General features: G+C 45.5%; 1 protein-coding gene and 1 long non-coding RNA gene across 8 annotated transcripts; one reads left to right on the plus strand and one right to left on the minus strand.

The window, feature by feature from the left end:
- The first annotated feature begins 1,683 nt into the window (after positions 1–1,683).
- Positions 1,684–116,849, plus strand: NRP2 (neuropilin 2). 7 transcript variants are annotated; one of them, XM_009182849.4, is made up of 17 exons: positions 1,685–2,620; positions 16,797–16,974; positions 35,343–35,524; positions 41,563–41,793; positions 42,863–43,018; positions 45,016–45,185; positions 46,968–47,123; positions 59,597–59,741; positions 62,300–62,649; positions 64,852–64,996; positions 68,831–68,947; positions 71,940–72,080; positions 82,836–83,098; positions 84,633–84,729; positions 85,941–85,976; positions 111,324–111,374; positions 113,526–116,849. In XM_009182849.4, exons 1-17 carry the CDS (start codon positions 2,548–2,550, stop codon positions 113,825–113,827), a joined length of 2,793 nt encoding a protein of 930 aa, XP_009181113.1. In that variant the 5' UTR covers positions 1,685–2,547; the 3' UTR covers positions 113,828–116,849. The 7 variants fall into 7 exon arrangements, with proteins under 7 accessions (XP_009181115.1, XP_009181113.1, XP_003907891.1 ...); XM_003907840.5 differs by having other exon boundaries at positions 1,686–2,620; positions 85,941–85,961; XM_009182851.4 differs by lacking the exons at positions 111,324–111,374; positions 113,526–116,849 and adding an exon at positions 95,309–98,817 and having other exon boundaries at positions 1,684–2,620.
- LOC116269186 lies at positions 10,906–13,935 on the minus strand. Its single transcript, XR_004176626.1, has 3 exons — positions 13,824–13,935; positions 13,003–13,124; positions 10,906–11,036 (listed from the first exon to the last, which is right to left on the minus strand). It is a non-coding gene; the product is annotated as an uncharacterized LOC116269186 (long non-coding RNA).
- Positions 116,850–144,179: the final 27,330 nt, after the last annotated feature.

Below are 144,179 nucleotides of genomic sequence, written 5' to 3' on the forward strand. Positions count from 1 at the left end.
CTGCCTCTTTACTTTGTTAAATATTTGAGGCTTGGAGTCATTCTTTACAATTGAGCTTTAAAGAGGAGAAATTTAAGTCTGGAGTTTTTAGTGATGTGGATGTTCTCTCAAGCCTAGAAAGGAAGGAAGGAAGAGGGAAGGAAAGGAGGGAGGAAGGGGAAGGAGGGAGGCAAAGAGGGAATGAAAGGCAGCATTTAGGCTAGCCAGGAGACATGCTCCCTGGAAGAGCTCAGAGGCCTCTGCTCTGTGCCTTTCCCAACCAGGCATCTGAGATTAACTGCGTGACACTCAGCCTGTGGATTTCCACTCTAAAATCCCGCCCCACCCCCAACACAGCTTGGCTCAACTATTTGCAAATCACTTCTGATTGAATTTTGTTTTGGTTATCTCAGTGTAAATAAGAGTTAAGTGGGAGTTACAGATTTTTCAAACACTAAAAGTGATAAACAAAGCTAATGGGCAAGTCCAGATAAGGAGGGAAACCACCCAGAAGAATCCACAAGTGCAAGCCAAGAAGAAAATGGGATAGTCAGGTGTGTGTTCCTTGTCACCGAAACTGTATTTTTCTTAATCTACGGAAAATTTTACTTTCTTAATTTAAAAAAATCTTAATCTGTAAACAGTTTTCTGAATGTTCTTATTTTTCATATACCTCTTTTGTGGCAGAAAAGGTGTACATGTGCAGGGTGTAATTTAGGCTGTTTCTGTGGGAGTCTTTATGATAATGTAGTAATAGGTGTCTGGTGAAGCAAGACAGTTTGGAATCCACAAAGCCATCCTCAGAAACAAAGATACAAGTGTTTCCCCAACTGTTAGCTTGCAGTTCCCTCTAAACAGTTTTCACGCCTCCATTTAAAAATAGTTGGCATAATGCTGTTTTCTTTCTCTGGGCTTTGTGACCACGTTTCTATGGGGGAAAATGTGAATAGACGTAGTTACAGTAGCATTTGGATGAGAAGCCTTCAAGCACCCATACTTTTTCGGGGGGACTTGAGGGAATCCAATTTACCTGAAGAAATCCTTTGCTGAAGAAAGTCTTTCCTCTTTTTAGGATAGTTACAAGTTAAAAGCGCAGGGATAACGAAATCCTAACCCAGAGAGGAGCAGAGCATGTTTGGGACATAACAAAGGATCTGAGTAGTAAACGCAGCGAGTGTTTGGGGTTTTATTCAGCCCAGGCTGACGGTGTGTGTCGCCGCCACGCACCGCTGCCTGTTCGAACGCATGGCTGAGCTGCCGACCGGCTTGCTACCCCAAACACCGTACGCCACCCAACTCCTCTTGTAACGCCATTGCGCGTGGCATTGTGTTGGATTCTGCGTGTGTGGCATCGGAGTCGTGGAATTTAGGGGGAACAAGGCTTTCCCCCCCTTCCCCCGGGGTCTCCCTCGGGTGGGAGCGACACGGCCAAGGGCAGCGCGCCCTGGAGGTGCCGGGGGGCGCTTCTTCCCCAGGGCGTTACGCACTGGAGGCCCGGCGCGGAGGTGCGCGGGGGCGAGCGGGAGATGCGGGGCGGGCGAGGGGCTGTGGGGTAGGCGCCGCCTTAACTTCGATCCTGCGGCGGCCGGGGAGAAGCTGCCGCCGCCCCGCCCGAGGTGGGTGCCGCGGCACTCGGCTCTGCGCCGCGCGTCTCCGCGGCTGCCTCTTTAATCAGGAACACAGAAGGGGCGGGCCCTGAGCCGGCGCGTAATCGGATAGCTCTGCCGCGGCTCTGACATCCACATGCTGCTCGGCCTGAAAAGGCAGTGGGGAGCCAGAGGGGAGGCAGAGATCGCGAGCGAGGCACCAGCCTGCAGCCGGCCCCCAGCACATCCTCAGCCGCGCAGACACTGGGCGAGGTGGAGGTGAGGGCGGGCGCCAGCGAACTCGGAGAGGGGCTCGCTCACTCCCAGGCGATCCCAGCCGCCGCACCACCAGCAGCAACAGCAGCAGCAGCTTCCTTCCTCAGACTCCCCTCGAGAGGCTGGCCAAGCGGGTGTAGCCGTTGGTGGAGGCTCCCGCCGGGGGAACCCGGCGAGGACGAGAGCAGGGCGGCCGCCTTCCACTCCGGCTGTCCAGCGGCTGCTGCCTCTGCCCGCGTGTCCGTCAAGGGTGCCGCGGGATGTGTGTCAATTTACGCCTCTGAGATCACACAGCTGCCTGGGGGCCGTGTGATGCCCAAGGCAAGTCTTGGCTTTAATTATTATTATTATTATCATTATTGTTACGCTTGGCTTTCGGGAAATACTCGTGATATTGTAGGATAAAGGAAATGACACTTTGAGGAACTGGAGAGAACATACATGCGTTTTGTTTTTGAAAGGAAAACCGTGTCCTCTTCCCGGCTTGTTCCCTCTTTGCTGATTTCAGAAGCTACTCTCCTCCTGGTGAGGTGGAAATTCCAGCAAGAATAAAGGTGAAGACAAGCCACCAGGACTCAGGAGGGAAACACTGACCATTAGAAACCTCTGCATAAGACGTTGTACGGAAGAAAATAAGAGAGAAAAACACAAAGATTTAAACAAGAAACCTACGAACCCAGCTCTGGAGAGAGCCACCTTCTCCAAAATGGATATGTTTCCTCTCACCTGGGTTTTCTTAGCCCTCTACTTTTCAAGACACCAAGTGAGAGGCCAACCAGGTAAGCCACTGAAAGTTTTTTCTATTTATTGCAACATGGTTTCCCCTTTAAAAGCGACCGCTAAAGCAGGAAGGCCACGCAGAAAGGCACAGAAGGAGGCTTCCTCAGTACTCAATAATTTAAAGAGAGATCCCAGCCGGCCCTTCCTACACCACCACTGTTGCTAAAACCCAACTTTTCTCTCCTGCTAGGAGTGTGTGTGTGTGTGTGTGTGTGTTTTGAAACAGAATTTGGCGGTGTTCAGATGTCACATATGGACTGAATCAAAGGTTTAAAAATACTACAAAGCCTTTGCATTACAGTTTTTGGGAATTTTTTTCCCCTGTCTTGAAGCAGAACACATCTCCCTTGAGTTTCTCCAACTAGCCAGTGAAATATAAATCATTTGCATTCCCTCCACTTAGCTACATTGAGCAATGTTCACTGAAGGGCTTGGGAAAGACACGAGTTCAGTTTTGGTTTTCAAATGCTGTAGATTCTTTGGAGAATGGCTGGTTATGCCTCAGAATCATAGGGCTCAGGCTGGTGGAGCAAGTTGGCTTGTGGCTAGGATAGGGGCTTGGGGTTGGGCACTGCTGGCAACCAAGACAGTTGGTCTCTTCTCTCTTCATCCATGTGTCGTCTGGGAAAGTAAATCATATGTTCTTTTAGAAATTCTTATTAGCTAAAACAAATTGCAGGCCCTCAAAGGTCTCTCACTCGTGGTTAGAAACTTTTGAGTGGAATTTGTTCTCAACCACTGCCAAAAAGGGTGTGTGGACAGGCTGCTGTGGAGATAAGCACTTCGAGGCCCAGAACAGTCTGGGGACCGCATTTGTGGGGAGCGGCAAGGCTCTGGAAAGGGGAATCCATGGGGAATGCAGTGGGGTTTGTGCTTCCTTCCTGGGACCACTCTCTAGAGTGAGCCTCTCTACCTCACTGAGAACAGTGTCTGGAATCTGACAACAAAACTCTTAGCAGCTGCTACAGGTGATTGGAGATGGAGAAACCATCTATGGAGGAAACGGGTGAAAGAAAGGCGAAAAAGCCTTCCCGAAGTGCCCTCACCCAAGGCATTTGCAAGGTGATGGCGGCAGTGGCAGGGCTAACTCTGCAGCCTCCTGGGCATCCCCCAGAACATCAGCTAGTGGGTCCTAGCTTTGCATCTGGTACTGTCACCCTTCCTTCTCTCCACGCCCCCCATCCAGCACACGCACCACTTTAAGCTTGGGCATTTATTTGAAGGGGGAAGAAAATTCAGAAATGCCTTTGCCATTTCTTTGGCAAAGAAATGGTTTGCAGCTCTTTCTTTGCCATAAGTGGTCTTCAGGGCAGCTGCAAATCCTATCAAAGGTATGGGTGGGGGGGTCCCACTTGGGGAGATTTTCTGGGCCTCCACCATTCCTTCTTGCCTTATTTCTAAATTCCCAGCTTGAAGCGGAAATAAATTACCTCTCACAGACCTGGATGCTGCGTAAATTATGTATGTTTGTGTGATTCGCAGTGTGTGTGTGTGCACACGCGCGCGCGCCATGAGGATGCCCACAGTATATTATGTATTCAGACACGGACTCCGGTAGGCCCCAGCGCGCGAGCGCGCACACACTGGCACTCACACCGGCGCGCACACACATGCAACTTCAGGTTCCGTGTGCTGTGCGGAGCGGGAGGGGTCGTGAAGACTCAGGGGCCATCTCCTACCCCAGATGTTCGCACATCTGTCCCCGAGCGCTGCTTGGAGTGTGTGTACGTGTGTGCGCGACACCCGCTTGGACCCACTCCCGCTCTGCCACCTGCCTCCCGCGCTCACTGCAGAACCCCCTCCCATCCCAACCCCCGGCAGTGCTGCGTCACTTCCAGAGAAGCCCAGAGGCGCGGAGTTCGGGGCAACCTCGGACTCGGGGTGGGATCTCAGGGTGGGATTCGAAGCTGGGACCTGCCGGGGACCTCCAGCTCCCCAAAATGCGATCTCAAGCCGTGAGCTGCTCAGGCTTTCGGGCGGAGCAACGGACTGGCACCCGGGGAGCCGGCAGCGGGTGGCCAGGGCGAGGCCGAGCTACACCTCTGACTCACCCGGTGTGCGCCGGCCCGGACGGGGGGCCTGGTTCAGCCGCCGCCACCGGCGACGAGAACCAATTCTGGGAAGGAGCAAGATGGGGCAGAAGGTGCGCGCGGGGGAGCAGTTGAGCAAATAACACGGCGGTCGAGGCGCGCGGCACCTCGGGCGGCGCGTGGCTGGGAGGCCGCATGGGCGACGCGCACCAGGCTGCCCCTCTCCTCACTGCGCCGCCTCCGCCTCGCCAGACCGCAGTGCAGCTGCTAGCCTGTCTCCCTCCCTGCCCCAGGCGTCCCCGCCAGTCCCCCGCCAGTCCCCCGCCAGTCCCCTGCGCTCCTCTCCGCGCGGCAGGCTCACCGCGACCCCTAGAGAGCTGGCTTTGAGTGGCGAGAGGCCGAGGCCGGCTGGCTTGGGAATCCAAGCACTGGCCCAACTGGGTGATAGGAAAGTGGGGTGGGATTTCGGAGAGGAGGGCGGAGAGAGGCGGGAAGGAGCCAGCTTGAGCCGCAGGAATGCGCGCAACTTGCACAGCCTGTAGAAGCGCAGCACGCCCAGCGCCCGCCGGTGCGCAGAAACAGGTGAAGAGCACGCGGCGCGCGGCCATCCACGTGGTGGGGACGTGATAGCCCCTCAGCTCTCCTCCTAGACCCCCCCCCCCCCCCCCCCCGCCCAGCGCCGTCTCTAACGCCGCATCGATTTGTTTGGGCTACGCAGCAGAAACACAGCCCAGCGATCCATAAACATTCTATTAAGCAAAAATATTCTCAGCGAAAGCAAAACCGAGGCTGAAGCCTCCGCGAAGTTGGCCGCCTCCAACTACTCCATGCTTGTGCCCTCCTCCTCCTCCTAAGGACACCCCCAGGGGAAAACCTGCGGCATTTCCTCAACGCTGCCCAAGGCCGGAAAGTTAGGTCTCGGCTGCAGCTCTGGTCTCCGGAGAAGCCTCTGCCTGCAGTAGCCGGCGAGTTCCCGCCTCTCCTCCCCAGCCGCCTCGCTCTTTGCTTTTCCACGTGAGAAAAAGAAATATTCATGGCCGATGCTTCATTTTCACTGATTGATTTCTTTTTAATATCAACACGAGTTAATGGAGGCGAGGCACGCTGTGATTAAACGGCTGCCCCCGCCCTTCGCCTCGGGCTGGCTGCGCCGTGGGTCTTTCCCACCCGGTCTTTCCCAACGGGTTGCAGGCGTCCAGCGGCTGGGTGGGGGGCGCCGGTAGCCCTAATGTTTGGAGGTGGGGGAGGGATTTGGAATGGACTTGTCGCCCCTCTGGGAATCATCCAGGTTGGGGAACGTCGGGAATCAGCTTTCCAGACCAAGTTTTAGGGGATCTAGCCCATATGCATTGCGGCTTCTGCGGCTCTGGCTGAATTTCTTCTGAAGAGTAGGAGATCCACGCTCAGGTTTATTGGCGTGTGCTCCCTGCTCGTCTCCCCTCCCTCCACCTCCTTTCCTTTCGGTTTCAGACAGAGAGGAGAGCCCCCTGGCGCTAGCCATTCCCTATCAGCGCCCGCTAGGAACGTCCCTTTGCTAGAGTTAATCATGATCTGCGGGGGACTGGGTTTTGCTCAGGAAATCATTCAAGTCCTGACAACGGGTTTCTTCAAATGGTAGCAACTCCCAGCCCTAATGTCCCCACCTCCGGGACACATCGCTTGGGGCCAAAAGAACCCAGACCCCATAACCATCTACCCCTCCCCTCCTCGTCTGGAGAGCTTTGATCTATGCTTGGGTTTTAACGCCACTGCCAGGGACACACTCAGATTCTCGGTCAATTCACCCTTCCGTCTGGACTGGATGATCAGATAAGAGGTGTAAATTGGCTGTGGGAGACAGGTCTGGGTTCAAACAAATCCTGAAAGAGAAGCAATGACGGTCTAGGCGCCGGATAAGGGTTTGAAGTGTTTCTTTTAGCCTGTCTCCCCAAAATGTGGGATGGCCATGGGCGAGCATAATTTGCAAGTAAACTATAAACTCCTAGATTTTACGCCGACGGCCTGCTCTAGGCTCTAGGGATTGGTCTCATGCCCACATTAAATGGGTGCCCAGTAAACATTTTCCCCGTGATCAGCTCCTGGAGGTAGGGAAACTGTGGCCAGTTGCCAGCAGAGCACACAGTGCAAGACAGTGGCAAGAGGAGCACTCCCCAAAAGGCTCGGGGCAGGCCCCTACTCATCCAAGCGGTGCCTGGTAGGATTGTGAATGCGCGAGCAGCACATCAGGTTTGGAGTTTTATGTCATCCCATAGAGCCCTCAGACATTAAGCCACGGAGCACTCAACTGGCAAAATGAAAGATTGGAAGGCTGCAGTGACTGGAACCCAGGCTACCCAGACAGGACTCCCGCTGTCTACCAAATGGCCCTGATCCCCTGCTGTTGAATGTATCAAGTCCACATTCTGCAGCAGAAAGGCCAGTTTCTATCTTCCAGGCATAGAAAAAGCTAGGAGTCCAAATGCCAATTCATATGCAGTGAGGCACGAATACAAATAACAGTGAGGGAGGGGTCTGGGGTCAATGGGGAGAGACACCAGGGACCAGATGATTCTGTGGACCCTGGTGTTTTTCATTTCACTCAAGTCTTCCTTAAAGCAATTAAGAAAATGAACTGACTCAGGGTGACCTGAGTGTAAGACAATTCTGAGTTGACAGAATTCAAGAGCCAGGTAAAGAGGTTTCCAAATACATTCCCCAAAGGTCCAGTTTGGAAAGACTTTAGGAACTTGAGCTGAGATCTTCCTGTTTTGAAAGATAGAGCAAGAGCAGAATGCCTTTTTAATTTCTTCAACTGACAAGAAAGGACCTGAAAAATGACATCTGGGCAATGGCTGTAGTATTATTTACATGTTTGAGATATTTTATTATCTGACCATCATTTGCAACTGGATAATCTTTGAGGTACCTTCCTCGAGTGGCAGATAAGTATATTGATCACCAGAAGTTAGTCTTTGTACTGTTCCTTCAAGGTAAGGACTCGGCTATTTGCTGGTTTTTGTTTTTTAATTAACCCATTTCTGGAAGATGCTGCAGAAGTTTGTCCTGGAGATCCTACAGTATTTTTCAAAGCTTTATCTGCCTTGATGAGAAATGGCCAAAGGCTTAATGGTTTCATTGCCTAACAGGATTCAGTGGAGTTGGATTCCAGGACACAGTGGCCTTGTATCATGGCTGGCCCTCCAGGAGAAAGCATCTTCTAAAGGTTTAGGAAGCTGTCAAGTTTAGATAAGGCTGAGCTCCGATCCTCTGGGACCTTGGTTGTATTAATAAGGAGAAATTAATTTTTAACCACTGGGAACATTGCCAAATTATGTGACCTTTGGCAGACCAGCTGTGCTATAAAAATAAATCCCCCATTTCTGAAAATGCTGCTCCTATCCAGTAGAACAATAACAATGTGGCATTTAGGATAGTGAAGAGTAGGATTGAGAAGAAAGGAGAGAAATAGGAGTTGGCAAAAAAAAAAAAAAAAAAAAAAAAAAAGCCACAAAACAAAAACAACCCTTTGATGTTGTGATACATGGTTTCAGACCTGAACGTCCTATCCATCACCCCCTCACTTCCTCAATCCCCCCTCCCCGGCCCCATGCCTGGGGTTTCCAGAACACAGGAAAGAGGGCCAGGATGACAAGGAGCTGAGTGCCTGTGTGTACAGGGAGTGGAGAAGGTGTTAAGTGCTTCCAGCCCACTCACACCCCAGCCTCAAACACATCTCTGGTTGTTCACACAGGCAGAGTACTGGCACAGGCAGAGAAAAGGGGGTTTTCAAACAGGCAAAATGTTTGTCTTTCCCTAAATGCTACCAAGTAGGTGTGCCACTGAGAAGTTTTGGGGGGACCATCCCTGGCCTTCCCAGCTTCTGAAACATGGGAACTAGACTGCCTAGGTTTAGAATCTAGCTCAGCCATTTGCTGGCTCTGTGATCTAAGTACCCTGTGTGATCAGATACTTAGTCTCTGTGCCTCAGTTTCCTTGTCTGTAAATGTGTTTGGTAACAATACCTACTTCATAGGGTTGTTACGCTATGTCAGATTATGTAGAATACTGTTTGGCACATATAAAGCCTATTCTGAAGTCACCGAATCTTTAAAACTTCAGTGGGGTTAATGGAATCTCGTGAGCATTGCAGGCACGCTATAACCACTGCGGTATAAGTTTATTTTTATGACATTTTAAAAATAATTCTTATTCTCAGTTATTCCACCACCAAACCTCTGTGTTTTGTAAGCACCATATTATCTCTTGCCACGCTCTTCTTCAGAGAATATTCTCTGCTGGGTTCTTATCTTGGATTTATGTCTCCCTTGCATTTTTTTCCTCCTTCTTCCTCGGTTTTCAGTATTCTTACCTCCTATTTTCTTTTTAATCTCTCTCTCGTTTCCTTTCCTTTTCCTCCCCTTCCATCCTTCATCACTGAGAGTGTGCTCAGCAGGAAACACTGTGTTTAAGGCGCTCTCCTGAATGTGTAATAACTTCTACTCTGGCACTAAGGCCCTTCAGCAGCTGAACTCAAAAAAGTCATCATAAAGACAAAATAGCTTTTACCCAGCAAGACTCTTAATAATCCCATTTCCCTCTGGGTCTTCATAAAGGAGTCATGATCTAATCCAGAAAAAAAGGAGGGGCTGGGAGTAACAAAAGAGAAGCTCTCAGTAGCACAGAGTGCACAAGTCTGCCGGCCAGCTGAGTGCACGTGGCTGTGGTACCCTGCTCCCACCTCCACAAATCCTGTGATTACCAGTGACCAGGTTCTGGAGAGTCTTTCAGCAGAGAAGATAATGGGAATTGCAAATTACTGGTCTGAATGCTAATAATAATTGTTTGGATAAAGGGGAAAAAATAAAACAGATGTGCCCCAAAGGCATTTTAGGGGCTAGAGAAAGGAAAATGAGGAGGGGTTGAGTAGAGAGAGGTGGGTTGAAACCAAGCACAAGAAAATCCAATACCAACAAATGGCTTAGTGATGAAGTAATAGTCAGCATCTTCCTGGTGGTACAGATAACCAATATTTAAAGTTGCCTTTGGAAGTGTGGAAGTTGGAGTGAAGGGAACAAAACCCCTGAGATAAATTAATTTTACTAGTATTAAAATTAAAATGGCCGAGCATGGTGGCTCATGCCTGTAATCCCAGCACTTGGGGAGGATGAGGTGGGCAGATCACCTGAGGTCAGAGGTTTGAGACCAACCTGGCCAACATGGCAAGACCCCATCTCTACTAAAATACACACACAGACACACACACACACACACACACAATAGCTGGGTATGGCGGTGGGTGCCTGTAATCCCAGCTACTTGGGAGGCTAAGGCAGGACAATCGCTTGAACCCAGGAGGCAGAGTTTGCAGGGAGCTGAGATTGTGCCACTGCACTCTAGCCTAGGCGACAGAGTGAGACTCCATCTCAAAAATAAAATAAAATAAAATAAAATAAGAATGTGCTTTGAACTTTATCAGTATTGTCTGCATTAGGGTGTTCTAGGAGACACAGTTCACACGAACTCTACCTTGACCTACTTGTGACTAGTTATTATTATTTCAAACAAGTTATTCAAACTCTCAATTCACCACTAAGAAACATTTGCACTTAATAACAGCGGGGGGTGGAGAAGGAAGAGCAGTAGCTGTGGCCGCAGAATAATTTCTGATAGAACTCTCTGAGTCTGTCCTATCTAGTGAGACTTTTGATGTTCCTTTGGTCACTTCTTAATTGATTAATTCAACGAATCTTGATGAGTCTGGCTTTTGGGAAAGGCTCTGCTTTGATCCTGTGAGGCCTGCCACAGATGGGTCAGCAAGGAGTCATGACTTCAAGCTGCTGGTGGCTCAGTAGAATGGATAAGGCCCTCCGGAACTCTCACACATCTCAGAAGATGCTAAAGAGCTTCAGCCTCTCAGATGCACAGAGGAGAAAGATCACTCCCAGTATGGGAGAAGAGAAAGGGCAGAGGCAGCCTGGAGCGAGAGGGTAGGCAGGATTTAGAGCAGGAAAGGGCATACCAGGGGAAGGGGAAGGTGTGAGTAGAGAAATGGATGCTGGGTTTGTTTGGGGAACACTCAGAAGCTGCAGTTTAGAATGTATGGTGGGAAATAATTGCAAATAAGATTAGAAATAATAGCTTGGGCTCAATTCAAGGCCCAAATTGCTAGGCAAAGAGGTTTGGGTTTCACTTGCTAACCAATGGGGAGCCATTGATGTTTCAACATAAGCTTCAGTTAATCAAAATAAATGAAGAAAATATTATATTACCTTTTTTTCTCCTTTGGTTTTTGGAGAGACCTCAAAATTATTCTTCTGTTTCCTTCCCCAAATGTCTGCTAAAATGGTCAGGAATTGTAATCCCAGATCTCTCATCAATGGCATCAAAATTGCATTTGCAATGAGGGCTGGAAAAGAGCAGACATAAATACAAACTAATGACATTATATCGGCTGCCCTATTGGAATTGCATTTGTTTATGATATAAGATGACAAATAACAAGGTTACCACAGGTGGCATGACTCGAGGTCAGAAGAGGTAATCGCATCAAACTTACATTTCACCGATGAAATGAGGCTTCATTTTTAGAATCTAGATTGAGGGGAGAGATGTTCAAAAGGCCCCATTTCCATACCCAATTTCCAGTTCTCTCCTAAGTGAATTCATTGGAGGTGTTTTAAGAGAGGGAAATTTGCTTCATTCTTTATTCATTTCCAAACTCATATGCTGGCTTCCTCTCCTGCTCTCTGCTTCCCTCTCTCCTTCCCTCCTAGATGGCCCTTTTATTCAGATTTTGAACTTTATCACTGCAAAAGTTCAGAAGGATTTCCATTTGCTGTGCCTTCAGGATGCATCATTCACTGCCACCAGTCTCCATAAATTGAGTAGATTGCATCCCTTCCCAGTTGCCTTAGGAAGTGGTCAAATAGCCACATTCCTGGGCTGATGGATTGGCTCATTTCTTCCCAGCTTAAGCCAAGATACAGATTTTATGAGACTGTCTTGTGACAGGCTGAAGTTGCTTTGAATAAAACAAAATCCAGCCTCAGCTCACAGAAATAATTCTTAAAACGCAGCTTATCCCGGGTTGGTGAGCAAAATTTGGTTAAAACCCTGAGCCAACGACTTAGATGATCTGGGTGAGGGATTTGAAGAAACTGCTTTTGGTTTTTCTTTTCATGCATCACTGTTGTTGACATGCTCACACACAGAACTGTGTATCCATAATATTTATAAATATGCAGCCACAGACTCAGTTACAAAAAGAAACTCGTGTCAGTAGACCTGACGTGATTAAAGGAGACATTTGAACTCCCCATAATGCAAGACAGACGTGTTTTCTGAAGAATCCTGGAGTTTTGTTTCAGGCTTACCAAGCAGATAGAACAGGGGTAGCACCTTGAATAAATGTCTTATTGTCTAGGAGGGTAGAGAATCTTTTGAATTTTTGGCTCAATCTATGGGTTATAGGATCTTTTCCCTACCTCATTATATGGGCTTTGGATTTTAGCACTGGAACTGACATTTAGAATCACCCCTCTCATTCTATAGATGAGAAAACAAAGGCTCAGAGTTGTCTACTAACTTACCCAAGGTCACACAGCTTGCTAGTGGTGAGACTAGACTTGATTACTAGACTTTTAGATCCTGCTCCAATGCTATTTCTAATAAACTTCCTGGTGGAGTAAGTGGCAAAGTGACAACCTCCTTTCTTTTTAAGTAGAAGAAAGAGTTTCTTCTTTGCTTTGCTACCAATAATTAAATGAAAACAATGCTGTGGAAATAGGGACAAGGTGGGATTATGCTGTGGATAAGAAATAAATTATAAAGTAAATAAAGAGTATTATTTTCAGAGGAAATGAGACTGATTGCTTTTCTCCCGTAAGTGCCCTCAGGTATACATAGGAAATAGATGTCTCCTAGTCATCTGCTCTTTCTCTTTTCCATAGCATTCTAAAGTAACAGGGAATCAGAGGCCCCATTTAGGGGGTTTCAAACCATGTTCCGGGAAGCCTCAGTGGGCTTGCAGAGAAGCCCTTCTGAGCTGAGAGCAGGAACTAGGCGGCCTGGACACTACACTGCTTCTGGCTACCTCCCTCCCAGCATCCAAGAAGAGGTCCCTTTTATTTTCTTTGTACATTAGAGGTCTAGGTAGAGTTTTGTTCAAGAAAAAAAAAAAAAGTACTTAAAAAAAACAGATAAATTTGAAAGCTACACACCTAATTCAGTCCATTCATTGAATTACAGTTTGTGAAGCTGAGCCCCAGAAAGGTCAAATTGAGTGAGTTAAGAGCTGGGTGCCATCTCCCATCTTTCTGCTAATGTCGATCCCTCCCTCTCCTGGTAACCCAGTCCCATTACCCCAGACTCACCTTTTACAACAACTGGGCCCTCTAATCCCACATCCAGCCAATGGCCAATTTTCCCTGGTTTTGCCAACGACTTTCTCCTTCAGTTCAACTAAAGTGAGGGATCTGATTGGTCTTTTACCAAGCTGTCGTGAAGTAAGCCATAGTAATCGGATTATTTAGAAAGTTCTCACTACAGTCAGGCTTCCGTATTTAGCAAATATTATTGTCAAGTTCAGGTTATACAGTGTTCCTTTAAAACAATGCCAACTAAATTTTTCTAGAAGGCAGACCAGATTTTTAAAAGATCTTCTTTTCCCATTCTTAATACTTCTTAAAAATTAAATATCTGCAAGGAAAGTGATTGGATTCTGCAGGAAGGTGAGTTCCTAAGTGAAGGGATACAACATCCCTTTGCCTTTCCAGGGCTATGTTACCCCTAGGCAGCAGCAGATGGTACTTAGGCTACCAGTGAAACAATACTTAAGAAGGAGAAAAAGAGCAGACAGAGTTTAAAGCAATCTGATACTTTACATTTCCAAAAATAAAAAATAAAAAAAACACCTAAGTAATCATTATAGGAGGAAAATCAGAACTTGGTGACCTCAGAACTTAGTGTTCTCTTTATTTCCAATTACAGCTGGAGCTGTCACTTTATTCCTTTCATCCTTGGGCCTTTCTCAGACCTGACCTGGCTCATCCCGCAGGCTTCCCTCCCAGATGTAGGAGAAAATGCTCTGAACAGTCCAAGCCTGGGTTTTGCTATCTCTCTTTGGGTGATGAATTTGCCCCAGGTGAAAGGTATTCACGAAATAGTTGCAGAATGAAGTCTTTTGTCAACTCACCGAACAGGCTCAGTAGCTCAAACAGGGTCAATTTCCCTCTGTATATGGAGATTGGCCTTAAGGGTTTTGCCCTTGAGTTCAACTCTCCTTTGGCTTAACTTGACTCCTCTGAAACAGGACGGCAACCATGTATAAAGTTCATTGTGGAACACAATAAAGACCTACAAAGTAATGGATGGTATAGCTCTTCAGAAAAAATTCTAGTTAATTTCTATTGGGACATGTTTGTATTTAAGAAATGATGTGTCCCCAACCCTAGAAAGGAAAGATCGGTTATCAAGAGGAGATATAGAATGATTGTGTTTTCTTTACAATTTTTACTGATAAGTTTCAAGAATTCTGTTCTCTCCAAGAAAAATAAAAACAGAAATTCTAGTATTTATCTTTGTGGATATATGTTTGTGCAAATGATGTGTGATATTTTATGAGAAGGTGTGAACGTGTGTATAGGACTAAAGTGTGAATTACTGATATGTATATGTACTTGAAGTATGTTCAATATCTATGTGTGTGTTTCTGAGTGTGAATGCAAGCCAAACAAGAATGTGAATTTATAAATTTGTGAGTATTGAAAAGGTTAACCACACACAACTGAAGCAGACGTTCTAATGAGTTCTCTGATACTTCAATAAGTGCCTTGATTTTCTTCAGGTAAAGAAAGGACAGAAAAAAAGAAATGGATGACTCCCTTTTCTTTTGGTTTAACAGCAGACAGTGCAGACTATAAGCTATGGTATATATGTAGTTTGCTTTTTTTTTTGGTAGTAGAGAAATGATTGCTTCTACTGTAGATGAGAAATGAAACTTTCCTGTGAAAAAGTTTCCTATCTTTATTGCTGATCTGTGTGCCTGTTCTAATTACTAAAAGCTTAAACGTGGGGTGTGGGGAATTGAGGGAGAAAAGTTCCTCTTTCAAGAGTAATTGGAGAGAAGTAGAGGAAGGGATGGGGAAAGGAGGGAGAGAGTGTGGGTGGGGAGAGTGGAGAGTATGTGGAAACCATAACAGTTACTAAACAGGAGCTCAGCTCAGGTTTCCTCTGATGAATTCCAAGGCAAAAAAGTGTGGTTTGGGGTGAGTTGGTGGCAGGGCTGCAGTTTTCTGCAAAATAGCTGGCAAAGGAACTGGACCTGGTAGAAAATTCCCTCTTCTGCTAGTTGAGTAAGAGCAGCTGGTGATCTATGTCCTCACACCTCTGCCTTCTCAGAGGGTCACTCCGCCCTATTTCATATGCATAAGCCAGGACCAGTGGGCCTCAATGGGCTGGCTAGATGACACTGGGTTCCCAGCATGGGTGAGTGGTGTGGGCACCTGGAAAGCCCGTGGGTATTGGCTGCAGAGGAACTGGGCCTCATGGCTGGCCTCCTGTGGTCTGGGTGGGAGGGATGAGCTCATTGTCCTCATGGTTGGGGTGGGTGCAGGGTCATTAGGTAAGAAGATGATGTGCTGTGTACCAGCCTGAGGAAATGGCTGCTTTTGTTTTCCACCCAGTAGGAAATGGACCAGAATCCATTCGATTCTGGGCAGTTCAACACGGCACAGTTTGAGCTGTGGAGGCTTGATGCCAAAAAGGCTACTTGTGTGGATTTGTGTCCCAACCACCCGTGTGCAGCGTGCCCATCTTTTATGCATTTAAAGCCTGTCAGGCCGGTAGTCTAAAGCAGAGGTCTGGGAGATAGTAATGCCAACAGACATGGGGAATAGTAAAGTGCACCTGTAGAGTTAAAAAATGCATGACCTGTTCCCTCAAAGAGTGAACACAGGAGAAAGACCCATCCTGGAGGGCGGCTGCTGAGTCGTAATACATAATTCACAGGCCCATGCTGCTCCATGCAGATGGCGATATGAAATCGTGATTGATGCTAAGAGACACACACGTCTCAGGAAGGTCTCCGAGAGGCTTCTGAATATTTCTGTGTCTCATGTGCCTTCCCAGCTTCTGTTCTACTGTGGTATTTAAGTAAAACTCCCTATTTCCCAAGAATCCCTGCGGGGGATTGCAGAACTTTACTCCTGAATAGATGAGATTCCTCAAATGTCATCACCCACCTTTGGAGCCTTTGAAGGTGGCTTCCTTCCCTCCTGGGCCACATGAAGCTGTTTGCCTCCAGCCAGGCACTGCGGGTACAGGGAGCCAGCTCTTCCTTCCAATGGCCAGTTATGACTGGACAAAGCAGCAGCACACTCTGGTGGTGGTGACCAGGCAGGAGGGATAGTGGGCAGACAGCGCAGAAGAAACAGATGTTCATTCAACACAAAGCACCTTTGTCGAAATTCCAAGGCTGGAGCCAGTAGATTCTCTAATACAGATTTTTCCATTCGGTGTATAATGAAATAATAAATCAAATTTGTGGTATATGTGGAATTAAATGTTTGGGGGTTTTGCATTTTTTTTTTCTTGAAAAAAAAGGGGGCTGCAATCACCCTCCAGGGCCTGTTCTGGCCCAAAGCTGAGAGTGCTTCCTCTGCACCACATGTAATTGTTACCAGGCTCGCTTGTGGGTCGGCACCACAAAACCACCATTGTCAGTTCCCGGAGCCCTGACTGCTGGCCGCCTGGGTTGGGCTGGGAGACACCGAATAAAATGAAGGATTTATGAGATAAAGATAGAGATGGGAGGTTGAATGAGGAGAGGAAGATGGGCCAAGGAGGGGAGGCAGGAAAGGCAGGGAGGCATGTTGAGTTTGCAGTCCTCTTGTTTTTTCAATCACAGACCATGTAATTGAGAATATTTATGGCCATGTTCTGGAATACTTTCATCTGTGTGTGTGTGTGTAGTCGGGTGGGTAGGGGGAGGGATGAGCTGGAATAATCTCTTCCACCGAATGAGTCAGTAGGTTAGTCTTCTGGACTGCCATAAAAGGTCTGTAAAATAGTTTTAATCAGACACTGGTACAGAAGAGAAGGAGGGAGTGTTGGGGGAAGAAAGCTGTAACATATTTGAAGTTCTTTGGGTTGTTGATTTCTCTTTCAGACCCACCGTGTGGAGGTCGTTTGAATTCCAAAGATGCTGGCTATATCACCTCTCCCGGTTACCCCCAGGACTACCCCTCCCACCAGAACTGCGAGTGGATTGTTTACGCCCCCGAACCCAACCAGAAGATTGTCCTCAACTTCAACCCTCACTTTGAAATCGAGAAGCACGACTGCAAGTAAGCACTGTCCTGTCCCACTGTGTATCCATCCACGAGATGCACATGCTCCGCCCCCCACTCCTGCTCTTGTCACTTCTGTCACCCCTCACCCCAAGACCTGCTGCTAACCAGTGGTGGATCCTGGCCTCAGAGGAAAACCTCAAGGGGCATTCCCTTTCCAGGGAAATAAAGGTGTGGCTGATCCCACAATATGGAGGAAAGAGGCTTCTTGAGTGAAAAGTAGAGAATATTAACCTACCTCCAAAGGCTGGTAGTGGAGGAGAATTTCCATGTGGTGGCAGGGGCTGGACTACAAAACTCCACCTCTTGAATTTGGGTTACCTTCCTCTTGGAGATCTCCCCATTTCCACGGCTGCTACATGTATAAACCCCACCCGCTTCCTTAATAAGATAGTAGCTGTATCCCCAAGCGGAGACTTCCCCTGCATCCAGCCACGCAGGATCAGCCTGTTACTTTATATAGTGGTAACTGGTTTCCTTATAGAAAAATAAAAAGAGTAAAAAAAAAAAAAAAAATCTAAGTAGTTCTAAGATTCATATTGGTTCTTGATACCTGTGTTACACAAGTTAGAGTCTCAAAGTCAGTGTTACGGATTTATTTAACAAACACTGTTCTAATTGCTAATGCAAATATTAATCCATGTACTTCGCACAGTGGGCCCTGGGAAGTTAGTGCCATTATGATCTCCATTTTGCACAAGAGAGAAAACTGAAGCACAGAGAGGTTAGGTCAGTCACCCAAGGTGACTCAGCTGGTCTTACAACATTGATTCTGCCACCCTGGAAATGTGTGGCTTAGGAAATCCCAAGTGAACATTTAGACACTTGTGAGTACTTTAGAAATGCCATGTTAACACTGAGGTCCCTAAAAGTTAAGGTTGGGAAGCAGGCAGCATGTCTAGAATGCAGATGTGCTTTGCACTGTTTACTGAGCTCCATCTTAAAGTCTTTCCTCATTGGAACTAAAGTGAGAGTTTTTGTGCAGAAAAGAATGTGCCAACAGTCATATTCTGCCCCAAATGAGCGCCTACAGCATGCTGTTACTCTGATAAGTGTGCAGTGCTCCCATGTGATTAATACATTGTCTAAGTATTCCTTGCTATTAAGCAAGGAATTGCAAATACTGAAAAATTAATAAAGGGGCCAGCTGGCGGCACAGGTACCAAGGAGAAGGCAAAACTCCTACAGGCCAGGTCTGGGCCAGCACTTCCTCATGGAGGAAACAAGGCCCCTCTTTAACTAGTGCCAGACTGTGAGGCTCAGTGAATTGATGTCATTATTATCCTCCTAGGACTACTTTGCACCTACATAATGGTTTTCTCCTAACAAGAGGTAGTCTTTGTTGAAAACCAAAGGGTTTCCCGGATGGATGCCTCATGTGACGAAGAGTCATAAGATGAAGTTTCTAATCCCAGATCCACTCTTGACTCAACGGATGACATAGGGAAACTCATCAGTTCCTCTTTGTCTAAGTTACATGAGTACCCTGCATACATTTGCTCAGCATCCCAAGGCTTCTGATTCCCTGACAGTGAACTTTATCAAGCATTTCTGTTATAAGAGCTTCTTTATAAGGTGTTTTGGGCTTTAATTCCTCCGGCTGGACTGCAGAAGGTTGGCACAAACGGAAGCATAATGTACGGAGACAGCCTGGGTCTGAGCTCAGAGAAATTTGACTAAGCACCTCTCTCAACTAAGGGCCAAATTCTGTTATGCTTATGCCAGCAAATCTCCCAGTGAACTTGCCAAGAGGTCATCCTATGTATATTCATAGTGGCAGAGGGAGAAAGCATGGCTCTTGGAAGGAAAAACTTAGGGGCTAGTAAGCATGGCTTAAAACGTGTTGGGAAGGATGAAAGGCCAGAAAAACATGCTCCTGTCCTGCTTTGGGCTGCGGGGTACCCCTTCCATGGACAGGACTCAGTCCCAGAGCCTCTGACAAGGGAAAGAAGAAGGCATTACCCCTTGCTGGAGGTGGAGTAGGGGATTTATAGGGTTATCTTCTGGCTTATCATCCTTGCTAAATCACTTCCTGTTTTTCTCCCCATTCCGTGACCTCATGTGTCTGGTTTGAACCTAAAAAGTGAAGGAGGTCAGAAAAAAAATTTTTCTGGGGTCTGTTCTCCCAGGGCCAAACTGTCGGAGAGGCTCTGTTGGGATTAAGCCTCATCCACTTAACCTTGTCATTAATTCTCTGTTCCTCCCCAACTCCCCATTTCTCTCTTTCTCTCTCATTAATTTTCGTATTTAGAAAGACACATCTGGTTTTCTCAGCCTCTCACTCTTCAAGGTATTTTTGACACTTCCCCTGGCCATTTGCATTTGCAATAAATGGGCTTCCCCTCCCCACTGCCTTGTTTTACTTTCTTGTGAAAGGAACAATTAATCTAATTGAAGTCCTGGAAGTTCTGTTGCGTTCCGGCTCTCCCTCTGTCTTCCATACTGCATTTTCATTCCAAGGGAGCTCCTGGGTTTGGAAAGCACTCACTATCCAAGGAAATTAGCCTGCTTTCTCCTTTTATTTTGGGTGCATGCTTCAAATTGGATTTGGCTCGACAGGCCCATAAAGTCGATACTTCCCAAAAGAAAACTGCCTGGACTGGTCTTCCAATCACAGGGTACAGCAGCAATGCCCCAGCAAAAAGGGGAACTGAGCAAGAAAGTCAGGAGGAGCAGCCAGCTCAGCTGTGGAGACAGAGCAGTGGTCAGCACGCCCAACCTCGTGTTTGCCCAGGTTCTTCCTGTGAGCAGGGTTAACTGCAAAGATTGCCCCGAGGCCTGGAAATGGGGCCCTGATATGAAAGAATTTATCCTGGGCTGTGGCCCCTGAGCCCTTGGCTCCCTGTATACCTTGAAATCTACATCCCAAAGGTTGAGACGGTTGCCGAGTAAACCCCAGATAGACCTTTTCCCCTAACCGTTGCTTATTAACTATGTTCCATCGAAGCTTGCTGTCTGCTTGGAAAATTTCACTCACAAGCCACAGCTTTGCCTGACTCAGTGCAATCCAAGGCCACCATCTCTGGTGAACTTCCCTTGACTCCTCCCTCCAGTCACTTGCAGAAATGCAAATCCTGGGCACCCACAGGCTGTTTTGGGGCCTGTATAGAAGTTGTGGGCGGAAACCAGAGGCCACTGTGGCACAGCTGGACTCCTGAGGCCAAAGGACAAATGGGCGAGACTACGGGCCGTCTGGGCAAACAGAGAGAAGCCACTTTATTCCCTGTGGAATGGAGGATGCTAGGATGTTGCTGCTCCGGCAGACAGAGGCTTTTCGCTTGAGTCATCAGCCAACAGACTGAATGTTATGGTTTTAGAAACCCATACACAAAGTTGAGTGGTTTTTTCCATTTCTAAAATTTAAAATGTATGTATTTTTAAAACACCCACCTGCATATAATACACAGCTTGTTCAGGAGTTCTCAAACAGCCCCAGCACCCACCCCATCCCAGAGGCTCAACCAAATAAAACCCAAACTAAGAGGCTGGGTCCTTTAAGCATTGGTAATTTCTACCTGTAATCTCAGCACTTTGGAAGGCCGAGGCAGGCAGGTCACCTGAGATCAGGAGTTCAAGACCAGCCTGGTCAACATGGTGAAACCCCATCTCTACTAAAAATGCAAAAAACATTAGCCAGGCTTGGTGGTGCACACCTATAATCCCAGCTACTCTGGAGGCTGAGACAGGAGAATCACTTGAACTGGGAGGCAGAGGCTGCAGTGAGCTGAGATTGCGCCACTGCACTCCGGCCTGGGCGAAAGAGTGAGACTCTGTCTCATTTAAAAAAAAAAAAAAAATGGTAATTTCTAGATGGATATCTTGATGGGTCTCAGAAAGTGCAAAACCTAGCAAGAAATGAAAGAACATTTCTTAGGCTAAAAAGCTCTCAAGGAAGTCTACATAAATGATTTTATGTGCTATGTTCAGCACAGCAATATCTCATTTACCACGTATCATTGAATAATGACATTCCGTTTAGGTGAATTGTCCAGATACTGAAATATCCACCTTTAAAGTTCTTAAAAAAGAACCTTAGAGTTCCAAGAGTTCTTTTTTTAAAGGATTTCTGATCAAGAACATTGTAAATCATGTGCTGCACTTCCCTGTCTTTTTAAAACCTACATTGAGAGGAGTCAACTTTTTCTCAATGTTCGGGCTTCTAATTCTAAGCTTCACTTTTGTGACAGCAGCCAGGTATTGCCATATTTGGAACAGGCAGATTAAGATTTGAATTTTATTGACCTTTCAAACTTCCCAGGCCTGAGTTTCCTCATCTGCAAAGCTGTCGTAATAATAAATATTTTGCAAGATTGCTCTGCCTTTTTATGTAGATGCTCAATAAATTAGCAACTGTGTTAGCATCATTGGACTTTATCAGGGGACAGTGTGGGACGATTTTCTATCAATCCTCCTGCTTTCACACATCCTGTTACGAGTATGCCTGTCTCCTATAGCCTTCCCCTTCTGACTTGTTTTTGCGTTTTTATTGGGTTATCAATTTTGCTTCAGGAGCCCTTGCTGTCTCTTGGGAAGTTTGGGTTCTGGGACCTAAGCTTTGCCCAAGCCAGTGCAATCCCAAGGCCAGCATTTCCAGCTGGCTTCGGCCAGCCAAGCTTGCAGCAGAGTTAGGACTGGGGAGGGATCCCAAAGTGACAAAGCATAAGAGCAACAGAGGATGGAGTTCTCAACATCAGTATAGCTGCTCACAATCTTTTCTTCTAAACTCCCCCACACCCTCATATTCTGCATATTTAAGGTTTTGGATATTTGCCTCTAAGTGTCCTAGATAAACAGGGCGCTCTTGTGTTTATTTACAGCCAGAGGGGCCCTCTATATCTTAGAAGATGTGTCTGTTTCTCCCAAAGTAAGAGATGATATCTTAGAAAGGTAGCACTTTCCCAGTTGATAACCTGATCATAGTAAACAGAGGGATCAGACCAGACCTCAGTTATCTGGCCCCTCCCCACTCAGCCAGCAGTGTTTCCCTGTGCTCAGTAAATAACCTCCATTCCCTGCAAATAACCAAGCATAGTCTTACATCTGTGTGAGCCCCCTGGGTTCCCAGGGCTCCGGCCCTCCTCCCCTCCCTCCACAGTGTCCAGCTGCAAGCTCCCATCTTCCTCCCCTGAGTTTCCTTGCTTCCTGCAGTTCTGTCTTATCAGCCCCTCCTCTGAACTCCCAGAGCACTTGATGTTGCCTCAGTCACTTACTTTTTGTTCATATGTGGTCATCTTGAGTTCTCAGCATGTAAATTCTACAAGGGCACAAAGCCCTTCATGTCTAAACTCCCATGGCACCTAGTCTAAGAGGGTGCTAGGCAGGTGTGTGCAAGTGATTTAGTGATATTTTTACATTGGAAATGCCGGGCAATCGGTCAGCATGAGCTGAATCTGTGTTGGAAGACAGATCGATCTGTTTTCCCTATTTGTCCATCTGGGAATATAACATAATCTTAGGGGGTAGGACACAGGCCAAGAACGTCACTAACTGATTTGGGACATGAGTCTCTCACCAACAAAATGGTAATAGACCATTCATTCATTCATCAGGAAATAGTTATTAAACACCTACTATGTGCTAAGTGGTAGTATTGGGAATACAGTGATGAATAAATCATATTTTTTTCCCTAAAGTTGCTGTTACTCTTTCATTTACAGATTAGGAAACTTGGGCTCAAAGAAGTGAAGCAACTGGCCCAAGGTTCCACTCCCATAAGTGGCAGAGAAGGGTTTTGAAGCCAGATACCCTAGTTTTCAATCTCTGCTTTACTCTTGTGCTCTCTGCCTCCCCCGCATCATGCGTTTGGCCGGGGACATGATATGGACCTGTTATGTGGGCCCACAGCATCCAGGTCCAGCCTAGGCTGGGAAGATCAAGGAAGGCTCCCTGGAGGAGGTGATGCCTATACGAATTCTAAAGAAGTTGGCCAGGCAGCAGGGAGTGTGTTTGGCTGGTGTCACAGGCAGACAGCAGAATGCTCAAAGACAAGGAGGGATGGTTTGATGCCTTCAGGAACCAAAATAATTGAACATTCCTGAACCCAATTTCTTAACCAGTGACATTGTAAGGGTAGAGTAAAAGGGGCTGTCCTTGTGACTTGCTGACGCAAACCTTTTTCCCAGTGAAGAGGTGCCTGAGCAATACTATTTAATTGTATTTCCTGGCCAGACAACTTCCACCATCTCCTTAGGAGACAGGGTGGTCAGGAAGCAGGAAAGACTGAGATTATGGGGACTCTCTGCTGTCCCCACCTTCCCTGTCCATTGTAGAGTCTCTGCAGCCTCATACCCTATGTTCAAGTGGAATGCCTGAAAGTGGGGTTTGACCTGGGAAAGTCCAGGTAACACTTCAGATTAAGCTCCTCTTGTCAATTTCCTGCTACACAAGACTTTCTGAATCCAAGTCTCTTTCCTATGAATAGAGGGCGGGAGGCCAGATTGCCCAGTTGGAGGTGTGGCTTTAGCTGGTGTCCGTTGAAGTCTGAAAAGCCAACAAAGCATAGCGAGAATTCTGTGTGGTTCAAGAGGGTGCCTTGTGCTTGTTGAGGAGAGGCTGTTGGCTTGATCACTCACGACATTATTACTGACATTATTATTTACTGCCTGCCCAACCACAGAACTATTCTGATTCCCCTAAGGAACCAGTGAGCAGTAATACTTTTCTGTATTGCAACAATCCTCCTAATGACAGAAACAGATCCACCTCCAGGTACGTGGTGGACGAATGGGAGCAGCTGGCTGTGGCCCCGACACTTACCAACCTTGACCAGAGGTTCCGCCCAGCAACTCCACCTCGCCCATGGATCAGGGGGAAAAACAACTCACAGACTGTTCTCCTCCTCTTACCAAGGTTAAAAAGCAGCTGGAATTACTTTGGGCAGTTTGTTTTCGAAAATGAGCGTTGCAGTTGTAACCGTCTCAATGCAAGCCTCACTGTGGATGCCCTTCTTAACGATGTGCTTTATCTTCTGACTGAGAAAATCACTTGAGATTTTATCATGCACAATCCCACTTGTTCTGCCTCTCCACCCTGGCACCTTCTCCGAACCCAGAGATCCCAGAGGGCCAGCATCTCACCCCATGTAACTCCGTGTAATTCTCCCATCTAATTACACCGGCTGAGAGTCTGTCTTAAGAAATTCAGTGGGAGCTCCAGGTGTGGAGGGGATAAAGAAGAGATGGAACTATACCAAGTAAAAACATAAGATTTTTCTAAAAAGGGATTTGTGTATTTTCCTGGAGTCATGAGTCCTATAGAAAAAGAAATTTATATTATTTTTGTTTCGTCCTTTTTAGTGGCAAGGGGATTTAAGCCTTTGGATTAAGAGACACTCTAAAGATAATTTAATTCCATTCTTATACTTCTGCCTGGATAAATCATTCCAGAAAAAAAAAAAAAAAAGATATCAGCTGCCCTTGTCTTTCCTTCCAGAAAAGAGCTTCTGTAATCGTCCTTCATTATGGGACCTCGTGCCTCACAACTCATCTCAGTTGATTGCAGAGTAGATGGTTGTATTTAATTTACATAATCAAAATTTTTTTCCTAGAAGGAGAATCCCTGAAAAATGTTAGCTGGGTCAAAATAAAATTTTCTAAAAAGAAGGAAAAGGAAAAGGAAAAGGAGAAAGAAGTGTGAGTTGGGCTTAGGTATGGGAGGGCAACAGAAATGCATGACTTTTTTTATGCCTTTTTTCGAGCTTTGTAGCCAAGCATCCTGCAGTCTCTAATATTTTTCTACTTTTTCCCACTGGGACTCAACTGTATGTTTGTGGGTCATGTGAAGGAACTCTCAGAATTAGACAACAATAGCAAACATTTATTGAACTCTTGCCAGACATCAGGTCCTACCCTAAGAGCTTTCTATGTTTAACCTCCACAGCTGGTACTGGTACTGCTATTATCCCATTTAACAGATGGAGATACTGAGGCCCTGAGCGATCACACAGATAGTAATCGTGGGGCTGGATTTGAAGCCAGTCAGCCCAAAGCTGCCTTTGTATACCTGTGTCAATCTGCTTGAAGCTGTCATCTGCTGTCCCAGTGCTTAGGTATTTGGGGCCTCTCTGATTTCTTTAGATATCCTTGACAAGCCTTTTCTTTTCCTTTTCCATTTTTATTCCTTTTCTTTGCCTCTTCCTGCCATGCAGTCACCTCCGGATGCCAGCAGGGCAGTCAAGGAGAGAGATCTCTTTCTGTGTCTTTAAATACAAGCCAGAGGCTTCTCAGTCCATCGTTTCTTTTTGCCTCCCTGTCATCAACCTCCTACTCCCCCAATCCCCCCGCAGCCTCACTCACCATCCCCTTCAAATTCCCTGCCATCCTCACCACCACCTTCACTCTCCATCTGGAGTCCAAAGATGTGAGGGCCAGTAATAGAGTGTCAGCGGAAGTAATTGATTCCTCACACCGAGAGAATTCGCCTGCCTTTAGTGTCAATGGAGCTGAACCAGAGTCTTGGAGGGTGAGCGAGACATGTAAACAGTCCATGGCCGAGCTGTCAGGACGAAGCCAGACACACTGGAGAGTGAGTGAGGGGGCAAATGGTGGAACAAATAATTGTTTTATTGGAAAGGAAAGGAGTAAATAATATTTCAGCCCAGAAATTGGCAGTTTGAAAGAGATGGTTGAGAGCTTGGAGCAGAAGGATTCGTGATGCAGGTTTTAATGGAAGAGATGTTCTTTGTCTCAAAGTAGGAGGTTTCATCCCCACCCGATCCCCCCTCCCATTATCATCATTATTATCATTAAAATAATTACTGTAACAATTACAGTTGATGAGACCTCAGGTTTATAGAGCACCTTTCATCTAAAAGTTCAAAGCGATTTATCTATGTGTCATCTTTTGAGAGTGGTAGGAGGGTAAGAAAGTATTATTTTGGGGGGTCATCTGCTGGGAAACTGAGGTCCAAGCAGATACAGGATTTAGTTTAAGCTTCAGAGCACGCTGCTGGGTTAAATGTTGGGGTATTGAGTTATCTTCTGGGGGCCTTTTCTGCTGTACTCTTCCCTGCCTGGGCCTTTATCCACATGTGGCTCTTGAAGCTCATCCCTGGCACTGATGCCTCCTCCCACGCTGCCAGGGCCCCCACTGGTCGCTACAATATTGTGGCCAACCAGCCAGAAGCTCTGTGTGCAAAACAAACAGCCCACTTATGGCTGTGCGATGAATAAAGATCCTTCAAGGTCTGACTCACACTGCTCCCATCCTGCTCAGAGACTTCCTGTAATCTGGTTCCCTTTCTTATAGAAGCCCATGTCCTTTCTAAACATCTTTCTTCATGGTCTTATGAGGCTCTAGCCGGGAGCACCCCACATTCCTAAATGCTTGCTTCCTCCACCCCCAACAAACCCCAACCTGTTCTCTCCGAATGGAAAGGGCATTTCTGGGATGGGGAGAGAAGGTGAGTGTTTTAACATGCCTCACGTGGCCCAGGCTGCCTGTGCAGCATGACGCTTCAGAATGCAGCTGTCGAGAGCATAGTCACAAGCGGAAGCAGTTCCAGCTGACTGGCCCCTGAGTGCTAGATTCAGGATCTCTGCCCTGGCGTGGCAGCAGGCCCTTCCTGCCTGGACATTAGTGCAGGCCCATCATTTCCACACCATGGTGCTTTTTGCACAGTAGTGACAAGTTTGCCCCTGGAGCCAGGAGATGCGCCAAGCTCTGTAACCTGAAGCTCCAAGTAAATGAACTCTAAAAGGGGTCCCATCACACCTGTCACCTACTCCCAGACTGTCCCCTACTTGGATTTCTGCATGGCACATTTTTCAGATGAGTTTTGCATCTTCCAAGTTTTGTTAGGGAGGCTGGATGCCAGCGAAGGGGAATAGAAAAATGATATGGAGCCTATATCCCTGGAAAAACAAAAAGGACTTTTTTGTTGCTTTGAGGGATTCCCTGGTGCCCGGCACACTTCCGTTCACAGCAGGCTCCCGTTTTTCGGACAGATGGGGAAGTTATGATTTGCCCTCACAAGTGGATCCCCCGGGAGCTAGAATCAGTGTGAACACCTATGCCGGAGGGAACGGTTCACTCTGCCGAGTAAAGAGGCGCTGCCAGCACACCAGGCGCCCCGGACACTGTGCTCTGATTGCCCTTCGGTGGTCACCCGTGCAGGCAGCCCCACCAGGCACAAAAGCATGATCCCCATTCCCTTTTGTCAAATGAGGCAAACTGAGGCATGCAAGCGTGATTGACCCAGGCCAGCATAGGAATATTCAGCAAGTCCTGGCCAGGCTGGGATTCACCTTGACTGCTGCCACTGCCACTGAGAAAAACAGAACTGGAAAGAAATTGTGGACTACTCTTCTTTGCACTCTGGTATCATTCCAGAATGCTAGCAAGGGGCCCTGTAAGTTGACTGCAGAGGGTGAGGATTTTATAGACACAGAGCAGACCAATGAAAGACCCGACACTCATGCTGAAAGCAGCCTGCCCCAAAGCCTTAAACTTCCCATTGGCACCGGTTGCCTAGAAAACCATTCCTTACACAAGCAAACATGTTTCATCCAAGTGGCCTCCAGTGTGTGTGCTGGTCCAGAAGCAGAGCAGACCCGTGACCACACGGCCTCAGGAATGTGCCTTGCTGGCCAGCCAGGTCAGCGAGGGAAATGGTATTCACCCAAAGGACCAGGGCAGAAGTGCGGGAGGCTTTGTTGTGTGCCCTCAATTCTCTGAGAGTTCATCTTCCGAGAGACTTATCAGAGGCGCTGTCTGGAGCGGCCTCCTTCCTCACGCCGGGAGGCGTTCTTGGCAGCCTGCTCCATGAGGAACAATGAGATTGGCGGGGCCCTCACCATCATCGCAGGGCCTCTGTGGAAAAATAGCCAGCGATTATAAATAGATGTTATTCGTCGTTTCCATTTTCTTGCCTTCAAGGTTTTTTGGAATAATTCCTTCAGTTTGTTTTGGGTTATTCTCTCCGTGTACTTCCGTTGGTGGGTGGTCAGACTTCCTCCCTTCTGAAGAGCTGTGGTGACCCTGGTTGTGAGGGGATTGTGGATAAGAAGCTCAAAATATCAGACATTTCTGGTGGGAAGAAATGAAGGAAGAAAATGCAACTGCAAACAGCCACTATTAAAAAGGCACTGGGTACCGATGCAGATACACAAACAGATAGCGTTTGGGAACTGTTTGAGCCCTTGGCATTAAATAGCAAATAAGAATAACAGCAGCAATAACAACAAATGGCTATTCATTGAGCACGTACCGTGTGCCATGCACCGTGCTGACCCATTGATGTGCATTAACTCAGCAGCCTCTTGGGAGCTTGAGTACCTTGCTATCTAACACAGCAGATGGAGGACGGGTGGTTTCAAACACAGCCTGGGCTCAGAAACACAAGTTTGACATAAAATCTTGAAAACTCAAGTGTCTGAAACACTGTTGATGGATTTGTGCAGGGGGATGATTTTTTAGAAACCCAGCCCCAAGAAGGGGGGTATCGAGACTGCCTCTAACTGTGCTTTTCGTTTCATCTTCTCCCGTCTGGCTCCCGAGGTGTCATGTGTGTGTAACTCTTCTCTTCTCCACATCCACCATCCTGTTTTGTTTTATGCTGATAATAATAAAAATAGCCAGGGGCTCTCAGACACTTCCTAAGGCATCTGGCACTGTGCTGGGCCTGCATGTACCTTCGCAATCCTGCCACCATCCCCAAAGGTGGAGACTGTTATTATGTCCATTTTGTAGATGATGAAACTGAAACTCAGAGAGGTTAAATACCTTGTCTGTAATCACACCATGAGCAAGTGCCAGAAAGTAGCTGTGTCTGTCCACAAAGCCCACGTGCTACACTTCCCAGGTTACACAACACCCTCTTAGGTATGTTTCAGTTAACAGCAATTTAACGTTTCTTTTGTCACAGACTTTTTCCCTAGAAAAATGTGCCTACTCACAAACACAAAATTTCAGCAAACAGCATCAGAGCTTCCCCAACCCACTTATACTTATGTGTAGGCCCTAGTAGAAATCCACGCATTTAAGAATATGTGCTCTAGATGATAACTTAAGAGCTTATAAATATACGGGATGCTGCTTTCTCACTCCATGGGCCATATGTTCACATATGGATATATATGTGCTTATAAAAATACCACACTTACAAAAATTAATATGTTATCCCATCTGAACTCTTGCAAGCTAGATTTCTGCTGGGTGAGTCTCGAAATCATGGATTCCAAATCCGCTCACTTTTCCTGTTGGCGATGTGTCTTTTAATTTTGGTAAGTCCTTCAGCCTTATTTAAACAGAACAACTCAAAAGAGCAAGATTCTGTTAAGTCTCTTACATACCTTATGCCCATTTTGTGGAAACCTAACTGAGGCCATAAGGATTCTTTACACCCGATACCTGCTAATGCTATTGTGCTATGGCAATCTGGTATTTTCATTGCCCTCAGATCTTCATCCCACGAGACAAAGGGAGGTAGGGGAGGTCTCTGTGCCCTGGAGTTTGACTACTTGGGTTCAAAGCCTCCCTCTGACCTTTCTTCCTCATGTAACCTTGGGCGGGTCACTTAACCTCTCTGAGCCTCAATGTCTGCAACTGCCAATGGATGGTAATTGTAACAGGGCCTGGTTTGGATGAAATGAGGATTAAATGAAATAATATCTGAATCAACGGCCTGGCCCATAGTAAATGCTCAATAAAATGTGATATAACAGCTTTTTAGTAAATGGGTGGTACAGATGCAAGGCAGAAATTCAAGGAAATGAAATTTACTTAAAAAAATCTGACCTGACAGTGAGCTGACTTCTCCATAAAGGCTAGGTGACTGTACTGAGCCCAAGGAGCAGGTGGCGTGGCTTCAGGTCTGAACAGACCGGAGACCTTAGCACTGTGCAGACCTGCCTTGCAGCCTTTTTAGGCATCATGCAGCTTCTTTGTTGGGAAGTTGTGTGTGACAGTGCTGGTTTTTTCCTCCTAATTTCCTCACAGGTTTTAATGTAAGGATTAATAAGACAGTGTTTGTAGATGTCTTTGAGCCTCCTGGAAGAAAGGCACTCCAGGAGGTGATAAATTCTCTGGCCTGGATAATCTACTCATGAAATATGGAACTTTGAAAGTGTGAGAAAAATCTCAAATCACTTTGACAGCATTTTAATTATAGTTGATTTGTTTGCCGCTAATAGTGAAAATGCTGTCAGCATGATTTGCGATGTTTCTTCCACTCAAAATGTTATATTTCATGTTTTTGAGTCACAAGGCAACATTTTGGTTTTCAGATACAACCAGAATAGCTCAGTAAATGTGTTGGGGCACAAAGACAGAGAGTATAAAATGGATCAAACTCCACGGAAAGCATCATCGTAGCATGCGCTCTTCTTAACATGGAACACCAGCCTCAAGTCCCTTATTCATTGACATTTATTTACTCAACAAAAAGTGAATGAGACCTCCTACATGCCAGGCACCAAGCAAGTGTCGTAAATTCAGCAATGAAGAGGCAAGGTCCTTGCCTTCATGGTGCTTATTGTCTAGGGCAGGAGACAGATCATAAACAAATAAGCATATTGACAAGACCTTTTCGGATTATGATCATAGCAATGAAAGAAGTAAGAGGATGGTGAGCTAGAGAATAAGGGCATGCCATCTGAAACACGGTGGCGACAGCAGGTTTCTCTGAGGAGATAACATTTGTACTTAAGCCTGAAGGAGGTGCAACAACCAGCCCTGGAAGACACCAGTGAGGAGTACTGCAGGCAGAGGAAAGAGCGCTTGCAAAGGCCCTGGGGTTGGAAAGAGCTCACCATATAAAAAATGTCGTCAACATCTTATGATCTTATGATGAGCAGTGTGAAAGGAGGTCTTGCTTGGTTGGCAAAGGTTATGATGTCAGGACTTGGGCAGAGATGTTCTGATACGTAGACCCAAAAGAAGGGGCAGAGTCTTCTTCCTCGGAAGACCTAAGTACTCTATCTTCGATACAGTAATCCCCTTCCAAGTGGTTCTGTGTGGCATCCCTAAAGCTGGATTCTGACAAGGGCCAGACATTTCGGTGTCCTGAAGGAAGGACCTCAGCTTGGTGAGTCTTCCAGCACAGGCTCTGTTGACTAACCCAGACTTTGGTGCCCTGCTGGGAAGTGTCAAGCATGGAGACAGTTATGGAAACTAGAAAGCCCTTTTTCATGTTTGCCTAGCGATGAGAGGAAGAGATGAGATTGTTGCTTTTTCATATCTCTCCCGTGGACTCTTAAAATTAACTTCACTGTCAAAATTTCCCATGGCCCAAATGTAGGTTTGGGGAGAGAAATGTAAGACTTTGAAGTTGAGAAAGAAAGTAGAGAAAGCATTCTCTAGACAAATGTTCACCATGCAGACGTCAGAATCTGTGAGGAGACAAGTAAAAAGGCACTCGGGGAACCATTTTAGAGAGAAAAGAAAGAACTGGGAATAGAGATGGCTACTTCAGCTCAGGAAAAAAATAAATAAAACAATACAAGGTAGTGTTAAAGCTTTGAAAGGAATTTTTCATTTAGGAGAGATTATGAATAATGAAATGCAAACACTCTAGTTAATATGTCCGTTAGCTGGCTTATGTTGCCTTCTGCAAAATGAGTGATACGTTCTAAGAGGAGCGGCTTTTCAAGTTATCCTACTTGACTGTCGTTGGGGTGAGCTCTGAGTCTATACCCCAGATTCCTTTACTAAACACTGGATATTAGACACTAGATGCAAAGCCATATTTATTCCAAAGCCAGAAACTTCCTAAGCCTCTGCCTAACTCTTCACAAATGAACCTGACAACACTGAAATTTCTAAGGAGATTTACTCCAACCGTAGCAAATCCCTCATAATAAAAAATTTCCCCAAATGAGTCAGTCACACAGGAGATAAATGAGACATTCTGCATGAAGTCAGCATGTCATTTGGAGTGTGCCCTTTATATAAAAGTCCCAGCCAGAAGACCATGTGGTTACATGGGGCTTGTCCACAGGGCAGAACCAGAACACTGGAAGTTGCGGGGATTTCAGTTGCCGAATTAACTCTGTGTCACTTCCCCTCAAGCAAACCTTATAGAAAAATCTAGTTTTTCTAAGAAGTTCAAGTAAGCCTTGTTGATTATTTGCTTCACAAAAGGATTCACCAGAGGGGTCCTTTAACTAACAAGCTCAGAGAAAAACTTTATAGTATGACTGAATTTTATGAAGCTTTTTCAAAAATGCATCCCTTCTCTATATGCGTGTGTAGATGCATATGGATGTATTTGTTGCAGGCAGCATTACACGAAGGGATTTGGGGTGGTCTATATCCGTTGAGTAAATTGAGGCAAGCTTGTAACAGTGGCATTTGTTGGGCAGCCCTGCTTCATTGCTGATTCTGTTAATCCCCTAAATGACTCCATGGGTGATTAGGCAACCAGATAAAACCCACTCACTTCTGATGAACAAGCCAGTGGGATGTCAGGGCCTCTCTCTGTCCTTCCTAGAGAAATTGGCAACACAAAGACTGGAACTATCTGGTGATCCTTTAAAAAAAGTTTAAAAAATTATTTATTGAATGTGGGTCATGTCCTAGGCACTGTTCTAAGTGTCCCAACCTACTGTGTCTCATTTATTCCTCACTCCAGTTCTGTGACATGGATGATGATGGTGATGATGATGAACTTACTTCTACATCTGCTAAATCATGAGAGCTGCATTCTTTTACAAAGAAGAAAGTAAAAATTACCCATCATCCCACCACCCATGTCTCTCGCCATTGTTAGTATTTTAGTAGTCTTTCAGACTTCCTCTGTATGTTTATGTAAGGAAATGTATGTCTACCTTTTAAAACATACTTTTAAAAAATCTCCTTTTAAAAAAGTTAACAGTATAGCATGAACATTTTTCCATTAAAAAAAAAATTCTAGACATGTAGATTATTGATTGTAGCAGCAGAGTATTCCATTTTATAAATATCCCAAAAGGATTCACCCTCCCTCTACGGTTGGGCTTTGAAACTATTTATGAGCAAAATATCCTCCCACTTTTTATATTTTTTCAGAATACATACACAAAGATGCATATGCAACTTTGCACAATTGTCTGATTATTTTCTTAGGAAAAATTTCTAGCAGTAGGATTGCTGGATTAAAGGCTATGTACATATTAACTTTTGTCACATTTCACCAAAATGCCTTCCAGAATGTTTGAACAGATTTCCATTCCCGCTGATACTGAACCTCTGCTTATTTGTTCCATCTCTTAAAACAGGGTCGCTTCTGCTCTGTGGCTCAGCCTCCTCGCCTCTGAAATGGGTGTGAGAATACAACAAATCACAGTTCACATTTACTTAGCACACACTGAGTGCCAGACTATGGGCTAACACTTCATATTGATTAGATCTTGCCATTTAAGTCTCACATCAACCCCAGGAGAAGATTGTAATATCCCTACTTTACTCTTTTTCTCCCCATTTCTGAGGCTCAGAAAGGTTCAGTAACTTGCCTGAGGTCACCCAGCTAAAAAGTAGCCAAGCTCGGGTGCAAGCCCAGCGCTGTCTGCTTCTGGGATTGGGACTCTTGCACTCTGGGCCCTGCATTTCTTAGTCCAGATGAGTTGTCTGATTCATGAGCATGGGTGGCAGAGCCCCTCGACCTTTGTGCACATTGCCAGGGCATCGCCATTGCTCACAGGAATGTGTCTGTCCAGCAGTGCTTGCCTTAGTGTGAAAGTAGCAAGGAGGGGTTTTCTGGAAGGTTTGGGAGTTCCCCTGAGAACAAACGAAGCATCTTTTTACTTTTGTTTTGGAAATGAGGAAGCATGTTTTCAAAGTCAGCACCATCTCCCACACTGAAACCACAGACTTAAACAGATTCCCCCAAACTCACGGCCTTCTCAATCTGTGACCATCTCTCCATTTCTTCCTGGGGGGTGAAACTGCCGTTTTGACTTCTCCAGACTCTAAGGAGCTCAGCAGTTCTTTTTTGACTGTGGGAGTCCAGCCCTGTGGGGTCTAAGAATGAATTAATGCTGGTCCACTCCTGCTTAGACTTCCTTTACAGGTCTATTATTTGAAAGTGGCTGAGTAACATAGCTCCTGGGGGCTAAAGTGAGGCCTCAGGCCTCCCCAGCTCACACCAGCCACTCCTGCAGGCAGCCGGCAACCCCAGATCCTTGTATGTGACAGGAACCATGGGCAGGCACATCCCAGAGAAGGGTGCATTCCCAGCCCTCTCTTTACCCGCAAGGAAGAGATGTCTTAAGTGTTGCTTTAACAGGTTGATGCAAAATAAATAAACAGAAAGGGAAGGAGAGGGAGATGGATGGTTTTCAGTAAAGAATGGTGCAGCGGCCAGCAGTTGGAAGGGAGCTGGTGGGCAGGAAGTTTCCCACCTAAGCAGTTGTGACAGGAGTATTAACTGGGAGCCCAGAAGGCAAGCACAAACGCAGCACAGTGAGGACTGCCAGAGCACATACCGGGGCTGGAAAATGTGTGTCTGTCAAGATAAAATGGTGCATTATGTTTGCACCTTCCCATGAACTGAGCCAAGAGTGTCTTTGAGGTGCCTTCTTCCCAGCCCTGGCCAGTTTGACTCTGCTTCAAATGAGCACAGGCCTCTGCTTCAGGAGGGCAGCCTGCCCCGCCTCTCACTGAGGCTAATAGTTGTGTGCACGTAGCCGGTGGGCCCCTGGAGACTCACCCCTGCTTTTGGAGAAAGGTTTTTATTGCCTTATCTAATATGAGGCTGATTCCTTTTAAGAACACATGTTGACTAGACACTGCTGATGTGAACCTCGCAGAGTCATCTTAGGGAGGGCGGTGGCTCAGGGTGGGGAGTCTTTGTCACTAACAATTAAAGAAGGGATGGCCCAGGGGAAAATTGAAACAGGGGGCTGGAGGGAGATGGGAAAATAAGCAAATGTCTCTGAAACATCCCCCGTGTGTCTGGCACAGTGCCTAGCCCCTTACGTCTATATTTTTTCATTCCATCTTCTCCCCAGCCTTTTGGAGTGGATATATTTATCCTCATCTTACAGATGAAGAAATTGATGCTCAAAGGGGTTCAGCAGCTTGCAATGTCACAGAGCTAAGAAGGAGAGACTAAGATTCTGAGAGATCATAATGGAAATAAAAATGGTGCTATTGAAGGAAGAAAAAAATGTGTTTTGTGATATTTGATAGAATGATGCTCCTGCTCTTACGTGGGCAAGAGATAAGGCCTTCCAGCCATGTGTTGATTCACTCTGTGGCTTTCACAAAGCACAACGACTTGCAGTATCTCTGTTTGCCAGTCTGTACAAGCAGACATAAGAGCCCTTCGCTTATCCATCTCAAACACCTGAACGTCTCTAAATGAATAGAGAGACATGAGTGGGAGCGACACAGCGGTCCTTCTCATGTCCTTCGAGTGATCTTTTCTTGTCTGTGCCATCCCCACCCAGGTATGACTTCATTGAGATTCGGGATGGGGACAGTGAATCCGCAGACCTCCTGGGCAAACACTGTGGGAACATCGCCCCGCCCACCATCATCTCCTCGGGCTCCATGCTCTACATCAAGTTCACCTCCGACTACGCCCGGCAGGGGGCAGGTTTCTCTCTGCGCTACGAGATCTTCAAGACAGGTCAGTGTGGTCACACGTAGGGGCAGGGAGATGGGCGTTTTAGAGAAGGAGGGACAGCACCCAGTGGGCTGAGGCACTGGGTAAGAGTGACAGTGTCATCCAGCTTGAGCACAGTGAGCGGTTCAAGGTGAACCCAGAGACATGCCGAGAAGAAGAGCCAGCTCAGGTTATCCACTAGCTTAAGGGGGCAGACTGCAGAATGCGGGGGCAAAGCAGCCATTGTTTGTGGTATTAGACAAATAGAAAAACACTTCTTGAAAGAATCTGATTTTTGTATGCTTTTTAAAATCAAAATAGTCTTCATGGGAAAAAGCAAAACTCTGATGACTTTCTCACGATTACTTCATGGTCTAATGTCTTTATTTGGAACTACATGGGACTGAGGACATAATCTTTTCATTGTTTGGAGTCTCTATAAAGATCTTGCCATGACCTCCCAAATGGGGTCACACCATAGCTTTTAAATTAAAATAAGGCTTAAAGCAGGCCACCCCATTTCTCCAAGCCGAAGCCATCCCTTGGTAGGCCATGTTACCACCTCTGTCCATTGAACCCCTACTCTCTAAATGCCAATGAACTTGACTCCCTGAAAAGCAATCAAAAAATAGCAGAAAAAGAGTCAGAGGGCACTGCACTTGCTTTAAGTTGACTGCTTGATTTCCATCAGGTCCCCCGTAGATTACTTTAGGGCCTGAGACTATGGGCCAGTGCTCATTTCCAAAACTAAATGCAGCAGACTTTTATTCACAAGACCCCGCTTCATCAGCTACACTCACACTCTGCCGGTGGTGTGTCCTCTTCTGTGATATGTGGAGCTTGTTATCGCGAGGCTAAGGGAAGCATGTCCTCCAGTCCTCCCCACCCACCGCCCACTCCCCTCCTCAGAGGCTCGCCTTCCATCTATGTGTGTGTCTCCCCTCTGCCCCCAGCAGCCCAAGCTTTACAACTCGTGGATGGAGTCTGGTTCAAGGGGAGACTGTCAGCCTTGTCATCAAGAGGCCCAAGACTGGCGCCTGTTGAGTTCAGTGTGAGGGGAACTATTCATATATATTTTCTTTTTCACTAAACAGTTCTTGAAAGGAAGTGGTAGCTGCTGAAAGCACTTTTTATATCCACTCTGTCTAAATATTTGTCGGATTTGTCTGCCCGAGAACAAGAACGTGGAATCAAATGAAGGGGTGGGGCTGAGGGGACCGTGTCGTGCAAGAGTGGCAGCCCAGGCTGCTGCAGGGCACAGGTCCCAAGAAGGTCTGTCTGCCTTGGGTTTTCATGCTCCTGAGTGTGGTGAAGTCACAGGGGCTGACGATCTGTGTGTCCAGTGGCTCAAGCTGTTTGAAGCCCCTGAGTAGCTTGATCCATATTCCCCTGAGTCTTGCGCAAAATTCAGATCAATGCCACCAGCACCAGTGGAACATCCTCTGCTGCTGAGCAGCAGGGAGAATAAAATAGAAAGAAACAAAAGAGGGTGCTTGCTCTCTTCGGGTTGGAGAGGCAGGTGTGCAAACCCTTTGCACGTGACAGACTCGCAGGCAATGTTATTGGATGAGTATGTATGTAAATTGAAACGAAAACTATGATATGAGACAGACTGAATAAGTGCAAAGTAAAGGTACAATTGACATGTGGTGGTTATGAAAATGGGGGAGCAGTCGAGTGGCTTGGCAATCAAGGGGCTCCAGAGAATCTATTCAGTAGCAAGGTCCCTAGTGCTAATGCTGCCACTTGGCTGCACTGTGCAGGCCATGAAAGGAAAACAGCTCCAAGCAAGATCTTCCAGGAAGATGGCCAAGGGAAGTCAGAACAAGGGTGAGCAGGGCCGTGAAAGCTCAGCCTTGGTCTCACACCACCCAACTTAGTATTTCACAAGGCATCATGCTACATTCTCCAGAAAGTCATGGGAAAAGTCAATGTTCACTCTATCCATCATGCAAATTTGAAAGGAGGATATTAAAAGATAAAACATGTAAGAGGGTGTCATAATTCAACATTGCTGTCTTGAGGACATGCTGAAGCAGGATTTCAAATGAAGCAACAAGTCTGTGAACCACCTAGCAACAATGGTGCCAGCCAAGGGATGGCTTCGGCTTGGAGAAATGGGGTTTCCTGCTTTAAGGATTGGGGTTGCCTAGTGAAGAGATGATTGTGAGAGAAAGCCCTGCCAACAACAGCCACACTCCTGGCAATGTGAGAGAGCAGATGAGAGCCCAGTAGACTTCTCAGGGCCACTTGTACCTGCCATCATACCCACCTGCTACTGGAAGAGCAACTCTCCACATGAAAGTCAATCTTACATATGCCAGGCTCAGTGGCTCATGCCTGTAATCCCAGCACTTTGGGAGGTTGTAGCAGGCAGATCACCTGAGGTCAGGAGTTTAAGACCAGCCTGGCCAACATGGTGAAATCCCGTCTCTACTAAAACTACAAAACTTAGCCGGGCATGGTGGCACGCACCTGCAATCCCAGCTACTTGGGAGGCTGAGGCAGGAGAATCGCTTGAACTCAGGAGGTGGAGGTGGCAGTGAGCTGAGATCGTGCCATTGCACTCCAGCCTGGATGACAAGAGCGAAATTCCATCTCAAAAAACAAACAAAAAAAGTCAACCTTATATGAAGTACAGAAATGTGCAAGGGAGCAAAATTCAAAACAGAGAAGTTTAGAAAAATGAGCATTCATGCAGGTGCCATGTCCTATACCCACATTTCCATTGTTGGAGTCAGGAGAGAAAATATACAAAGTTTACGTCATCCACAGAACATGAAAGAAATGGGTGGACATGCTGAAGAAATCCAAACAAACACAGCTATGTTTGCTAGTCGGATTCATAGAGAGGAAGAAGCGGGAAAAACTGTAAACACAGATATGCAAATAGCCATACAGAGGGCTCTAGAAGCCTTCAGTGGGACATTATCCTGGTGAGCCTCTGCTGCAGTACCCACAGTGTGAGTGCTGACCAGGGCATGTGGCTGGCGTGGAAGGTTCATGTCTGCCCTAAGTGAAATGGTTTATAAAAGATTCTGTATGCTACCAGACTGTCTACATTTAAAAGGGTAAGTCAGAACAACTCATAAATTTAAAAGATCTCAAATCAAGATATCATGAGAACAGAAAAAAAAAAAAAAAAAGAGGAATTTTTAAACGTAAAATGTCACGTTGAAAACAAAATCAGTGGAAAATGTGTGTGTGTGTTTGGTTTTTTCCAGAAGCCCCTTTAACCATAAGTTCAAGATCAGGTTTTCTTTCCTGTTTGCTTGTGACACTTCAGAAAGTGACATTTCTGGGGTCATTCACAGAGGTAGAGAAAACCCGGAGTGCCTACTGCCTCCACTTCCTGAATTCAGGAACTGAATTCACCTTCTGCTGGAAAGGCAAACTCAGCTTCCAGTAAATCCACCGTGTTTTAAATGTCTCGATACCTGTAGATTCTTCTGCTTGCAGAGTTATTGTAAAATTCACAGTGGAAAAACGGAGTGGGCATTTTTCATAGCAGTCCTTTCCTATGAAATCATTCACTGCAACCCAAATCCCCCAGCTTCTGTGTACAATCTTAGCCTTGAGTGGGCTTGAGTATTTGTTGACTCGAGTTCTTCGTTTAACCTTTAAACCTTCGAAGACATCTCGGAAAAGGATCTTGGATAAGGCAGATGTCTGCAAGAGTCAGCTTCTGTCTCCTTTTCTGAGATCTCTTCTTGGCATCTGCTATTCAACTGCTTTTGTGATGCTGCAAACAGTGAGATGGTACGATTAGAGATGAATGCATGATGTTAATAGACAGGTTTGATTTTTCTGCATAAAAACAGACAAAACTGGACAAAGGTTTTCCCACTGCCTTCAAAATGAGTCAAAGTATATACTCATTTATAGCCATATATCAGAAATGCAGGAACTCAAGACCCTGGGAACTATGGATACTTTCGAATTTCACATTCTCCAAGTCTCTCTTAGACTCAGTAGATGTCCATCATGGAAGCACTTGTGCCCCACCTATGACAGGAACCAAAGAAAGATTCCACCAGAAAATTCCCCACTCCCGGGGGGGTGGAGATTCCCCTTGCCTTCTAAGGGAATAACAATAGAGCAAGCTCTAAGAGGGCATGTCAGGATGCTCTTTCTAGCTCTCAAGCAAGAAGTGAATAGAGAGTTAATTTCCTCCAACCATGTGTGAGGCTCAGCTGAGTGGCCCGCATGAAGAATGCTGCACAGCAGCCATAAACTCTAACCTTTTCAAAATTCCTCTTGGCCCCCTGAAGACCCGCCAGCTGGCTTGGCTTTGCTGAATTGCCTCATCCCGGGCCATTGAGGAGGCCCTCAGGAGTCTGAAGCCCAATCATAAACAAAGCTGGGGGAGGCGGCCCCAGCTCATCCCGCCAGGACTAGCTGCCCATTGAAAACTCTGGGCCTGCCCTGCTGCTGCCATGCATATGAATGATGGGGTGCAGAGCCTCTGAGATTCGCTGCTTAGAGCCTCCACAGAACCCATGCAAAGGTTAGCCCTTGCCCTCATGTGTTCCTAGTCCCTACCCTGCCAAGGCACAGCACAAGGTGGAAAGTAGGAAGTGATGGATGGATAGATAGGAGATACTGGAATTTTCTGTCTGGTGCTGAAGAAAGTTGCAACTCCTCCATCCCCACTTATTTGCATGGCACTTCTTCCAAATCAGACATTTGCCTCTTTCCAGAAAGCTGTCATCAATAAAGAGACTCAACAAGAGGCCTCCTACAGGAGATGAGGATAAAGACATCGCCGCAGGCTAAGATCAGTGTATTGACATCACCTAGTTATATTTGAGTGTGAGCCCCAGAGGACACTTCCTGCCAGTAAACACCTAGTTTATCGAGTATTTCTGGTGGGGTTTTTTTTGTTTTTTTTTTTTTTAATGCTTAAGAGTGTCTATTATCCTCCTCAAAAATCCTGCTTCCTTTTCTTCTTTTAAAATCTGAACATAATGAGTGAAATCAATTCTAATTGTCCAGTATTTCCATTCGTTGCGTGAATGTGCACGAGCTCGTGCTCCGTGGGTCCATCGGTCTGGGTTGCAGTGCTCCTGGGACCCATCTGTGGTGCTGCCCTGGCAAATGGTGGCTGGGTTAAAGCACAACAAGGACCCTTTTAATATGACTCCACCTAGAGGCATTCAGAGATAGGGTGGCTGCAATCCTCTTATGAGCTCCTGTTCCTGTTCCTGCTGCCATCCAAGTTTGCACCAGGATGCGAATGTGTGCCGCATTTAATCAGGATGCCTCCATGCGTCCCAAGAAAGCAGACACAAGAGCTCAGGAGAGAAACAAGGCCATCCACACCACAAAGGAGCCAGAAGCCTTCCAAATGTCAATGCACTGCTGCATTTTTCCAAACTTGTTGCCGGAGCGGCCTTTAACATCCCCAACGGCCTGCTGTGATCCACCAGCTAAAAACATCGATTGTTAATTGTCTGACCACTACAGAGCAGCTCGTTTTAATATAGTCATGACATGAATGAGACCCAAGCTCCCCTTTGCCCCTCCCCTGAGGCACCTTGGATCTTGGAGGGAGAAGGGGGCACTTCGTTGGCTGTGGTACAATAGGGGCTAGTGTTGAGGTCAGCAATAAATAAGGGGTAACATTGTTTTCCCTGCTGGCAATCAGCAAGCCTTCCTTAAGGATTGAAATAACTTACATTTCTGGAGTGAGCAGCTGAGTAACTGAGAAAGAAGACTCTGTTCCTTTTCAAGAGAATCCCTCTCTCTCTCTTTCTTTATCTCTTTCTCTCTCTCTCTCTCTCTCACACACACACACATACACACACACTTCTCTCTACCCCTACCCAATTCCTCAATTGCTGCTCTCACTCTGATATGTAGAGCAAGCCAGCTGTGCCTCCCTAATTTATGAAGGCTTGAAACGTGCATGTGAAGAGTATGTTGCTTCAAGGGCCACTCCAGTGGCAACAAAACCCTCAAGAGTAGGGGGATTTGGGCCCAAACATTTAAATAACCCATGTAACAGAGGCCGCGAAGAAAGGCATCTTCTTCTTAGTGCTACAGTTGTCTTTTACATACAGGCTCTGAAGATTGCTCAAAAAACTTCACAAGCCCCAATGGGACCATCGAATCCCCTGGGTTTCCTGAGAAGTATCCACACAACTTGGACTGCACCTTTACCATCCTGGCCAAACCCAAGATGGAGATTGTCCTGCAGTTCCTGATCTTTGACCTAGAGCATGACCCTTTGCAGGTGGGAGAGGGGGACTGCAAGTACGACTGGCTGGACATCTGGGATGGCATTCCACATGGTGAGTGATGTCATGAGGCATTCTTCAGTAGCTTGGCCTTTGCCTGTTAATTGCTTTAGTGATGATAAAGAGGAAGAACAAAGACTTCAAAGCTCCTATGAGTTCTTATATGACCCATGGTGACTTTCTCTTCTTCCCCTTCACTAAGGATAGCTTGAGAGAACTTACAGGAAGGCTGTCTACTTTCTTGGAAATATTTCTTTAGAAAAAGATAGGAGACTAAGTAGATACTTGGAAAGGATGAGAAAACTTATAGATAGTGTTCATTTCTACCCCAAATTGTCAAGATAGAAGGTGGTTTGATGGCTAACCCCTATGACCAAACAGAAGGACTCCGAGCCAGACTGGCCGGGCTTAACTCCTGGCTCTGCTACTCACCAGCTGTGCAACCTTAGACAGATTACTTACCCTATCTGTGTCAAGTTAGCTGCTATCATCATTATTATTACTATAATTTTAAAATTATTATTAATATAGTCATAAATATTGAAAAGGTACATCACCCAAGGCTGAGAGCCACCAGTACTTCACAGGTGAAGACCAACATAGATCCTGGGTCTAATCAGTACTGGAAAGGAACAAATCTTTCACTTTTGTAGTCATTCTAAGTATCTTCTAATATAAAGGAGACATGATGACTAAGCAAGAAGAGCAATTTCATTTCCTGGGTAAAGCACAAGACTTAGTCAGAAAACTTGGGTTGGAGGCCCAGCTCTGCTATTTCCTAGCAGTGTGAATAAGGAAATCACATGCACTCTCCAAACTTCAGTTTCTTCCTCTGTAGAATAGACATTGTAATGATGCCTTTCCAGCTCATCTTCCAGGCCACTGAGAACAGAATGAAGCCAGTGAAAGCGGCCTGTACCTTTTTGATGAAAAAGTGAAAGTGCTATTTAATGTGCAAGAAAAATATTAGCCATTGTTCTTGAAACATATCTTTGGTTTTTATGGCAAGGTGTACAAAGTGATGCTCCACTGAATAAAATGCTGTGAGGGGAAGGGAAAACAGAGTGGAAACCAAGTTTGACATTTTGATTTCCACTGACTTCTCTTTGTCTTGAATGTCCAGTTGGCCCCCTGATTGGCAAGTACTGTGGGACCAAAACACCCTCTGAACTTCGTTCATCGACGGGGATCCTTTCCCTGACCTTTCACACGGACATGGCGGTGGCCAAGGATGGCTTCTCTGCACGTTACTACCTGCTCCACCAGGAGCCGCTAGAGAGTGAGTTGGCCGATTGGGAACCTCTGTCCTGTCCTTCCATCAGGGCTGTAAGGGTGTACAGGTGAAGAGAGGCTGAGCTCTATGAGACAGAAGATGGGAACTCCATGGAATTTATGGTGGCATCTGAGTTTAGAGGCACCCACATCCTCTTGCCAGGAAGAGGTTGATGAGAAAAGAACACATGTCAATCTGGGTGCTTATTTCTTTAAAAATAAATAAATATATATATATATATATTATTTATATGGAATAAGAATTAGTTATTTTCAGGGCAAGTCATGGCACCATCTCATACCTCAGTTTCCTCATCTATGAATGAAAGAGAGGTTAGTTAGGATGCTCTATACAGGGTCCCTCCTCTGCTAACATTTTTTTAGTCTGTAGCCATTTTTTTCCCCTCTCAAAATCTCAGGGGCCATTGTCACAAAACTGAACCATTTTAAACCTCTCTCTGTATTTTTTGACATTAACCATCTCTGGGCCTGGGTAATGTTTTCCTGACTAGATTGGTACAACTGCTTAGACTTGGACTCCACACGTCCACCAGAGATAGTTGGTGGAGCTTTTACTATGTGCCAGGCACCAAGCAAGGAATTAAAAACTGTCACTCTGACCGCAGCTGCTGTGGGACTTGCGGTCCCTCAGCACTGAGCAACATCTTCAAATCAGCTGCTCTTGGACATGTGTTTCAAATGTGCTGCCATTTCTACTTAAAGACCCAAACGATAACTTTTTTTTTTTTTTTTTTTTTTTTTGAGACAGAGTCTCTCTCTCTCTTGCCCAGGCTGGAGTGCAGTGGCTCGATCTCAGCTCACTGCAACCTCCACCTCCTGGTTTAAGCAATTCTCGTGTCTCAGCCTCCCACGTAGCTGGAACTACAGGCATGCGCCACCATGCCCAACTAATTTTTGTATTTTTAGCAGAGGTGGGGTTTTGCCATGTTGACCAGCCTGGTCTTGAACTCCTGGCCTCAAGTGCTCTGCCTGCCTCCGCCTCCTCAAATGCTGGGATTATAGGTGTGAGCCACCATGCCCAGCCCCAAATAAGTTTCAAGACTAAAGAAGCACTTTTAAGAATGCTTCAAGCTGTGGAAATCCTGCCCTGATTGCACACAACTCACCATATATATAACTACAGACACAGCAGCCTGGCCTGCAGGAAGGTTGCTGGGTTTTGCATTTGTTTTTTCGTCAAAGAGCCTCTGAAGATTGAGTGACAAAGAAACAGTATGGCAAATTGCACCAGGTCCCGTGAATGGCCAGTGCAGTCACAGAGTAAAGAATAGGCTTATACCTGATAAGGATTGCTGGCTGGCCCATCTTAGACACATGCACACACCCGTATCGATCTGTGTTCATGGCATTCATGGAAGGACAGCAATGCAACTGACAGCACAAGGCCAGAATAAGTGACTGCTGGGTCTATTTGTCCAGACAGGTGGTGCAGGGGAATAGAGAGTGACATGCATGTGCTCATGGAGAGGTTTCCCAAAGACAAGTATTCATGCTTTGTAATGTCTGTCTTCTGTGCCAGAACTCACAAGACAGTTGAGTGAAAAAAGAAAGAAGCAGAAGTGCCTCCTGGGTGTTTATTAATAAAGCAGGCTTTCCACGATGTATCAGCTCACCCAAATCGCCACAAGTCTATCTCACATTTACCTGTATTGCAATAATGGTGCATCTGGCATCTGGCATCTGTAGCCTGCAGCACTAACAGTTTTTGTGCTTTAAATTATATTTTTAATTTGTATGATGATTCTGTTATTTATCCATAGTCTGATTTCTTTTAGGTCCCATTTAGTTTCTTTCAGACCCAGAGGGGTTGTTAAGCTCTATGACGTGGTGTAGTTGTTTTTAAAACATGAGCATATAATTAGGGTCTGTTAAATGAGGAAATGCCTGCAAGGACTTGTGCCTAGAAGGGAGGCAACATTTGGGGAACCCCGGGGTATGAGGTTGGAAGGCCTAACTCTGCATTTGACCATCTCCTTTCCCCAGACTTTCAGTGCAATGTCCCTCTGGGCATGGAGTCTGGCCGGATTGCTAATGAACAGATCAGTGCCTCATCTACCTACTCTGATGGGAGGTGGACCCCTCAACAAAGCCGGCTCCATGGTGATGACAATGGCTGGACCCCCAACTTGGATTCCAACAAGGAGTATCTCCAGGTACTTATGCAGATAGCAGAGGATGTGCAGAGTGTGTATGTATTGCTGGAGTAGGAGGGTAGCTCCTCAAATACAGTGGACAGAGGACACAAAGAAAATAAACACAGCATACATGAGAACTCCACTGATTCATTCATCCAAACAGATGTGTATGCCACGCACTGGGTTACATGCTGGCATACACTGATCAGAGGGAGCCTGCCCCCGCCCTTGTGGAGATTACTGAGCCTGGGAGGAATTGTTTGGCCAGGATGCTGTTTGCCCTATAGATATTTGAGGAACATTCTATAAGCTGTTTGAATCTTCCTCATTCTTGGCACAGGGAGGCATCAGGGACATGGGGGGCATTCTCCTAAGGGCAGGTTTGTTGAGGTGCTAACTGCGCATGACAGCTTCTCATGATCTTTGCTATTTGGAGACAGCCCTGCCAGGAAGGTTTTGCACAGAGCTATCAGAAGAACACATGGGAAAATGTCACTACCAGGAACGGAACTCGAGGCGTCCAGATGCTCGGCAGCATCTCTTCAGACCATTGTTTGCTTTATTCTGAATACAACTTGCAGCTCATGTTGAGTAATCTTCCCGCACTGCACACTGCTCCAGTTCTCATCCCCTGGGAAGAAGTAAACAGGGGAAAAGCAAGCTACTAGTTCCACACCAGAGCAGTGACTGCTTTTATGACACATATAAGACAGCCTTGTGACCCACTGACAAGCCTGTCCTAGCTCTGATGCGACACGGTGACCTCTGCTCTAAGAAGGATGTTGCAAAGCAGACAACAGGAAAGGGAGAAAGACCACTTAGAAACTCCAGGGAGTCCACAGAGGTTCTAACAGCAAGCCCTGGGGCCATTTGTCATTGTCTCTCCTCTCTGCCTCTCCAAAAATCCATCTCCTCTCAGCCTGCAAAGCTTCCAGAAAGTTCTTTATAACTGGCATCCCCTATCTTTGACCTTCATCTTATACTTTCTCCTATTGCCATCCACCTGTTTCTCATACGTGTAGATGGCACTGTGTACTTATTTGAATGTTTAGTAATGCTGAGCACATTGTAGGTCACCAATAAGTGCTTACTGAATTGAATTTAGCCAGTGTGTGCTAGCTACATTTTGGTCACATGGAGACTGCCATTCAGAAACACCATGGCCAGCAAAGGAATGACATCCAGCAATTTCCAAATGGGTTTGGCATTGTGGGAGGGGAAGTACCTTAAAATGTTGGCCATCCTCCTCATAGAGCAAAAGGTCAGGCCTTGGTGCATAAGCCTAATTGCTTGGGCAGACTCTACATGCCCTTTGACCCCTTAGTGACCTGAGCAACTAAATACACAATGGAGGGAGAGGGTGTGGGGAGGGGATGCCTCTATGAGTGTGACTTTTGGAACTAGGGCATTGTAAGTGAATTGGACAGTAGAGTGGAGTAGATTCAGCCTTATTTCTTTAAAGCAGCATCTGCTTCCACAGTCCAAGGCAAGCCTTCATTTACTAAGAAGGGATTATAGTTCTAGATGTTCAATGATTGAGAAAAAATGAGTGTTGTCCCTTCATATTTGCAAAAGAGAGAAAAAAGAAAACCTAGCTTTTCAAGGTGTCTGATTTAGTGTAAGATAATGCAAGTTTAATTGTCCAATAGAATTGCAAACTGATACTAATTACAAGTACGTCTCAGCGAATCACAGATACAGGTTGGGAGAAAAGTCTAATGATTGCATCCTTTGGAAAACAACAAGACACTGCCCTATGTTGGGAATGGTGGTCTCTTACTCCTGCCCTCTCTTCCCCAGGTGGACCTGCGCTTTTTAACCATGCTCACAGCCATCGCAACACAGGGAGCGATTTCCAGGGAAACACAGAATGGCTACTATGTCAAATCCTATAAGCTGGAAGTCAGCACTAATGGAGAGGACTGGATGGTGTACCGGCATGGCAAAAATCACAAGGTAAATCCATGATCCTACCTTAAAGGCACATTGGACCAGGGCAGGAGGGATGGGATCAGGGGAGCTTTAAGGCGACCTCCTACAGGAGAGAGAGCCTTGTGTAGTGAGGCTCAGATAATTGATGGAGGCAAGGGTCGTGCTGGCCTTGAAAATCTTCTCTCTTAGGCTAAAGCGATTGGAAAACACCGTTTCTCTGACAGCCCGGTTGCTGTTGCATCTTGCGCAGCAGAGAGAGAGCGAGCTTGCAGAGTGTTCTCTGACTTCAAATGAAGGAGAAAATGCGTCCCCAGTCCGCTTCTCCCCACACAGGATTCACTGAACATTTATGGCCTGAGTCCCTTCCACATGCTGGGTTAACAATCACAAAACCACATGACACTACAGTTCAGGAGTTACGGAGCTCTGGAAATGAAAGGGCACAAATCCTGAGAGGGAATCACAACGTCCCGCAGAAGAAAGAGGACAATAAATAATGAAGAGAAATTCAGTTTGTCGGGGATGGGTTCTGAACTGGCAATCATGCTTAGCGGCAAGGCATTGAATTCTCTCTGCTGGCGTCTCCCGCGTCTGCGGCTCCCGGAGGTGTGGTCTGTGTGGGTGATGTGGGGCTTTTGTTGTATACATATGGATAAATGTCTGGCACTCCACTTTCTAAAGACACATGACATTCTGGGTCTGCAGCTGGCACGGGCGATGTGGGGGCTATATGTGTATATACACAGCACACTCAGCACATAGAGGCTTACTGCAAACAGCCAGGGGCTTGTGTGGGTGGGATTGCAGTATCTGTGATGGGAGCACAGGGCATGGTGCCCCCTGCAGAGCAGGAGCTGGCACAGAGGTCTGGAAGGAGAGTGTGATGTCTGGGGCATTCCCAGGCGCTGCCTCTCCTTCCCTAAAAGGGAGGTAGGGAGGGAGGAAGCGGGTCTCTCCTGTAGCGTTCCAGTTCCACCAGGCCCTGGTCTGTTAGGGTGTGAATTATCAAAATGGGTCACATGTGGCCAAGCCTAGGGAGGCCAAAGATCTTTTCCAAAGGGAATCTCCTCAGCCCCTATCACTGCCCTAAGGCAGCTTGCTCTGTCTGGTGCAACTGGAAACCTTAGACCCAGAAAATTCTGAACTATGACGTTGGCAGCCTCACTTGGGAAACGGGAAAAGGAGTAGATTTTTTAAAAATTGAAAACACCATAGTAATGGGGTACCACTCATCTGAAAACCATGGCTTCTGGATATTACCAAGTATCTCACACACATGCACACAATTGCCCGATTTCCATGATAAAGATTGTGAGGTACTTAGTAATTGAAAGATGTGCCCGGCCAGGTCTGGTTTCCCACTGACTTGGTTGCAGGAAGACTTGCCAAGCATCCGTCGGGAATGGCCAGCCTGAATTGGCACTGGGTGCCAGAAGCTTGGGGGCTGAGACCTGGTTCCACCCCAGCCTTTTCAATGATAAACTGGTAGATCTCCGAAGCTCAGCTAGCAGACGAGTGCCAGAAGCCAGGCAGGGGTGACCCCCGGGGAGAGGAGTGGGGCTCACCTGACTGTCTCCCTGTCCAGGCGCAGTGACTAAGCAGTGCGGGCCTGGAGGGATACTGTAGCATAAGCTGTTTTAAAAGCATGCAGATGGACCAGGATGCTATTTAAAACATCATTTGTAGGAAATCTGCTTTTGGAAATACCTTAGCACTGCACATTTTCATAGAATGCTGTCCTCCCTGGCTTTATCCCTGGTATTCATTCTTCAGGAAAGATATTCCTGAAATTGAATTTGGCTTTCTGGTTTTTAGAATTATTTTTCTCAACTTTTTCATAGTGGATACATTCTCTTTTGCCTCCTCTTTCCCCACTTGGCTAGATTTCTTTCCCCAGAAGCCAAGGGGTAACTTGAGAGTTTTTTTGTTTTTGTTTTTGTTTTACTGAATTAGTCCTGCCCAAATAAACGGAGTTGGGGCAGAGGAAAAGCCCTTTCTCTTCCGCATTAGAAATTCATCCTCTGTGTACTTAGAGGAGGCAGGAAAATGGAAAGCCTGCCAAGTAGGCATTGCCCCACTCTCCAAGCTCCTTCACCCCACTGCGGGTATGGTGGGCGCCCAGGAGGCTTTCCTTGTCTCCCCTGCAAGGATGGTCTCAGCTGCCCCTTCATTAGCAGATCTTTCGTTCAGATATCTGTATTTAATGGGCAGATTCCCCCTCATTCACGGTGCGTCAGTGCAGCTCTCCGGGCTGTTGGGGTTGAAATAGTTGAGTGAACCATGCCAAATAGATTTGTCAAGTCTGCTGCAGTTTGATTTGATGCCATGGGGGAGGTGGGGGTTGGGGAGGGGACTTGGGGGCAGTGGAGGAAGAGGCGTCATCCACGCCGAGTACCACCACTGAGTTTCTCTTTGTAGCCGCTGGATGGTGAGCACTGTGCCCAGCTAACGGGTGCTAAGTGACGGGCTTGAAAGTGAAATTCAGACAACAGGAGTTAGCAGAAAAGCAAAGCAGAGAGGAAGGCAGCCACCGGCTCTGCCCTGCTCTGCTCTGCAGTGCAGAGGGAAGGTTTGCAAATGCCTTCCCAGTGTGCAGGGAAGGAAGAGGGAATTGTGACATTTGGGACAGAAATGTGGGAACTCGATTTCAACTCCCTGGTCACTGTCAACAGCAATGCAGCATACCAAAGACCAGGGAATTGGGGAAGGCAGAGAAAAACAAGATTAATGAGCATGCAAGGTGGCGGGGGAGGGCTGTGCTATGTCTTTGCAAAACACTGTTTACAATGTGGACCCAGACTGGGCTGAGGCAAGGCCTAGGCCTCTGAAAGAATGCCTTCCTTCTTGCTGCCAGGGGGTGAGGGAGACTAAGGAACTCTTTTCCAGCCTCCCCTAGCCAGGGAGCAGCCTCTTCTTGGTCTCCTCCCATCCAACAGGTCATCATGAGGTCGCCTGTGAGAAAGTGGTCAGTCACCCTGTTGCTGGGGCATTGCAAACCTCCCCCTGGCAAATGCAGCCTGGTTACACAGGCCACATGCACAGCACATCCCAAATCTTTATCCAATTCCACATGCCATAAATATGGAACCTATGATTCTCATATAGGGCGTGCCCGCCTTATGTATATTTATGGCATAACCACAAGGCAGAGAGCTCATCTGCCTGATGGAACCCATATCCAACCCACGTGCTCCCTTAAATTATACAAATTGCTTTGCATACATTTCTTTAGAAACCACAAGCAGAAATTACTGCTTTTGGTTTCCCCAGCTATATTAGTAACACCCCAGACGCAGACATGGCATTGTTAATACAACAGTAGAAGGTTCATGTATGTTTACATAATTATAGGCACAATTATGTACATACATACCAAGAGAGGCACATGGAGAGTGATAGGAAGAGCTCAGAGGCACAAGGTCATAGTCAAGGTCCTGCCCTCCTGAGATGCTGATTCCATGAGTCTGCACTGGGGGATCAGCTGTGCCTGGGGAATAGAACCACAGCTGGTGACAAGACAGGGGAGAGAGACTATTGCCCTTATTTGTCTAGGCAAAAGCCCTTATCTTCAGTTCCCCCTCATTCGGTAAATGTGGGGATCTCCCTTGTTGACATAGCTCTGGTTAGTCACAGTGTTTCTGGGCTATTCTGATGTATTTGGAAGAAATTTGGGCTAAAAGAGAAAGTCTGTAGGGTGCCAAATGCACGCTATTGGCCAGATCAAGGATGGATGGGGGGAGATAGGGATGAGGTAAGACTTGGGTCCAAGAATTTTCAGAATTACCCCACAAGGAGTGGAAGGAATGCACTGAGCTCATCACATTAATGTAAAGATGACCTCCAAGGGACTCAGAAAATCCTCAGGCACCAGCTTATTCACTCGAGAATTTCACAGAGTTTCACAACTGTGGAATTGAAGCTCTTAGAGATTAAGTACCTTGCTGCAGGGACTAGGAAACTGGACCCTTCATGGACGGCGCCTGGTCACCAGACTTGGATGTCCAGGCTGGCGCTCCCCACAGTCTGGCGTAGGCCTTACTCTTCATCTTGAGGGAACTTGGCTTCCTACATGTTCAGTCCAAGGACTGACAGGCACACATTTTCCCGGAAAGCCTCCTCTCCAGTGAAGTTCTCTGTGCAGGATGAGCCTGGACGTGGCTTAACCCACTAGGCTCATTGCTGTGGAGCTGGGCCCCACGACAGAATCATAAGGATGGGGAGTTGAAGGGAGTTGCCATTTATTTGATTTGGCTACATCCCTTCAAAACAAATAAACACCCCACTTCAAAAATCCTCTGTCTTGTATTTATTTTCTAAATTAAAACAAATCATTTTTAAATCAGAGACTTGGGAGGAGAGAAAGAGTGGTGTCAGAAAACCAAACCCCCAAATCAGTTGGCTAACAGCTAGAGACACAGGATGTCTATTTTCAGACCTTCTTAAACAGGGCACTGCATGACCCTGGAAACGTCTCTTAGTGGCTCCAGGCCTCAGGGTTTCCACCCAGTCCAAATGGAGTGGCGCTGTGGCTGCTATCGGCAAAGCACCTTGAGATCTGCAGATGGAACGCTCTCTGCGGACATAATTAATGGAGGAGACCCACAAAGCTCTTCTTGAGCAGAAGCAAGTTATCAATTTAAAAAGTAAGAAGGCCCCATGGGATATTTATGGGCCTCTTTAAAATCATAGGCCTGGAATGGACCACGATAAGTCATCCAGACCTTTCCCTGCATCTGATGGGGCCTGCACTGAGCTGCCTCAGATAAATGTCATCCATATCAGCCTCATTGTTCTCTTAGGGATGCAATTATGCCTCCACTTGATCATTTAAGTTTTCAGAAGAAACCTTTTTTTAAAAAACCTCCTGGCAGATGATGGGCTTCCCCTTATTCCTTTTGTGGTGGTAATTTTGTTTGTTGTATATGAGATTAGGACAATGCCTCACACTGTAATGGGCACCAGCCTTCAGAAGTCGTGGCTAGAACGGCGTCATCGAACCATGGTTGTGTGTGCTCTGAAGGGGGCTGATGCCCCTTCCAAGTTCAAGTCCCTCAGTGTATCTGACCCCCTCAATTAAAATGGAGAAGAATCCAGTACCCTAGGTAATTAAGTTTGTCCCTTATCCATTTGCCATGGGATGAGCTCAGACCTTTAGCCTCTCCACTTAGGAAGCTCAGGGGAAAATTTCATTATACAGAAGCTTGAACCTTTTCTCTATCAGGCTTCCGTGGCCAGCGTCACCCAGCTCCCGTGGGTGCTGAACTGTCTCCAATAGCTGAGGCGCGCCTCCCTGGCGCTGATAGCCTTGACGTTAACCTCCCAGGTCCCCGCTGTGCACAGAGCCAGTGACAAGGAGCACATAGAGGGCATGTGGAAGGGTGCTGTGATTTTGCTTGGGCTGAGGAATCATGTTCCTTGCCCCAACCCCAACTAATGTAGGTAAGCACTGGAGTGAAGCCCTCACCTGGTAGATTGTCCCACTCTCTGATGTCACCTTGTCCCTGCTCTGGTTTGCAGAGCCTCCACCGGAAGAGGCAGGCAGGTGGCAGAGGTCTCTGGAACCTCACTCCCTGTTCCCTCAATCTCTGCCCACCTGGGAGTTAAAGGCGCCTCCTTAAAAAGCCCAAACATCTGTGTTAGGAGGTTTCCAGGGGTGAAGGGCCCACCCTACCCAGCTATAATGTCCTAGAATGTCCAAGTTTCTCTTTCCGTCTTCCTAGGAGGACATTGGCCATTCCCCCCAAGCCCGCTCATTGCTCTGATCCTGTGCTCCTCTCCCGCCCGCTCTTCTCCTGCCCCACCCCTGAGCCGCACTCCTCCCCCTCCTCCTCCCCGAAGCGTTCCTGTCTCAAATCCTGAAACCCTAATCCTGTTAGTATGCTGTGTTCCAGGGCTCAGCGTCTCGATGGGGGTAACATAATCCCGCAGTAAATCTAGCGGGCCCCGCAGGCCCACACAGATGGGGATGCGCACATCCCCGCCCCCCAGAACACAGCCGCCCCTGCGCCTGTCTCCTCCTTCGTGTAGGGAAGTTGCCTGATGACAAAAACAGCCCGAAAGTGAAGGAGGATGAGAGCAGAGGTCATCAGAGTCCTAAATGCGTATTTTGTTGTTAGAGAGCCTCTTTGCCTACCCACATCCCCACTTTCTCTTAATGTCTCTCTCTCTTTGTATATATATATATACACATATATGTATGTAATGTGTACACATGCACACACATGCCTCTGACTCTATATCTGGCTAAGTTCCCACATCCACTAGAATGAAAGAAGCTTTAAAACAACTTTTAAAATTGTCTTTAGAGGGGAGTTTTAAAGGAAAAAGATCAGGACCGTTATTCACAAACAACAAAAAAAGCCCATTGCCTTCATATCATTTCCTCCCCACCCCAGTGCAACAGTTCCCTCCCCCTACTTGCCTGTTTTGTGCAACAAATTAATTAAACAGGATGGCATTCATTGATTAGCTATTTATTTTTACGTGTAGACCCAATGGCTGGTTTTAGGGCAGATGCAAGGGAAGGGGGTGGGAGAGGGAGGACACACAGGTCTGCAGTCAGGGTGAGTGGATGAGTCAGCACATTTGTTTCTGAGACTAGTTTTAAAAACATGCGTCTGGTTTCCCCCAGCCTCTGCCCTGTGTTCCTGCCACTTTTCTCCCTGCTTTGTTTTCCTCCTTCTTGAGTGTCTGTGCCAAGTACATTGAAAGGGAGAACTTTGGAGGCAATGAAACATTTATTAGTGGAGAGAAATATTTATTTTAAAAAAGAAGAGGAGCATCTCATGCACAATGTCTACCCCAGGGCTCCAGCACTGTGCTGTCTTAGAAACATTTCCCTGCTTTCTTTGCAGTCCCTGGAGCTGGCTGACTTCAGATATTTACAGCAAAGTAGAAGTAAACAGTAGTTCACAGCACAGGTAACGAAGAGATGGGAGTGTGTAAGCTGAATACTGAAGCCCTACTCACATGAGAGTGGTGCACGTAAGGAGAGACTGTGTTTGTCCACCAAAGGGCCCACCTCATTTGGGGAGGGTGAAACAGCCAGCTGTGTCTCTCCTCCAGGGAGCTCAAAGACTTGGACAGCATCTTCATCTCAGGCCCCAGAGGCAGGCGTGATGACAGGTAGCATCTACACTGTCCCGGCCACATGGGTATTGATAGCGAAGATGAATGGTATATAGGAAAAGGCTTTAGGCTGGGCAGAAAATCCCTCTGCTTAGAGGCCTAGAAGGTAAGAAGGCTGCAGAGCTCACTGTCCTCAGCTATGCCAGTCACTGTGTGTTCTTCCAAGACAACTTAAGGAGGGGTCAGCAAAGAAAAGGTGACTGTGACTAGAAATGGGGTGGGAAGAAGAGAAAATGTTCTGAGATGGTCTCAGAAACCATCAGTGATGCGTTCTGGCTGGATGCTTCTTACTAGATTACACACACACACACACACACACACACACACACACTCACACACATATATATGACGTTGAATTATATTGTCCATGCCTTGCAGACTCACAGGAATGGTCAAAATGCACTGATTTTCTTTTCCTGGGAGTGTAGATACAACCAAACTGGGATGCTGGATAGCAGCTGATTTATTTGGCAGGTCCCCTCTCCCCTAGAGGTGCAAATCAGAAAATCCAGGAAATGCTGATGGTTTTCAGGCTCTGTGCTACTGACAAGAAACCAAAGGTCTCAAAAATCAATTAGAAAGTGCTGGATTATATTCAGAATTCAGAGAGGCACCAAATGGATAATCCAGACCACTTTGTGCCCTGAATTGCTTTTTAAAGTTGGTTTGTAGAGATGCACTTGAAGAAATCTTTATGTTCAGCTTAGCTCTTTTTAAATAGGCACACACATATATTTTTAATAATTATGATATAATCAACACTATCATCAGAAAACTAGGGTCACCCTGAACATACTTGTGATTTTCCTTTGGGTAGTAAACAACCATACTAAGATCTTTCTTTTAAAACAAATAAAAAATGGGTCAGGTATGGTGGCTCACACCTGTAATCCCAGCACTTTGAGAAGCCAAGGCAGGCGTATCACTTGAGGTCAGGAGTTCGAGACCAGCCTGGCCAACATGGTGAAACCCTGTCTCTACTAAACACATAAAAATTAGCCAGGCACGGTGGCGTATACCTATAATCCCAGCTACTAGGGAGGCTGAGGCAGGAGAATTGTTTGAACTTGGGAGGCAGAGGTTGCAGTGAGCCAAGATTATGCCACTGTACTCCAGCCTGGGTGACAGAGCAAGACTCCATCTCAAAAATAAATAAATAAAATTAAAAATAAAAAATGTATGTCCTCTGTGACATCCAGCTTCTAAAGCAGATGTTAACATTCGATCATTCTGTTTGATATATGCCTATCTGAGTATAACATACAAGGCAATCCACTGATTTTTCTCAGATACCTCACTGCAAAGTTGTGGTCTGAAAATTGTTGGCCTGAAGGCGGGACTTGGAAGTAGTTGTGGCTTTTAGAACTTGAAACTATCCCACCTGTGCAAAGACCCACTTGTGACTTGTGACTTGGCTTACACGCTAACATCTGTCCTGGGTGCTATGCAAGTCTCGGAGGGAAGGCCAGTAAACTTAAGTGTCTATCTGCAAGCCTGTTATCGACTTGATTTTCCTGAAGGAGAAACCAAGGTATCTACGGTTTATTGATTTACCTATAGTGATTCAGTGAGTCATCAGGGAATAGGGAATAAAACCAATTTCCTGGCGTCATCTCCCATGCACACAACCCCTTACCTTGCAATGCCTAGACTGGAAGCCAAGAATCCATCTCAGTGAATTTGATCAGAAAACATATGAAGGGTGATTCTAAAACCACAGAAGCATTGAGAAAGTCATAAAGATGTATAATATATGAAAGCATTTACTAGCTATAAATAGGGGAGATGCAGGGAGAAAAATAGAGACCTTGTAAACCCATTGGGTCAGGATAAATAGAAACTGCTTAATATTTCATTAAAAATGGATTTTCATAAATTGCACTTTGATATCTTTGGGCAAAAGATAATATGTAAGGACTAAGGTGTTGTTATTCATGACTCTTTGTTATTAATAATTTGAACTGGTATTGAAGCAACACATCAACAAGGTATACTTGCCCTGTGAGTGGGGCACTCCCCATGTGTTCCGGGCACTATTCAAAGTGTATAAAACATCCACAGCAATTGTCTGCAAAAGCACTTAGGCTGTAAGGGACAACGGGTAACTAAAGTGCCCTGTTGCAAAGTGGACACTGTTAAAGCAGTTCAAACCACAAAAAGTCATGTGAAGAAAGGTTTAGAAGCAGGGGGCCAGAGAGAACCTTACAAATCAACTCATACAATCCCCTCATTTAACAGAGGAGGAAATTGGGGCCCGAGGGAGGTAGAGATATTTGCCCACACTTATGAGCTAATTAGCAGCAGAGTGCGGCTCCTGGCTTCTGATTCAGTAGTAGGTTTTTTTGTCTTGTGTTTCCCACTATACCACACTCTGAGTGAGAGGTGTGTTAAAAATCTAATAAGATGTTGTTCCTTCACCATCCGGAGAACAGAGGGCAGATGTGAACACAAAGTCAAGAGCAGACAAGAAAACAGTTCAGGAACTAGGCTTGAAACGTGAAGGGTAATCTGAAGCTAAGTTGAAAAGATCCTTCATTTGATTCAAGGGTGGGAGAAGAGTAGGCAAAATGAAAGGGCAGAGTGCAGTTCAGTTGAAGCAGTCAGGTAGATGGCCTAGGGGATACAAACTGTGTGCTTGCCTCCCTTCCTGACTGACGATACTGTAAGCAGAGATTAGGGGGTTCACCCAGAGCCTGTGGCCACATGTATCCATGGGAAGACCGACCCCCTCCCTCAGCTCATACATGCGAGCATGTGCACCCCATGCCCATGTGAGCCACACTCATGCACACACCGCCATCCCAAAGACAGTCCAAATACACAATCATTTACTCACTGAGGAAAGAAAAGGTCTCTTAGTGTTGCCTGCCAAGGCTGAGAAATGCCAGGGTCAGATAAGATAAAATTGGATATTAGCAACACATAAGACATGCTGTGTTTCTAAACGGCACCAGCGTGGTGTGTATGCTGTGGATTAGCAGCAGTGTTAAAGTTCAGATCCACTCAACTTTCCAGTGATGCATTCACGTGGCAAATAAAGCTTTTTTCCCCCAATGTGAACTCCTTAGCGTCTCCTGATGGCGACCACACACACAGTCCCCATCACCATCTTCAGAGAGCAGGCCAGTGGCGGCCCCCCGCTGCTGCTCACAGCACCCGTCCGAAATACGCAAAGTGTTGCATTTGCTTCTTCCTTGCCAAAACAAAACAAAACAAAACAAAGCAAAAACAAACAGATAGCTTCTGCCTCATGCTGAATTCTCAGAGAACTGATGAATCTCTTTTTTCCTTGGATCCAGTTCCCCATCCCTTTCCTGAGAGCTGTGGAGCCCTTTATCAGTACGAAGCAAGCAGGCTCAGGCACCACTCCCCTTGGGCCTTCCTCAGGGTGTCTGGCCCTAACCCTCCTTCCTTCCATTGCCTTGGCTTTTCTCCTTCCCTTGCTAACTTGGTCTTCTCACTCCTTCTCACCCACAATCGCTATTCAGGAAGCAGCAAAATCGAACCTGGGAGAGAGGAGTGAGTAACAAGTTCTTCCCAGGTGTGCTCCCTGCTATCAACTTTAGGACCTGGTGGGAGGGCTTCCCAGGGGAGGAGAGGGAGCAGCAGACTGGGTGAGCTGGGAGCACCCCCAGATTTGGTGGACTAAGCATCAGAGCAGTGGTTTAAACTGAATATGGTGGACCAGCGAAAATCTGCTTCCCTGTTTGTCTTCAGGAAGCCACTTCCCTTCAGTTACTTGCAAAAGGTATGTCTTCAGTGGTATGTTATTAAATGGCTCCAACTTTTAACGTTAGCAAGTAGGAAATAGGGTTGTTAAATGATAGAGTTCACAGTTCATGGGGAGGAAGGGACTGTGTTGTCAATTGGCTCTAGACTTCTGTGCTGCTCTTTGCCATTACTCAAAGCCATTCTAAGGTGGGATTATAAACTCACACTGGGAACATGTCACTGGACAGTGACCCTACCTCCATTCAGCCCATGCCTGGAGACTTTAAGGGCCTCATGACTCCAGCCATGAACACAAACACTGAAAATGTGTTAGAAGAGACTATAAGCTTAAAACCTAAAAACTTGGCAAGGATGGTGGATCCAGACAGGCATCTCTGAGCCTCAGTTTCCTTATCCAATAAAGTGGAGATAAGAATACCTACCTCCTGGGGTATTATAGACATAATTGTTTATACTCAAAGATGTTGTGTTGCATCTGGCTGAAAAGTCTTCAAATATACCAGTTTCCCCAGTCCTCTTGTCCCAACCCTGTTGGTGCGCCCAAACACTTGGCATGGCCTGAATATCAGGAGCCGAAGCATCTAGTTCTCCTAAACAGGAGAAATCGCTGATGGTTGCAGAGTTGGCTATAAGTAGAGTATAGCCAACTATACTCTACTTATAGCCCTTGGTTGTTATAGCTATAACAGGTATGATTTAGAAGTGGTGGTTGATTAGTTGGTTTTTCCCTCTACCCTTTTTCAGGAAAACTAAGGGAAACTCACATATACTTTGCTCTAGTTACTTTTTTTTTCCTTTCTTTCTTTCTTTCTTTTTTTTTTTTTTTTTTTTGAACAGAGAGCACAAAAAAGCATAAGGTCCATATGGCAGTTATTGATCTGGGCCATCTGGAAAGCCAGGACTTGCTCCCACCATGTTGGATCAAAAAAAGCCTTCCCTCCCATAAGAGATGTATTGGTCAGATGGGGACAGGGATGGATTTCATTATAGGGCGGGACTACAGTGAGAGGAAGCTGGAGCAGGACTCTGAAGGACTGTCTGCAACCCTGACCCTACCACAAAGATCAGAGAGAACCAAGAAAGTGTTGATTGACACAGGACCATTGTAGGTAGAGGGTGCCCCTCATCATCTCGCCCGCTCATGGGTGGGATGGCATCAAGTAACTAACAAAAACAACCATGAAGCACTTTGCAATTAGAAGATGCTCTGCAAATATTCCTAGGTGCCTGCAACATGAGGAAGAGGGAGTGTCAAGTTCAAGCTAGTGAGTGAGGTCTGGTAGCCCTAAAAGATGACATTTTTACTTCATTTTAAACAGATATTCTACTTTTCTCCCTCTTCCTTAGCTTCTCGAGTGTTTTCCTTCTTCTACCTGCTCTCGGCCTGGAGGCAAAATTTTCCTTCCCTCTAAAATTTTCTGGGAAGACTATTGATAATTTTCAAATAGAACAGTGTGAGAAATTAATTTTTTTTTACACTGTGTTTCTTTAAAAAGCCCAAAAACAACACACCCACTGATTATTTTTAAGCTTGAGGGAAAGAAAATTCAACAGAACCTTCCCATCTCCTTCAACGACTGCTCAAGTGGCTGAACTACAAACGGTTTTATAACATGGTTTTGCATCTTACGCTACAGGTATTTCAAGCCAACAACGATGCAACTGAGGTGGTTCTGAACAAGCTCCACGCTCCGCTGCTGACAAGGTTTGTTAGGATCCGCCCTCAGACCTGGCACTCAGGTATTGCCCTCCGGCTGGAGCTCTTCGGCTGCCGGGTCACAGGTGAGGTGGGGGCTCCAATGAGGTTGGGGTGCTGATTGAGTCCTGGGCTCTGCTCCCTTTCAACTCTCTGCAAACAGCATGACTGTACCACATGACCTTCCCAAACAGACTGGCTCAAGGACTCAAGTCCTACCAGAGTTTGTCTTGTCATTCATTCATTCAGTATATATTTATTAAGCATCTACGATTTCTACTATTAATAGCTAACATTTATGGAATGCTAACTAGGTACAGATGCCATTCTAAGCACTTAAGATGTAACATATTTTATTATCCTCATAAGGACTCTATAGATATTATTCTCCTCACTTTACAGATGAGGAAACCAAGACTTAAAGAGCTAGGTCACTCACCAGTAAGTGGTAGAACCATGGTTTGAATCTAGGCAGTTTCAGTCCAAAGCCCCTGCTTTCAAATAACACTCTCTGTTGCCTCAATCAGGGGCCAAGAGCTGTGCATGGTGCTGTGGACACAATGGTGGGCATAACAGACTCTGTTCTGTGTGGGCATATGGACAAGTTGGGCAGACATACTAATAAACTCATAAGTATAAAATCAAAACTGTGATCAACGTCTGGAAATAGAGGCTTATGGTCCTTGGAAGTACACTGTAGGGGATTTGACCCAGCCTAGGAGCTCAAGGAGGACTTCTTTGAGGAGGTGATGATTGAGGTGAGGCTAGAAGGCAGATAACAGACATTACCTGGTGAAGAGGGGACAGAAAGTGCACCAGGCAATGGTCACAGCTTTCTCAATGGCACGGTGGCAAGAGGGACCAAAAGAGGAAGTGAGGGGCATGGACACAGCTTTTTTGTGGGCTGAAACCCAAGGTATGTAGACTGGAGAAGACCAGAGTGGGAGCTGGGACATTACAGGAGGCTAATGCAGGGGGTGCAGATGGGAGATGATGATGGCTGGATTAGCCCCAGAAAGGCAAGGACAGACCAATCCCCTTTATCTTGTGGGCTCAGCCCAGGGCAGGCAAGTTGCCTCTTTGACCTAGAAGTGTCTTCAGTGTACATCCATCCATGTGTCTTTCCCCTAATCATTGCAGCTCTGATAGGGAGTGCTCCAAGGTCTGACCCTGTCTGAGGCTTCTAGTTAACACACCTTGTGTTTGTATAGTCTCTGCATCTCCACATGCCTTTCTTGTTCATCATCTTGCCTATGCTTTCTAACAACCCTGTGAGGTAGGGTGGGCCGGGGACTGATGAGGAAACCAAGACTCAAAGAGGTTAAATAGCTTGCCCAAAGTCACCCAACTAGGAGGTGACAGAGCCAGGATCTGAACCCACATTTTCTCAATTCAAATTCTCTGCTCTTATCACATTTACACAAAGACCCTGTTTTCTTCTAATGGGATTATTAGTTTATGCTAATCCTGTCTAGGGGACTATTTTCTGTCCCTTTCCTGTTGCTGTTCCAGGTTAATCAGCAAATATTTAGTTAGAGCTCATTCTCTGGAAGATTGAAAGGAGAAAACCAGTGATTTTGAAGAAGGGGGACAACCTGGAGAATCTTTTTTTTATCATAGTTCAGTTTGCAAGTATGAAATGCACACTGACTATAGACCCTGCCTTGCCTGACATCATTTATTCATGCATTCTCCACTCAATCATTTGCTCCACACATCTGATGTGCCAGGCACACACTGGGAATGGGACATAGAGACAGAAACAAAACAGATGGGGTCTCTGACATTGTAGAACTTTCAGGCTAGTGAGCAAGATAGATAATAAACAAATGCAAGTACTGGATAAACTAGAATGTGCGTATGAAGGAAAAGAACAGGGTGCTCTGACGGAACCCAATTTCGTGTGGATTGAAAATTGGGGGACAGCCTTTCTGTGGATATGACACTTGAGCTTGGGGATAAGAAAATGTTAGCCTGGGGGTGACTGAAGGGAAAAGCATTTTGGGTCATGGGAACAGCATGTAGGAAGGATCCAAGGCAGTAAAGAGCAGTGATAACATATATGGGGAATAAAGACCTGATACTGACGCCAGGAAGGTTTCCTTCTGCTTGGCAAAACAATCACTAGGAAATAGTTCAGTGCTTAGCTCAGTTCCCCTGTGCTCGGTGTCCCTGAGAGGGTCAGTGGGGACTAGTGTCATCAACAGGGATGTGCAGATGCACATTCTGAGAGTTCTTGGCTAGAGCTGTAAGCACAAATAGTTAATGGCCATTGGATACTTAAATACGCCAGGCACTGTCCTGTGAGGTCTTAGTAACTAACAGAATTCTTGCAACAGCCCCCAAGAGGTAGGCACCTCTATTAGCTCTCCTTTAGATCTAAGGAATCTGAGGCAAAGAGCAATTAAATAATTTGCCCAAGGCCCTCTGACTAGAAAGTAGCAGAGTGAACATGAACACAGGCAGTCTAGCTCGAAGTCCAGGCTCTTAACCACAGTGCTATACACATTCACCACGCAAAGAAATCAGTGCTGACTTAGTATTTGACAGTTGGGCTCTTTTGCAACTCCCTCCTTATAGGGGGGTGGTCCCTGGTTAGCAGGTGTCAGCCATGACCTCTTGTATCTTCCTCTCCTCTCTGCAGATGCCCCCTGCTCCAACATGCTGGGGATGCTCTCAGGCCTCATTGCAGACTCCCAGATCTCCGCCTCTTCCACCCACGAATATCTCTGGAGCCCCAGTGCAGCCCGCCTGGTCAGCAGCCGCGCGGGCTGGTTCCCTCGAATCCCTCAGGCCCAGCCGGGTGAGGAGTGGCTTCAGGTAGATCTGGGAACACCCAAGACAGTGAAAGGCGTCATCATCCAGGGAGCCCGCGGAGGAGACAGTATCACTGCCGTGGAAGCCAGGGCGTTTGTGCGCAAGTTCAAAGTCTCCTACAGCCTAAATGGCAAGGACTGGGAATACATTCAGGACCCCAGGACCCAGCAACCAAAGGTAGGCTGTTCTTGGAGGCCTCTGTAACCTCACCCTCCACAGGGGAGGCTAAGTGGGGTACGGGGAGTGGAGAGTGGTGATGCCCCATCTGAACAGTCGTCATCCAACTCCTGAGATCCAATAAAACACATATCATTTGAGAGATTACTTTGTGCCAGGCACTGTGCTAAATACCTTATTTTTGACTCTTTTTGTTTGTTTGTTTGTTTTTGAGATGGAGTCTTTGTCACCCAGACTGGAGTGCAGTGGCATGTTCTCGGCTCACTGCAACCTCTGCCTCCAGGGTTCCCGCGATTCTCCTGCCTCAGCCTCCTGAGTAGCTGGGATTATAGGTGTGCCACCACACCCAGCTAATTTTTGTATTTTTAGTAGAGATGGGGTTTCACCGTATTGGTCAGGCTGGTCTCGAACTCCTGACCTCAAGTGATCCACCTGCCTTGGCCTCCCAAAGTGCTGGGATTACAGGCATGCGCCATCAGGCCCGGCAATGACTCTTTTTTAATCCTCACAACATCTATGCAAAGTAGATCTTTTTGTCACTCCCATTTTAGTGTTGATAAACTGACCCTTGATATCATGCCCGGGGTCACACAGTTCACCTGTGGTAGAGCCGATTCAGAAACCGGAAGTCTGACTCCAAAGTCAATGCTTAACCACTACTGAACACTGACTTTTTAAAAAGTTCAACACTCTTTATACACTCTTTCAGATAAAGTTTCCTTGAAATTGGCCAGACATCTAAAGGGGATGTGGTTTTTGGAGGCCAAGCTATAGAAACTAGAGGTTGACTTCCAAAAATAACGATGTTTTTCCGAATGTCACTGCATTCCTTTGTATTTTCCTAGTTTTGACTGCTTAGATCTTTCCTGCCTCTCAAACTGAGGCAAGGGAGAAGCAAGAGAACCTCACTCCGAGCCAGAGGCTCAGACCAGTGCAGCCTACCCTTCTGCCACCAGAGTGAAGGTCAGCCTTCAACACAGACAGGAGGAGCCCCAGAAGGGGAGGAGACGTCATACCTCTGTCCCTCCCCAGATCAGTCTCCTGGCGGGCCAGGCTCTCTGATTCTTATCTCTAGTTACCACTTGTTTTTCTCAAAAGAACGGGTCCCTAAAAAAGGAGGGAGTGTTACAAGTCTCGGGGCCACCTTTGCTAAGCAAATGTTTCCATTCTGAATACAGAGGCAAGAGCTGGGTTAGACGTTTTGCGATGCTGAGGTAAACTCCCAGCTCTCAACTCCAGAGGCTTAGAAAGGCTCAGGGCTTGGTAACTGGAACTTTGCATCAATGGAACAGAAGTTGGGCCGCAGGCTTCCCCAGGGAGAGCTGAGCCTGGTTTTTCTTGGGAAAGGAGTTGATCTTTGCCATTGTGGGAGACAGCCCTATCCAAGACAGTGCTTCCGGTTCAGAATTGTGGACCCAGGGCATCCTGAAACCTGGAGCGGTCCTGCAGAATTCTTGGGGGCTAATCAGCCGCAGGCCCTGGGCCACCCACTCCTGTCCTTCCCCTGGATGAGTGTCTCCAAGGGTACTCCAGGCTGGTCCTCCACCCAGCTCCACCAAAGCAGCCCCCTGCTCCCCGCATCATCAGTTTTATGTACTGGGGCTCCGTGTGAGGTTTCTTTTGACAGGAGTGCTTTCCTTAAACAAAGGTTTGGGAAACAGTCTAAGACTGTCGATGTGTGATCAGAAGACAGTGTCATTGGCCTAGGGGGTCATTTTCCCGCCAGGTTCTCAGTGAGCTAGGAATTATCAGTCAGCTTGGGCTACCTCAGTCGAGGCTTTCACGCATTAGAAAAAGAAGCATCCCTTTCCCAGTAGACCAGGAATTCCGAACGGTCAAAGATCACCCAAACTGCCTTCCCCCTTCTCTAGCCAAAGTCAGCTGAAAATGCATTTGGAGCCAAATTCTTCCCCAGATACTCCATTTCAGTCACCAGGTAAAAGATACAACCTGGAAATTGCCACCTTTGTTTACTTCCTATTTTCCATAATTCTGGGTCCCTAACCACCTTCCAAATGAATAAAATCCTTGGTCTGAAAATGAAGGCCCCATGGATCGGAATGTCCCAGTGCCAGGGATCAACTAGGAATCTGCCTTCCTGGCTGGATGTGCGGGGCAGGGAGGAGAAGGGGAAGGAAAGGCAACAAGGTGATAGGGACTGGGTCCCACACCAGTAGGGCTGAGTGGCCTCTCTCCCTGCAGCTGTTTGAAGGGAACATGCACTATGACACCCCTGACATCCGAAGGTTCGACCCCGTTCCGGCGCAGTATGTGCGGGTATACCCGGAGAGGTGGTCGCCGGCGGGGATTGGGATGCGGCTGGAGGTGCTGGGCTGTGACTGGACAGGTAAGACGACACTTCCTCCCCTTTGCATCTCACCCACATGGTCCTCTGACCCTGACATCCCACGAGGCCCTGGGAGGGCTGTGGAGGGAGCAGCCATCCCTGGAGCTGGAAGCGCTGCAGACCCCTGCCGTGTTCTCCTGCCTCAGACCGCGGGTACCGCAGCCTCTGGACTCGGGACAGTTTCTCAAGGGATGCACTTTGTCTTTTTTAAAGGATCATTTCAATTCTCCAACCCGAGTCTCTCAAAAACAAATCATAACCACATACCACCCACCCAAATTCAATTAGACCCTGGCTCTTCAGGCCAGAGGGCTGTGGCTGTTGATTTAGGAAAGAAAAAAACCCCTCATGATAATAAAGTAATTGGTTTATGTCTGAATCTGGCCTCCAGATGTCAGTGGCTAAGAGACTTCATTTTCATTTCGGGGCCACATCTGTAAAAGGCATTTATTTGCTCAGAAAGGACCCTGTTGCAGGGAGCTGATGGGGGCAGGACTCCTTCTCATTGTCCTGCTCATTCCTGCCAGGTGGCCCAGGCCTCGGGGAACACCTCTCATTCTCCCAAATGAGGGTGAGGCCCACAGAGGGTGCCCAGCCTTCCTGGTTTCCGAGGGAGAGCCCTGCCCTTCTGAGTCAGGCCCTACCTTCCTTTCCTCGGGGCGCTGGCCCTCCTCCCTCAGCAGAGCTGGCACCAGATCTTACCCGGAGCTCACTTACTGCCTGCCAAAAGGCGTTCATGGGAGCCACTGGGGCTCGGGGCCTGAGCCTGATGCCAGCAGGAGCAGCCACTAGCCTGAGCTCTCCTGCCGTCCTCCACCAGGGCCCCAGGTATCCCCATTTTCCTGTCGGTGCTGTACCTGTCACCGGCTCAGCTGGCAGGATGGCATGAAGGATTAATAAGGGCATGTCGGAGAAGTGCTTTTGGCTCCCAGGGAGAAAAATGCTGCCTGTACGCTGGCTACGGCAGTGCAGAGGAGCCCCGTTGAGGCACAGGGGCTGGGAATTGGGCCCAAATTAGCCTCCTCGCTTTTGAATTGAAGGCAGCCCCAGCGAATACATCTTCATAGGAAGACACTTTACTCCCCATTACCTGGCGACGAGGCCAAAGTTCCCTGCAGCCTGCGAAATGTGTGTCACCTGTCCTCTCGCAGGTGCAGAAAACCTCCCCCCGCTACAAGCTGGCTTCATTTATGGCTGCGCTGGAATCAGGGGCTCAGCGCTGTAGGGGATCCAGGAGTCTGTAAGCCAGTGGCTTTCACGCATTTCTGCCCATGATACACAATTTAAAATAATTTTCCTTCACAACCCACTTCGAAGCACTCACACACACTTGTGTATACGGGGTACAGTGTATGCGTAAGTGCTTGGACTCTGGAGACAGATTGCCAAGTTCAAGTCCTGCCCCTGCCATTTGCTGGCTGCATAACCTCAGAAAAGTTAGTCTCTTAGCGCCTTGTTTATCTTGGCTGAAAAATGGAGATGACAATAGTCTATCTACACCCCGTAGGGTCATTGTGAGGATTAAATGAATGAATGGATATGAAATACTTAGACTACTGCCTGGCACCCAGCAAACCGTTTGTGATAAATAAATGTAACTGAAACCGAAGGTTCCCAAAGCAATGGTCATCTTAACCATGGAAGTGCACTCTAAAATATTATAGTCGATACGTTTTAAATGCTGGTCATGACCTATTCAATGGATTCCACAACCCAATGATGAGAGTGATGCGTGGTTTGGGAAATATCACAGACCTGGCCAGTTCCTCTTTCATAGACAAGGAAACAGCCCCAGAGGGTAGAAGTCACTTGCCAGAGGTCACTCAGCTGGATGAAGTCCACCTCATTCTTCCCCCCATCCCTTGCCTTTCGGTGCCACGCCCTCCCAGTCTGGTCAGGGGGACAGTTGCTAATGACCTCTTTCCCTCATTGCTCCCCAACCCCAACCTGCCCCAAATTACACCAATGATGGTCAGCGACAGGTTTCTTATTTCAAAGCCCTGCCTGGCCATTCCTTGGAAGATCAGAGTTGAGGAGCATTCCCTTTGCCCAGCCTCCTTTCCTTTGAAGTCTCTGACATCTGGTTTCAATTTCAGGGGGAGCGTTGCTGTTTGATGGGCAGTTACCTTGAAGCGCCCAGTACAAACATTGCACAAACAGTATAAACACCGAGGCCTCCGTGCCTGCCGTTCCTCCACTTTCATTTACACGCCCTGCCCTCTGGTGCCTCACTGGCCCCCGGGTTTAACATTCTCTACACCAATCAGCTGACCCATTTTGCTCCCTAACATTTCCAGAAACTGTTCTCCATAGGCCATGTGGCTATGTTTGCTTTTCAAATTTCCATCTGTTTCTCCCGCTCATCCTTGGTTCACTTCTTCATCCCTATCCCAAAGGATAACAGGAAAAATAATGGCCTGGGCTGAGCTGCTGCAGCTAAATAATATGACAGGGCTGCTTCACCTGTTAGTTGGTTTGTTTGTGTTTCAGATAATTATGTTTTGCCTTACTGCCCTATAGTTTGCTTTACAATCGAGTTTCTATGACACAGTGACAAATTTGAACTTACAAATTAGGACGCTTCGAGGTTATTTGCTATTTACTGTGAGCAAAAGGCAGACACAGCAAAGGGAAGTATGAAAGGTTATGTACGTAGTATTTAATAGCAGAAAGGTGGGAAGTCGACCGTGAAAAAGCTATTCAGCGTATTTAGCAATTTCCTCCAGCTTCTGGCTTTATTAAATGGTATCCTGAAGGGTGCCTGACAAAGGCACCTAATCACATACAATAGCGCAAAGGAACATGTATAGAAATGAGAGGGACAAGGCACCAGCATCCTGTCGGTGGACAGCTCTGGGATGAAGACGCCACCCCAAAACATGTGGACTTGAGCACCAGTTTCCAGAACCCCTTTCACCCCACCCAGGGCCTGACTCATAGCTCCATTCACTCCCTCAATCCTTGCTGAATGAATGACGGGCGTGAGCAAATAAGCAAATGAATAGGTGAATGAATCACCTAGAGCTGAGGTCAAAACCACTGCCTGCAGCCAGGTTTGGCCTACCCAGCGTTCATTGTGTGCTATGTAGTATAACATTTTTAACAAGTTGCCAACATGTAGCATCTGGAGATTTTACTTAGGGATTTTTGCCTTCTTGTTAGGGAAAGGAAAGGGGGAAATATTTGGAAGACCTGGCCTGGCCACACTGGGCCGCCTCCCATCCAGGCCCCAATCTGGGGGAGCCAGTCTTGGAGGCCACCTTCAAACCAGGCATGTAAGATCTCAGCTGTCACCACCTCCTCTCTCTCCAACCCTTCCCTGCCCCCACCACCACGTCTGGTTTCCTCACTTACAGTAGGTGTTTGGATCCAGGAAACACTTGAATTTGCCACACCCTGACCTTTAGGCATAGCCCCAAGTCACTTTCACCATGTAGAGTCTGAGGCCCTTTAAATCCATATTCCCATCCATCCAGTTTTGTGCAGACATGAGCCAGAGTGTGCTTTTGTCCTTCCTTGGAGTCACTGTCGCCTATCGCCCCTCCATTATTGCCTCATGTGGCCTTTTGTGCTAATGTCAGGGCCTCTGCCGTGGAGTAAAGAATGTGGGTTTGCGTCCCTACCTGTCACTGCTGGTTTTGCAACCCAGGACGATTCTCATTCTACTATGGTGATGCCTCTGACTTCATTGACAGCACACAGATGTGACTTCAGAGTTTTGGGCACATGTGTGCATCTTCTTTTTCTTCTCTAAAGATGTTTGGCATCTTCCTCCTGCTGGGTTGCAACACAGGCTGCTACAGCATTCTCTTCTCTTCCTTTGCCCTTACACAGACTCCAAGCCCACAGTAGAGACGCTGGGACCCACCGTGAAGAGCGAAGAGACAACTACCCCCTATCCCACCGATGAGGAGGCCACGGAGTGTGGGGAGAACTGCAGCTTTGAGGATGGTAAGCACATATTGCATCCCGATGGCATGGGTGCCGACTAGTCAGAGTGGGAGCTGGCCTGTGGCTGGGCAGGGACCTAGGGGTCTCCCGGGTCAGAAATCCAGGGGATCTCAGGGAAGGGGTAAGAGAGGTGGAGACACTCAGGGGTCTGGGGCAGTGGCTATTTACAACCAATGTAGAGGCATTTGAATAGTGTAACAACCAGCACAGCCCTACTGGTGTGAACCCACTAGACATCAGGTGAGACAAAGATGACTTCTTTTGAGAAGTCTCATTTGTTGAGCCCTCACTATCTTGCTTGTCTGATAAAGGAAAACCATCCTCATCCTTAGAATTCACAGCTCTGATAGTTTTTCTTGTTAAGCTGTGTGTGTCTGCTATAGTCAAGTGAAGATACGGCAGTCATCTGGGTGATTTGGTCCGTGGAGCGCGATGGTTGGGTTAATCCAGCAGTTAGCAGTGACTTAATTGTGTTTCCGTGTGTCTTTCACCGCCACTAATTTGAGAAAGTATAACAGTGATGATTCTATAAGATAGTGCACCGTATCCTCTATAACTAGAGTGCAGATCAGAGACAAAGGCAGAAATGTAAAAAGGCATCTTCAACCGTTCCCTCAAAACTCAGGGGCTTCGCATTTCTGGGTGGGTCTCATCACATGGGAAATCTACATTCCTTTCGTTTATCTTCACAGCCTATCCAAGTTAGATAAAAACAATAATTGGCAGAACACAAAAGGAAGTCACATTTTAAATCATACTGCTAAGGTCACTAAGTATGAGGACATTTCTAAGAAACCACAAATTTTGGAACACCTGGCATTTTGTCTAGAATGTTAAGCTTGACAGCCTCAACTTACAGTAAATTACTGATCATTATTAAATCTTCATTAAACAAAATGAGAGAAGATTGGCAAAGAGACTAGAGAAGTGATGGAGAGATAAAGATGGTAGGTAGATGGCGAAATCTGTGGAACCTGCAAGCACAGCCGTTTGACAGAGGAACTGCACTGATGGAGTGGATGACTCCAGAAAATGGCTACAAAGAAGAATGGGAGGAAAGCCAAAAATAAATGCTGAAGTTATGTGACTGAAAAGGCAATAATTTAATGCATATGCTTTGGGGATTGTGCTTTTGTGTTATTGTGTGGGTGGGGGACACTGCTGGTCGGGGTTAGTTGAATACAGAATTCTGACATTTTAATGAACTTGTTTTTGTTTTATGGAGAGAAGAAGGAGACTTGGAGAATCTTCCAAGACATGTTTCAGATAGTTTGAGAGCCAAAAGTGAAATGCACAGGGAGTTAATATACGATATTGGATTTGCAGAGTTAGCTTGTTGAGGACCTGGAGTGGGGGTTCTAGCTAAACAACAATCAAAGGAAAAATTAAGGGTTCTGCTACAAAATTTGAGAAGTTTATTTTTAATATGATTTTCCCGTTTATAGTGGTTTGTTTCATTTGAGGTTTCTTTGATGGTTCCTCCCTTTTCTTTTTGCAAAAGTTTTTTTTGTAGAATCTGGTTCCTGAGATACAGTATACATGTAAACATTACAGAGGATTTATGCTATATTGAATTACTTCATATTTTTTGAAGGGAAAAATAGAAATTCAGAAATTGTCAGGAGAAGGGGATGGTAAGGGCTAAGGGCTGACTTTTCCAAGCCACAGGTTGATGCTTCTGTAATAGATTCCATGTGTTTCTTCTAAACTCAACCTGAATTTGGCCAAGGGTGGGCAGATGTTAAATATGCTGTGCTGGAAAGGGGAGGCATTTACAGGGCCTGGTGGCAATCTTCCTCCTCCCTCTGACGCCAGCAGTGCCCTGCCCCCCATGAGGTGAGCCCTCCTCACCCCTAGGGTGAGTAATTTGTTTCTACCAGTCTGTGGCTCCCTTTAGACTTCCTAACCTGCATCTAAGCCCTCCCCACGGAAATTCCTCTCTAAGAACCCTGGGAAGGGAAGTGAGAAGGGCAGAGACCCCACTTCCTCCCTGCTACCAACATTAGCCGGCATCTTTCCGCTGTCTCCGCAGGCACAGCTGGCAAATAACCACATTTGGGTTCCCATTTCCTCTTTCCCCACCTCCACACCACCCCGACTTAGTCACATATTTGGCATGAACTCATACTGGAGTTTTGGAGCTGGGTGGAACCTCAGAAGAAACTCTCTTGGTTCTGTCTTCAGGCTCAGGCAGGTGAACCACCAAAGCAGACAGGACACCATTGTGTCCTTAGTTCCTGGATTCCCATAGGGAAAGCTTTCTCCACCTCCCTGGGGTCGCAGCCTCCAGGGATTCAGCACGATGGGAAATTGTTTTTCCTCCTGGTCAGCACTGAGCTGAGCCGCTGGCTGGTCTGGTCCCTTCGATTTGCTCTTACCATGCCAAATTTCCCACCGGGCATACCTCCCCGTGGAGATGCTGGACTGTCCCAGTCTTCAGAAATAGAGACGGATCACAAAGAGGTGAAGTGTAGCAAACAAGCCTTCCTTGTTTCCGAGGTCACTTTCTCCTCACTGGGCAGAACCTCCCAGGGATTTCAGTCTCTCTGGATGCTAATGGGCCGCCCCACCTCCTCTGAGAGCCAGGTTGGCAGGAGATGAGATAATACTTTTTTTGGGAGCCAGCCTTCCACCAGGGCACTGGGGAGACATTCTTCTCTGGCATTTAGGGAACAGCAATTTTCACATTTGTCTGCTGTCCGAGGTGGACAGAAGAGGCTGATTAGAGCCTGAAGCCATTTGGTGGCCTCATTTATAATTGCTTACTATGGGAACCACTGGCAGACTTGGCTTTCATGCCTGGGAAGGATGAGACCAAAGCCTGACCCGAAAGCCAGCGATCGCCAAGATGAGTTAAATGAATAAGCAAAGGAAGCCACTGCTTTCTCTGCTCTCCACTCAGGCCTTGCCAGCCATTTAAATAGTACCACTGTGGCTGTTCTCTGAACCCATTTCATTTGCCTTCCTTTGGGTTATTATTTTCCCCTTTTAGACAAAGATTTGCAGCTCCCTTCGGGATTCAATTGCAACTTTGATTTCCCCGAGGAGCCCTGTGGTTGGATGTATGACCATGCCAAGTGGCTCCGGACCACCTGGGCCAGCAGCTCCAGCCCGAACGACCGGACGTTTCCAGGTAAGCCAGCTGTGAGTGAAGAGATGAAAGAGTTAAGGCTAGCCTGTTCCACATACTTCAACCCCAGATTCCCTTACAAGCTTTGTAACTTCCCACCGCAGAGCAATCCTCTGTTCTTTGCCCACAAACCACCACAGTCTTTGCTCAAGACGTCACCTCAAAGAATAGCCGGTTGGTGGTTCCCAGCCTCTCTTGTGATTACAGCACAGCCTGGAAGCTGGGAGGGAGAGGGGGAAGCCAAGATAGAAGAAAGAGGAGAAAGAAAGAAGGGACAATTGGGAGGCCCTAGGAGATGGGGTGAGTCAATGTCCTCTTGTTCCCGTAGCCAGCACCCACTGCCATTATCATGGAGCCCCTTGTCAACTTCAAGCTGGGTACTGTTCCTAAAATGGCTCATGGGGAGACCACTGGCCTTGAGTCTGATTTATACATCTCTGAGGGTGCTATTGCTTCTACACCAAGTCAATTTGAGGGACCAAAATGCGGCCACACCCATGGGTATCTATCAGAGCTGCCTGGCACTTGGCTTCTAGAAGAGTATTGCTGCCAGTCCTGGATACATTGTTAAGCCCACCCTTTTAGTTTCAGAAAGCCAGATTTTAGAAGCCTCTCCTGACACTGCTGACAAGAAGGGGTTGCCTCTAGCCCTTCTAAACAGGTAGCAAGCGTTGTCTGCTCTCTCCGCTGTTACGTGCTTTCACAGCAGTATGATGGTAAATGTTTAACAATAGGCTTTTCAGGGATTTAAAAAAAACAACAACAACTGCTTTTTAACGTTTGTCACTTTCAGTGGTATAAATACCCTTACCATAGCTCCACTTAAGCTACCAACACAACATCAATGGAGACAGAGTTGAGAAGTCAGTAATAGAGCATTATACAGTTTTTTTTCCATTGTGCAAATACAGTAGACAGAGGTGACTCCAGAAGTATAGATACTGATAAAATGTATTAAGATAACTAGCAAGTGTTGAGTTTTGAGGATTTGTTACCTTTGTTTTTTAATACAGTGTATTGAATTATAGCTTTATATAATTTAATTTTTACCAATGAATACATTTAACAACTGGCTTACAAAACACTTGACAAGCAGCTCTCACAAGCTGGTACACCTTGGCTCCAGCACAGCACTGAGTGACTTTGAATTCTCCTGTACCTCCGGCCTGGACCTGAGACCTCCATCAGCACTGGAGAGGAGAGGGGTGAATTCTGGAAATTTAGTAGATCAGTTTGCCAGGGTACAACAGGAAAAGACTAGAAAATAAAAGAGGGAAAGGGACCTTCCCTTCTGCAGGCTTCCTTAGAACTACTTCTCACCCCAAGCACTGGCGTGTCCCTTCTTCCTGGGGGGTGGCAGTGGGACAGACGCTAGGAGAGCACTTGGAGCTGGCCTCCTGACACAGCCCACACTTGCTTCCCCGGAGGGTCACAGTGCCTGATCCGGAGAAAAACATTTTCATATTTCAAGTGTTTATCTCTTCAGCATTTGAGTGCTCAGAGAGATTAATATCTGAAGATCACCACGGCCTCGGGCAACAGAAGAGAACACTTACCCCAGTCCAGCCTTAATCACCCTCCCTTCTCTGTTCACTGCAATAATGTTTAATTAATATAATGAGCCTCCTGCACGTTGGGAAAAAATACTTATTTTTATAACCCAGCCTGGATTTTTCATTTCATTTCCACTCCTTTGAGACTGCATCCAATTAATTCATGGTTGTTCCCAACCCCCATGTTGTATCTGAATGTAAAGAAGGTTTGTGGGGTCTGTGTAGGTGTGTGTATTCTAGTGTTAATGTGTGTGTGCATGAGTGTGTTTGTGGTTTCTGTGCATGGGGGTGTGTGTGTGTGTGTGTGTGTGTGTGTGGTACATACCTCAGCAGAGGTGCTTTGCAAAAAAAGATATAGCCTGGGTCCTCTGCAGGCTGGGGAGGTTGGCTGGCTCTTATTCAGTGTCTGTCCTCAGGTTCATTCTAATGATTCTGGCCTCCTCCCTTGTACTCTTCTAAGCATACTTTTTCTGGGAGTGTCTGAGGGCAGCCCTACCCAGGCCACAAGGCCACCAATTACCGAGTCACAGCTCTAGGGGAGCTTAAGTGACCTCCCTCTGACCCTGGCCTGGACCTCTGTTTCTTCACCCGTTCACCACCGCCTCCTCCTCGTCCAGTCCTGGCCTTCACCCGAAAGCCCCTATGGCTGACCCTTGCTACTGGTGGTTGGGAATTCTAGTCTTTGTCCTCCTTCCAGCTGATTCATTACACCCTGTGGTTTGGGAGGGCTTTTCAGAGCAAGCTTACAAAGTGGGCAGAATTCCAGCCTTTGGCTGAATGGATGGGGACAGCGAGAAAATTAGGGCCATGAGGAACTGCTAAATCTAATGTTGTTCCTCCCTTAATATATTGAAAGGGAAAATAATTATTTTCCTATTCCAGAGGAATCCCTGAAGTTTGGGAAAGTGGCACTTGTAACCTGCCTCCAGGAAACAAAATCATAATATTGTTCTCAGAGCCCTTCCCTCTATCCTCTGATGACTTTATGAACCGTTCTCTGTATTTCCCATTTTCCTTCTCCTTACAAAGCTCGATATTGGGCGTTAAGCAGGAGAGGAGAGAAAGCCCTTTCTGTTCAGGGTGGTCCTTTCTTCTTCTTCATCGAAAAAAAAAAGGAGGGGGTAGGCCCTGAGGGGATTGGGGAGAAGGGAAGCAGCTGGCTTGGTTGGGGGCAGAGCAACTGCTAATGGGTTCAGAGCGGCTGGCGCCCACGGAGTCAGCCTGAAAGCCTGTTGTGTGCCACACTTTGCCATCCACAGAGGGGACCGTCCCACTCTTCACGAGCGTGTGCCATATGCTTCATCCCCTTATGAGATAGGCAAACAGAAGTAATGAAATTTAAGAAAGGAGGTGTCTCCATCAAGTGTGGGGGCACCAGGATGAAGAGACAGGTGGACAGGAAAGGATCTAGCTGTGTTAAAGTACCCGACACAGGCCATAGGATGAGCAGGGCCTGTGGAAGCTGCTTACATTCCTTGGATGTTTTCTGATTTCATTGTTTTCTCATATTTTCTTTCTTTTCCTTTTCCTTTTAAGTAAGCAATTAGTTCTGTTCTTTTTGGCCAGTGGTTGCCTAAGGCTGACAAGACACCCACTGGTTTCATTCCACTGTTTTTGTTTTTCAAGATAGTCTTTCAAGCCACTCAGAATTTCTGTTTTTAGTTCTTTGCTTGTGGCCTAGCTGCCTGGAGGGTGTTCACACCAGCCTCTCGGGACCCTGTTCCAAATTCAGTGACCCCTGCTAGCTGCAGAGGAACACTCAGTGTTCTCTAAGAAGACACTTTGGCTTTCCTCTGTAGTGACAATGACATAGGAAGCACCCCCTTAGTAGGGAGATGGCATGTTTCCTACATTCTCAGGTGCTTTGATCATAGACAGTTTTAAGAATGATCAGAGCCCAGCCTTTAAGAACTGAGGCAAAAACTCATAGGGTGAGCAGGTATCTAAAGCTGCAGCATTGAATATGGTAGCCATGAGCCATGTGCGGCAATTTTATTTTAATTAATTAAAATGACTGCAGTCAAAACTTCAGTTCTGCTGTCCCACCAGCCACATTCCAACGGCACAATAGCTACACTGTATTGGTCAGTGTATAGACAGGGCATGTCACTGTATACACGGCATCATCACAGAGTGTTGTATCGAACAACACCACTCTGGTGCTTTGGTCATCAACATGAGAGCAACCTCCAGGGACCCTTGCTGATGCTTTAGTTCCCTGGTTTTGGTGTGAACCGAGAAGCAAGTAATGGAGGGATGTGTCTTCTCTGAGATCTCTTGATGGGAGTGTTCAGTGGCTGGTATCTTTATAGCTGTTTTATTCTCCCTCACTGGATAACTACAGTAAAGTAAGCAAGTAACATGGCATTAGATGGTGTAGGAACTATTGTGACTAATCAAAAAGAGCATTGTAAGTAAATATTAATACTAAGTAAGGTCAATAATCATCATCATTGTGATTGCTGTAGTCATTATTATTGTCAGGAACGACACAAGATGAGATAAAGGGTACTAGGCCAGGTCAGCTTCAGAACCCTCCAGTGTGTGTTCCCCCTATATGTGTACTCTTTGATTCGTGGGCTGGCCTTGTGAAGTCTGATTACAGTATTACTTCAATGACTTTAAATCATGAAAGTGATAGATAGAAAGAAAACAAGCGAACCTGATATCGAGCAGAGGTTTGACTGCCTAGCCACAGCCTATAGGATTGAGGGAACAGAACCTTTACTCTAGGCTCAAAAACAAGCTCAAGTGGGAGTAAGTCGAGAATCTTAATGTTATGAAAGATCCAAATTTTACAAACGGTGACTGGCTATTCCTTCAAATTTAAGTGGTAAGATTGTTAACACCTCATTGGGGCTATTTTGATGCAGATTGGGCCACTGAATGAATTCCGTTCGAGTGGGAGACCAGAGCCTTGATTCACTGGAGGCACACACAAGAAAATTAAGTGAAGCGTGGGTGGGTATGGTGAGTGGATGGTTGCCGAGAAATCAGAGGAAATAATTGATAAGTGAATTTACTCATAATGGGCTTGATTTTTTGACAGTGAGCAAGTGGTGACTGAATTGAAAAGCAACTCTGAGTTCAAAAGATCGGGTGGGACCAATGGCAGCACACAATTCATTGAATTGCTGTTAGATTGAACTGTCTTCAGAAAGAGGTTACTGTGACTTGGCTGGGGCACAGACACTGCAAATCCAGAGACAGAACTTCCTGGGCTCTGGACCATGATAGATAATTAAAGATCAGGAGCAGCTTGGCTAAAAGAAAGCCAATAGTCAAGGAATAATTTCAACTGGAAAAGAAAAGGGTAGAAGCCCTTCTTTAAGGAAGGTAGAAAAATGTCCCTGGCTTTGTAGGAAAAAATAACAGCAGGAAGAAGCTTTCTTTACCCTTTTTTTTTCCTGCAAATCATGATTGGTTGAGTCCCCCAGCAGTGTGTGGATTGATAACGAAGGGGCAGAACGACAAGACTGCCTCAATGGCAAAACCTTCATGAAAGCCGACATAGCAAAAGACAGCTCTGGGTAGATTCCTGCAAGGACTAGGACTGAAACCTTCACTGTCCACAAAACGGTCTGTTGTAAACCTTGAGAACATCTTGCTAAGTTTATCCAAAGTCAGTGTTTCCCTTAACTGGTTGCTAATTTGAGGACCTTAGCAGAGATAGGCTGACCTTGGAAGGCCAGCTGAGGGCTGACTCATGTTTTAAGCATGGACTATGCGAAGAGACTACATCTCCTGCAGCACTAAATATTCTTTCAGATGGTCGTTCTAGTAGGAGGGCAAGATGCTAGCCAGGAGATGTACGTGTTGGACAGATGGTGTGTTTGGCTTTGTGATAGCCAGGAGGATCAAGCTGGTGATTTATTTCAGGGTTTGGTGAGGTGTAGACACAACTGATTCCATTGCTGTTGGGCCAGTTGCAGTCACATGTTCACATGACACTTAAGCAGCTGAAGCCAGATGCGGCCGTAAATCGCCAGGTGAAATATCAAGAGACCTTTCCAGAGACAGCAGCAGGTTAAAATGCTGAATGGCCCTGTCCTCTGTGCTTCCTCTTCACCCTTTTGAACTCCCGTTGTTCATTCCCAGGCGATTGTTTTCCCTGTGTCATTGGCAACAACACATATTTTGGGTCAAGGACCCAGCAAAATGCCTCCCAAATATGTCAGGTCCAGGAGGAGAGGGATTGTATCTCTGGGACATTATTTCTTCATTCTCTTTCAGCAATCGAACATATTTCCTTTCCATTGTCTTTTTCTTGGAAGCTGTCCATTGCTGGCGTCATAGCCATCAGCTACAAGAACAAGAAGGCAGCTTCCAACAGGCAGGGCTGGTTCTTAGCTGGTCAGTCGTCATGTTCAGGCAACCTCTTGACAATCCAAAGGGCTTTACCTCAAGCTTCAAGTAAATAAAAAAGTAGCCCCCCGCCCCCACCATACGAGCTTTATTCACTGTCAAGTAATCAGTAGCCACTGTATACTTAGAACACCTTCTGTGTCTGACAGTGGTGGGCCATAAAGCGGGAGATTCCAGAAGAACAAACTTCAGTTGCAGCCCGTGTTTGATCTCAGTATCTATGTGTGGGTGCCATGACTTAAAAGAGCTGAAGCATTTATAGTAGCTTGGAAGAAGGGTCAGTGGAAAACCAACACTGCCCTAGGAAGTAGACATTTGAACCATGCCCTAGAAAATAGACATTTGAACCATGCCCTAGGAAGTAGACATTTGAAGGGGCAAGGGTTCCTAGAGAAGCAAAGACTACAAGTTTTAATTCTTCACAAGTGAAAATGTCTCTTAAGTCGGAGAACAGAAATTGGCTGTGCTCCATCAGGGGTAGAAGGAGGAAATGTCTCTAAATGACAGCAGGAAAACTTTAAACTGAATTTAAGAAGTTCCTGATGGTTAGGGTTGTAACCTAGAAAACACACTACAGACGTGGCCTATGGAAACTCCTTCTCTGGAGAATTTAAAGTAAAGGGTGGACAGCTGTTCTCAGATGCTTTTGGCATGGTTCCTCTGGGAGTCAGGACTGGCCTGCCCTAAGGTCACTTGAGGTCCCACTCTTGTTCCAGGATCATGTAGTATTTTATTTCATCTACTGTGATGAACACAAAAGACCTGTAGTGAACCTTGCAGGATGGAAAACTTGGGGCCGGCTGGTTTTTGGAGAAAGAGCAGATAGGGGGAACCAGTCTTATTCCAGAGAACATCTTTACTGCCCTCATGCCAAACATACTTCTTTTTGAGTCTTGGATTGGCCTTCCTGGGTTATTGGCAGTCTTTCTATCCTTTTTCTTTCCAAGTAAAATAAAGGCAAGCATAGGAGGCAGTGTGTAGAGTGATATTAATAGTAATAACTTTTCCTGAGCTCTTACTGTGTCCTTGTTACTGTGCAAAATACTTTACATGGCTCATTCCATTTACTCTTCCCCCAACTCTATGCAGTAACACTGTCTTTGAATCCATTTTGCAGATAGAAAGACTGAGGCTTTAAAAGCTTAGTGAGTTAGGCTGGGAGTCCAACCCAGATGAGAAGCTATGCTCTGGCAGGTTTACTCAGTCCAATCAGGATTCAAATCCTACATCACTTCAATTCTCTGAGCCTCAGTTTCTTTTTGGTGAAAATAGAGAAGATGGTGTTTATTTTGCAGGACTAGATTTCACAGGGAAGGTGACATCAGAGGAGGCAGGTAAAGCCTCCCATGCGATCGCACACAGGCAGCAGGTGTTCAATGTGTTCATTCCTTTCCCCCTGCTCTTCTTCTCCCTTCCTTGGGCTTTTCCTGGTCTGAGTCATTCCTTCATGATGTCCCTGGTTCTAATCAGGCCTCTCTCAGTGACAGGCGCTTTGCAGCTCAGCATCTCTCTGACTGATGTCTACTGCTAATTCCTTAAATTTACATATCATCTTTCTTCCCTGGAGCTCATAGCACTTAACAGACAAGTGGGGCACAAATGATTTAACGAAGTAAAATCCAGAGGCCTGCTCGTCTGGAGATTCTGCAAACTAGTGGATTAGCTCAGATGTCAGCACTGAATTATGATCCTTCAGCTGCTCGTGCTAAGCATGCCACTAGCATTAACTCCCCGGTCTTGCAATGGTCCCTTAAATCATGCATAGAGATTGTCATTTTATCGTGAGAGGGAGAGGAGAGGGGAGGGGGCTACCTGGGGGGCAGTCACTGGAAGGGGCAGACTGTGAAACCTTTGGCCTGGCTGTGCCTGGAGTTTTAGTAACAGGATGGGTAAATAGAACAGACCCAGATACAATCCACTCAGCCCAGTTCTTCACACCTCCACACACATCTTACTTACCAAATTCTAACCATGATGCCATGATTTCCCTGCCGCTTAAGAATGTAAATTCACACAAGTGATAGTATTTCTGCCAAACAATTTTCAGGCAGCAAGTGGGTCTTATTTGCGAAACTGTGAAGGAAGAAGGCTGAATAATAAATCTCTAAAATCTGGTTTCCTTTATATATGAGCTGGCAACAGTAAGGGCTTGGAAATTACCGGGAGCGTGGGAGCATTTGAAGGGTTCTCACTGGTGTCTCGGTACACTAGGTGCTTCTACAAGCCACCTTGCCATTACTGGTGCACCTCACCTTTGAAAGGTTCTGTTGGCTTGGGAGGGTAGAGGGAGTTGTGAAGGGATTATATCGAAGGGATTATGAGAAGCTAGCTGATTCTCCTGTCCTCATTTCCAATGTATAGCCTCATATCATTCTTAACCATGTATTTATCATTCTCCATTCATCCATTCATTCATAGAAACAAAATTTTCTTGAGGAGTGGCATATATATAGCACTGTCTAGGGGTAGAGAGAAGAAGCAGTGTTAAACCTTATTATTTGTAAGACCAGCATTTACAATATAACTGGGGTAATAAGACACACCAAAAAACCAGTTAAATTATAACGCCAGGCAGTGAGTGATTACCTGCTGAAATCCATGGAAAATGGCCTGAAATCCTTTTAAAAACAAGGTAAAATCAGCAGTACAGTCAGTAAATGCTAGAGTTGTTGAGAAAAGAAGGGGATTAATGTTGCGTGTGCCAGAATCGTTAGGAGAAGAACTAGCCAAAGAGACGGGGTAGGTGGAGTGGTTCGAGGAGTGGAGAATTACAGCTAAGAGGAGAAAAAGCAGCAATGGACCCAGTGGGGAAGCCAGTTTGCCTCAAACAGAGTGTGATTGATTGCAAGGACTTGGGGCAAGCTACCTGCAGAGCAGCTGAAATAAAGAACTTATTGCATGAAGGTGGAAAACCTGCAGTCAGGTCTGGGCTCTGCCATTGCAGTCGCCTCTCTACCTTGGACAAATCACTTTAACCTTTCTGATCCTGTTTCTTCATCAGGTGCAAAGTAAGGGTAGTAAGTCCTAGCTCACAATAATATAGAAAGGATGAAATGAAATATTGCATGTAAATGTGCTTGTAACCTGTAAAGCATTATGCAAGAATGAGCTTTAATTATTATCATTAACAGCAGTAATAGTAAGATCTGATAGGGGAAGCACAGGTTTAAAAGATCTTTGAGGGTCTGATATGGCATTGGTGTATCCACCCTCAGCAGACACCATTATTAATTCTCTTCTGTAGACAGCTGCCTTTTAGTTATCTGTGCTGATTTTGGCCTCGCAGAGGTCACACCTTGTGGGGTATGTAGACAGACATGGCTTTGGATGGTTGAGGAGGCACAAACTGGAATCCCACATACGCATACTAAACTGGTCTCATTTGACTTCAGGGGAGCATAGCTTCTGAAGCACTAATCCCAGATAGTCTAACAGGAAGGGGCTTAGGGGAGCAGGGAGGTAGGTGAGGCAGCTGGGGAGCCGAGAAGGGAAGAGCTGTTTCTGGGCCACTGATGGGAGGTCCAGCACAGGCTCAGCGCTCACCTAGACAGGTGAGGTCAGCAAGATTAATAATAGCAAAGCAGTGGTCCAGGGACTATTTCATTGATTCTAGGCTCTAGAATCCTAGCCCATCTACTGTGACAAGTCCAGGATGTTCACGTTCCCTGTGGTGTAAGAAAGCTCTGTGCACCTGTCCCAGGTTAACATGACCTCACACTAACATGATCCTAAGGCATCTGACATGCCCATGTTACATGCTGCACATGTGGTAGAAAAGTGGCCCTGACATCTTGCAGAAGTATTCAGCCTCAGATGCCCCTATGTTTCAGGGCCAAAAAGAGGTAGTGAGATTTCCTCACCAAATGCCACCTTGTTCTCTGTACAAGTGGCCAGAACGGTCCTGTACAAGTTGGATTTGAAGGTGCAGGTCACACCTGTGTTCTGTAAGGCATGTAGTCTGCCAACAACAACAAGAACTCGGTCTTCCACATGAGTGTCTGATGAATTTGAAACCAATCAGCCAAAAGGCCATTCTCTAAACATTTGGATTGGTAAACCCTTAATTTCCCAGAACACATATATTCTCTGCTAAACACACAGCCTTTGTTAATAATAATGACAGCACCTTTATCATTGGAGCCATATGTGCCTGGCTGTCTGAGAAAGGCCAAGTTCAAGCCTCCCTGAATCACCCCTTTCAGCTCCCACCCTCTGTTCTGCTTGAAGGTGACACTGGGCTTCCGAGTCACAATCACTAGAGCCCGAGCATCATCTAGGAGCACTGACGGAGACAGAAGGTTTTACATGTCAGCCATTTGGACAGTACCCAGCCAAGATGGCCAGGGCTGGAAGCATCAACCACCTGGTCATAGTCACCCTCCAATCTAGCAGCCACCTCACCCCCTATAATCTGTTCCCTTGTAATTCAGTCCATCAGATTGCACTGGCCCTTTGGGTGAGTTAATGATGAATAAGATGTGGGTTTGGCCTTGCAGAATCTAGAGGGAGAAGAAGGGCACACGCACGACTAGCCAAGACGTAAGGCGGCCGCGCTGGGTGCTCCACGTGAAAGAGATGGAAAGGAAATGATACCTGGAAATAGGCAGGAGGGGCCGATTTGACTTAGAGACTCAAGAAAGGGCTTTAAGAAGACACAGCATTTGAATCAAGGCTCTGCAGGAACCTTAAGAAAGGGTCACAGAGCCTGGAGAACAAGGACATGAATAAACCAAAGACACCGAAACTCAGTCCCAACTTTCCCCTGGAGAGGCCACAGCAGCACACTGGTGTCTCTCCCAAGTGTTTATCAAGAACCTCTGTTTGGGTTTGTTTCCGCCAGATGACAGGAATTTCTTGCGGCTGCAGAGTGACAGCCGGAGAGAGGGCCAGTATGCGCGGCTCATCAGCCCGCCGGTCCACCTGCCCCGAAGCCCGGTGTGCATGGAGTTCCAGTACCAGGCCACGGGCGGCCGCGGGGTGGCGCTGCAGGTGGTGCGGGAAGCCAGCCAGGAGAGCAAGCTGCTGTGGGTCATCCGCGAGGACCAGGGCGGCGAGTGGAAGCACGGGCGGATCATCCTGCCCAGCTACGACATGGAGTACCAGGTGGGGTGAGCAAAAAGGGAATCTTGTGATCCGTATTTCAATATTTCAAAGAGCCGAGCCCATTCATCATTAGGGAACGTGGTTAAGCGCTACTGTTTTCATTGTGTTTCTCACGTTACCATGGCAACTGAATGACACTCTTATTTGTTATTCAGAATATGCCTATCTCTACACGCAGACTTGGTTCTTTGTTCCTCCTGTTGCCTTTTATATTGCTGAAATCTCCAACAAATGTTTCTCCTCTCCATTTTATTTTAGATTGCAATCAGGTAAGCTGACAAAGGGACACAGAAGCCAGGGAAATAAACACAAACAAACACTCCACACACAAGAAAAGAGGTCTGTGGAGCCCCTTCAGATCTGGGGAGGAAATAGGATAATCTCCCAGACCTGTCCCAGGGAGTGTGAACACAGGAAGGGGAACGGGTGCTGTTCGTGCTCAGTGGCCAGCAGATGTGAGAGGCTCCTGAGTGAGTGCTCTCTCTCTCTCACCAGCTCCCGGGATGGAGTTCTGTTATCTCTGCCCCACAGAGCAGGAGACTGAGGCACAGATGGGTATGTTCAGCCGTGGTTGCAACTTGGGTAGGAGTAGACACACTGTGGAAGAGGTGACTGAGAACCAGCCAAAGCATTAACCTTCTCCTCCCCAGACGAGGAGCAGCAACAGATGGCTGGTGCCGCAGCCAACTGCTCACCCAGCTTGCCAGAGGACATGTGCTAGTTTGCAGAGAGGAACCTGGGGAGGGCGAGCATGAGGAATGATTGAAGACCATAGAGCCCAGGGGCTTCTGTGTACAGCCTGCAGTCCCTGCCCCTTGAGGTTGCAAGGCATCCTGAGACCCTCTCCACCCCCATCTGGGTCCCCACTTACTTGCCTGAGAGCATTGTATTGTAACTACCTGTTTGCATTTGTGTCTCAGCCACTAGATGGGTGAGCTTCTCTGAACAGAGATCTTGTCTTAATAGGCTTTGTCACTATCCTTGTGTCCAGCGCATAGTGGGTGCTCAATAAACGGCTGGTGTAAAAACAAATTCTTTCCTCCGAGTTGTAATAATGAAGCCCTAAGGCAATTTATAATAAGAAGCACAAATCCAAACCTATGTGCTGTATTTCTCACATTACCCCCACCCACTCGTATCTTCTGAGTTTTCAAATACCTGGATTGGGCATTTGAAAGATTTATGAGACAGGAACCTTGAAAATAGTGAGGGAAGTTTCAACCCCCCTTTCAATATTCTCTGATTATGGCCCTTTTAATCAATACATTCTAGTTACTGGACAACAATATCCACCACCTTGTTATATTTTCTTACCCCCTTAAATATGCATTTGATTTGAACAAACTCATTTTAAATTAAGATTTCAAGAGCTGTAGCCATGTGGTCAACAGATGTGTACCAGGTGCAATCACACACACACACACACACACACACACACACGCTTTAAGCTGCAGCTAACAGAAACTTGGAAATCTTTGCACTGTTTGGACTAAGAGACTCAGTTAACCATGGCTCGTATTCTTCCGGCTTCTAGATTGTGTTCGAGGGAGTGATAGGGAAAGGACGTTCGGGAGAGATTGCCATTGATGACATTCGGATAAGCACTGATGTCCCACTGGAGAACTGCATGGGTATGTGAATATCTGTCTCTTCGTGGCTCTTTCAAATAAGGCACCAAGGGCTGGGATAAGCAAGAGGAGGCAGGACACCATTTTCCAATGCAGTTGTTACCCAGTGGGTGGGGCAGCAACAGTCTCTGCAGGAGGTAAGGTGTGGGTGTAGTTGTGTCTTATGCTGGGTTCAGGGTGGGAGGTGGTGTGAGTGAGGGGAAGGTTTAGATCCCTGTTCCCAATCAGAAATAGACATGCACTAAGTACATGGAGGTTCAGGGTGCCAAGACCCCATCAGCAAACCCCAGCTTTTCGCAAAGAAAATGCTAGAGGACGAAAGCAAATGCCAGTCAAAATTATATGCTGGAAAGGTTTGATGGATTTAATGGAAGCCTTTACCGGTGAGCAAAAATAGTACATATGTTATGTAAGAGTGATAACACAATTACCTGAGTAGCTCTTTTACATGAATGAATTGCAGAACAAACTGTGGCATTTGAAGTAAGATTTCAGATTTTTCTTTAAAAAGAATGCCTCTAATGCCCAAGATTCCAAAGTCGTTGTAGGATTAGATATTTCAGGCCAGGTGACTGGCACGAGAAGGATATCATAACCATCATCTTGGTCAAAAGCACCTGCGCAGGCAGTCCACCTGAGATGTACACATTTTCTTCAGGGTCTCCTGCTGCAGATGAGGTTACCCTGACTGTGTCCCTTCAGAGCTGTGGACATTCCCCAAACCAAGAGGGGAACCCTGAGAAGGCGTGGGGGCTGCTTTCAGTCAGCAGAGTGGCTGCAGTAACTCACCAACTGCCTTTCTTGGCACACGAGCCCGGGCATGTGTGTGCTTGATGATGTCAGAAGCACCTGGGACCACCCCAGTCCCTCCGGGCAACTCTCAGGCCCCGGGCATCTAAAAGTAATCCAGGCTCTGAGAAAGCAATCAGCAGTAAGTGACTGATTACAATGCTTTTGGGACCCATTTCTCTCTGAAGGACTTTTTGTTTCAAAGCAACTTTGAGAATCCCACCCTGCCCCCCCCCCCCCACCCCATGGTGATGATGTGTTAGAGCCAGCCTAGAACATGTGGAAGATGTGGGGCACTCTCCACGGAGTGGTACAAAAAAACCTAGTGCAGTCATCTTTATAATATTCATCCAATTATTCACCCTAAATTCACCCAGTTATTTCTTCCCTTTAACTAAGTCCAATTTTTGGTTTGTTTTTTTCAGAACCCATCTCAGCTTTTGCAGGTGAGAATTTTAAAGGTAAAAAAAAAAATTTATTTTTTTGCATGCTTTTTCCTTCCCCCATGTGGTGTGAATTTGGTGGGGGGAGTCAACCTCCAAATTTGTCAAATCTCGCAGGAGAAAAGAGACGCCACACCTTCCTGCCACTAGATGGCACTAGCAACACCTGTAGACGCGGGAAAGGGGATTGAGATCCTCACTGTCTCTTGTTTAATTAAAGTTTAGAAACCTATTAATAGAGACAAATCGGTTGCAGATAAACCTTTCAGCCTTGCATTGTCCAACAGGGAGCAATGAGGCTGAAAATGCAGGAGTGGTGAGAAAGCAGACACTGTGGGAAGACTGAACCAAAAAAAGAAAAAAATTCAGTATAAATTAAAAGTGAAATGAGGTGGCAATGATTTATCTTAGCCTGAAGATGGTTTCTTTCCAGTTCCAGGGTACCAAGGCATCAGTCTCAGTTAACCCTCAGTGAGGCACGGTGGCAGGCCGCTTGTGAGGGAAGGAAGTTAGGAAAGAGACACGGAAGTGGTAGCCTCAGGAGGAAGAATTGCCAGATTTAGGACCTGATGTCCAGCCAAGGGAATAAGGAGGTGCATTCGATGACTGGAGCTAGAGCACTTTAAATGCAGGACTGAAAATCGGAAAGGATGTGTTCTCCCCCAAGAAAGCAAAGAGAGAGCAGAGCAAAGTGAGAAGAATTGGGGATGCTTGCCTTATCCAGGTTAAAAAAAAAAAAGGCCTCTAGCCTTGGGTGATGCAATGTCGTTTGTGCTGTTACAATGCAGCAGATTTTACATTTTTCCCTCTTTGCAGTCCTATTAGCTGACACTGCTGAAGTTCCCACACTGGTTTCTAATGCCAAACATTTAGGAGCCACTCTAAATGCATCACTGCAGTTGGCTTGAGTGTAAAAGCACACACAGAAACACCCTCACTGAATGATGGGGGTTCTTCATGACCTGTTTGATGCCAGCAATTGTGAGGATTGCTGTGCCCTCTTTGTACTGGCTGGGCTCACCCCCACAAGTGGCAGCATTGCAGAGATAAGGGCAGCCATTTTTATATCTGACGTCTAGACTAGTTATCTTCACTCTCATTAATCTGTCCAGCTCTGGGCTAGAAAGAGATGAATTCCTGGTTTGCCACCTAGATGTGCTCCCTGACTCCAAATCATCTCACCCAGTTTGCCACTCATCAGCTCTAAGACAGCCAGTGAGGAACAAAGCTGCAGACGACAGGGGAATGACAGACCGACATAGAATATATTTCCTTTCTTACCCTTCCTCGCGTCTCAACCCCACGCCCACTCCCTGTCCCACAGTTGTAAAAGTATTAAGAGTATTCATGTGCATACACTGGTGCTCTCTAGGGGTGAGGTTTATGTTAATGTAAATCCAAAGTACTGGAAGGAAAGCTGAGAGCCAAACTGAACGACTTGGATTACAGTCGAATTCGAGTTCTAACCTTCAGGACCCAAGGTAATGCTTATGTTGGTGAAGTGAAACGTGGATGTTGTTTCACCTGACTCTCTTTGGGTTGTGGAGACTCACAGCTCCCAGAAAGGCTGGGTAAAGACGTGCCAGTAGCTGCTGCAGACACTGTTTTGTGTGCACACCGTGTCAGGCCATGACTGACAAGTACAGTGGCTAAGTGCTAAGTGCTTCACTTCTGTAAGAGAATAAGCAGACCAGGGCACGTGCACTCTCCTTGAAACTGTGCTTACCATGAGACTTCACAGGCCAGTCATGCTCTCTTGTAAAAAATATACACATAAAATCTCATCTGAGCGGCAGGGCTCATTTAGCCAAAATAAACACAGGGCTTAGTAACTTGAAGGTAAGAATTTCCAGGGTGCTCCTGGTGGGCCGCTTTGAGGCTAAGCAAAGGCAGTGCACAAGTTGCATGGATTGAGCCATGGCTTTCGTCCTGGAGGATGGCAAGCATCTTTGGGAAGAAGAAACCAAGGCTTGGGGAGCAGAGACTTCGCCAATGGACACAGTAAAGAGCAGAATCTGAACTGGGAATGGAGAATTTCATTCACCTTGGCACATTTTACACGGAGATCTGAATTGGTAACCAGATTAATCTAGTGCCATGGGTATCTCCTTTCTGGCTGAGCCCTGTTTGACCACAGCATGCAACTCTGTGCCAGCAAACTTTTCTGTTTGAGAGAGGAGGGGACTGTGTGTTCCATCTAACCTAGTGACTCATATACTATTCCTCTTATGGTCAGGACAGCAGGAGTCCTCTCTTGATCAGGGCGTAAAATCAGCCTTTTCCCTCAAAAAATGGAAACAGATATATCAGGTTTGGGCAGGCAAGGTATGGAAAGTTGATGTTGAAACACTACCAACCATAGCATTTACATTGTTAGTACGTTTTTCAAATTGGAGTGTTTTTCTTTTCCTTTATAAATTAATCATGCAACAGAAGTAATCTCATTCTTTAGGAGCAATCAATGTATAGGAAAATCTTTAGGGAAATACAGTAAAAGTGGCCTTTGGACCTGCGGTTATTAGATGGTCTCGATCTTTTGTATTTTGAAGTATCTTTCATTTTCCGCCTCTTACTGATTTCTTGCCATGCAATAATTTTTTAAATTTAAATCATCCTGTGTTTTCTGCTGTGTGTGTGTATATATATACACACATATATATATATACATACACACACACACATACACACATTGTGTACCAGGATGTGAGTCAGTAATGAAGAAAAAGCTTGGAAGAAAAAGAGATCTGTGTTGAGAAGACAGAAAGAGAAGACAGAATGAATAAACTGTGTTGTCATGTGATTTTTTAAAAAGACCCTTTTTTGTGGTTGTTATGAGTCACATTTTAAACAATGTAGCCTGGGTGTGCATTCTTTTCTTTTTTAAAGCAGTGGCTATAAACATGGTGCCGTCATGTATCTTTTTCTAGGATTTGAGCTTCAACAAATGAAAAACCGTGTGTATAGAGGGGGAAAAAAGAACCGAAAAGTGGTGTAATTAAGGTGATGGATATTTCCTCTTACCCAATACTTTCTTTTTTCAATAAAAGAAAAAAGAACAATAAAGAAGCCAGTAAAAATATATAAAGCCCATAATCAGAGTTCTGGGGTTGTTGACCAGGTGGTTATTTTTAGCAGCTCACCTTGGAGGCAAGAGTTTTTGTTCATGTTAGAGGCTGTGCGATCTGAGCAAAGCAGGGGCAGAGAAACGATCTGATGCCCTACCTGTGAGAGACTCATGGAAATCCCAGCTGGGTGCACCTGTGGAAGGTGGTTGTCAGAGGGAAGGATTCAGAATGACTGTCTTACGATAGTGGATGCTAAAAGGAACATCAGTGTCTCCTGTTTCGGCTGGGAATGTGGGGTTTATGACTCACACCATTCCTGAGGTCCAGGGCCCCATTTCTTGGGTCTCCCTAGGTGCCTTTCTGCAGTCCTCCACAGTTCTCATCCAGACAAAACCAGGAGAAAGTGCACATCCACAGCTGTCTCTTGGGCATAGAGGGGAGCAGTATTAAGAGAGGCCCATTTTGGAGTAATGCTGGCAGGCATTTGACTCTATTCCTCAGGCTTTAAGTTCTGTTTCTTTGGTGCCAACTGGCCGATCTCTGCATTTTGCACCGTCATCTCTCCTTCCCCATTCCCACCCTCACCCTCTATTGCCTGCCTCCCAAAGCTTTGTCTGCCAGGGTAAGGTCCCCCATCCCAGGGCCTGGCCTCATATTCCCTTTCTCCCTGGACTCCCTTCCTCCCATGCCTCCTTCTCCTAGAAGCACTTCTGAGATGCAGAGAGGGTTAAATGGTTTGCACATAACCGTCTGATGAAAAGCAGAGAAGTGTTCCTAACCCCTGCCAGGGTTCCAGATAGGCAGCTGTAGTGTGTGAATCCTCCTCCTTGCCCCCACCCCCTTATGTCTCCAGCTGCCAGATTAAGGCTAGGTGTTGCGGAACAAGAAAGCATGGAGATCAGATGTGTGAGGCGGGTAACTGCTTGGTGGTCATCCTTCCCCGGGGGACACGGAGGTGTTCTTTGTGAGGTTCGCTGGAGCATGCTGCCTCTCCTGCTACAGAGGCCTGACACGTCCCCTCTCCATCAGTTTACCACTCATGTAAACAGCTGTCAAGGCCAGCTTATCTAGGGGTGGAAGAAAATGTTTTTCACCAACGTTTCCCTCCAAGAACACAGGGACAAGACTCAGTTTACAGAAAGTAGCATCAGTGCCACCAAAGAGTGTAAAGCGTCCGAGACTTCAGCCAGTCAGAGATCTGAATTCGGAGGCATTTAAAAATGCCTCTAGATGTGGGAGCAATCCACATGGTTTCTGCCAACTCACTGAAAACAGCCCGGCGCCTCCCGCCACACCATGCTTATAGGCAGATGGAAAGAGTCAGTTCTCAGGGATGCCTTTGTTCTTGTGCGTCTTTTTCCAAACACACCAGAGGGCGTGACCACATTCTTCTACTATCTTCTGTAAACTTATCTAGAGGAGCCAACCTTTTTCTGTTTGTTTAATCTCACAAATTAAATAAACCTTTTATCTGAAATGTTCCTTCACCAGCACTTCATTTTTAACCTGTACAGAAAGGATTGTGCAGACAGGCCAGTCCTGAAACAATTCTGACATGCAGTGAGCCCTTTTTGAAAGAGAGGGAGAGAAGGCTTACCCTTGGTGTCTTTCAAAACACTTCTTTTGGAAACCTGGGTGACTCCCCCAGGTCCAGATGACATTTCATCAATGCAGCTATAGTATATGCTTTCTCATTTCAGTGATTCCGTGAGAAACTGACTTGACTGAGACACGCCAATCCTCAGACAGGTTCAGACAGAAATAGGAGACAGAAAGGAAGAGGACTGTTTCCTCTTCCCTCCCTACTTGGTTAGAGCAAGGAATCTGCAGACTTGTTCTGTAAAAGGCCAGACAGTAAATATCTTGGGTTTTACAAGACATACAGTCTCTGTTGCAAGTACTCAGCTCTGCCATTGTGGCATAAAAGCATCCATAAGCAATATGTAAACAAATGAGGGTGTCTGTGTTCCAACAAAACTTGATTTACACAAACAGGCAGTGGGCTGGATTTGGCCCACAGGCCACAATGAGCTGACCCCTGGGTTAGATCACAGGCGGGGTTTTGTCCACCTGGTTCCAGCCGTGACTCTGCCACTTGCTAGCAGTGTACAGGTCCTCGGAGGACCCTGGGCCATCTCTTGGGTTTCACTGAGTGCTGCTCTGCCTTTCTCCACAATTATCCTCCAAGTGAAACCAGGAGAAAATCACTTGTCCTCTCAAGCTCTCAGGTCTCCCTTTGGAGGGTCATGAGGAATAAACAAAATGGTTCATGTGAAGCCCATCGAAGGAAATGTCCACTCAGGGTAGCCGTTGTTACAGACATGTTTCCCAATTGCATATTAATTCAGTAACCCTATTTGCAGATAGGAATGACAGGAGCACTACCTCATGTGTAATTGTTTTTCTTATTTTCTCCCATGCCTGGTTTCTCAAACTTTAGTGTTTCTCAAAATTCAAATTCTTTGTGTTTGCATTGCTTTTCTCTAGGGGACTCAGAACTTTTACAGATGGGAGCCTGTGCAACCTTGCAAATCACTTGGAGTTGAGTTATTGACTATTTAAATATCTGTTTCTCATTATCTCACACAATGGGAAAACTTTGTAGAGAATTTGGGGTGGGAATTAATGAAAAATAGTTCCGGAATTGAAAGCATTTTCTTTCCAGTTGAAAAAAGACATCGAGTAAGCGGTGGAAATTAGGTCAATCAAAGGGAAACTTCAGGTCAACAGATCAACCAACTCCAGGCAAGGTTGAATTCTCACCTACACTTTCACCCACCTAGCCCAGGCTCCTTTTTTGTCAAGCAATGGCTCGATCACCCCAGATGGCTGAAGGGGCAAGTGAAGCTAAAATTGCACAACTCAACAATTCGGGCATCTGGTGCAGGTGACATCCACCTAAAGTGGGCGCCTTTTTCTAATTTCCCAACGAGGTGCCGTATGAGCTAGCAAAATCCATAGCACTTTCTGAAAATAACTCTCCAGGGAAGTACCAGTAGGTCATCAACATTTTCCAGGGAGTCTGAACACTGGTCCACATATATTCCTCTATGCCATCCATCCATTTATCCATCCACCTATCCATTCATCCGTCCATCTGGCATTCATTGGATTGCTGCTTTTATCTGGGAAGGTGCTTTGGGTGTGAATTCAACCCCTACTGATTTATCATCTTCCTTTTCTCTGGCTGGCAAACCACAGCCTCATTAGCATACAGCCTCAGAGAGGCTAGAACAGAGCCAGATTCTAAACCAGCACACTCCACCTGCCTTTGGAGTTGACTCTCTTTAGCTGGTGAATGTTCTGAGAAACTTTTAAACCCAACTGCAAGTCAACCAAGAGTTGCTTATAGGGGATCAGGAAGGGGTTGCTAGTCGTATCCTCTCTTTTCTAACATTAACGTTATTTCTAACCTTTCAACATTAAAAGCATGAATTCACATAGTACTATTTTTCATTTCTCCAAACAAATGCCCAAAGGAAATGTTTAAGGAGCCAGTATAATGTCCCCCAAATAGATATTTGTCACTGAAGTTTTCTACATGTTGATAATTTCAGGGGAGAGAAGGATAGGTAGAGAAGGGGAAGAGGGTCTTACCTAAAGTGGAATTTGTCTTTCAAGTAGAGCAGGATTCTGAGAGACTACGTCTGTGTCTCTGATTCTAAATATGTAATCCATGTACTAGGATTTCACCTTGCTTAGCAGGTGCCCTTGATTCTCTCCATCGTGCCCTAACACTGTCTCTTATCATAAAAAACACTGTAAGAGGAGCATGAAGACTTCCTCCTTCTCCAGCCTGAGCACTTTAAGCCATGAGTGGTGTATTTTGTGTTGGAAACCAGCATTTTGGCTGAAGGAAAGCAGACTTTTGAACAAAGATGATGTAGTGATGGAGGGAATGTAGGTAGTTGTGACCATGTTCTGCTTGACAAAAATTTGTGCTCCAACCTTTGTGGTCTGGTCAGGTACTTCTTCGGAGGGAAAGCTAATCCCTAGGGATTTATCACCTCCCTTTTCTTGATGGGTGAGCTGCAGCCTCATTAGAGGGCAGCCCTCACTATGGAGCCACATGAAAATCAGAGACAAACCCCAGGATACCCTTTGGGGAGAGGAGGGATGTCTCTGAGGAACTCCGGGGGCATCCCTTAACACTTGAATGTTTCCTGTGCATTTTTGTGAGCTCATGTCGAAAATCCAGCAGCAGGATGGTTGCCAGGCAGCAGATCTTCTTAGTGACCTGAATAATGAGTTGACACCAGTTCACTATGACTTGCAAGCTGGCCATTTCAAGGAGCCATTTCCAGCACCTTGCTTTCTCTTCCTCTCTGATTCTATGCCTAATTTCCACCATGGCCACAAATATGAGAGAGAGAGGCCTTTCTCTGCTATGGTAATGAAACTAATAAAAGACAGAATTAGTTTGGGGACAAAGACAAAGAGGGTAGGCAATGAGGTGGGAGAAGATGAAGATGAAGAAAGGGACATTCAAGGGATCCTGGGATTCTGGGGTCATTTATACCCCAGGGGATGTGGATGTGGCTGTCAAAGTGTGTGCAGAGCAACACATCCTTGTCAAAGCTCTGCCAATGTTGTGGGATTTCTGGTCACCCAAGCGGTACCAATGAACCTGCACTCTAGCAGAAGGGGATTCCAACAGCAGGAGAAAGCAGTGATTAAGAGCTAGGAAGCTGAGCAGGCTTTGGAATATTTTCCAAGAAAAATGTTCTCATTTTTCTATCACTTCTGAGAAGACATTAGAAGGTCTGACCCACCTCTCACCTATTCCCCAAATCAAAGAGAAGAGTTCTGATGTTCAGGCTGCAGGAATTAGAGAACGCCGACTCAGAAATAGGAGTCTTAGCCTCAGTTCAGTGTTTGATTCACCAAGCATTTACTGAGTGCCTTCTTTGTATAAACCCTTAGGTATGGATGACAGCAAATTCCTCGTGATGAGAGTAAGTTCCTCTGCTTAAGGAGCTCTGAATCTCAGGGTGGGTAGTGGAAGGAAGCATGAAAATATAAATGAGCCCCGTCTGCATCTCGAGCAGAGGGGGACCACCAATGCATGAAGGAGCCAGCAGCACTTCCCACCCATGGCTCCCCCTCGTGGGGCACCCCATGAGTAGAGAGGATGCAGCTTTCTGGCTTAACACAAGCAGCTAGGGAGGCATTTTTCATAGGAGAAGCATATATCATTTTTCAGAAGTAAAGATCATGTCTGGTTTTGGCAAGCTCAAAAACTCCTAGTCCCTTTCTGGGCCAGATTCTCATCTGATGTAAATCTTTGGGAGAATCAAGTTGTAACACTGCTTTGCATCGAGTGGGACTCCAGCCAGTCTTTCCCCAGAGTTACCCTGGGCTTAAATCTACTACATAATCTCCATGGCAACCAGCGGCGGCCAGTGAACGTGGTTGCCTTCTAAATACTCTGCCAGCTTCTCTTCCCTGCTCTGTCTTTTCTGTCATTAAGAATTATCTCCCTCCCTCTGTCTCACTCACTCTCGCTCTCACATACCCTCTGTTATTTTGTGCCCACATTTTTTTGTTGCAACTTCCCTTCCAATCTGCTTTTAAAAATCCTCCATCCAATTAAAAAGATGAGGATGCATTAGTCATGACTTAACAGTGGTGATTGACCTGTTTAGGCAAGACCAGGCTAATTTCAATGGGCACAGAAGCCTTGGCAAGCCAAAGTGGAATTTACCTTCAAGTCTAGCCAGCCTAATTAATATATTGTTGCTGAGAATGCTGGCCAGCCAGACCAAATATGGTGTTTCCACCACTCAGGAAATCTGCCTCACTGAATCCCAGAAGTCATGTCAGCATCATTTACTTGTATGTATTTGTGTATGTGTATGTGTGTGTGAGAGAGAGAGAGGGAGATGGAGGGAGAGAGAAGTATAATGCTTCCATATATTATAAAGTAATTGTGGTTAAACAGAAAGAAAAGAGATGTGTAATCCTACCATTCTTGGTTGAATCCCATACTTACTATTTAACTAGCTGTATAACCACTTAATTTAACCTCTCTCCGCCTCTGTTTCCTCATCTGTAAAATGGGTCTGACAGTAGCTACCTCCCAAGGGGGTAAGTAGGAAATAATGCAATCGTTGAGAAGTGCTTAGCAGGTGCTAAGGACTGAGTACCACCTTAGTCCCCCATCCCCTTCCCTGTACGTCCCAAAGCATGTGTGTATTTCTTTCTTTCTTTCTTTCTTTTTAATTAGTCTTTTGATTAGTCTGCATGCTCTCAGCCTAGCAACACTCTTCTGTGTCTCTCCACCAGGGGGCACCCTCCTGCCAGGGACCGAGCCCACAGTGGACACGGTGCCCATGCAGCCCATCCCAGCCTACTGGTATTACGTAATGGCCGCCGGGGGCGCCGTGCTGGTGCTGGTCTCCGTCGCGCTGGCCCTGGTGCTCCACTACCACCGGTTCCGCTATGCGGCCAAGAAGACTGATCACTCCATCACCTACAAAACCTCCCACTACACCAACGGGGCCCCTCTGGCGGTGGAGCCCACCCTAACCATTAAGCTAGAGCAAGACCGTGGCTCGCACTGCTGAGGGCCGAAGCAAGAACAGCACCCAAAACAAACGAGAAAGACTGCAAACACGTTGCCTCGATTTTGCACTTTTTTCTCCTCGCCTAGTTTCTGTGTGAACTCTCAGACATCTCTCTCCCAGGTCCCCAACCCTGAGCATTCTTAGCAATCCCAACCATCCTCCTTGGGTTCATTTTGGTTTTTGGTTTTTCTTTTTCCTTTTTGTTGATTCCAAACCAACAAACCCAATTCTAATGCTGCATCTTGGACTATCCGAAGAGATCCACCCCCAAGCACTCCACAACTCAAGGCTCAGCTGGTTTTGTTCCAGAGACTGGTTCGCTTGTTTTTTCCCCTTGCCTTATCCCATACCTCCTCTCAGTGGACAGTCTGCCAGGAGACGTGAGGGGAAGCCTGGATCTGTGTGTATGTACATAGTAGACATGTGTGTGTGTGAATAGCTGTCTGTGTGTGGGTGTGTGAGAGAGAGGCTGGTTCATTGTGTGTGTGTTTGTGGGGGGGGGGGCGGGTGAGTGTTCAGAGAGGGCCCCTTTAACTCTTGTGTTACTTCTCCTGGGGTACATTTTACAGGAAAATAATATACTGTACAAGTTTTGTTTACTTGGAGAAGAGATTGAAGCTTTTTGTTGCCTTATCTAGCTCTGGCTGGGTTTCTGTTGGCTGCCATTATCATCTCCAGGTACCTAAAGAAATAGAGGCCACATGGGATGCAGTGTGGCCTCTCCCATCCCTATCCCCATCCCCGACCCACCTGACCCAAGAGAAGGTTCCCCTAGCACACTCACACAAGACCCCCTTGTCTTCTGGTGTCTTTGAAATGTCAAGATAACAGCCATTGGGTGTGTACGGAACCACCTCTCCAGCCCTGAAGCAGATCTGTCTCATGTTGCCTTATAAAAGAGAAGCTCATAATGAATGTTTAGCTTTTATCAGTTACGTCCAATCTTGGAATAAGTCATAGAGAATAACAAGTCTGGGACTGATGTAGGAAAAACAGTAGTCTATTTAAGTTGAGAGCAGGAGGAGGTGGATGAGAGAAGGGAGGAGAGGGAAGAACTGAAATGTTGTCTCCTCGCCCAGGGTGGTTATTGGGCCCAACCTATGATGGGATTGAGTACGAAGGTTAAAAACTGTATACTTTGGTATTATATTGGTCATTGTAATAGCAGTTGTAAAATATGGGGGAAAAGGGGATCATTTGCTTTCCTTTCATGGTGTTAATGTGTGCCTGAATCTATAGCCACTAAAATGTAAGGCTGTCCACCTGACTTATTTAAATATTATGAGAGAATAGAAAGTAATCCATTTTGAAGTGTACCAATGTGCTGCCCCTTAAAGCATTCATAGCATCTGGCAAATAGGCCCTTGTAGGCTGGCCTGGCGTATCCAGATCTTGCTGCATCGTCACAGAGAAGGTCTAGTGAAGATGTAACCATTGCTGCTCATGTGTCTTCTTGAAGCAACAAGGGGAACAGGATGTAAGAGAGAAGTTGCTAATGATACTACACAAAGGACGGATTAAATAATGAAGTCAATTTCATTGATAGAAAATGCAAATTTTAAGAATCTCAGTGTACGAGGGCTCAGCCTTGGGAGCATTTATTTTTTACCTTCCTGCTAAAAATCCACTGGGGAGGTATAAAATTCACTCCAAAGAAGTTTGCCTGGGCCAAAAGCCTCCGGGTTCCTTCTGAGAACAAAATACTAATGATTTTTTTTTTTTTTTTTGGCTGCTTGGGAGAGACTTTCAGCATTCTTTCACAATATCCAGATATGTCCCTTCAGCACACACACTCAACTTTCTCATCTGGTTCGTTTCATCCTCCCGAAAGAATGGTGCTCTCCCACTCTTATTCTATTTCAAAGAGCTACTCTGTCTCAACCACAGCAGCCCTGCCAAGAAAAGACAAGATGAAAGGCTAGAGCATGTGCTACCTTGAGATTTCAAGAAGTGTCCTACCTCAGCTGAAGACGGAGAAAGAAATGGGGAGTGGGGAGGGGATCAGCCCAGGGTACCATGTGATGACTAATATGCCACTCATTAAGGGCTTTTATCTCGGCTGTCCACATTCAGTCATGCATTTGGGGCCAGGCATGCTTGTTAAATGATTGACATTCCTGTAGGCGCCCCATAGAAGTGTGGCGTCGAGAAATTATATCTGGAAAATGCAGCCAGTGTAGTGACCGACTAAGTTACCATATACCCTGGTGATTCCCCTTCTGTAACAGAAGATGACAAAAATTTGTGAACTTTCTGTATCTTTATCTGATGCCCCAAGTGGCATCTTTATGTACATGCCTTAGTTGAGAATATGAGACTGCTCTAATCTTTGTGAATCCCTTCACACTTCAGCTGAGGATGTCACCTTCTCTGTCTCTCCCCACCCCACAACCTCTGCCTTTGCTCTGTCTACCCCAGCAATTTTCATAGTGTTATCCAGGTACTATGCTAAAAGGTCAGCTCTTCTGTAAAATGCCATGCTTCGCAGCTTTAAAAAGCAAAATTCTGTATTTCACGGAGGGAGGGAAGGGTCACTCTCTTCTAAGAAAAATAGACTGGACAGGCGAATGCATGCATGCATGTGTTTAGAGTTGCTTCTCAGAAGACAAAGAGATGATAGCAACTATTAAAATACGAATGAATGAATGAATGAATGAATGAATGAATGAATGAATGAGTTGAAGGCCTAGCTCGGGCTGATAAAGCTTTTGCCTTAGTAGAGGTTTTATGTCAACACCTTCAGGAGGGAAGCCGTTATTTCTGGGTTGAACTCCCCTTCCTTGGTATTATGCTAGCAATTGCCATCACTTAGTTCCTGGCGAAGGCAGAAAAAAGAAACAAAAAAATCAGCATTGTCATTGACAAAGCTGGATGCTGAAGATGAAGTAAAATTGTCTTTTCCCTTGTCCCACATTTTTGGGATTAAAGCCAGAATTGAATAGGAAATACAGTAATATTTCTGAAGTTGATAGCCTATCTTTAAGAAGACCCTGTCTTTAAAATGAAACTAGCAGGCAAACACCTAAATAATCGAAAATTACCAAAGAACAACAATGAAACAAGAAAACCTAAAGATTTTTACTTCCTATTCTTATTCCTCTCCTTATTACTGTGACACCCCTTGCGTTGCGCAGTTGCCTGTGTGTCAAAATAACTTGTGGACGTTGGAAATTATTTGAAAATGTATTGTGTGGAATGTAATAAAATGATGATATTTTTATACAAACATCTGAGGTTTTTTTTCCCTTTGCCTGTGAGAACAAAGTTGAAATGTAGGCTTTGAGCAAACCAATGCTTCCAAAGTTTACACATCACCTTCTGAGCTACAGGGCATTTCTGTGGGAGGTAGGTGGGTTTTCTCCTTGAGGCTGAATGCCAACTTTTCCTTCTTTTTATTTTTATTACTGCTTGTTAGGATTTTTATCCAATTTGTGCAGCTGAGACAACTTTTATGATTGGTGTGGGATTTTGCAAAAGTTGCTAAGTGCTAAATTGCTAAATGAGATTCCACAAAATTTCTCTTGATGACAAATCCCTGGAGATTAGATTCTACTTTCAAAGGGCTCCGGGGGAGTGGTACCAGCTAAGCTGAATCCTGTACTCAGCTCTGCGGAGACAGATCACTTCCTTTGAAGAAGCAGCAGTGACACCTTACCCCTCACCTACCCAATTATTACTTCCACAGGGATGTGAATCTCCCATTTACGAGCACTTTCCCAGACTAAACGGGAACTTGTAGCATGTTCAGGGCTGAAAGATATTCTAGATTTCATTTTCGAACAGGTAATGAAGATAATTAGATGATGACGGTGGACATGGAGCTTTCGGAGTGGGACATTTTATGAAAGGAACACTATAAAACTTTGAGCAGAGGCACTTGGGGAAACTTACTCAAAAGGCCAAGTCTTTCTTGATGAGTATTTTTCTTTGGTCCTCCTCTTTGGATGGCGACCTACTTATATAAAATATTTCTATCAGAGGGGGACTGGGTTGGGTGGGGTGGGGGAAAATCTAGGCAAGACAGCCTCCCAGCAGTTCATGGTTTCTAGATAGTGGTCAAGAAGAGGTCACAGTAATCCTATTTGCAGATAGGATTTCCCACCACCCCTATTCATGGGATTTATCAGAGGCCTTCTGATAACCTGGGAGCCCTCCTCAGGGGTCCGAGAACCATCCTTAAAGGTCCTGCGAAAATGCACATGTTCAGAAGATCCTATTTCTGCCAGAGTCCTGGTTTTCTTCCTATCCAAACCTAGATCCAGAAAGGAGTGCTTTTTACAGCTGTAAAACCTGTCCAAGTGCTGCTAAAAGGAGACAGATTTCCGGCTTTTAGATCTTACTGGAAGTTCTGTTAGTACAGATGGTTCAGTATAGATGTCACTATCTGTCCTTCGCAGGAGAATAAAGTAGAATGTCTGTGATCACAGCATTTTTTGTTTCCCCAGTGACAAGCTCAATTACCCCTTTTGTCTAAATAACATTTGGCTTTCCTCAAAGCCATTTGTTCCCATTAGTAAAGAATGAAATAAAACATCTCAAAAGTGTTTATTTCAAACAAAGACCCAGGCTCAGTCAACATTTCCTTGAGCTGACCTGGGACCAAACTTGCCAGACTGAACTAAATTAGCCATCACTTATGCTTTGTTGGCATTACTGTTTTTGGAGCCACCTTTGGGAAGTTTCCCACCTTGGTTCCAGTCCCAAGACTTATTTTAAGTGTACTTACTCCCCCTAAAAGGGCAAGGACTGTTACGACTCCAATCTTAGATGTCAAACAGGGCACTGTTACCACCAAACACTCCTCAGTGTGGCATTTCATGTGTAGCCCAAGCATAAATGTTCAGAAATTGTGTTTCCACTGATCATAAATACCAGATGTCAAGGCCTAGGCTGGTCTGTTTCTGCTCCTACCTGGTTCTTTGTGATGGTTTTAGCGTGTGTTCTCTCTTCACCCACTGCCCTCCTAGCTCAGATAACTGAAGCCCAGCCAAGCTGATGTGGCACAGTGTTTATTTTCCTCACCCGTCTTCACGGCCTCTGCAGTTGTTCTGCACAAATGTGTGGCCTTTCTGTAATCTCTGATGAAAAGAGCTACATCCTGAAGTTTTGATTTGCCTGCATTGTGGGCTACACATCTGAGCCAAACTGCAGATCTGTAGGTGAAGGCTTGTTTTTCCTCTTTAATTGTGCAGATCGCTGGGGCTCTCACAGCTGTAATTTGCCTTTCATCCACTTTAGTGACAGCCCAAAGAAAACACAAAACAAATCCAACCAGAGAAAAGGGCGGGGGGTGGTGAGGGGAACACCAGCTGATGATCTTACAATCAGCAGGGAAAAGAATCACCTTATACAAATAAATTAGCAGCTAGGAATAGTGTAGGATTTAATTAAGCCTGACACAGATCAGGTGCACCACAGTATGTATCGAGGTCAGATACAATCAGAAACCCACACCCTTAGGGGTCTTCAGGCCACAAGCCTGGGCCAGAGTATGTTTGCCTTGACTGCTTGGAGGTGTTCTGTTTGGACCCAAACCTAAACACTGAAGAGAGACAAGATTTGGGATATCGCCAAGAGCAAAACCTTATTTAGCATGGTATGGAACAGTGGAGAATCTAGCTGCTTCAGTACAACCAAGCCGAAGCCATTCTTGCCCCAATCCCAGTGGATAAGAGACCTGGAATCATCTCCTTTCTACTGGGTAAAACAGTTGTTCTTGGCCTTTTCTGTCACTGACCCCCGAGAGCCCGCAAAAGCTAAAGTCTCGTGGGCATTGGACCAAGAAATAGGAAAAACCACTTGAAGGGTCAACAACAGAGGTACTGGAGGAGGACTGTTATGTGGGAAAACCTCTTTTCTCGGAGTTTCATTGCTTGAGAGCTTACTGATACTGATGATACAGGGAGGTTGCTGGCGGGAGACTTTATAGTAACTGGCTGGGTTTCTTTAACTCACAAACATGCTCAAAAAGTACAATAATACAGAAAAAGCAAAAGTTGATTTCATTGTTGACCAATCCCAGTCGCCTCCCCAGAGGTAACTGTGAAGAATGGTTTGAGGAGTATGTTTCCAGGCCTTGTTTTATACCTTTACAAACATGTGTGTGTTCATGTTGAGTTATGTGGTTTGGTTAAGCTGGGGTTTAGTTTGGTTTCATTTGGTTTTGTGTAAATGGTAGCATAATGTTTGCTTACTATATTGGATGACTTGCTTCTTTTCGTTTGACATCTTGAGAGTAATTCAGTACATACCAATGCATCTACCCCATCCTTTATATCTGCAGCATAGCATTCTGTATTGTGTTGATATGCCAGAGTGTATTAACTGCTCCCCTGTTGACGAGCATTCAGATTGTGTCTAGTTTTTTTCTGTTTTGTTTTGTTTTGTTTTTTAACTATTATAAACAATACTGCAATGAACATCCTTGAAATTGCTTCTTTGGGCATGTGTTTTACAAAGGATAGAATTTCTGGGTCAAACACATCCCTGTTTTCATTTTAGTAGGTGCTGTAAATGGCTGAGGTTTGCCATTTAAAATGAACCTGTCCCTGCTTGAGAGCACAGCAGAAACTAGTGGACATCCTGGCTGTAGAGCCCCTGCCACATTTGCCCAACCCACATGATCTCTATGCCGATCTCTCTCTACAGTGGGTGTGTTGCTTGCAAGAGAAGACCTTGGGCACTTTTAGCTGAAGAGAATTTTAAACTCAGGGAGTGTTTCTTCAGAACTTTCTTTTTTTAAACTGCCAACTTATGGGGAATATGGACCTGGCTCTAAGTGGCAGCTCCCCAGAGCTGTGGCGGCTGTGTCACTGGAGTTAATTCTGTCCCTGGGTTCAGCAGGCAGAGAGTCCTGTTCTCCATGATTAATGAGTTCCACTTGGTTTCTTCAAAGAGTGCCTGTGCTGTGCCTTGTTGTTATATATTTATGTTTTCTACTAAAAAATTTATGTAAAAACTATCCCTTAAGGTCAGTATGCAGTATTGTGCTGCAGACTAAACTATTCCAGCAGCCAGAGGTAAACCTACATGCAAAGAAAAAGTCTCAAATTTGAGAGGCCTTGGACCCCAGGCCCCCACTCTGGCCCTGAGAGGAGCAGACCTTGTGGACTTCCTTCTGAAGAAGTTCGGGGTTGCAATACCCAAAGGAAAAGCACTAGGCAGTGAGGTGGTTTTCTAGTGGGGTGTTTATAGGCATAGGCAAAGCTACTATCCCCCACACAGGCCAGTAGCAAGGAATGGTGGGTGGAGGAGAAGCCCAGAGACCTGTCAGTCCAAACACCATTTCTAGCAAAAGCACTGCCCTCATTTCTGTGGTGTGCTAAGAGAAAAGGATCATAATAAAGTGGCTTTGACTTTGAACATAACGGAGTGTCTGTGGCTATATAGATCCTGTGTGGGCTTTCTCTGATCTTGCCAAAAATCCAGGGCCATTGCCTCCTGGGCATGAGGCATGAGTATTTAACTCAGGAAAGAAAACAGCACAAGTTGAGATCTGGATGAACTAGAGTACATCTCTCTCTCTCTGACACACACACACACATACACACAGTGCCTTGTTTTGTCTTCTCTGTGTAATTGTGCAAAATTAAATCCTTTAAATATCATGAACATTCCCAAAAACAAAGGCTCTGCTCCAGAATTGGAGTGATAGTATACCATGCCATGGCTTTCAGCAATACCAGTTTCTTTCTCCAGCATCAGGACTTATTAACAGGATACCTGGACTGGACTTCCCCGCAACTTATTAAAGAGCAGCCAGCTCCAGTAATGATGGGTGTGCAGAAAACCTTGAGCCAGAGGCAGTCTTGACCAAAGCCTCATTCTCCAAAGCCTGCTAGTTATTGAAGCTTCATTTAAGCACAAAGAACCTTTTTGTCTCTTTGTGTTTTCTTACTGCCACCCAGGGCCTGCTAGAATAGGAATGAGGATTTCAGGGGCTGGTGTGGGCTTCCCCATGGCTTCTCTAGGGCAGTCCCACAGCTGTCATTGAGAGTGAGATGGTAGTTATTAGGACCTAGATGGGGCCTACATGGATGTGTCAAAGGAGCCCCAGAGATACCTCATTCGCCTTGGGCAATTGTGGTCCAAGAGTGTGAGCCCCATATTAGTGTTTACAGGGGCCCTGGGCCCACAAGCCCATCACTGCTTTCTGGCTCTGCCCCTCCTGATATGGCCATGGTCTCCACCTCTTTCTCTGTGGAGGAGCTGGTGACCACTCATCTGCCTTTCTGCCAGGTGCAGTTTGTCTCCAACCTCCAAACTCCCCTTTCTGCACCTTCCCCCTCTCTTGGTGACCCCTTTTCTTCTCTGGCATCCTTACACTTTCTCTACCCCTTCGTCCATCAACGCCTTCTTCAGAAAAGCATGGGTCAGATTCCTTGACACAGATGCCACATGGCTACTTCCTCCAATAATTGCATTTTTACAGGGGACCACACCTGAAGCCAGAGGAGTTAGTCTCTGAGTAATTACGGTCCTTGGCCACCAGCAAGCTACTGGGGGAAATCATCTCTTGAATGGGCAGAGAGAGGTACATTTTTGGTAGCTGTAAAATGATATCACAGAGTCGTTGATTCTTATTCTTTCTTGTGTTCAGAAGAGGAGCCCATCTTTTAAGTATAGTGAATTCTCTTAGTGACATACAGGTGTACAGTTTCTTTTCAAGGACCTACAAAATAAGAGGGGCTATCTTTAAGAAGACATTCTTCACATTGGAAGTGGATACAGTTTTGATTCTTCAACTCCGTTTTCTCACTTGTCCAAGGTTGTACCAAACCACTCCATCTGAGTGACACAGTGATGTTTCTAACATGCACACCTCAAATATTGGAACTAGACGAGGGGAAAAATTTCAAAGCCCACTGGAAAAAACTCCCTAAGATATAAAGATATATGACTTTTTCCCCTAGCATATCAGGAAAAATTAAGGCTACAGAAGAGAGGAAAAAACAACAGGTTTTCCCTGAAATGCTGTTTTTGCCACCCTCATGCCCTAAGAGAAGGTAGCCAACAAAAGAAATGAAAAGAGCCAATTGCTTGTTCACATATCTATTTACAACAATGGAGAATAGCTGATTTTTCAAAGACTTGGGGTAAAAAAGAGGTTCTAGAATTTTCTTTCATCAGCTTTGCTGTGGTTTTCCAGTCCGCACAATTGTGAAGCCTGTTTTTATAGCCAAACATGTCTCTGGCTGCATTTTTCTTCTTTTCATGCCATTGTTGGGGCTCATTGGAGGCATTCTGGCCTCAGCTACTCATCCGCCTCCACACTTGAAAGTATTACTAGGTCTTTTCACAGTCTTCTTGTTTGCAGTCAGTATTTCCAATTCTTTTTAGTGTTTCCTTCTAGTTATTCAACTAAAAATAATAGAAACGAATGGCTAAATTCAAGATCAAACTCTTCCGGTAATCTCATACCAAGCCCCCTCCTTTTTTTTCCACACTTGAACCATTTGAAAAATTCCAAAAAATATTTTTTCCATGACCTTGCCTAGATTTGGCTGTAGCCCAAGAGATAAAAACACATGATAAAGGCTCTTCTGATGGTGCTTCTAAACTCAAGCCAAACCCAGCAAGGAAGGAATGGCTCTCAAGTAGCCCGACTTCTTAACGGAGGAGATTTGGCAAAGTTTAGATCAACACCTGAACATTTGGCTCCTTATTGCAACTTGGATGAACAAACTGAATTGGGAAATTAAGTGTAGTGGGGAAGGGGGACCTTCAGCCAATGCTAAATATTAAACTGAATTAAACTGAATTTTGAAGTGCCAAGAAGAATCTCCTTAGTCCTTTGTTATTTATCTTTTACTGAGGTCTCAGTGTTGTATTTCCTGCTGGGATTAAAAGAGAATGGCTTAGAGAAATTTCTGGAGGCTACTCCCATCTGAAAAATCCAGCGATTTAACTGGCCCATGGGGTTCAGAAATTGGAATCAAGTTCAACAAAGGTACTAAGTGGCCAAGAGCTTATCCCAAATAAATCACAGCCCCCAAACAAAGTGTTGAAAATCTATGGCTTACTCTCAGTTCTGCTGCTGATTTATTCAATGACTTATTGCACTTCTCTACCCTCCCTCCTCAATTTCATCTCTAAAGTCAAAGTGATGACACCTGGGACCTGTGAACATGAATGATTTCAGTAGTTTCCTGTGTGTAAGCGGCTCTTCGATCCTGGCCTTCAAGGCTGGTAGAAGTGTGGTGGGTTAAGTGGATGTACTAAGACTGGCTTTCCATGAGGTTTTCTCAGCCCAGCCTCAGTTAACATGGAGGCTTAAAACTATGGGCACAATTTACCCACTTTGTCAGTTCCTCAGTCCCCAGTTAGTAGGACTGAGTCCTGAGCCAAACAGGCAAGTATTGAACACATGGAAATTCATGGGTTCTCTTGACCTGTCCTTTTTGTGGTCTTCTCTTTCTGTGCACACCTTAAAACAAATGGTTTCAGGGAGTGGCCACTCCCAGGAGAGGACAGAGTTAGGGTGAAGAATGGGGCAGTGAGCATCGTGAGGCAATGCAGCCCTTTTGTTCAGAAGTTGCCTTGTCTCCCTCAACCATCACCCTCTTCAAAGAGCCCTCATCAGAAAGGCCCTCATACCTTTCTCATTTCCTTCCTGTAAAGACAAGGGAATTCTAGAGCAGAGGAGAGCAGCAGTGTTTACTTTACAGAGGAGCAAATGGAGACCCAGGGAGGTCAATGACTGGTCAAGGCTCTGACACCTGAGGCAGAACGAGATGGGAGGTAGGCATTCCACCCCCAGCCTGGGGCCCTCCACATCCCACACCACTTCCTTCAGTGCAGGGTGATGCTGCCACTCATCAGGCTTCTGAGTGTCTCTGCTGCACACTCCGGATGACAACCCTGTCATCAGCTTCAAGCAGGCCTCTTAATCCACTGCTCAGGGTTGGCATGGAAGGGACTCTTCAAAGAAACGAGCACGTCAGTGACCTGAAATGATCTGTGTATGAGTGTCCCAAGGGCTGTCTTAAATTATTTATCCAAAAGTAACCAGTGGTTTGGGGCAGACTTCTCGCTTTCCTGGCCATATTGTGAAGCTCCTTTACAATGCAGGAAGTAAACAGTGTCAAGGCCAATACGCTCACAGTAGAAACAGCGAAGGCTGCGAATTTTCTGTAAGAAACTGCATAAAAGCAAACTAATGAAGGAATGCTAATCCCAAATAATCTTAACTTAGAAGAAGGAAGAAAGTGAGAGAGACAGGAAAGATAAAAAATGTGTGTGTGTGTGTGTGTGTGTGTGTCACAGAAAGAGAGAGTGAGAGAGAGAATGGAAAGGGCCATGAGAGAGGGCCTTCTTATTTGAGGACTAAATCATACTCAGTAGGAATTTCCAGGCAGCAGGTTGGAGTGTCTTGGGGTGTGTCTCCTGAGCAGCATGTGTGGTCTTGCACTACCAGGCAGTGTTCCAGGGAGAAGCTTATTTCATTAGAAGAGGTTGGGTTTGTGACTCGGTATGGCTGTTCACCTTTTGTGCCATAGTGTTGCAATTTACTGACAAACACACTAGAGAATATTTGACTCTTCTAGGGTGGAGGGTGTTTCTGGAATAGTCCTGTGGGTGTTTTCATAACTAGTCACCCTGGTCTCTCATTCCAAAAAATCAGGACAACAGATGAGTGAGACCTTGAATCATGCTTCACCGGGTACCTACTCTGTCTCTTGATGATGCGAGAAGGGACACTGACCAAAACAAGGTGACTTTTTGGCCTGAGACTGATCTCCATATGAAAATGACCAGAGTTTTGTGAAGTTGGGTTGTATTTGTTTTTAAGCAGTAGACACCGTGCCCACTTGATTACTCAAGCTCTGTAAAACCCCTTCCAGTCATTCATTTGGAGTTGACCTCTTTCTCTCACTATGCTGTCTGCAACAGCTAGGGAAGGGGATAGGTGTTAGGGATTGGGAGGGCAGAGATCTGACTCTCACATAGATATATGCAAGGTGGGAGATTTGTGGCAAAGCAAGGCGATCTCTTTGAATTCCTTGATGAGCCTGATATGAATGAATGCAAGCCCAAAGACAAGAGATTGGGTGCCATGTTTGAAAGCATTTCTATCAATCAGACAGATAAAGGAGAAAGAAATCTCTCAATGCCCAACTTGCAGCAGCCTCAATTCCAAAGTATCCTGCTCCCCACTCCCACATTTTCCTTCCTGGTAGTGGCCCAGGTTCATTTGCCCAGTCCCTGCCCTGCACTCCAGCAGCACTTTGGAGTCCTCTCCGCAATGCCTCGCTTTCTTTCATGCTAATTTGGCATGGGTGAGTCTTCACTTCCCAACCACACTGAAGGGCTTTGATGGTAGACACCTGGTCCCTTACATCTTTATTTTCCAAAGTCCTCAATTTGTCTCCCAGCCATGCAGTAAGCCCTCTTACTAAGTTGGTGTTAGGTTGGTTAGTTGGTTAATGAAAACTGCCCTTTGAAGAACAACGTAATTTAGTTTCCTGCTCTGGGTGATGCCTATCATGGAAAGCATGAAACCCCAAATTTCAGATCCCCACATCTTCAAGTTCATGAGAAGCCCCTCAAAGCCCTACTCCATCAGAGTAGTGAGCGAGTGAAACAGGCAACCAAAGTGTGTATCCAGCCAACCTGGATCTGAGATAAGGCAGACTCTTTTATTAGAAGGGAGCAGTAGGGATATGGTGGTAGTTACAGTGCCCCAGCCACACCCAAAGAACTTGAATGCAGACTGGGGATCTACCTTGGCCCTAATACAATATTTGAGAGTCAGTATTTGTAGTCAGGCTGACCTGAAACTGAATCCACACAGGGGCCTAGAAGGAAACAGGGTCATGGGAGCACAAAGGTTGAAAGCAGAACTTGTGTGGGTGGTAAGATCCCTTCCTGACCTGCATTCTTCTAGCGGTGCGGCCCATTCCACTCTCCCGAGCCCATCTCACACTCACAAACACACGCACCCACTAAAACAGAGTCCTGGAAGTTCTTCTCCAAGTTTTCCCCATTGAAAACAAAATTCTGAGTCCCTGGTTCCTTTCTCCCACTCTCTCCTGATGTCTGCCCTGACTTCGGCAGCTAGGTCCGCCATCCTGCGGCTGCCATTTCCCCTTTCCAGGGAGCTGCTGCCTCTACCCTCTGCCTTGGGCCCCTAGTTCATCATTCTCCCTCCTGCCTCCCAGAGGCCAGTAGCTTTACCCCTTGGTTTTCCTGGTAGCCACTTACCTGCCGCACCTTGCCTTTTCTTTGCTAGAACTACAGGGACCTGGTGAGAGAACCACATTCCTTCCTGCCAGCCTCCTAAGGAAACAGGCTGCAGTTTACCTACCAGGCTAAACAGAAAAGGAAAGTGGCCGGCAAAGGGCAAAGACGCTTTTGAGAGAGAGAAAGCTCTTAATCAAACACAGATATCAAGAATATTAGCAAGGGGACTAGAGAAAATTGCTATCAAAGTAAATGGTTTTTTGTACAAATGTTCCCTTTATTTGTGTTTTCCCCAGTGTGCCGTTCGTTCTTTAAGGCTTGGTGAACAGATGCGTTTTTGAAAATGTTGATTAACTTATCCTTTTTTTGACCCCCTTCCCACTCACTCAAACTCAGGGGAGCAGTGATTATACAAAAAGCCAAGTCAAGCCACTAAAGTGTTCTTCTTCACCTTAAGTAGCCTTTGATTCTCCAGGTGCAGAAATCTCAGCTGCATCTGGGCAATTGATTTCATTGAGTCTTAGAAATGGGCCAATTCTTAGGAAATCATCTCATCCAGTCCTCAACCTCCAGAGACAAGAGGCTGTGATCTCCTGGGATAAAATGTTCTCAAAATCATTAGCATCCTTTTACCCTTTTTCCTTCAAGATCAATGCCACATTCACCCCTTTCCAGCCAGTGATCTATGGTATCCTAAGACTTCTTTGAGGGTGTGAGATGGAGCAAGAGGGCACTCCAGCCTCCAAGAATTCATCACATCCTTGGCAAAAACAAGATCCCTAAAAGCAAGCATAGGATTTGGCCCAGGAGTCACTGGCAGGAGCCCCATGGTTCTCATCCTAGGCTGATTCACCTATTCTTATCCAGTGTTCTGCCTCTTTTACTGGTGAAGATGTTAACACATATGAGTGGCCCATCAAACCAATTAATTGTTGGAAATGTGACGGTTTTCTTCCATGTTGTTGTTGTTGTTGTTTTTTCATATGGAAAAAAACCCTCTGGGTTGACTTTCACAAGCTCGATTTGATCCCTGTGACAAACACCACCTGCCTCCTGTTGATTCATGTTCACATTTCCCTTCCAAGGAAACAACCTGCTCTGTCGGGGCCTGGAGAAGAATGCAGGGAGTGGGCATTTAGGTGGGGAGGCTGGCGTGGCCTGCAGGTGCCAGTTGCTGTGCTTTAAACATGCCAGGAATGGGCTGGAGTTATGGAGGATTGGTGCCACATGGCATCAATCTTTTCAAGTGGGGTCTTGGCCAGTTGTTTTGTGCATCCCTTACTAGTGACCGAGGGGGATGAGAATGTGCTTTAGCACTCTGGCCAGAAATGAGGACTTCTAAGATGATTAAAACCATGGCCTCCAGGAAAAGACTGAATTTCAAGTGTGACAGTGATGGATCAATGCTCAGTTCAGATCATGGTCAAGTAGATCTTCCCTGAGATATAGTGCTGATGAGGGAAGCTTTCAGGATGGTCTAAAGTTCTTTTTCTCCCTCTTGTCTGATACTTCAGCCATTTGAGATTTTGATTTTCTTTTAAGCCTTGATTTTTGGATTTCAATTTAGAGTAGTGACTTCAAGATTGTTTATCTGACTTGGTGGAACAAAACTCTGAAAGGGCCATACACATTCACTGGGGCTGTCTTGAGCTGGCAGCTTGGAAAGGCATAATTAGCTTGTGAGATAGGAAGAAATGGTAAGATGCTGCTGTTCCCATGCATTTGATGTTCTCTATTAATGTTATACCATTTCAGACAGAAAATTTTCATTGGTTCTGTTTTCTATAAGTTGGACAGCACAGTGAATAGAGAGACCTGTATTATCACCCTCCCAAATTATCATGAAAAAGAAAGAGATAGACAGTGATAATACTGGAGAAAATTCATAGTAAATTAACTTAGTCCGGCTAGTCAGATTGGATGCCCATCTTTGATCTATTCTAAACCATGGAGAAAGCCAATAGGAAAAATAGACTTGGGAAGAAGGATGAGAGATATTAGCACAGATACGTGAAGGTCAACAGGCATTACGACATGCCTTCCGTTTCTGCTCTTAAATTAAAACATATAATGATGAAACAAGACTTCCTTAAACTACCATATGTTTACATGAAATCCAGAGGATAAAGACTCTGATGATTTTGTGCCCTCTGAGATGTGTGCCTATGAAGAGGTGCAGCATGCTATACTAAATGGACATCCCAGTAAAGGCAGCTGCTGTTGGGCATAAGATGCCATTGAAGGTGCCTTAAATGAAACCAGTGTTCCTAATGAATGCCAGTCATTGAAAAGGCACAGTGGCAGGGGTTGCTTGGCACTGAAGACCCAGAGTTTCTTCTTATTTCTGTGTTACTGGTTGTGGTTGGTGGAAGATACAGGTCATATGAAGGAGAACAATCCAGTAATGTCCATACTGAATTATCTAGAAGTGGAGGTGATTCTCTAGCTGTCTGCCAGAATGGGGAGTCATTCTCATAAAGATTGCCTCCCTGCCTTTTAGCCATGGTGATAGAACTTGTTATTAACTTGTTTTTATTTTCTTTATATTATAGTGGACATCCCAGAAATACATGAGAGAGAAGGATATGAAGACGAAATTGATGGTGAGTATTGTTATGATTTAGCAGGTAATCGTAAAATTCAAGTTTGGTTATAAAGACGTCAACAAAAATAATGCCCAGGGTATGGGAGGGCCAAAATTTAGAACTATCAGTCAGAAATATATAAAAGAATCTGGAGAAAAATGAGGGAACCATCAATGGGTCTGCCAGGGTCAACTTTAGAGGTTTAGAAAGTATATTGAGTTCCCTCTGCTTAATCTGAAACAGATCCCCTCTTTCCAAGAAACTTGTTACCTGGATGGACTTCAAATCTGAATAAACCCTTTACAAGTGAAAGATCAGCTCCTCTATATGTATCATTGCCTGAATCTTTTGACCTTCTCCAAAAAATGGCCTGAGTAAATGAGCATAATGTGAATATTCTCCCAGACCTGCTGTGGTTTCTGGTTCCCTGGCTTGGGGGGAACCTTCCTCACACTATTCAAGATTCCAATTCGGAGCTTGTTGCAAGATTTAGGTTTCTTTTTCACACTGACCATCTCGTATCTTTATATTTATTCCAAGCTCTATTTTTTCACTGCAAATACACATACTTCAAGAGGCTAGAGGGCTGCTGAGCAAATATGTAGATGTAATTTCTTCCCTCAACTCGTAATAGCACAGGTCTCTCTCTGGGCTTCTCTGCATGCCAGAGTTGATCTCCAACAGACTCAACAGCAAGATTCCACTTAAAGAATAACTGTAGACTAAGATTTATGCATTTAAGAAGAACAGTTTATACAGCAGCTGCTTTTAACCTGCCCTTAATCAGAAACTTCATGTGTAGTTATAGAAACTGGAGCAACTCACCCAAACAGCACCTTGTTAACTGACTGCAGACTCTCCCTGCAAACCCAGTCCAGCACTCCTTTTATGGGCAAAAGTGCATGACCAACCTACATGGAGAGACTGCAGTGGATCAGGCAGAGGCACACTGGGATGGAGTAGAAAGGGCAATGGGTAAGGAGACAGAAAGCCTGATTTCCATTCCTACTTTAACTGCTTGCTAAGTCCCGCGACCTGGAGTGAGTTACCTAGTCACTTAATTTCTTTAAACCTCAGTTTCCTCACCTATTGAAATATATATAATATCCTACCTTCTTCATGGGATTATTAGGAGATTTCAAAAAATGATGCCCAGATATGGGCATGCCTTATCCACGCTATAGAAACGTAATTAGATTAGTCTGCTAGGGCTTCCAGAACAGAGTACCACCGACTGGGTGGCTTACAACAGACATATATTTTCTCACAGTTCTGGAGGCTAGAAATTTAAGATCGAGGTGTGGGCAGGATTGGTTCTTTCTGAGGGCTGTGAGAAAGAATCTATTCTAGCTCTTTCTCCTTGACTTGGAGACGGCCATTTTCCTGTTCATACGAAATTATCTCGTGTGTGTCTCAGAATTTCCCCTTTTTCTAAGGATACTACTCTTATGGGATAAAGGCCCACCCTCATGACCTTATTTTAACTTGATAACCTCTGTAAAGGCCTTATCTCCAAATAAGGTGGTGAGAGTTAGGACTTTGACATGAATTTAAGTGGCTGGGAAGGGGATACAGTTCAACCCGTAACAATAAGGCATGATGCCTTATTATTAAAGGAGGTCTGGTGGCTTGGGAAAATCTGCTGCTTATATGGCCAGGAATGCCAAATTAGGAAACTCATTATGTGCAAATAGTCCCAGACTGTCCTTTCATTAGCTTGAGGTTGGAAAGGAGGGATGTAGAGGTCTCCTTAAACACAAAGCCATCCCAGGTGCTGCAGAGCCACCCCAAAGGTGCTGTTAAAATCAGAGCTTACCTAGTGTAAGTCAAATTATTTAAATATTGGGTACTTTGTACTTACTATGTGCCAGACACCAAGCACTTTACAAATATTAGTTCATGTAATCCTCCTAACAACCCAGTTGAGGCAGATTTTACTGTTATCCCCATTTGAAAGAGGAGAAAACTGAAGCAAAGAGAGGTTCAATAGCTTGCCCAAAGTTACACAGCTAGGATGTGGCGAGGCTGGACTTTGAACCCAGGCAGACTAATTCCAGAGCTGCTGCTGCTACTGCTGTGCTCTGAAGAGCCTCTGGGCTGGGGAGGCTCAGTCACTTCACCCTGACATAGGCAGTGCCTGCAATCTCTCGTGTATTTTATGTATTGCAGATGAATATGAGGTGGACTGGAGCAATTCTTCTGCAACTTCAGGGTCTGGCGCCCCCTCGACTGACAAAGAAAAGAGCTGGCTGTACACGCTGGATCCCATCCTCATCACCATCATTGCCATGAGCTCGCTGGGTGTCCTCCTGGGGGCCACCTGTGCAGGCCTCCTGCTCTACTGCACCTGTTCCTACTCGGGCCTGAGCTCCCGCAGCTGCACCACGCTGGAGAACTACAACTTCGAGCTCTATGACGGCCTTAAACACAAGGTCAAGATGAACCACCAGAAGTGCTGCTCCGAGGCATGACATATTGCACCTGAATCCTATCTGACGTTTCATTCCAGCAAGAGGGGCTGGGGAAGATTACATTTTTTTTTCCTTTGGAAACTGAATGCCATAATCTCGATCAAACTGATCCAGAATACCGAAGGTATGGACAGGACAGAAAAGCGAGTCACAGGAGGAAGGGAGATGCAGCCGCACAGGGGATAATTACCCCCCTAGGACCGCGGTGGCTAAGTCATTGCAGGAACAGGGCCGTGTTCTCTGCTAGGACAAAACAGGAGCTCATCTCTTTGGGGTCACAGTTCTATTTTGTTTGTGAGTTTGTATTATTATTATTATTATATTTTATTTCTTTGGTCTGTGAGCAACTCAAAGAGGCAGAAGAGGAGAACGACTTTTCCAGTATAGAAGCGGAGCAGTGATGATTATTCTCCGCTTTCTCTTTCTAATCAACACTTGAAAAGCAAAGTGTCGTTTCAGCCTTTCCATCTTTACAAACAAAACTCAAAAAAAGCCGTCCAGCTTATCCCATCCTCTGATTGTCTTATGACTTAAGGGATTTACTGTGGTGTAGGTTCTGCCAGCCAACCCTACAAGCTGCCGTTTCCAGTCCTAGCATTTAAGTAGGATGTTGTTGCCTTTAACTTTTTTTATCCAGGGGAAAATTGCCATTTTAGGGTCAGCATGAACAGCTCTTTCTTGTATGCGATTTAAAACAAACCGGAAAGGAAACTTCACACGTCAAAATCCATAGAAGCACCCGGATGAGCCTTAAAGTGCTTTGTGAGTGAATAGGAGCCATTCGCTAATTCTAGACCCACAGTGTCTGGTGGTGGGGCTTCCCTTGTGGGGCTTCTGGTGGTGGTTTTGCCTTTTCTTTTCCCTCCTCCATGTTCTTCTAAAACATATACATATATACACACACATACACACATTTTTCAGGTCTCTAAGCCCCTCGAAGCAGCGTTGTGTGATATTCTCAGAGACAGGGGAAAATAGAGGGAAAAATAGACTGTTGGTATGTTTTTCCCATCAATGAGATTCTGTAACTGGTCACCACTGGACGGGAAGGAGAACAGTGGAGAGGGAAAGAGAAGCCCAACCTCTGTGATCCTATGAGGGCCAAGGCTGAGCAGTGTAGACAGAGACCCTTTGAAATGCATTTGTCTCTCGAATAGGCTAGTAAACACTGACTTCTCCTTTGGGTTACAACCACCATTTCAACCTTTCGGGAGAGTCAGAGCTAGGATGTACAAGAACTGATTCTAACCAGAAGTCTGCAAGTACTGTGGACAAGAATGTTAACCACACTGCTTCAACCTTGAGAGACCTAGGTTCTCACACACATGCACACACACATGCACGCATGCATGCACACCAATTTGTGTTTTTTTATTAAGTGCCTTGAAAAAATGAAGAAAAATGTATTTTCCCTCTATGTAAAAATTAGTGAATATCTTACGAATTAAGGCATTCCTCTTTCCCTAATCCCGATGGCTCCATTCCCAAGTACCCCAACTCACCACTGATCCTACTAAAGGAATGAGCCCTGCTACCCAAGTGGTAGTCATAGCCCTAGATGACTCTCAACTACTTTTCAAAGGGAGGCATCAGGAATAGAATGAAACTGTGTGAAGGATAAGATTGTTCGCATCAAGGTCCAAATCTTGATTTCATATTAACGCCTAAGGATTGCCTGTGTGCTGGAAATATATTTGAAACTCAACCAGTATGCCCAGCCTATTGCATATCAATGTCAGACCATTTTTGCTGCTATGGTCACCCACAATTTCATTTGTCTTATACCCAGGTGAAAGGGGAAGGGTGAATGGGACTGGCTGGTTCCTTTAAATGTTAACTTATGGAAATGCTAGTTCAAATGGTAATGTCACAGTGTTTTGTATGCAGAGAGCAAAGTTCAATCAACAGCTATTTATTCATGTGTGTGTGTCTTTGCGCCTTTGAGTTCTCTGTATCTACTGTGTATGTGAATGGTCATGTGGGACTCAGTGGTGGTGTTGTGACTTTGACCTAGGGCCGAGTGTCACAACTGATCTTGGCATTCGGCACTCATTGGCACAGTGGTAGTTAGAGGTGAAAAGTAGAGCTGTCAAGCCCAAGGGCTTAGCTTTAGGGCTCCCCGAGTTGGACCCACAGCAGAAGCAAGATTTTAACGAGCCCCTTCCCTCTTCACCCTCCCATGATGCTCAGTGTTCAGAAAGCTGGTAAATCCTAGGGATTTCCAGAAGTAGCCTGCAGAAGAAGGTAAGTTTGAAAGCCTACTCCAGCGGTCCTGATGCTCTTATGCCCAGTGAGCCATTTTACAGTTCTCCAAAGTCTAGCCCTGTCTCAGACCTGCACTTCACCTCTAAGTTATGTACAACTCAACTTGCATCCCTCTAAAAGTCCTATATCCATATTCACCTTTGGGTGATTGGAGGCCCTGAGTGGGTCTTGAATGCTAAACAGAAGCAGGGTACACAGGGCTACATGTAGATACCTCACCAAAGCTGGAGGCTGGTCTGTTGTAAGACAGAAAGAAAGACAGCTGGGCCCAATTTTGACTTGGCCAGGGGACACCTTGGTGTGTTTGTTATCTTTATCTGTGGGTAGGCTAGCTGACCCATCTCCTTGAGTCATTCCCTTCGGGAAACCCCACTCCCAGTATTGATCTCCTTTTTGCCTTGTACTAAATGACATATTACCTCCACGCTCTCCCGGACTAGGCGGTCAACAGGGCCACAGGGTTGCTTTCTGTCTTTGGTGGGGCACGGGAGTTGACAGGGATGAGGGTCCAAGGAATAAGCATGAATGACAAGAAACAAGGGAAAGAGTTAACCTGTCACATAGTAGGTTAACTTTTCCAGGGTTTGCAGTTAAAGGTATTCGACCATTCGCTGGCTGAGCCAGATCACGGGAACTTGAGAGCTTTTACTGTGATTCTTCAATGTAAAAAAACAAACAACAATGTCAAACTGTGTTTATATGATTTGTATAAAGCCTTTTTAAGATTACTATTTAAATAAACATTATACCAGAGATATTTTTCTGTATCTTTTTTTTGTTGTTGTTGTTTGTTTTGTTTTGTTTTGTTTTTCCTGCCTTGTCTTCATTGGAGACAAACAGATCCGGGATAAGGGTGACCAAATTGTCCCACTTTGCCTGAGACTTTTTCTGGTTTTTGGTACTGAATGTCCTGTTGAAACAGGATAGTTCCCTTGACCCCTTCACAGGACTCATGACAGGTGGCTTGCTTACTCAGCCTGCAGCTCTCAACCCCTTGTGGGAGGGGGAGAACACAGGAGAGTAGGTCCAGAGACCAGGATGAGCCCTTTTGGGCAACCAGCAGGAGCAGAACTCTATGTGGGCCCGTGGCAGAGTCTAGGGGTTGCCCATGACCTCTGGAACCCCAAAGGGCATATGTTACAGTGTGCTCTTTTAGCTTTGCCATCCATGGATGCCTTAAGTGTTAAACAGCTCAGTGTAGGGTCACGGTGACAGCCTCTTGCACCTGCAGTCGGGTTGCTGTCTAGCATCCAAGAGGAATGAGGTTTCACAAACAAATTTGAGGGTGGTGAATGTGGAAGATTTTACTGAGTGGTGGAAGTGGCTCTCAGTGGGATGGGGAGCTGGAAAGGGGATAGAGTGGGAAGGTGGTCTTCTCCTGTAGTTTGGCCATCCCTGGCTGAACTCTTCTTCGAGGTCCCACTATCAAACTGTCCCTCTGAAGTCAAGCTGCTTCTCTCCAACATCTGGCTGCTGCTTCTCCCCTTCTCTGCCACTCTGCTGCTCTGCTGGTGGGGCCTGGGGTTTTTATGGGTACAGGATGGGGGACAGGGCAGGCCAGGGTGGTTTTGGAAAAGGCAACATTCAGGCAGGAAAACAAGAATGTATGTTCTCACTTTGGGCCGCAGGTACCAAAGAAGAGGGTGGTACCCTTTGTCTGAGTCAGCTTGGTATAACAGGCTACCACAGACTCAGTGGCTTAAACAACAGATATACATTTCTTACAGTTCTGGAGGCTGAGAAGTCCAAGATCAAGGCAACAACAGATTCAGTGTCTGATGAGGGCTGTCTTCCTAGCTTTTAGATGGCTGCCTTTTCTCTGTGTGCTCACCTGGCCTTTCCATGGAGAGAGATCTTTCTGTTTTCTTCTTCTAATAAGAGCACTAATCCCATCATGAGGGTGGGACCTAATGACCCACCTCATGACCTAATCTAAACATAATTACCTCCCAAAGGTCTCAGATCCTCATACCATCAAAATGGTAGTTGAGGCTTTGACATATGAATTTTAGAAGGACACAAACATTCAGTCCATAATAACCCTCAATCCTGGGCAAACTAAGATGGTAAGTCATCCTCTTGGGATAATGTTTCTTCTCAGCATTTGAAGCAGTAGGCTGATGGGCTGGTTGGCTTCTTATAAAATGAAGATAGTGTGGGAATGGGTGATGGGCCATCTGGCCAGATGGGCTACTTTAACTCAGAGTCCTGCCTGGTAGACTTCAGAGGCTGTGACCCCTACAAACTCTTCCTCCCTGGACATCACTAGGCCCTGCAATTTTAGATTATTTGCTCCTTCCTTTGTGGTTAAACCCTTGATTGTCAATGTTTCTGGTGGTTTCAGCATCTGTGATGGTGCTTCTCAAAGTGTGGTTCCTGACCAGCAGTGTTAGCATCATTGGGGAACTTGTCAGAGGAGATGTATATGCTTAGGTTCCATTCCAGATCTACTGAATCAGAAACTCTGGGGGTGAGGTCTAGGGATTTGTGCTTCAGCAAAGCCCACCAGGGGAATCTGATGCTCTTTCAAATTTAAGAATCATTGTTCCAGGAGAAACGAAAATGTTTGTATCCTCCTAAAATTCCTACAGCAAATCCTCAACCCCCATTGTGATGGTATTAGACGGTGGGGTCTTTGGGAAGTAATTATGTTTAGGTCATGAGGTGGGTCATTAGGTCCCACCCTCATGATGGGATTAGTGCCTTTAGTGGAAGAACTATCCTGGCCTCAGGTGACTGAGTGATTGAGGACCTTTTCACCCACTGGTTATTGGATTCAAAACATACCAGATTTGGGCCAGTGAAAGCTAAAGGAAGCCAAGCATGCTCTTACGTAGTACAATAAGTTCCCAGGCAAGGAGGAGGGAAGCACTTTATTATAAACCTCCCTCCCCATGGAAGCTCTGAACCTGAGCCAAATTTGCCACCATCCTGAGGCTCTGTTCACCCTGAAAAGGAAATCTGTTTCAGTCATTTATTTAAGAAATGTTTTTAAGCAGTTCCTGATTTTGTAAGCTCTTGGAGCTTTCACTCAGGGAGGGGGACAGGAGGCAAACAGCCAAACTCAAGAGCATGATCAACAAAGGAGAAGGACTGGAGATGGGGCTGGGAAGGCGAAGGGCCAGGGCACACTGCACCTTAAGGCTCCAGTGAGGAAGTACTCTCTCTTCTGTATCATTCTTCCGCTCTTTTTAATTTATAAAAAAGGGCAGCCCCCAGTACCACTCATTCCTCACTGACCAATAAGGTTACCACAGTCTAATCTCTGCAATTTCCATCTTTGCCCCTCCTGTGATCTTACAATGTCTTGTGTGTCCTGGGATGCCTGCTTCTATGGTAGTATTGACCCTAGCAACAATAACAGGTTAAAACAAAAGCAAATTTCTTCTTTCCTTTAGTTGAGCTTTTGGATAGTTTTAAAGCCCTAATAAACTAATAATATCTCCTGGTCCCTAGCCAGCAAGTGTTTACATAAGACCTTTTTTTTTTTCCTAATCTACATCCTTCTGGAAATGTTTACATGAAACTCAGGGGAGGCAGGCAGGCCAGTGAAATGAGGTTGGAACAGAACCACGGTTGAAGAAAACAGGACCCATCTGGATGCAGAGGCCACATTTGCCCCTGCGATGTTGGTGGTGTTGATGGGGGTGTGGGAGGGAACCTGAAGAGGTTGAAAGATGACTCAATTTCAGTTCTCACAGCCTTCAGGCTCTAATCCCAGGCTGAGCTAAACAAAACTCTTGGGAAAAATATCTCTCCACCGGGGGATAAAGGGTGTGAGATGGGGAGTGGGGTGGTGGGAAGCGGGTGATGGTCAGAAGAGCAAATGCACCCAGTGGTGGTGGGGGCTGAGAGCTACCTCGCTGTCACCTTAGGGGCTCACAGTAACTTAACAGTCATTCCCATCAACACAATGGGAAGAGTCCTAGAAGGTTACACATCGCCCCAGGCTGAGGCAAAGGCAGGGCTTGCCCCTGAATTCCTATCTCAGAACTCCTGAGCCACCTTCGCAGCTGCCCACCACACCTTCCAAGGCTGGTCCTCTTTCTTCCTGAGTTTTCTCAGTGACCCTCAGGGACAGTTCCTGGTGGAAGGACATGCCTTCCATGTTCTCTCTGGAGGCCCAAGCAGGAGACCGCCAAGGGAACTAAGAGCTAGATTATTTCTGCAGCTCATCCAAAGAATAACACCTGTTTCCTCTCCCTTCCCTGCCAGAAAACCCTATAGGACAAGTATGCGTGCGCGTGTGTGTGCGTGTGTGTGCGTGTGTGCGCACACGTGTGTGCGTGTGCATGCGTGTGTGCGTGCGCGTGTGTGTGCGCGTTTGCGCGTGTGTGTGCGTGTGTGTGCGTGTGTGTGAGCGCGCGTGTGTGTGCGCGCGCGCGAGTGCTGTTCCTGTCACCACAGTTTTACAAGTGCTGTAAGAAAAGGAGGCCCTCTCACTAAGAAAACACATCCCACCTGGCCACAGTGCATCTGAGCCATCTCTCACCCTCCTCCTAACCAGTGGCACCAGTGCAGGAGGGAGCCCTCTCTGCAGAGGACACAGCCCAGCCTAAGCAGGGCTCACACAGGGTATAAACCCTGACCTGAGGCCCCGTCAGGCCCACGTGCACACTGAGGTGCCCAGGCCTCTGCAGAACGCTCTTCACCAGTGGACAGGCAAAGTCCCAGGGACCGGGCACTCAACATGTGAGGATTTGGGGTGCTTGGTTCTAGGTCCCTTAGCAAACCCCTCACCAGACCAGCAGGCCCAGGCAGCTGTGTTCAGGCATGGACCCTTCTCTACCCTTGAGACTCTAACAGCCTCCCCAGAAACAGTGCCGTTCAGTCTGCAAGGTGCAGGCTGCAGCCTCCACAGCCCCCCAGGCTTCTCGGAACCGTCTGCAGGACCAGGCTGCCGTGGTTTGGAGCATAGCCCCACTAATTAATCTCATCCCGAAGCCCTTGACTGCCTCCACTGGGAATTGAAGCACAGCCTCGCTGCACCTCCGCCTTGCCAAGCCTCAACACAGAACTGCCCGACAGGGCCTTGACTCCAGAGCGGGTGGCAGGCGGCCTCTCTAGATTTGCCTTCTGTCTTCACCTTTTTTCCTCCTCTCACCCCTCATCTCATCTCGCCTTGCACATTCGTGTTTCTATTCCCAGCTGACTATTTTTAATGCCTGTGGGAGTTCGAAGAAAGCTTTGAAGGGTTTTGAAACTCCCCAGTGCTCCTTTCCCCTTGAACATGGACATGATGAGGAGGCGGAGAGCACTGTCTCAGGGCTTGGGAGACCAGGGTTCAAGATTCGGTTCTGCCTCTGCCTGTGTGACCTTGAGAAGGCCACAACACATCTTGGCTTTCCCATCTGTAAAGTGGATGTTTGGGCTACATGGATTCTGAGCCCCCAGCTATGCTATGACATCCTAGTCCATGGGGTGCTTTTGGCTGGTTGTCTGTATGTGTGTTGCACAGCCCAGCAAGGCAAAGCTCTCCGGATGCTCCCTTCCCAACATTCTCTCAGGCTCCCTTCTGCAGAGACAGTGGGGATGGCACCTTTGGGCTTGATGTTATCGTGGAGCTGGCCCCCAATCCCAGCTCCCCAGAGGCAGAACTGCTCTTTTCCCCAGAGCCCTTCATTCCTATCTACTGACATAGAAACTGACATGCTTATTTATCCCCCATGACCTCTTGAGGGAAGAACTGATGTACCCATTCATTTATATAATAAACCTATTTTATATTAAATGACTAAACTGTGCCCCGCTAGGTGCTAGGAGACGTGATCAGCAAAACAACCTGGTTCTGTCTTCAGGGACTTACGGTCTGGAAACACACAAGTGAATCAGGAAACCATACAAATATAACAATATGGCAAGAGCTCCAAAGCAAAGTGCAGAGAGCTGTGTGTGTGTTTAAGCAGGGGCCTAAGCATTGTGTCTTATGGGAGCAGAAATCCTAGGATGAGTCAGGTGAGCAGGGGGAGAAGGCAAAGATGCTGAAACCAAAGGAAACTTGGCTAGAGCAAAGTAGGGGGTGAGGAGGATTGTCTCACTCACCTTTGCATCAGGGCTCCCAGCTCACACCTGGCATCTACTGAATGTGCATAAAAAATGTTTGTTGAATTAATGAATGAATGACTTGTATAAATTCCCCTCTGATGGGCATCAAGCTGCCCAGTTTGTACACACTAAAAGATAAGTGTTTTTGTTCTTGCTTCTTGCTACCTGTTCTTCACTGTAGTAGAAAATGTGCAAGTAATCTTCCGAGAGTCTGTATGGAGAGATTATGCCGTAAGTTTCAGCATGGAAATGGGCACTATTAGTTTCTGTTTAAATATGATAATTTAGGCTAAATATAATATTCAGATTAAAATTCTCTTGAAACGGTTGGAAAGTTGCCAGATTTAGCAAATAAAAATGTCCCATGCAGCCACAGTATAGCAGTTCCTCAAAATGTTAAACATAGAATTACCATATGATCCAACAATTCCAATTCTAGGTATATACCCAAAATAATTGAAAGCAGGGACTGAAACAGACACCTGTGCACTGACATTCATAGACACATTATTCACAATAGCCAAAAGGTTGAAACAGCACAAATACCTATCAACAGATGAATGAACAAAATGTGGTGCGTACATACAACAAAATATTATTCATCCTGAAAATGAATGACATTCTGATACATGTTACCACAGAGATGGACTTTGAAAATATCATGCTAAGTGGAATAAACCAACACAAAAGGACAAATAGTATATGATTACACTTATAGAAGGTACCTAGAATAGGAAAATTTCTAGAGACAAAAGAGTTAGATTAGAAGTTACCATTGGCTGGGGAAAAGAAAGAACTAGGAGTTATTTTTTAATGGGTATAGAGTTCAGGTAATGAAAAAGTTCTAGAAATGGATAGTGGTAATGGTTGCACAAAACTGTGAATGTACACTTCACTGTGAATGTATACACCCCTAAAATGTATACTTCAAAAGGGTTAAAATGGTAAATGTTATACAGATTTCACCATGATGTTTTAAAGAGCATCTTGATTTTTTTTAAGTCCCCTGTAATACTTGGGACATACTTAAACCGAAAAATTGCTCATTATCTGAAATGTAAATTTGACGAGATGCCCTATATTTTATCTGATAATCCTAATTGAAGAGCTTTCTCCTCACCATGAGATTCCTGGGATCTTACCAAAATTTCAGGGCCATATTTCCCAAACCAAAAATTCGTGCTTATGATTTGATAATAAAGAGCGTAGAAAACAGTTGCAGAAAGTCGGGAGGAGTCATGCCTACCCTAATTATAGATTGAACCATAGAGAGAGGCCACAAAGTGACTCCGTCAGCCCTCATTCACTCCATCAACGAAGAGGTAGCGATTAGAAACTTGGTTGGGTTTCCCATCTGTTGTTTAATCATCATGATCCACAAATGCTGTAAAAGCTGGTTATAAACCCCTTCTTACGACTGACCACGTGGCTAGAATTACAGTTGCAGATGGCGATGCTTGTGTGTGCGACTCAGACGATAGCCTTGTCCCCCGCCATCAATGGATCTTCACACCAGAGTTGGTAAGAACCCATGGGGTACCCAGATGCCTAATTGTACCACCATTTGCACCCGTGCCTTCTCAAAGAAAGAAACTGCCTGAACAGCTCATTGCGCAGCACAAAACAACAGGTGCAAAAGGCAAAGGCCACTTTGGAGCCATTTGGACCAAAGAATGTGACTCTGCACAACAAGTGCCACAAACTTGGTGTGCCTGCATCAACCTGCCTGTGAGATGGGCTCAGCGTCCTGCCACAGCCCCAGAGTCTACAGTGGTGTTCCAGGTGGCCCCATCTACTCCTCTCAAAAGAATGAAAGGCAGCTGGGAGGGCGTAGCACGAAGTGATGGGTCTCGTCCAATGCATTTTTACTAGGTGCTGACAAGTCACTGCAAAAGTCTGGAAATGTGTAGCACAGCAAAAACACACGGGTCACAATGCACTGGTGAATGATTACCACAGGAGAAATTCATTACAGGCTGCTCTCTGCTCCCATCACATAAGGAAGTGTTACATTAACAAGATGGAAGGCCCCTGTGGTCCCCTCCCCAACACAGCCCCCACTGCCACCGCCTGCCACCCCACTATTTCAATTTGTGTTGCTTGGTGGGAACAGAGCCCACAGGCGGGGGAAGTTAATTCTGCTGTACTAATCAAAAAGGGGGTCGCAGTGGCAGCCAAAGCCAAGCGAAGCAGATTGGACCTGCGCACTGCATGAAATCCCTTCTGCCGGCCTGCACCGGTTAGGACCATCATCTTTGGGCACCTCGATGTAGCGTGAACACAAGATGCATCTTCTGTTAGCTGTTCATGTAACTCGCTTTTTATGGAGAAGGCGTGTTGTTTCCCTATACCCTCATCCCTGGCCCTCATCCCTGTTGGCACCCCAGTTCCCTTGGGTTTTTAACCTTTCCTTACATAGACACTGGTGGGGAACCTAGTTGGTGCCAGCATGGAAGCTATGCTGGAGACTGTGGAGTAGCCAAGAAGAATAAGACATGCTGGGCTTGGAGCTGCTCTGGAACAAGTTCTGGGGTAATGGGGACGGAGCACCTCCCATTTGTAGAAGTTGGCAGATCAGGTGGCCTTGCTCTCCAGTGTCACATGCGATCTATGTCTCGTTCTTTCCTCTAATCTCCCTTCTTCAATTACCACTTCCCACATTAAGGATTCACGGGCCACAAATGGAGGGTCAGCAGAGAGGCAACTGCGTGAGACAGAAGGGTCAATAGTTCTTCCTTAATGGGATTTCTGCTCCTTCAAGATGCCATTTACATGCAGAGAGGCCAGCCAAAGGGACCCGCTTTTAAAGTCAAATGCATGGCCAGGCCCAGAATGGACGGCTCTGCCTGGGAAGGGGGCTCTCGACAGGTGCCTTCCTAAGGAACCCAAAACACTCAGTGTCTTGGGCTCACTCCTGTGCCCCACCTCTCAACACTGAGAGGCCCAGTGAGTTCCTGTAGCAAATGTCAGCCTGAAGTGGATAAGCCAACCCCAGCGCATTCACCAGCCAATGCGATGTTAAATATTAAACCTCCCCGTAGCCAGCCTGGGCTGAAAGCTGCCATTTCATTATGCAGCTTTCTCTGGGCTTAAGAAGAAGAGAGCTCGCCTCTCCCAAAAGCTCACCGTGGAGACTCACCCTCAGCCTTCTGGGCATCAGGGAAACCTTCAAAATGGTTCAATTTGTCCAAGCCCATCTATCTTTAATGTCACAGTCTACATTTTTTCCTCTCCTCCTTTTTCAAAGCAGCCAAAAAGGAAAATGTCACTGCATTTGGGGCCAATTCAAAAGCCAGGCTTAGACGAATGTTCTATTTCGTTCTCCCTAGCTCCTGTGTTTTTATCTTCTGTGGCGTTTTCAGGGACTGCACCTCGCCCCACTCCACTCCTGTGTTCATCTGGTGTCTTTCTGGCCCCCTCTATTGTGTGTCCTTCGCTCACCTTCTTCACTTCACAGAGTCCTCTTTGTGACTGAGCCCCTGCTACAGAACATGATGCTGGTTTTTGTTGTGGTGGTGGTTTTTTTGTTGTTTTTTTTGAGACAGAGTCTTGCTCTGTCACCCAGACTGGAGTGCAGTGGCGCAATCTCGGCTCACTGCAACCTCCGCCTCTCGGGTTCACGCCATTCTTCTGCCTCAGCTTCCCAAGTAGCTGAGATTACAGGCGCGAGCCACTGTGCCTAGCCCAAGATGTTGATTTTTATGGGGGTAGTGGGGTCTCCCTAGGGGGACTGCTAGGTGAGGCTGCTGCCACCCCCTTCCACTTCCCAACCAGGTTTGGAGGTTGAGCAGCTGATATGCGTAAATGTCCCCAGTTCTGCCTTTTAGAAACTATATTCCCCAAATTTGTCCAAAACACATGGAATCGTCCCCAGCTGTGGCAGATGCGGTTAGGAGCACGGTCGGCACCTCCCCTCCCCTGTGTGCCTTAAAAAGACCCTTTAAGCTGTGTAGGGCAGGTGGCAGCTCAGATGAAGATGACAATCAGAATGCATTGCTGACAGTGTCTGGCTCACCCAGGAATAGAGAGCCAAAGCACTGATTGATACCTGAGAGGGCAGCTGTCATGGGGAGGACACACAAGAGAGATAAGGGACTCAATCAGTGTCAGAGCCGTCCCGACACAACACAGCCATTAATCACTTTGGGTAAAGATTCTCGGCTGCTGAAGTGGAGAAGGGCGAGCAGGTAATAGAAAAACAGAGGGAGAAGCAGCTGTGTGGGCCGGCCAGCTCCGGGATGGACAAGGCGCTTGGCCTCACCTGGATGGGTGGATAGGCAGGCCTGATTTGGAGATCTCCATCTGTCCGTTCTCAGCCCGAGGAAAATGCCCACAGGATTTTCCCGAATTCATTGCACAGAATTAAAATATAAACCAGGGTGAACTTTAAAGTATGTGAATTATGTCTCAATAAGGCTAGTATAAATACATAGACTCCAATCAGCAGCCCAGGACAGCTGCCGTGGAAATCCTCCCTCCCGCCGCCCTCCCACCACATGGATGCATAGGAGACCATTGCTGATATTCTCTCCTTGTGCTTACCCACTGGTACCTGAATGAGACGCAGCATGTGGTGAACCATGAGGAAAACAGGGCTCAAAGGCTCAGTATTTCGATGAGAAAAGATCCCTCCCATTCCAGAAAGCCCCGAGACTGCACTTCAGCAATTCCCAACCATATTACACATGTTATTAGTACTGGCCGAGCCCATTTTAGAGACTGTCTTTCAATGTGTTTTAATTAGACATTTAAAAACAATAACCCTGTTTTTTTGTCCAGGGAACAGAGATTTCTAAGTTGGAAATAATGAATGGATTAGTGATTAATTTATTGCTGGCAGGTGTGGGGAGAAGCTATCTATAGCTTCTTAGCTTTTTTGGTCCTCTTTCTCTCTTAAGATTGTTCTTTCTTATTTTAATTAATTTTTTTTGCTACCCCAGCACTTCTCTTATCAAATATTCAAATAAACTAAACAAATAGAGTATACTGAGACCAAAGTACTCAATATGGTGTTTAATTGGAATTGTAGCCTGTTTTCTCCCTGAGGAGTATCAGATACCTGGAAGCTTTTCCTGGCAGTGGAATTGGACTCCAGAAATGCATTTTTAGCATCTAGTTAATCTTCCTTTCAGGTGCTGAGGGCATGGCTTGATTTAAACAGGGAGCAGCCATTGGGTGCTTTGTGGTTTCTCTTGCCTTGCCTGGTAAGGAACAGAAGTGAAAGCATAGCGAGGCTGTGAATCTTCTCTCCATTCACCCTGCTCTACTGTTTGCATGCTTGTGTCTGTGCCACATGAATGCTCGACACTGGGGGCATGATCCAGCTGTTGGACATGCCAGGTCTGGTGACAGCTGCCTGCCCTCAGCTGCCAGCGTCTCACTCAGCTCAGCAGGAGGGCTGCCATCACTGCTGATGCTTACAACCAAGTTTGGCACAAATATCCTGCATCCATGTCCTCAAACCCAAGCCATAGTCAGTGAGAAGGGGCAGGGCATGTGCTCATGTGCAAGGGCCACAGCACTAGCCTCTCAGAGAATGTGGACTTTATGCTCTGTCCTTTTCAAACGAACACTGCTCAGAACAGCTATGGCGCAGTGCACTTTCTAAACTTGGGACTATCTCTTGAATGAGTGAGCAGTCCTGTATGACATCAGGTCTGCAATGGAGCCAGAGCTGTTGGCTACTTCAAAATGAGTTACAGGTTTCAGAACACCACTTGGTGCCTTCTAACAGTTGAGATCCCTTAGCAGAGATAGTCTAGGCCACCTTCTCAAAAGCGGCCACGTGGTTGAGCCCTGACCATACATTTATCCATAAAAGATGGTGAGTACTAATGAAGAAGGAATGGAAGAGGAGTTTTTAAGGTGGGTCTCTGGAAACAATGGTTTCATTCAGCCCAAAGTATTTTCCTCCAGATTGAAGCAAACACAGAAGTAGCCTGCTGTGACCAATGGAGCTCAGGTGACCTTGCCAAGTATTTTAATAATGGAGTGGCTGACAGGTGGAATAGGGTGGAGATGGTGAAAAAGAGCAATGGACAGTAGGGACATGGTCAGCAGTTAGCTGGTAAAGAAATGAGCATTGCTTCCAAAGGCTTCCAAAACCATGCAGCAGGGAATGAAGGATTCAGCCAGAGGAAAGATTTCCTGGCACTTCCCTCCGTTTTTTTTCTCTCTCTCCCAAGTTTGGAAGCATCAGAGAGCTGGAAAATTGGGACACAGATCCCTAAAGGAGTTCCTATTGGGTGACCATGTATATGGTTTTTAAATTCTCAAGGATAAACTACTGGACAGCTATGAAGAAAAGGAGAAAGGTCTTTATGTATAAATATGAAAAGATCTTTAAGACATATAGTTCAACAAAAAATCAAGGTGAAGAACCGTGTCTCATACGCAGGGTGTGTAATCTGTAATTTGCAGAGTCCAGTGCAAAATGAAATTATAGGGTTCAAAATTATTAAGAATTTCAAGCCAGTGACAGCAAAGCATGAAGTCAACTGCACCGCCCTCCTGCACTCAGAGCCCTCTGTACCTTCCACGCTCCCATGCAGTCAGTCCTGCCAATATGTTTCCATTGCAGTAAACCTAAAATGTTAAATAAGAAATAAATACGGTTTTCCTATGGGGGGGGGGGGGCTGAGAACTATGAGGAAGGAGGATAAAAGAAGAAGGAGAATTTCCACTGTATACCTATTTATATTTGTCAATATTTGAATCATGGAAATGAATTACCTATTCAAAAATTAGATAATTAAGAAAAAGTCCTCAGGGCTCCAAAAACCCCATGCAGACCCTTAGCAATACATGGAATCCCATTCACATTTATCAGTGATTACATGTTGCTATGTGGAGGTCCTGCAGATGGGAAGATGCTATGAGAACAGAAGCATCTGATTATAATAACTGAAGCAACTGCTATCCTCTTTCTCACCCAGTCGCTTGCTTGCCACTGGTCACAGATTTCTACAAAGCCAAATAAAACAGAAAATGTTTTCTCTCTCTGTGATCTCTATCAGGTTCCCCTCACCCTTCTGAACTTTGCTAGGCCTCAGGCACATGGGCTACTGCTTATTTTCACAGCTGCCCTATAGGTTAATAAGTGCTACTCTTGTGAGCAGAGAGACTCTAAATCTCATTAATGGAATGGGTTAGAAGAATGCATCCCCGGTAACAGTAATAATCAGAAGTAACAAGATGCTTCCAGTTTAATAAGACCCACTTGTGTGTCTCCACAATAGTGCCACTCAGAGAAATGGGATGCACCTTGTATTAGTGTGTTCTCACACTGCTATAAAGAACTACCTGAGACTGGGTAATTTATTTAAAAAAAAAAAAGAGCGAGAGAGAGAGAAATTGACTCACAGTTGTGCAGGCTGTACAGGAAGCATGGATGGGGAGGCCTTAGGAAACTTACAATCATGGGGGACAGCGAAGGGAAAACCAGCATGTCTTATGTGGTGGGAGCAAGAGGAAGACAGAGAGAAGTGGGGGGTGCCACACACTTTAAAACAACCAGATCTCGTGAGAACTCTGTTACAAGACAGCATTCAGGGGATGCTGCTAAACCATTAGAAGCCACCCCCATGATCCAATCACCTCCCACCAGGCCCCACCTCCAACGCTCAGGATCACAATTCAACATGAGATTTGGGTGGGGACACAGAGCCAAACCATATCACTCCTGAACCACAAGTAATCAAATCAATAATAGTTTGCATGTATTGAGTACCTACAATGTATTAAATGAATTATTCATTTAATCCTCATGATTCCTGCAAGGCAAATTCTACTACTTTTTGCATTCCATAGATAAGGAGAAGTCCAAAAAGGAGAAGTAGCTTGCCAAACATTGCCCGGTAAGTAAAGGATGGAGCCAAATTCAAACACAGACATTCTAGCGCCAAAGACCATACTCCCAACCATTAATCACAAAGAATAGAAGCCTCACTTTTAATGTAAATGATCCATATAATAAAGATCATTCGCTAAAATGTAATACATCATCTCAGCCATTCCACTCAACAAAATCTGCCCTCCAGAACACAATGGGGATAATTTAGAAGTAAGGGCTTCCGATTTTTATTTGGGTAAATATGGCTATGAATTCTTTTGTGCCATGAAGTCAAATGAATGCTACGCTCACCATTGTTTGAGGCCTGCATTTGTGTTCAGTTTGGTCCTGAATTCTCTGTCCTTTGGAAACAACATTTCTAAGATGATGGCAACTTGACAGCTCTTGGGAACAATTCCCTAGGGACTTACCCACAAGATCTCCAAGTGATGCAAGAGGCTGAGGCAGTTAAGAAGAGTGAGGGAGGAATTACTTCCAAGAGTACAGATAAGTCAAGAAAATAATCTAGGGTCACAGAAGATCAAGATCAGAGGCAGATGTTCACATTCCTGGGCTGAGGAAAAGACTCCAGGACTTGGCTCAAATTGGCCATAGAAATTGTATGAAGGTGGAATTAAACCCCAACATTCCCTGGGAACTTTTTCCTTTCTAGGTTGTCTAAGACACCAAGAACAAGTATCTATACAAGAGAACTGTACACATATCTGTACTATCTATCTTGTCCTGCATTTATCTTCTACCAAATTGTGGTGTCTACTTTGATGAGAAAGCCAATTTCAGATCTTTCTATCTCAGAACCAAAAACACTACAAGGCACAAGATGGGTCCTTAATATATGTTTGTTGAAATGGGAAATGAATGAATGAATGAATCATCAGTCAATTGATACACACCCTTAATCTTTAATAGCCATGTTATGCAAGTAATATCTCATTATGACAATTCCACCCCTCCCTGCAGCCTACCAATAAAATATTCAAATGTTTTTTATTCTAATGACACTTTGTGATAATTGCTAGAAATCCTATTCCCAGGAGGCAGGAGCCAAAGATGAAACCAAACCAATATCAGATTTCCTCATCAAGACTTGGAATGTGAAAACAAAATGACTTGAATGCAATAAAAGAGGAATATTTTGCAGATCAGCTTAATATATTGCCCTTGAAGTGCTTAAATGTGTTTGTGTGATGTTGTCAAGTAACTACTCAATAAATACTTTAAAGCTTGTTTGGCTTGTTGAAATTTAAAATATTAAGAAAAAGAAAAGAAGTTTGGCTGATTTTTGCAAATTCAATACCCAAAGTAGTGTAGAAGATAATAAAAGCAGCTGGGATTTGTGTAGTTGCTAATTTAGTTGAAGAATAATCATCCATCTAAGCAAAAATACTTCCTCTGCCACATCTGGAGAAACCAGTTGTAGAGGGAAAGTGTGGCTTGGTTGCCAAAAGGACATTTTCCATATTGAAGAAAATCTTAATTTTATGCAAATTGCCATTCAATCTTTTATTTTTTTTTCTCTTTCCTCTTTCAAAGCAATGAAACACAGGAAGCAAAAAGGTGGTTTAGAGACTTTTATGGAATTGATAAAGTCATACTTTCTTAGGAAAGAGATTAGCTGAAATTTGGCCAGGTGATAAGACATTACAAGAAGGTCAAAGTATTAAAGATTTCCAATAAAAGCTGCAGGATGAGAAAGTCTACCAGTAGCTTATAAGAAGAGACCAAGGGATTGGGGATTTTCAACATTAACAGGAATTAAAAATCTGAACCTTTACTTAAAGGAAAAGTAGAGTTACCTTTAAACAATGATTGATAATAATCAAAGTCTAGTGGGATAAAGAACCTGAAGACAGATTTTTTGGTAGAGTATTTCTTTGTATGTTGTTCTATGTTGAGTATTACTTTCTATACTGTTCTTACTATTTTGTATTTAGATTTTTTTTTTTTTTTTTTGGTTTTTTGAGACTAACTCTCACTCTTGTTGCCCAGGCTGGAGTGCAGTGGCGCAATCTCGGCTCACTACAACCTCCACCTCCTGGTTTCAAGCGATTCTCCTGCCCCAGCCTCCCAAGTAGCTGGGATTACAGGCACCTGCCAACACTCCTGGCTAATTTTTGTATTTTCAGTAGAGATGTGGTTTCACCACATTGGCCAGGCTGGTCTGGAACTCCTGACCTCAGGCGATCCGCCCGCCTCGGCCTCCCAAAATGCTGGGATTACAGGAGTGAGCCACCGTGTATTTAGATCTTTAATTTGCATTTCTATTTTTCTCAAAACAAGTGATTCTCAAAACTTTATCTGCATCAGAATTACCAGGAAGCCTTTTAAAAATGGAGATTCCTAAACCCAGAGAGTCAAATTCACTGGGTATAGGGTTGGGGTTCAGGAATCTGTATTTTAACAAAGGAAAGGTAATAGGGCCTAGATAATTTAATGCAAGTGATTCACACCTCACTTTTGAGAAGTTACTCTTGTTCAATATGTCCAGGTACTGTCCCGGATCGCTGCAGCTGGAGCGATGAAGCGCCACCTACTGGAAATCTACTAAATTACAGGCATAATGGAAACGAGAACTGAGAAATCAGTGCAGTGATTTTGTCATTTAACTGTGATGTTGTCAAATAACTACTCTATAAATGTTTCAACGCTTACCTGGCTTATTCAAATTTAAAATATTAAGAAAATGAAAATAGGTTTGAATGACATTCACAAATTCATACTAAAAGTAATGTGGGAGAAAAATAAGCAGTGGATTTGTATAATGACTAATTTATTCTAAAGTTTCAGAGTCCAGGACACATGTAAACAGGACACAGGAGGAAGGCTGGAAAGCTACAGAAACACATTTTACCTACTTTTCTATTCTTCCTGCTTCTCTCTGGAAGTAACGGGCTGATAACCTCAAGCCAATTTGTTATGCTTGATTTAAGAAGTCATCGTTTGGCTGCCAATCTGTTTTGCCCCATTTGCACATCTCTCCAGGTAAGGCATGTCCAAACCTGCCTTACTCGTTCTACATGTGTTCTTCTGATTCCATTGCAACCCCTCCCTCATTTGAAAGGATATGGGAAGAAAATGGAATTGAATGAAAAGGAAGTCTGTAGCAGACAGCATTTTGCCACCTCCCAAATACACACCATGACAACCATGAAGGAATAGGAGCTCTGGGTGACATAGCTTCCTCCCATGGAGAGGTGTTTGACTTGGGAAGTAAGACACTGCTATACCAACCTCTCATTTCTCCATTCATCAGCAACAACAGATGGCACAAGGCATCCAGCCTTTGCAGGAAGCAGCTGCCTTGCAGCATGGCATGAAAAAGCATGGGGCATTTGGCTCTAGACAGTAATTTACATGACCAAGGGCAAATTACTTAGGCTCTCTAAGCATCATTTTCCTCCTCTATTAAAGGGGTATTCTTACCTTCTGGGGTTGTAAGAATTTGAGTAATATATGCAAAATGCCTGGGATGTAATAGGTGTTCAATAAATGGCAGTTATTATTTTACGCATGAGACTTGGACTAATGTATGTGTGAGCATTTAGTTATTAATTAGAAGGTAAATGAAAGCTGGCTGGAGGGAATTGCATTTGACCTTTAGCAAATTATTTCATTTAGATGCGCTGATGCAAAACTATCACGTCTTATGAAGAAAGACAAAAATAAATCGGGCTGACAAAAGATATTTTAATAAATACTCAATCTCCCTCCAACATCCTCTCAGTCTATGGCCACCCCACTGTAATTTATATGCCATCTGAGGAGATGTTTGTGCCTTTCCCTCTCTTGTCATAGTCAATCGCTGGCTAATCAGGGGCCAGACTCAACTCTGAAAAACCTTTTTGAGAATCTGCATCTAGTGACTGCTCCAAAAAAGAACTCCTAATGCTTTTTTTTCCTCCAAATAAGCTTGCCATCAAATAAGCTTAGGTGTATTGTCTAAATTATCCCTAGGCTGAGTTTGGCACAACTGGTGCAACATGATGCAAAGGCCTGATGCATTTGTTTCTCCACAGGCCCATTTTGTTGAACAGCAAAGAGAACCTGCTACACTCCATGTAAAGCACCTTATGGGAGCCCATGTTATAGGAGTCCATTTGTTTGCAGAACCATGGTCTATTACAGGAAGGGCAGAAGCATCTGTGCCAACTGATGAGAGGAAAGGGAAAAGAGAAAGTGACAAAGGCTTGTGGCAGACCAGAAACAGAAGAGACACATAGACACATCGTGACCTTATCTTGCAAATCCTTGGAAGTTCACTCTGTGTGCAGGAGTTCTGAGACTTGACAAATCAATGGGAGACCAAAGAAGGAGGGTAAATGAGAAGATGAGGATCCATGAAGGTGTTTCCATGGTGGAGAGCAATGCATGAAAGAAGAGGTAGCTTGCAAGAGACTAAGAGCAATTAAAAGGCTGGGGTTAGCCCTTTTTGTCAGAAAAGGCAGTGATAAAGAACTGACTGACAGCAGCAGGGAAGGAGAGAGCTAAGTCTACTGCACCTAAGGGGAAAAAGAACTAGAAAAGGAAGGAGAGCTGTAACAGGAAATCAATTGCTGATACTACCCTGCTGGAAATATTGCAAATCCCACGACTAAAAGGAAAGAGATTGGTGTTTTTCACATGTGATTATCTCATGCTATATAACACATGGGTAAATGGTGCTATCAGGGGCCTCATCTTCAGTTTGTCTCTCAACATAGCTGGGATGAGGATGTATTAGAAAGTCCAACCCAATGAACTTTGCAAAAGCGCTGTGATTAGCTTTGGAAGGCTCCGACTGTGCAAGCAGCCAATATAATAAGCTCACTTGTTGTGACTGATTACAGCTATTACCATGCCTGCATATTTCTGCCTTCTAATGCCCACAGAGGAGCTGGAAGGAAAGTCAGGCAAGCATCCCTGGGACTGGTTTATTAAGCTAATATACCAGGCATTGCCCATTTTGCATCCTGAGAAGCCATCAAGCCCTTTGAACTTAGCATTTTCATTAGAAATCATCTATTTTAAATAATGATACAGTGAATCTTTAGACTGCTTTTTATCCAAGGACCTCAAAATACATTACTATTACTGCTGATTCTCAGCATTTGGAAGATGGTATTATATTAATTTTCTAGATGGTTAAACTAAAGCATCTAATGGTGAAGTGCAAAATCAGCTGCAAAGGTAGAAAGAGTTTACAGTACTCAGGGTCGAACTCTTACCATTTATCTCCATAACTCCACTTACTGTGCACACGCCAGTACCCAGAGGCATAATTATGAGCTAGGAGCACATGAAGACTTTATGAATGTCCATTCGTAGAGGACATTGGTCATGTTGGTGGCTGCCTGACATCTTTCAGGTATGCTTCTTATGTTTGGGGAGGAGCTCACTTTCCAGGTCTCCTTTGCAGTGGCAAGGCAGACATGAGACCTGGAATCCACCATTCAGATGCCCTGGTGAAATGCAGAAGTTGCACACAGCAAATTACAGTGTCAAGGTCATGATGGTGGCAGCAGTAGCTTCGCCATGAAACCAGTCTGACCAGCACAGTCGTAGGCATGTTTCTGGAAGTTTAACGTCTCACCTGGTTCTTCAGCCCTCACAATGATTTTACAAACTCTTTTTAACAATCACTTTCTCTGCAAAATTAGCCAGACTCAGCTTCTGTCACTTGCATCTAAAAACCCTGAAAAGTATTCCTTTACAGCCCATGAAAAATAGAGGTTTACAGACCTTTTTCAGTACTTTTAGATAGGTTGAAAACTGATTCAGTCTATTTTGAAACTTAATTTCAATTTACTCAATATTTAGTATTTACAAGTATCTAGTATTTATTAAGCACCTACTATGTGCAAAACACTGTGCTAAGTATTGTGGGAAATATTCGCTGAGTGCTTGCTATGTGCACTCAGCAAATATTTCCCACAATACTTAGCACAGTGGCAGACATGGCCACTATCCCCAAGATCTTACAGTCTATAGGGATCAAATAGGAGCAGACAGACTAGGTCAGAGGCAGTTTTAGTAATTCAAGACAGAGTTGACGGTAGTTTAGACAAGGGAATTAGGGGTGGAGATACAGGAAAAAAAGGACAGACCCAGAAGATATCTAGGAGGTAAAAATAGAGGGAATTTGGCAATAGATTGAATATGGGGATATGCAAAGGGGTCGTAGATGACTCCTGGGTTTGTCATTTGAGCCTCTGGATAGACAGTGGTGTCCATCCCTGAGAGAATGTTGGAAAAAAAACAGATTTTGTAGGGACATCGCAAGTTCAGTCTCAGATGTGTTAAATAAGTTGCCTTCAGGGCATCCATGAGGCAGTTGCATATTAACGGATCTAGAACTTAGAATCCAGGACTGGGCTGAACGCATGAAGAGTCCTTGCATAATTGACGTAACTGTGTGAATGGGATGTCTTAGGAATATAGCCTGAGAACCAGAGAGGACTTTGGATTTGTTCTTAAGGAATACCAAGTATAGGTCTAAAAATTAGGGCAGCCACTCATCAATGGTTACCAAAAATCTAGTTCACCTATTTAAAAAAAAAAGTAAAACACATTAATCGAAGAAACATGTCTTGATTCTTCAAGTACAAACTCCTCTATAATAATGATCCCACACTCAGAGACTGGCCCAGTCTATTACTAAGTTAATGGGCCAGGTAGGGCCTGTGCCACACAGGAAAGGACATGTCCTGTCTAAAGAGAGCAGCTGACTCTAAGCTCAGACAAATTATTCCCGTATATAATACCTATATCTAAATCCCTCTATTAAATTCCCCACTGTTTGAAATAACTGCTGTGATTTCACATTTATCTGAGTGCACCTTGACAAAAACAGCATTAACCCAGATTTCTAGAGTCAGAACCCAATTCTCTGCTTCTGACTTGGAAACAATCTTCAGTTACCTTAAATTATCTTCCTTACTAAAGTCCCCTATTTTTCTACTTCCAACTGGCATTGACACCCACAAAAGACAGATCTTCTACTGCAAGTGCTTTCCCTAGCTTCTAAAATTCCCCAAAATTCTCTTCCAGTGTCTAAGACTCTAACCATAGTTGTCCCACCCTAGAATCCCCTTCATTACTCAAATTCATCCTAAAAAAAAAAAAAAAGGGTAACTTGGTATCCTGGCCCCATGGTGTGGAATGTAAGGAAAAGCGATCAGCTGAACAGAGAGTAATCATCTCCTGGCCCTGTAAGACAGGTTGGGATTAGGAAGCAAGAGCGTAGGTTCCTGTGCTCCTACCAGCACATCTGAGTGGTAGAGCCCAGGTCACATTATCTGCATTGCAGCTGCAAAGGAGACTGGGAAGGTGAGCTCCTACCTCAAACCTAAGGATAAATTTTAGAAGCCAGAGACAGAAGAGAAGGACAACGGGTTCTGGAGCAATGTTGAAGATGACCTAGGGCACAGGAAAGGATATGAGGAAAAATAGAAAGAGTGGGAGGAACTGGCTCTCAAAGTTAATTAATTCTGGCCTCTCATACTTTTGCCATTCAACATCAGTATATTTTCCTGAAGATCTGAGAGTGTTTTTTTTTTCGAGACAGAGTCTTGCTCTGTCGCCCAGGCTAGAGTGCAGAGGCATAATCTCAGCTCACTGCAAGCTCCGCATCCCAGGTTCACGCCATTCTCCTGCCTCAGCCTCCCTAGTAGCTGGGACTACAGGTGCCCACCACCACGCCCGGCTAAATTTTTGTATTTTTAGTAGAGATGGGTTTTCACCATGTTAGCCAGGATGGTCTCAATCTCCTGACCTCGTGATTCGCCCACCTCTGCCTCCCAAAGTGCTGGGATTACAGGCATGAGCCACGGCACCTGGCCAAAGATATTTTTTATTATATGAATTCAGAATTTTTTGCCTTCTCAATATTCCTCTGCAAGAGTACATTGCATGTATTAATTATAACTGCCAGCTATTGACTAAATCTGATATGTAGTTGAACTGGATTTATTTCTTAGCTTAGTGTTACAACACACACACGCACACACACGCACACATAATCAAGTGCTCCCTCCCCCTTCCCACCTCCTCCAGTCCAAAACTATAATTATTAAACCAAGAAATGTGAAACAAAGCACACCATCAGCACACGTGTGTGGTCAAGCAGCCACTGCGACTTGCCCTGCTGCGGCATCAACAGGTGAGACAACCACACACCTTGCCTCATATTGCAGTTTCCAATGCAAACATCCTTCAGGAAACATGACACAGAACCAGAAACAAGAGTATAATTAAAAATCTGTTGTTATTTTCTACAGAATATTGGTTGGTGTGAGTAAGAGCTTGCCTCCAAAATTCCCTTTTTGTTGACATTTGGCAGGACTTCTGTCAACAAAATTACATCAACCAACACCTAGCAGTATCTGGCATGTAGTAAATACTCAATACCTGTTTTTAAGAATCAGAAGAAAATCCAATGAAAATGAGCCCTGTCTAATCTCATAATAAGGGAACAAGTTAAAGCAGTTAGTATAGCAGTTAGTGCCAAGTACATAGTAAATGCTATATAAGTATGAGCTATTGGGGTTATTATCATTATCTAGAGTCACTGCTGCTTCTTGTTCACATTCTGGTCATCCAGAAGGCCCTCTCCCATTTCCCTCTCTCCTGTACTCCCTCTTATTTAAATACTATCAACTACAAATAAAAAAATAATAAAATAAAATAAATAGTATCACAACTTGTAAGGAAATTTAAACCACCCTCTCTCTTCACACACACACACACACACACACACACACAAAGAGAGCAGAGCCTCACTCTCATGCACTGCTGATGGGAGTGTAAGCAGCACAGCGCCTACAGAAAGCAAACTGGAAACAGCTATCAAAATTACAAACGTGTGGCTGGGCACGGTGGCTCACGCTTGTAATCCCAGCACTTTGGGAAGCCAAGGTGGGCAGATCACTTGAGCCCAGGAGTTTGAGACCAGCCTGGCCAACATGACGAAACCCTGTCTCTATTAAAAATACAAAAATTAGCCAGGTGTGGTGGTGCATGCCTACAATCCCAGCTACTCAGGAGGCTGAGGCAGGAGAACTGCATGAACCCAGGAGGCAGAGGTTGCAGTGAGCCAAGATCACACCACTGCACTCTAGCCTGAGTGACAAAACAAGACTCCACCTTAAAATATATATATATTTTTAAAATTACAAACACATAGACTTCTTAACCCAGCAGGCCGCATTGGAGAGTTTATTTTACAGATTAACTCTACATCCATGTGACATGTAATTTGTACAAGATTGTTCATTGCAGTCTTGTTTAAAATGGCAAAATGGAAATAAGCCAAGTGTTTACCAGTAGGGAACTCACTAAATAAACTTTGTAATAAGCATAGAATGGAATATTATACAGCAACGAACCAAATTTTCAATGAGGAAGACTTCTATGTACTTACAAAAGAAAATCTCCAACATATATTGCTAAGTTAAAAAAAAAAATAAGGCACATAAGGACAGTGTACAAAACATCTCAAATTTTGTATAAAAAAGCAGGGAATAAAAACGTTTATTTCCATTTGTTTTACATTAAGAAACTCTGGAAAGATATGCAGCAAACTAAGAGGAATGATTGTTACAGCAGGAAATGGAGAATTAGGCCAATGAAGTGGGTGAGGGGAAACAGGGTTAAAAGGAAAACTTTTTACCATAAAACTTTTTATTGTCTATTCAATGTAGATGAAAAAGAGAGAGCATGCACCATCTTTTTTTCAAGGAAAAAGGAAAGAAAACCTGGTCTTCTATCTGAGACACTTATTTGCCTGCCATGAGCTATGGTTGAAGTTGATGCCCTGGAAGTTCACCATCTCGAACTTCCCCATTTTCCAGGCTTCTTCCCCTCCACACTTTGGGCTGGGCTGGGAAACTGTCCCTAAAGAGCTGGACCCCTGTGCTCACTAGCTTAATACAGTCTGTTGGGCTATGACCCTATGTCCAACATGCATGTATTCCTTCTGGGACACAAGGGTATAAATTAAGAAAAATATCTTGGATCCCAGACTCAATATTATAACTCTTCATTTCTTTGCTTTCATTGGTTTCAATTCAGCCATTTAATATGATTTGCAAATAGCTTTGTGTGGTATGATATTAGAGGTCAGAAGACTTCTCAATCCATCTAAAAATACATAAACACGCCACAACAAAAATCCATTAAAAGTAGAAATAGCTAATCTTTTACATAAGGAGAATAAATAATTCACCTCCAGGCTCTCCCACCATAAATCAGTAGTGCCCTTATCAGACACCGGTGCTGGAGTAGAAAAGTACAGCAGCTGTATTCAACTTCGACAATAAAAAGAGAGGGGTGGAAAAACTAGGGATGAAACATTTGTTTTCCTTCCATGTACATCGCCAAACAGACTACATAATAAACGAGCTGGGAGAGACTCACAACTTAATTCCATTACCAATGAAAACCTTTTCTACCTTTTTACCCCAGGAAAAGGGTCTCCAGGATCTATCTGACTCACACCTTAAGGGGAACAGCAGTGCCATGTGCCAATCCGCGGATGTCATTTGGGCACCTGCTCGGCTTACCCCTGCTGCAGTGAAAGGCTGACGGGGAAGAACCCGCCATCCTGGCCCTCTCAAGCTCAGCTGGAGGAGGAAGGGAAAACTCAGGGACAAAATACCACAGGACTTGTCTATACCACTGATCCCCACCCTCACTGCTGTCCAAACTTAAGCCCAGATGGGTCCACAAAAGGGTCCTAACGGAAAGAACTGCTCCCACACCTCCTGGAGAAACAGTCAAGAAGGCTACGGAAGAGGTTTAGAGAGAGAGGACCTAGTCAGGAAACAAGGCTCAAGTCAAGTCAGCCACTTGAATTCAGGTGACCCACCCCCACCCCCAACCCCTGCCCACGTGCAGCAAGATTTTTTAAACTTAGTTAACAAACATTGACATGGTGTGTGCTCCGTGTCAGGTGCCATTCTAAAGGCTTCAGATACCAACTTCTTAAGTATTCACAACATCCCTTTGAGGTAGGTACTACTATTAGCTCCATTTTTCTGATGAGGAGACTGAAGTGCAAAATGATTAAGAATCATGCCTGAATTTATTTAGTCGTGGATCAGGAAGTGAAGGATGCTTCAGCTCTTCACCACCTTCACAAAAGAGCTTGTCACCACCACCTTTACGTCTGTTCTGGGCCCTGAGTGGGCTGTGTATAGAGAAGGAAGAGAAGAAGTGGCCAGAGACAGGCTGCAAACTTAGCATAAAGGTTAATAGAGATGTTTTGTATCCTAATAATTATCATTAATACTAGGAATTGTTGTTGAGAATTTTTTTTTAAAGAGACTTTTAATCAGCTTACTTTTCTTAGCATTCCCAAACCTTATCTGTATCCAACTGAGGATCACAGTGAAAAATGGTTGGGAGTCAGCTCTTCTCCAGTAGCAATTAATAACATGTATCAGGAGGAATGTGGGTTTTTCTCCAGACAGCCACATACTACTTCCTCATTTAAAATGAGCCTCCAAAATGCTGGCTCAGCATAGCACCTCAGAACATGGTATGTATCAGCAGTGAGAGTGCATGAGATGTGAAGTAGAAAAGGTAAACTTTGCATCAATTATTTGTTGCCACCACAAAGCTGTGTGACAACCTCAAAACTCAATGGTTTTTGTTGGGACAACTATTTACATGCAACCACAACAACAACAAAAACAACAACTTAAGCCCTTGCGTCTTATTACATACAAAAATTACCTCAAAATGAATCAAAAACCAACATGTAAAAGATAGAACTATAAAACTTTTTGAGAAAACATAGGGGTTGGCCGGCCACAATGGCTCATGCCTATAATCCCAGCACTTTGGGAGGGCAGATCGCTTGAGGCCAGGAGTTCAAGAACAACCTGGCCAACGTGGTGAAACCCCGTCTCTACTAAACATACAAAAATTAGCCGGGTATGGTGGCATGCACCTATAGGCCCAGCTACTCAGGAGGCTGAGGCAGGAGAATCACTTGAACCAGGAGGTGGAGATTGCAGTGAACCAAGATCGTGCCACTGCACTCCAATCTGGGTGACAGAGTAAGACTCTGTCAAAGAAAGAAAGAGAGAGAGGGGGAAAAGAAAACAAGGATTCAAGGAAGAAAAGAGAGAGAGAGAGAAGAGGAGAGAAGAGAAGAGAAGAGAAGGGAAGAGAAGGGAAGAGAAGAGAAACGAAAAGAGAAAACAAAGCAAGTAAACATGGGGTAAATCTTCACGACCTTGGATTCCTAGATATGACACCAAATGCATGAGCAACAGAAGGAAAAAAAGAGATCAACTGGACCTCATTAAAGTTAAACATTTTATCCAGGCACAGTGGCTCACGCCTGTAATCCCAGCACTTTGGGAGGTCAAGGTGGGTGGATCACCTGAGGTCAGGAGTTCAAGACCAGCCTGGCCAAGATGGTGAAACCCTGTCTCTACTAAAAATACAAAAATTAGCTGGGTGTAGTGGTGGGCACCTGTAATTCCAGCTACTCAGGAGGCTGAGGCAGAGAATTGCTTGAACCCAACCAGGTGGAGGTTGCAGTGAACTGAGATCATGCCACTGCACTCCAGCCTAGGCGACGGAGTGAAACTCTGTCTCACAGAAAAGAAAAAATTAAACACTTTGTGCATCAAAAAAACAATATCAACAAAATAAAAGAGCAATACATAGAATGTGAAAGAATATTTGCAAATTATATATCTGATGAGTCTAGTATCCAGAATATATAAATAACTCTTTCAACAATTAAAATAAACAAACAAACAAAGTTAAAAATGGTCAAGTTACTTGAATAGACGTTTCTCCAAAAAAGATATACAAATGGCCAACAAGAACTAGAAAAAGATGTTCAACATCATTAGTCATTAGGAAAATGCAAACCAAAACCACAGTGAGATAACACTTCACACCCACTAGGATAATTGTAATAATTTCTTACAGAAAGAAAATTTCTTAAAGAAGGAAAATAAATAAGTGTTGGTGAGGATGTGGAGAAACTGGAACCTTCCTACATTGCTGGTAGGAACATAAAAGGGTATATCCATTATGGAAAACAGTTAGGTACTTCCTCAAAAATTAAATATAGGATTACCATATTACCCAGGAATTCCCCTTCAAGGTATATAGCCAAAATAATTGAAAACAGGTGTTCAAACAAAACATGTACAGGAATATTTATAATAGCACTATTCACAATGGCAGACAGGTGTAAACAACCCAAATGTTCATCAATTTGGTAACAAAATGTGATAAATCCATATAGTGGAATATTTTTCAAGCACAAAAAGGAATGAAGCACTACATGCCACAACATGGATGAACCTCAAAACTGTTATGCTAAATGACATGAAAGGACATATATAGTAAGATTCCATGTATATAAAATATCCAGGATAAGTAAGTCCTTTGAGACAGAAAGCAGATTACTGGTTGCCAGGGGCTGGGGGTGGGAGCATTTGGAAATGACTGCTCAATGGGTATGGGGTGTCCTTTGGGGGTGATGAACTAGGAGTGGTGACAATTGTACAACATTGTGAATACATTAAATGCCACTGAATTGTACACTTAAAAAGGTTAAAATGCTAAATTTTATGTTAATTGCACCTCAATTTTAAAAAAAGCTCAGGCCAGGCACAGTGGCTCCCGCCTGTAATGCCAGCACTTTGGGAAGCCAAAGCAGGAGGACTGTTTGAGCTCAGGAGTTCAAAACCAACCTGGGCAACATTACAAAACCCCATCTCTACAAGAGACAGGGAGAGAGGGAAGGAAAGAAAGAAAGAAGGGAGGGAGGGAAGGAAGGACAAAGGGGAAAGGGGGAAGGAGGAAGGGGAAGGGAGAGGGAGGAAAGAGAGAGAGGGAGAGAGAGAGAGGGAGAGAAAGAGAGAGAGAGGGGAAAGGAAAGGAAAGGAAAGGAAAGGAAAGGAAAGGAAAGGAAAGGAAAGGGAAAAGGAAAAGGAAAAGGAAAAGGAAAGCAAAGGAAATTATTTGGGCATAGTGGCATGCACCTGTGCTCCCAGCTACTCAGGAGGCTGAGGTGGAAGGATTTTTTGAGCCTGGGAGCTCAGTAAGTCAAAATTGTTTCACTGCACTCCAGTCTGAGCAATAGAGACCCTGTCTCAAAAATACAATAAAAATTAAATTAAATTTAAGTTTTAAAAGGGCAATGGCTTTTTCTTTTTCTTTTTTTTTTTTTTGAGATGGAGT

Source organism: Papio anubis, chromosome 10 (genome assembly GCF_008728515.1).
Source record: "Papio anubis isolate 15944 chromosome 10, Panubis1.0, whole genome shotgun sequence".
Taxonomy (NCBI): Eukaryota; Metazoa; Chordata; class Mammalia; order Primates; family Cercopithecidae; genus Papio; species Papio anubis.

Bases quoted from the DNA above. Each gene is read 5' to 3' on its own strand.
- NRP2 (XM_009182849.4), top strand. From the start codon at position 2,548: ATGGATATGTTTCCTCTCACCTGGGTTTTCTTAGCCCTCTACTTTTCA. The intron at 45,186-46,967 runs GTACTTATGCAG...TCTCTTCCCCAG, and splicing joins CCAACAAGGAGTATCTCCAG to GTGGACCTGCGCTTTTTAAC. The intron at 85,977-111,323 runs GTAAAAAAAAAA...TTTATATTATAG, and splicing joins TGCAGGTGAGAATTTTAAAG to TGGACATCCCAGAAATACAT.